At 34.7% G+C, this 104,555-nt stretch overlaps 6 protein-coding genes across 11 annotated transcripts; all 6 read left to right on the top strand.

Annotated features, from left to right (window-relative positions):
* The first annotated feature begins 480 nt into the window (after positions 1–480).
* On the top strand, positions 481–25,077 carry LOC130629440 (receptor-type tyrosine-protein phosphatase delta-like). 2 transcript variants are annotated; one of them, XM_057442632.1, is made up of 25 exons: positions 481–533; positions 5,630–5,837; positions 9,112–9,420; positions 9,506–9,847; positions 13,091–13,348; positions 13,553–13,882; positions 14,026–14,343; positions 14,417–14,719; positions 15,487–15,783; positions 15,868–16,049; positions 16,937–17,577; positions 17,759–17,841; positions 18,296–18,411; positions 18,806–19,016; positions 19,407–19,509; positions 19,807–20,086; positions 20,402–20,462; positions 20,567–20,681; positions 20,914–21,121; positions 21,382–21,469; positions 21,550–21,758; positions 22,145–23,020; positions 23,179–23,304; positions 23,429–23,583; positions 23,763–25,077. In XM_057442632.1, exons 2-25 carry the CDS (start codon positions 5,759–5,761, stop codon positions 23,962–23,964), a joined length of 5,892 nt encoding a protein of 1,963 aa, XP_057298615.1. In that variant the 5' UTR covers positions 481–533; positions 5,630–5,758; the 3' UTR covers positions 23,965–25,077. The 2 variants fall into 2 exon arrangements, with proteins under 2 accessions (XP_057298615.1, XP_057298614.1); XM_057442631.1 differs by lacking the exon at positions 481–533 and having other exon boundaries at positions 5,318–5,837.
* Positions 25,078–33,915: 8,838 nt separating this feature from the next.
* On the top strand, positions 33,916–41,456 carry LOC130629439 (ammonium transporter Rh type A-like). 2 transcript variants are annotated; one of them, XM_057442630.1, is made up of 9 exons: positions 33,916–34,180; positions 34,785–34,966; positions 37,755–37,956; positions 38,416–38,714; positions 38,857–39,023; positions 39,236–39,373; positions 39,584–39,717; positions 39,963–40,148; positions 40,926–41,456. In XM_057442630.1, the coding sequence occupies exons 2-9, from the start codon at positions 34,804–34,806 to the stop codon at positions 41,077–41,079; spliced, it is 1,443 nt and encodes a 480-aa protein (XP_057298613.1). In that variant the 5' UTR covers positions 33,916–34,180; positions 34,785–34,803; the 3' UTR covers positions 41,080–41,456. The 2 variants fall into 2 exon arrangements, with proteins under 2 accessions (XP_057298613.1, XP_057298612.1); XM_057442629.1 differs by lacking the exons at positions 33,916–34,180; positions 34,785–34,966 and adding an exon at positions 36,895–37,075.
* Positions 41,457–52,179: 10,723 nt separating this feature from the next.
* On the top strand, positions 52,180–55,486 carry LOC130629438 (uncharacterized). The gene is made up of 9 exons (XM_057442628.1): positions 52,180–52,654; positions 52,816–53,077; positions 53,163–53,264; positions 53,357–53,516; positions 53,598–53,851; positions 53,934–54,313; positions 54,390–54,618; positions 54,688–55,130; positions 55,205–55,486. Exons 1-9 carry the CDS (start codon positions 52,319–52,321, stop codon positions 55,484–55,486), a joined length of 2,448 nt encoding a protein of 815 aa, XP_057298611.1. The 5' UTR covers positions 52,180–52,318.
* Positions 55,487–57,836: 2,350 nt separating this feature from the next.
* Positions 57,837–61,078, top strand: LOC130629437 (uncharacterized). Its single transcript, XM_057442627.1, has 2 exons — positions 57,837–58,160; positions 58,439–61,078. The coding sequence occupies exons 1-2, from the start codon at positions 57,985–57,987 to the stop codon at positions 60,345–60,347; spliced, it is 2,085 nt and encodes a 694-aa protein (XP_057298610.1). The 5' UTR covers positions 57,837–57,984; the 3' UTR covers positions 60,348–61,078.
* Positions 61,079–64,081: 3,003 nt separating this feature from the next.
* On the top strand, positions 64,082–68,445 carry LOC130629436 (uncharacterized). Of its 3 annotated transcripts, none has more exons than XM_057442626.1 (3): positions 64,082–64,239; positions 65,345–67,261; positions 67,848–68,445. In XM_057442626.1, the coding sequence occupies exons 2-3, from the start codon at positions 65,385–65,387 to the stop codon at positions 68,152–68,154; spliced, it is 2,184 nt and encodes a 727-aa protein (XP_057298609.1). In that variant the 5' UTR covers positions 64,082–64,239; positions 65,345–65,384; the 3' UTR covers positions 68,155–68,445. The 3 variants fall into 3 exon arrangements, with proteins under 3 accessions (XP_057298609.1, XP_057298608.1, XP_057298606.1); XM_057442625.1 differs by having other exon boundaries at positions 65,317–67,261; XM_057442623.1 differs by lacking the exon at positions 64,082–64,239 and adding an exon at positions 64,371–64,647.
* Positions 68,446–80,321: 11,876 nt separating this feature from the next.
* On the top strand, positions 80,322–98,720 carry LOC130629435 (cAMP-dependent protein kinase catalytic subunit alpha-like). 2 transcript variants are annotated; one of them, XM_057442622.1, is made up of 12 exons: positions 80,322–80,396; positions 80,878–81,032; positions 88,554–88,615; positions 92,567–92,695; positions 92,870–92,968; positions 93,490–93,572; positions 93,784–93,861; positions 94,079–94,127; positions 95,557–95,652; positions 96,188–96,310; positions 96,569–96,733; positions 97,402–98,720. In XM_057442622.1, exons 2-12 carry the CDS (start codon positions 81,002–81,004, stop codon positions 97,525–97,527), a joined length of 1,041 nt encoding a protein of 346 aa, XP_057298605.1. In that variant the 5' UTR covers positions 80,322–80,396; positions 80,878–81,001; the 3' UTR covers positions 97,528–98,720. The 2 variants fall into 2 exon arrangements, with proteins under 2 accessions (XP_057298605.1, XP_057298604.1); XM_057442621.1 differs by lacking the exons at positions 80,322–80,396; positions 80,878–81,032 and adding an exon at positions 83,750–83,967.
* Positions 98,721–104,555: the final 5,835 nt, after the last annotated feature.

The following is a 104,555-nucleotide window of genomic DNA, read 5'->3' as shown; positions in this document are numbered from 1 at the left end:
GTTACCTGGTAACACAAAACAATAGTGAGAATAAACTTCAAACAGAAGTTATTTCAGTACATTGGCCAACTTAGGACTCAGTCCACAATGTTTTATACACAAAATAAAGATAAATGATACTGCGTGTAAAGTTGGCGTAGGGAAACTTTTGGATTAAAGTGTTAATTTTTTTAAGCTTGAATAAATATTTTTTGAAGATCATATTTTTTACCACATCTGTCTATTTTCTACGTTCTCACCAGCAGGGTTTTCCTTAAAGAGAAGCAAAGTTATCAACACAGACTAAATTTTCTAGGTGAAGGAATATTCACTGCGATTGAATAACCATTTCATAAATTATAATCATCGCTTTTTTATCATAACTATACTTCTCTTATCATGTGCAGTAATTCCATTATTAAGATAATATCGGTTTTCTGTGATTAAAAATTTCATCTGCGATGGAGATTTTGCATAGATATTAAAAATAAACATAACGGTTTATTCCAGAACATACAACAAAATGAACTCACGAAAATAAAAAATTGTCTACGGTAAGGTTCTTATGTTTATTTTTTCTTCTCACTAAATATAATACATTTTCTTGTTTTGTCGTTCTTATAGAATTTATTGTATTTTTTATTCTAATTCTACTGATCTCTTTCTAGAACGATACTAATTCATTATAACTTTATTTATTTGTTTTTTACTCGCATTTCTGTTTGTTTGTTTGTTTGCTTTCTTTGCACTTGTTAACTTGTTTACCTCGAATCTAATTAGAAGCACAAGATAAAGACCAGACCACTGGCTCTAGATGCCTAGAGGATAGATCACTTTCTTTTTAAAACAACCTCGTCTCCAGGATACTCTTCTATGCCTATGCTATGACTTTTACGTCGACTTTCTGTAAACAGCGTAAAACAGCCCTGTTGATAAGTTCTTAGAAGTTATTTTTTATGTTTTCCAGAATATTTTTTACGTCAAGCATTAACCTTTAAACAGGATGAGATACTGCGTGATATTTTAAGTTTTAAATTTTGGGGATGCTTTTTAAGTCCATTTTATCAAACTCGCAAAAAATGTTGTCTACGAAATTACGTATCCCAAAATGTGTCAAGAAAATAAAAAATTTAAATTTGCGAAATTTTATCCCCACCAAAAATTTAAGACCTTTGCAAAAAAAAACTTCAACCGTTAAAAACATGTGTGTTCAAAAGATTCTATTAAATAGGTGTTGTGTATTCTATGTTAGTTTGTCCCACAGTAAACTGTACAGGCTCTTAACACAACAATTGTGGTAAATGACTCTGGAGACAATCATACTCTATGGTATGATGGAGAAAATTAATTTCCCACAGTCAAAAATTGCATTGCATGTGAATTAATTTATAACAATTAAACAAATTTTTACGAGAATATCGCAGTTGGTTTGTTTTTAAATTTGTTATTAATGACAATCGCGAAAACAGTAAAACTCAAAAATGACACTTTAAATATGAATGGATTTGGTATTTTAGCCTACAGCAGGATGAGCAATAAAATTTGCAGGATTAAAACATTTGGCGGCCATAAAAATTTCTCAGCAGCCTGATATGATATGTAATTGTTGCTGACTCAGCAGCTTGATATGATATGTAATGGTTGCTGACTCAGCAGCTTGATATGATATGTAATTGTTGCTGAAATTTTGAATTATGGCAAACCTCGGTCCTGTGGAAAGACGTCTCACCGAATCAAATTTATCTTGTGTTTATTTAATATATTAAATTACCTTCAGGTGTTACAATCAACAAATGTAGTACAACTAAGACCTCTATGCACGCCAAATCTGTAGTAACCAGTGGCACAAGCCCTGACCTCACCCCCATCCCCCGCCGCTCAAAGAGATTGGCTAATTTTTAACCGCATTAATGATCACAACCAACAATATGATCTTTCAATACATAATTTACATTGTTTTTACTAAACTCTTCAATTTGCAAGATTTTCTAACTCAGGGCTTACCATAGTAGCTCAGTGTGGAGACACCAAGACCTTCCCTCTTAAAACTATTTTTGCTTCCCGCGGGTCTGCATGCTGCTATGATGGGTTCCTAAAACTCAGTACCTTTACCCCAAAACGCATCATAGGCAGTAGAAGGTAAATCTATAATTAACGGTATTGGACCGGTATCAATTGTCTGCTATGTTTCCATTTACATCATCGAATATTAATTAGATTGAAATTGTCGGTTTGTTGGGAGCAATTATAATGGCAACCTCATTTATTTTTATATATCTGTCGATACTCATTACACCGTCATGACATGTGTAAAACCAGCAAAATGTACGTGAGATTGGTCCATATGGTACACGCACCATCTAAGACCGATCTGTAATGTACACACTCATTATAAAACCTTTCTTTTGTTATTATATACACTTATAATCCGGTCCATATTATATATCCAAAGCATATAGTATCCATATTATACACTCACACAATAGAAGCGATGTGTTACGCCAAACGAAAAGTGCGTTCCATTGAAATACTATAGGACGAGTATACATACAGCACAGACTGATGTGTGTTATATATGCATAATATATATGCCCGACCCCTGCCACACACACTCCTTATAGGTACAGTCCATGTCACCCTCCTGCTATTAAATATATATTTTTGCAGTGTTGTGTATTATGTCAATATCTCTTAGGATTTACACGGACGCAGTAGGAAACACCCTGTCTTTATGATTGCAGCGCATGATAAACTCATTTATATTAACGACAACAAAATTGTAAAGAGAGGAAATTTGATTTTAAAGGCTATTGTTGATATTAATGCAACGATCACGTTTCTTTATCAGAAAGTTTAAAAACGGTTTTTCTTCCCTCCTATAGTATAGTTTAAAACAGCGTAACAATGACAGAAGAAATAAAAGCCATTAATCTAACCGACACATGACTGTAGCTATGCAACAAAAAGTATTAGTGCAAAATAATGTTAAAATGAAATGAAAGATTGTGGTAGTTTGTTTACTTTTAGAAGTGTGGCTCTAGGTTATGGTTTAAAGTGCGAAGCACGCGCAACTCAAAATCATTGCTTTAAAGATGTAGCAAAAATCAGCCGATCGAACTTGAAAACGAGGCTGATAAACCATATATCAATGTCAACGTTGTAGTCACAAGTACGCCCTGTGCGGGACACTGCACCAACATTTCTGTTCGCTGCCAAATACGATATATGGTATCCTACGAGTAACACAAATAATAGAAGGATCCCCTTTTCACAGTACGATCTTGGTTGTCGACCGACAGCTTACAGAAATAGGGTATATGGATTCTGTAGATTTCAAATAACAATAAATTAATGAATAAAGGTTCAACTTCAATTCTGAACCCGCAAGCGCTCAAAGAAATACTTAAAGTGTTTGTGAAGGCTGGAGAACGCCCATCCTAGTTCCCAGGGATTTTTTGTTGACGCTGCATTTATTAGCCTTTTGGAGGCGAGAAATAAAATAAACTCTTGAAAACAAGGATGCAAATTGCCAACATCTTTGTCTAATATAACGCTTACGAAACTGCGAAAATAAAAGTCTAATTAGAAATTTATGCATAAACTTGTTCCCAGTTTTCTTATGATTATACCTCAATTAATTTATCAGATTAATATTTTTATAGTATCTTTATAAGATGTGTGCCGTGTTGTTAGGATCCATTTTGAAATTTTAATTTTGTAGTTATCTTGCTAATAATAGACAATACAGTGACGTCCTTCATTCTTTGTCGCTTTACAATTTTTTATCACTATGTCATCGCATTTATAATCATGTGTATGATCAACTTTGTCACCAATCTCTGAAAAGGTTTCCTTTAAAATCAAGAAGTTCTAAGAAACATCACTAGCAACGTTGTTATTGTTGTTTGTTGTTGCTGTTGTTGTTATTGTTGTTGTTATTGTTTGTTGTTGTTGTTGTTGTTATTGTCCTTGTTCTTATTGATATTGCTGTTATTGTTTCTGTTGTTGAGTTAGTGGTTTGGGCTCGAAGTTGTTACTTGTGATTAATTTTCCTAATTGCATCTCATTTACTAAATTAGCATCGGATTTAAGATATTCTATTCATTGGGGATTAACAGATGGCTTCTATGAAAGCGTTAATTTCCTCTGGTCGTAGATCTTTACTGTAGAGTCGAAAAGAACTTGATATACTTAAAGTTAATTCACAAAATTGGAATGGATACGTTAAATTTTGTTAAAGTTATAAAATTTTGACTTGATGTTATGTTTTTACAGTGAAATTATACCAGCAGAAGTGCGAACAATAAAGACAACCTTACTTCCAGTCCATCAACTTTTTTTGTATATCTCCATTATCAGCGATGGAGTTGTGTATAATTATTTCATAAATTTTACGTTTTTTCAAAATTATTGCTTTTAAAATAAAGTCACGTTTTGTCCTGTTTTTGAGTCGTAAGGAAGAAGACAGAACCAGTTGTGAAAGCAGGCTAGTTTGAGTAGGCTAGTATACCATAGAAAAGAAAATAGGCTTACTTAAGTAGGCTAGTATACTGTAGGTAGTAAAATAGGTTCACAGTATCATAGCAGAGCAATGAAAGGTTAGGTATAATATTAAGAAAGAAATAGAACGACGTTCATCACTTTTCTTCTCTTTGATCAATTTCTTAGGCTGAGCAAGTTCCACTATGCTTTAGAGAACTGAGCTTACGTAAGTTTAATGCTCAGCCACTGAGCAATCGGTGTTTTATAAAGAAAAACTGTGTTCTTCCCTTACAACTCAATATAGACCGGCTTGATAAACCAGGAGAACAATTAAAAGAATTTTCCACATCATGTAGAGAGTTTGGGAGAATTAGCAAGTGACCTCTCTATCACACCCCATTTTCTTACCCATTCCCTGTTTTCAAGAATCTCATTAACATAAGAAGAAGTGGATAACGTGGTGACAAGGTTAGTGAATGTTCTCCAGTTGTATTGCTATATGTCGAAACCCCAATTATGAACTATTAAGTAAGTTCCGCGCCATAACTGAACTTTATATGGACATAGAATTACAATAATTAAAATATTTCCGTTGTTGTTTTTCGTTTGGTCAACTAAAAAAGTTTGCTTGTAAAATTCTTTGCTATTATTCGGTAAGTTGTTTCTTGTTTTGAATTTTATTTTGCACTACGAAAACAAAAAAAGAAAATAATTCCCTTGAATTTTCGTGTTTCGAATCCGAATCGTACTTAAAATAAAATAGGTTTCGATATAATAAAAGAACAATATAAGAAAATAATATTTTAATAAAGCAACCCCTTCAGAAAAATTGACGAGAAAGAGTCAACGCGAAACGCGAAAAACATGTGGCTTCAAATACCCCCGGTTATAAAAGCGACGAGGTTTTAAATAATATCTTTTAACTATTTTTCGTGGCCACATTTCCTTAATATATCTTTAGTAATTTGATTTGTAAATCCAGCAAGTGAGGCTGTTAATTTGATCGAACACTTTGGGTACGCATAATATGAGCAGTTTACTCCAGCGCAAGATGAGTGATGGGCTGTACTACGTCTGTTTATTTTATTTCTACACTGTGATGTGAATAATTTTTTAGGAGGATGCTCTTTATTTTATTAATGTTTGATATTGTGTTCTTATCGTTTAGATATTTAAATAACATACTTAAAAATACATTTATTCATCGTGCTTTTGAAAGACATTAACCACAACATGAAATTTTAGTGAATGAATGATTTATTAAAATTAATTGTACATTGAAGTCACTGGTTTTAAAATGGCACACTGGATGGCTAATTATTCTGTTTTAAGAATCATACTTGGCATATCAATATTCATTTCTTCTATTTCAGAAGGTAAGAACATATTTTAAAATTAATTTTTTTTTGTTTGCCACATTGTCCATTTATGATTAATTGACTGCAACTTGATTTTATTTTTGTTTATTAAATGGAAGACCCTGTATGTAAAGTACAATTTAGCCTTCGCTCAAAAAATATTGTGGTATGTTCTGTTAGTGAAGCATACTTTACTTGCTATCTACCCAGGTTGGATATATGGATGGGTGTTACAAATATTTAGTGTTAGTTATCCAAACCTTTTTTTTATCTGGCTTAAGACATTTCATCGATTATTTTTCATATATAACGTAATAAATTTAAAGAACTTGCTACTTTGTTCCAAATAATATAAAAAGAAAAAGACAAGGGAACTAAGGAGACATCATGGCACATTTTTGGCTGAAATATTATAGCCAGGAGACCCAACATAGTTTTTAATAGTTAGGGTTGGGGAAAGTTGCAAACAAATTTTTGATTGGTTAGTTTTATTATTTTTACTCACATGATTAATATCAGAAAATCCTTTGTTCTAAGTGCGAATAGCCTCCTTACCAGAATAAATATAATTAATTATGGTATTATTTGAGAGGGTAACATGTGACCACACTGGCTTTGTATTTCCAGGTTTTGCTCTGAGGTGAATTTGAATTATAGGGTTTTGCTCTGACAACTTTATTTGCGTCTAAGATTTTAAATAAAAGTGTATATATATAAGCTTTTAGTTTAGTGTTTAGACAAGTCCATTTTGCATCATAAAAATTTTTTTTGATGACCTCTTTTGGCAGGTGTCATGACTATATATGGTGCAAGATTCATTTAAGTCCTAAAATCTTTAGGCAAAGCGCAATATTATGGCAGGTACTGACTTTGCAGAGACAACAAGCAGTGAAATTTTTTTTGTCGCTGCAGTTATTCTGACTTATGTAAAGTTTTTGTGACATTCATTTTTGCTTAAATAACCTCACATTTAAGTCAATCGAGACAGAATTTTTTTATTAAAGTGAACGTTGTAGTGGATTTTGGAACAAAAACTCTCTAGCAAAAATCTCAATCAATGAAATATATTTTGTGTCTTGTGCACTAATTAATAAAAATACCTCTGCAAGAGTGTGCAACGCTTATGCAGAATAATTTTGTATCATGGTTATAATTGTTTTGAAAACAACTCATTTTATTAAAAACTAGACAAGGATTGACACGCCACTCAAATTTTCTCTTTTAAGTCCCAAACAATCAAAAATGCCACTGATGCTGATTTAGGTAATATTATTTACACAAACACATTTCGATATTATACTTTGGAAACTCCAAATCTGAGTTCTTGATCAACATCAACATTTGTCTCTCCTAATAAAAGGACAGTCAATTAACCATTTATTTTCTTGATATTTTTTATTAAGAATGTCACGGATATTAAATTTTGAAATAGTTTATAGCCAGAAATATCGTTTGTGAAAAATAGAGAATAAAATTATTGCTTGCAAGAATAGGAAATAAGTAAATATATTTTTTAATTCAAAAGTTCTACATTTTGCCTTTTGGTGTTTTTTTGTTGGCAGTAAAATAAGTTACGATCTGCAAAATATATTAGATATCAGTAAAATCAAAATTTTGTTTGGACGAGGAAACAAAGACAACACCACTAGGAGCTGTATTTGGTAAAATATGCTATTATATTATTATCTTTAGGATAATAATTAATATGTCTAAGAAAATTTGAAAGAAATAATATGCAAATCTTAGGTCAACAGCCCATTACAGTTAAGCACATATATATATATATTTTAATTTGGTTGCAAGAACTGTTTGTTTTGTGTATACTTTATTTTACAAAGAATATGCTGCTTCAACTGTAATTTTAATAAAGGTTTTGGTGTGTGTTAAGTAAAAATCCCGTGGATTTTCTGTATTCTTTCAGGTGTACCCTGTGGCCCCTAATTACCACACAGGTCTGCATGTGCTATGACGTACCCCTACTTAAAATTCTGGATTTGGATTCTTTCATGCTTTTTTAACCTTATCTAGAAACCCCACGCAAATTATCTTTTACTTTTCTGAATATAATTAATGTATTAACAGCTTTAGTAAAAGAGTAAACACAAAGCCAGTGGTACCATATTAATGTGGTACCATGTTGAAATGGTAACTAGTAACTTTGAGTCACAGTATTTATTGCATTTCGCTCCATTGTGAAAATTGATAAATGTTTACTATATGTGTTTGCCTTTTTAAGTTTATTGTATATTTGTTTGCTCTTTTTATCATCTATTTTTTGTTTGTTCTCAGTTAATCATTTATATGTTTATTCTTTTCTCTTTACATAACGGTCTAATCTCTGTTTTCAATGATATTTTGTTTTGTAGCCAAGTATAAGTAGAAAAAGATTAATTATGTTTTATAACATCGTAACACTAAATTTTATAAAATTGTAGACAGGAAAAACCATAAAGCCACTTTTGAGCAAATATGAGCTTTCAATAAAATAAAACAAAACTTATGGTTATAAACTTGGAATCAATAAAACAATGATTTAAAAAAACAGCACTTTTTAGCTAATTTTCAAACATCTTTAATTTACTGGAAATTTCTACATATCTTGCGGAAGGTTTTTAGATAATTTGAGTGAGGTTTCTAGATGAGGTTGAAAAAGTAAACAACTTTAATATTATGTTATTAAAGTTTAAAACCTTTAAGTAGAGCATTTAATTCTTTATTTTGACACAATAGTCTTCTTTTTATAAAACTAATTTTTTTAAATCCCTGTTTGTGTGTTATTATCATGATTGACATAATGAAGGCTGTTGTTGTTAATTGAGCATTCCAACTAACTAACATAGCAGGGGGTATTAAGTTTGCATAGATATCTTACTTTGTCAGCTTCTTTTGTCTTAGTATAATTCTGTCTGTCTGGCCACTTTTCTGCAATGACAAGTTACTTGTAATAAGCACTTCCATATACTATCCTCCAATATTTGTAGTAGAAGAACATTCACCTCTGCATAAAAAAATTTAAGAACAATATTTTCTTTTAAGAAGCACATTGTTTTTGTTTTTATTGTGACATTATTGCGGCAAGCTTATCATATTCTTTAAAATATTTAATAAAGCCAACTTAATATACATTATAACAATTTTACTTTTGAAAAGCTGGAATCAGGCTAATCTTAGCCCCAGTTGGCTCCTAGTTGCCCATGATAGGTTGTTACAAGCATCACCACCTGTTTACCTCTTAAGCTTAACAGCAACAATACCATCTGTGTTGATCAGTCACAATTTTTTTTCACTTTAGGTAAATTGATATTGAAGTACTATCCAAAACAGTCCAAACTGCTTACCATACGGAACACTGGAAGGTCAGTGTTAATGTGTGAAGTTGAAAGTGATAAACCCTTCAAGCTGGAATGGTTTAAAGATGGAAAGTTGATAAATCTTAGTAAGGATCGTCCACCGTGGCCTTATCCTTTTCCTGATAAGACTGGCTTGTCATTGATACAATGGCCATATATAAATGGTGCGTCACGTGGCACATACAAATGCGTAGCAACTAATGGTCACGATACTTCAGTCAGCCATGAAGTTGAATACACTCCAGTTGATGGTAAGTGGTTTTCAGAACTTTGGTATACAAGGCTAAATTTGACGTAGCTATTTTTTTATTTATTTATTTATTTATTTTATTCTAGGAAACAAGTTACCTTCTGGATTTCCTGTTATTACAAAAAATATGCCACCTTATGACCAGTTTGCAAAGCAATATGTCGGCACAAACATTACTCTAAATTGTGCTGGGAGTGGTCACGGCAAGGTGGAAGTTCGTTGGTTGATGGATTTCAAACCTTTTGAAAAGATCAAGACATCGTGGAAAGAAGGAGAAGGCTTTGATTACTTATTAAAAAACAACAACACGACCTTGAAAATTTACAATTTAAGATTGGTTAAAAGGTCTTTCATTGTTTGTTTCATTCATAATGATATTGGAATTCGTGAAGTGGGCCGTTTCCATATACATGGAGTACCTGCCCCAAGTAGGTGTCTTCTTTTTTTTCGATAAAAAATCGAGTATATATATGTGAATTTTTTTCTGCAATTTAAGATTTATTATGAAGACACTTTTTCATATTACTTGTATTTTGGCAGTTGCAATTTTAGCACTTCGTAACAAATTAGTCGATTAAGTTTTTTTTCTTTTTATCTTTGGGAAAAGGTAACCCCTATTGACACATGCTCAGTATATCTAAAATACGTGTTTCAAAAGATAAATAAAATTTCTACAGGATGATGTATGTCAAATACTACATTTTTTTTCTTAAATTTGGTAAAAAGTTATTGTTTTTCTTTTTTTAATGTATTCGCCAACATATCTCACTTAGACTTTCTATTAGCATTAAGAAAAGAAAAGTCTCGGGTTTTAGCAAGATAACAGTGTTTATTCCCTCGTATTTAGACGAAGTGGAAGGAGTTATCAAAAAAGTTCCAACCCAAGTTTTGATTCCTATATTTTTTAGCAAAACACTTCTTTTAAGCTACGATGGAATGTTTTCTCATCATTTCAGATCGAACTACATTGATAATTAGACATTGCATGGTTTTTTCCATGTTTAGGCTTTAAAGGATCATTTTTTTGTTATTTTTTGTTATTTCCGACCAAAATACAATGATAATAGACCTATTTCCGTATCCATTTTCGTTCCGCGAATTATTTACACCAAAATACCAAGTTACCTGAAAATGAGATTAGTTATGAGCAAATTTTTAGCTTGCAGCAAAGTAGTGCAGATATGGTTTGTTTACTTGCAATATTTGCAAATTAATTTGTCAAACAGATTGTTATTAACATTTGGTGATAATATGGGATAATAGCATGTATTATTGGGGCATTCTAATGCTTTTGTTTATTATTCTTGGTGTTAAATGAGCTAGGTATTAGCAAGCTTTGAATATGATATGAGTAGCTATTACTAGTTGGCTGGCTGCTGACTTGTTTTGAACAAACATGAAATTTCGAGCTGTTTACCAAAATTGGTGTTCTTGCTGGTATATCCTGTGCCTCCAGTTATTGAGTGTACCCTATTTTGTTTAAACAACATCTAACTAAAATCTAACTAAAAATGTGGTTTTCAAATAGTCATTAACTTTGACGTTGTGAGTGCCTTACCTTGTTTATTTTTTTTCCATGTGAGGGTAGTTCTGGAAGTATTTATAACTTACATTTTACACATTTGTGATTTCAGAATTAGGATACTAATTTGAATTGGTGGGGAAAGTTGGACTTTAAACTTTCGTTGGAATGTTCTTGCTCATTAGTGTCACATTTTGAGCCTCTAACGGAAATTGTATTCGATAAAAAACAAATCTGTAAAATTTTGTCCACAAAATGCTCGCCATGTCGAACTTTAACTTTAATAAGTGAAAACAATGTGAAATTTTTGGTTTTATATTTTCACAAAGCAACACTACGGTCAAATTTAGAACATTAGGACTGAGATTTTGACAAAAATCAAGCATGTTCACAGCAGAAATCCAGACATTCTTACAAGAAAAAGTATATTTCATTTTCACTTTTTTGGATAAAATCCTAAAAAATAGGGTGCCATTTAACAAAAGAATTTCCTTTTTCTATATATGAAGATTTTTGATAAGCTCTTTGCTCTATCAATTTACTTACAAAACTGTAAGTATTAAGGTTTAACCATTACAATGCTTGATGCAAATGTACGATTATTGACAGTCAGTAAGAGAAAGAGTAGTGACAGAGTGACTGTGACAATTTCATAATCACAACAGCCAATAGTTTCAAAATATAAATTTTTACCATTTTATGCAACAAATGTTGAAAAACGATTTGTTGATTACTCATGCAGCTAAAACTTTTATATTTAATTACTGCAATTAAAAATTTTTAAAAGAGTTCATTGCTAAAATTGATCTTGCAACCTATTGTGATTAAACAATCAATGGTGTGGGGTCATTGTTTATCCGCGAGGCAATTATTTTCTTAAAAAAAACAACCTATCCCAATGTTATTATTAGTTTCTCGTTAGTGGTAGATTACATTCAGACTGTACTTTAATCTATAAGCAACAACCCTGGAAAAAATAACTTGTGAAAATGCTATAAGAAAATCCAGCCTTTCCATTATTTTTGATGTTGAAATCTCTTAACTGAACATCTCTTAACTCTTTCTTTAGTACTTCAGGTTTCTGGAGTATTTGTGTAAGCGTTTGTCAAGTATATACAATATGTTTTTTCCAGGGTTGTTAGCTTTTTAGCTGCTTGCTATTTGGCTACCAGCAAGCTAATTTTTATTTTTTCAGAGATGATCAGAGTAGTACGAAGTAGTAAACTGTTTATTAAGTTTTAATTCTAAATTTACTTGGAAAGAGTAAAATAAAAGTGTATTCACATCACTCTAAAAACATGGTTGTTAGGTTTTAGAGGTTTAGCTAGCTAAAATATATCAAAAGATACGCCCTTAAAATATGCAATATTTTAACTTTTCTGTCACACTGCCACTACCAACACCCTCCTCTTTATAACTGTGTTAACTACGTTTCTGTGAAACTGCTAGTTAAAAGCTGTAGAAGTCAACAATTTGTTGATACATTCTTCAAACTTGCATGTAAACAACCAGCATCCCAAAATTTGCTCATAACTAATCTCGTTTTCAGTTTATTCTGCATTTTCGCAAGTATATTTCGCGTAACTAAATGGATATGGAAATAGGTCTATTTAGCTTCGTAGGGTTGTGTTCACGTTGTGCTTCAAAAGTTATCACTAAAAAGTTGGAAGGGGCATTTTTAATCTCCCTATTTACAGTTTTTTTTCTTATTAAAAAACTGTTTTTGTTAACCAATAGTTTACTCCCGGAAAAAGTAAAACAAAAATCCTAAAAAAAATTTAGGGATTTACTTTCTAAGAATATGCAGCCACCCTGAACACCATGAGTTTTAAAAATGCCTTCTACTTACATAATTCCCCTGCAAGACGGAATTAAGGGAACTAAAACTTGCATTGCAATTGTAAATGCAAATGTCCTTCCAATATCACAACATTTTTTATTTTTTCAATTTCCACTTAGACTACCTTTACTTCACAACATAGAAGACAAAAACAACACAGTTAATAATAAAATGTGATTAAAGGCACATCTGGTGTTTTTTTTTTTTCATAAACCAATTTACTTTTTGTTCAGGTCTTCTTCATTTTTGGCAGTCAAAAAGTCTGTAGTCAGGTTTTTTAAATGTTTTAATGCTGTAAATTTAATTTAGTTCAGCTTGTAAAGCCAAGAATTACCCAAAGACCACAAAATGTGTCAGTCCAAGGACCAGAACAATGGATTGAATTCACCTGTCTAGCAACTGGTAATCCACAACCCGATTATAGTTGGTGGCATGATGATCGTTGGATCCTCAGGCAGAGTACAAGTGGAAAAATGTCACTTGTTGCAATGAGATCAGGATTTGTACGGTGTCATGCACAAAATGAAGCTGGTTCCGACACTGCCACTGCTTATATATACGTGAAACGTACGTGAGTTTTATAATTGTGGTTGCAAATATTATTTTCTAATCAACCTCCTAAAAATACAATAGATGAACAGTTAAACCCATATTTTCAGTGTGCAAAATGTTTTATGTTAGATCAAAAGCAGTGAATAATCTAGAGATTAAACACTAATGCTTATAACCATTTGGATGATTTTATGAATTTATAAATTGAATTATTTTTAGCATTACCCTACAAACCTAATCAAATTGAAAATGTTAACACGGGCCGTACACAAATTACAATTAAATTGATGCCCAACTATCGGGAAGCACAGTGGCATGCCAACATTCCTATCACATACGCCATCTTACATGTTCGACCTTGGAAAAAAAATTTACGACCAAATGATCCATACAATACCACACGTATATCAATATCTGGTTCACCGCCTTGGTTTTATCAATTTAAAGATTTAAAACCATATACTTGGTTAAATTTTCGTGTGCGGTTTGGTAATAGATACGGCGTTGGGAATGTTTCTGATTGGGGGTATGCATATAGTGATTGGGGAGGTAAGTTTTGCTAAGTTTACAAGGATAGTGATACATGTGAAGTCTTTTTTGTTTTGGTTTTCAGGATAAGAAAAAAGTACACATGTATTTTAACAACTTGAGATTATTGAAACCCTAATTACAATATAAATTTTTTTTTTTAGAAATAACTGAACCTGTGAGATATCTCAAAAATATAGCTCATTCAAACAAATCATTCACAATGAGTTGGCTAAATCCTGTCAGAACATATGGCCCGGTTCAAGGGTACCGACTCTACTGGACCAGACGTCCAAATGAAGTCTTAAGTCGTTGGGAGTTGGTGCAAGTATCTCCTAATGAGCAATACTACAATTTGAGTTGGCACGGCAGTACCTACATTACTGACACTGCTCCAGTTATATACTGGAAAGTTCAAATTGTAGGCTTTGTCAATGCAGGACCCATGTCAGAGGTTAAAGTGTTCAGAGTTTCACCTGGAGGTATTTAAAAATTGTCTACCTAAAAATGCAATTATGTATTAAGTTCTATTAGTTCTATTTTTCTTTTAACTAGCACCCGGTTTTGTTACCAATGTGACTGCAAAAACTAATAGCTCCCGGTCGATAATTGTTTATTGGAATGCAACAACAGAGCCAGGAAATGGAATTGTGGGTCATCGAGTTTTATATAATCGAAAGGATGAACCAGCAAGAGAAAAATATTGGAGTAGCAAAGATATCTGGAATGCTACTCTCTATCAAACAGCCTTGGAAGGTTTAAATCCAAATCGAGAATATGAAGTCAGGGTTTACCCAAGGTCTCATGCGATGTATGGAGTAGTGTCGAATACAGCAACCGCAAAAACATTACCAGATGGTAAGAACAGATTTTATTTAAATTTTGTGTGTTTATTTTTTGCAGCCGTTTTAGTTGTTTTTCATGTTCTCCATGCAACAAAGAACACAATTTTTCGTCTGTTTTTGTATTAAAGAAATTAGTATGGAGAATTTAGACACTACAAAACTTCAATTTTTTTCTATAAAAAAGTCTCTGGGTTAGTTTATTTTAATTTTTGCTCCTTTTCTGTATATTTACCACCAAAATGAAACACGCTCTTCTGTGTAAAATTTGTCTGTATTCTAAAAAGACAATTATGGCTTTAAAAAAGTACTATTTAGAAAATTTAACCAATTTTAAAACATGGAAGTTTTTAGCATTTTTTATGGCTTTTAGACAATTGAAATTCAAGCATCTATTTTTCTAATGACTTCATTTTTCCTTGTTTTATTAATAGAGTTGGCCAAAAAATTCATTCAATATATATGTCTTTTTACATTTTATTTTTTGAAACATGAAATAAACCTATCGTCAAAAATAGAAAACTGTGGGAGGTGTGTTAAAAACATAATAATGATTCCACATTTTAATTAACCTTAGTGGAGCTGTTTCCAGAGGCATGTAAGACCATAGGCTCTGGTGAAAACCTGGATATTTTTAAGATATTCAGACTCTACTTGGGAAAAATGTAAAAAACTGATAAGGTTTTACTGTTGTATTATGGTCCTTGTTTTGTTCTATGAGGTTCTCCTTTCTGTGTACTTTTTATACGTCCATATGATTTCTTTTTATACTTTTACTTTTAGCTCCTACTTCACCTCCAAGGAAAGTTCGGGCATTTGCTATGAGTTCTGAAACAGTACAAGTTACATGGGAACCTCCATTACTTGAGCATCAAAATTCACCCATTTTAAAGTATAAGATATTTTATACAAGACAGCTTAGCAGAACCCCGTATACCGCAATTGTTGACAATGCCATACTTAAATACCAACTGCAAGGCTTGAGCAAATTTACAAAATACATAATATGGGCAACTGCCATAAATAAAATAGGTGAAAGTCCACCAAGTAAGAAGTTCGAATTGTGGACAAAAGAAGATGGTATGTATTATACCTCTTTTTACCTAACAATTTAACTTCATAACATTAGTAATAAGTTGTATTATTTTTCTTTATTTCATATAGCACCACAAGGAGCTCCTAGAGCAGTGAGAGCTCAGGCACTTAATGATAGTGCTATAGCTGTTACATGGCTATCAGAAGTTAGCTTGACGTCATTGGGTCGTGTCATTGGTTATCGAATACACTACAGTACCAAGTCAGGATGGAAATCATCTGTAAAAGAAGTTATTGGTGCTAATGTTCGGGTGAGTGCTCTTTTACTTCTTTACTTTCTCGTTTGAGTCAGATTTTCTGTTATTTACTGTTTGCAACCACCAAATATGTCTAACAATTGCCCATTGATGTCTTACAGCCAATAGGCTGATAATGAGACATGTAGACTGTTTTGTATTTAAAAGTAACACAGGCGTTAAAGGGTGTGTATCCAGTTAGACATAGATTGCATCTAAGTGTGTCTACCCTATTATGTATGATTTACTTTAAAAGTATTTTTCCCACTAGTAGAACTTTTTTAAACGTATATGGCAACTTGAAGAATAAGAGGGGTTTTTTTTCTTTTCTATTTCTTAATTTTTGATATGACTATTTTCAAAAAAAGAGGAAAGGGGAAAAAGCTAAATGAGTTTTCCAATAACTAGTTTTTGATAAGAAACATTTTCAGATGAAGAGTAGCATGTGATTCTATACATAGAATATATTTGTTACAGATTTGGAATTTTTATTTTTATTTTTTTTCCCTTTTGTTACTGCACAAGTTTTTTTAAAAAATTTAATATTGCACCTTACTAATAGACTATTTAGCAAAAAACATGTTTGATATTCACTTGTAACTTTTTTGCAATTTAAGTGTAATTTAAACAAAGCCATCTAACACAGGGTGTTTATATGCTAAATGCTATCATAAATATTAAAATTAATAGATGAAATTGTACAATTTGTGAAACAACAAATATTACTACTACTTTACTACATATCTTATATGATGTACTCACTTAATCACCCACTTGTGACCAAAATTTAAATAGTATAAAAAGGAGTTTGCCACAGATTTCGTGTTGTTGGGACTATGCACAGCCACAAGATTAGCTCTGTTAGTATCACTAAAATAGACAATTTGTGTTCTTGTTTTCAGGATGGCATTGTGCAAGAAGATGTAACCAGCAACACAAATTATACGGTTCAGGTTTCCGCTTACAGCAGTCTTGGTGAAGGCCCTAAAAGTAAAGCGTTCTTTGTTATCACACCACCAAAACTTCCAGATTCACCGCAAGTTACTGTTACTGTTGATCAAACCACAAATTACGTTGTCTTGAAGTGGTGGCCTCGTACCAAAAATGTAAAATACTATAAAATCGAATATGGAAAAACTTTACGAAAATATAACATGCTTACAAGTATCAGGACTAAGCTTGTTTCTGGGGAAATACGCAGTTCTGTGTATGACGATCTAGACCCAGGTGTTTACTATGCTTTTAAGATATCTGCAGAATTAAGTGAAGGTGGGTGGAGTGCCAAACATATAACTTGGATACGAACATCACCATCTATACCCTCCGGACCACCATTACATTTCGAAGGAGTTACGGAGTCGTCGTCATCTATCAAACTAAAATGGGAAGAACCTGATCCTTGGAAGCGAAATGGAGATATAATTGCTTATAACATTAACTACAAAACAACTAAACAAACCAGATGGACGAATAAACGTTACGATGTTGTAAATGATGAAGACACAATTGTGTTTCTTTTAACAGATTTAAAAGCCAATGCAAGGTAAATTATGTTTTTTTCTAAATTATACGCATTAGGTATTGTTTCATGAATAGAGAGGACACTAGTCATTAATCAGACATATGATGGTGAAGTCCCTCTTCTGAAACTAACATGCAAAATTTTTAGTCAGGCCATGATCCTATGTTGCTATACTTTTTCCTTTTGATTTTATGTTTTGTAGATATCAGATAAAAGTGGGTGCAATAACAGCAGTTGGTACTGGCCCGTATACTGTACCTCTTGAGGTGATGACAAACAAAGAAGGTAAACAAATTATGTTGTTTTTTAAATATGGTACCTGGCAATCAGTTATTAAGTTAAGTCAATGTAAACACCCTAACAAGAATTTACAATTGCTTATTGATCAACAAATGTTTTAGCTGATATGATTAGATTGAGAAGTTGTCTAACTCAGCTACTATACTATTTTGCATTCGAAAACTGAAAATAAAAAGAGCGGGCTAAGGTTACCGCCCTAGAAAAGCTGTCACTGAAAACCGGGAAGTTTGAAGTGCATGGGGTCGAATCCCAGTATTTCCGAAAATTTAGTTAGCCATTCGGAAAAAGCGCACATCGATAATCGACAAAACAAAAATGTTGATGACCCGTTTCACATGTTTTACAAAGCATGGTATACTGATATCTCTATAATATGTATGAATTAAATTAGTTTTTATTTTTTTATCTTTATTATCATTTTTTTTTTTTTTGGTTTTAGTATTACCCATGGTTAAAAATTTACGTGTAAATGAAGTATCCGAACAGTCTGTGTATCTACAATGGGATGAACCAATCAATGCAAACAAGTTCAAAGGTTTTCAAAGAAAGTATCTGGTAAGTTTTAGTAATTACATAGTAATTACAATAATATTACTGGCAATAACCACTATTATTTCTACTACAACATGCAAGTAATTCATTTATTTTAAATTGTTTGGTAGTAGCTGATTATATTTTTAATGGTAATAAGTGAGGACATTCACAAACAAAATTCAGTCCAATTATGGTATCGAAGTTAACTCTAAAACAAAAAAAGGGCTATGGCTTAAATAATTTAAGCTTAGTCATGTCATGACTAAAAAGTGTGAATAGATCCTTTCTGCTTAACGCACAACATGAAAGTAGGATTGATATCTTAGGCAGTTGTCTAGTTCAGCAGCTGTTGTGCTTCCAATATGCCCTCAAAATGTTTGATTTTGAAAGTAAGTAGTAAGTATTTTTATTACAGATCACTCATCGTGCTAACAAAACCTATCGCAACGAGGAAGGGAAGATACAATTGAAAAAGATTAGTAAAACTGACAAAATAGGCGACACAAAGAAGTATTTCCTAGATGGCTTGTTACCAAGTACAGAGTATATTGTCCACGTTCAAGTATCACTTAAAGACGCAGGGGATGGAGATCCAGTTGCGATCAGATTCACAACAAAACTTAAAAGTAAGTCTGTAGTGTGAAAGTTCTTTTTTCAGATAAGTTTTGTAACTAAATGTGTACAATGTGTGATGTGTTATACTCAGGACTTGAAATTTGTTTATCACCTAAAGAATTGACGCGATTTGTGTATAGGTTGCAACAATGTGTGATGTGTTATACTCAGGACTTGAAATTTGTTTATCATCTGAAGAATTGATGCGATTTGTGTATAGGTGTAAATGTAACAAATTATTTCTAAAAGAGAAATAAATAGTTCCATTTTAATATGTTTATGAACAACTTTCAACAAAAACAACAAAACATGACGTCATTTTCAGTTAAACATACATCATGACCAGTAATATTTTTTTCAAATATAACGCTGCATTACGATTTTTTCTGTTTTTCTTGTAGAACCTGCTGCTTTGTCTTCACCTTCCCTAGGAGAGCTAAACAAACAGGTGAACTACTTGTTACTGGATATTAAAGCAGCCTCTGAAGTCAATGGCCCTATAAGGTATGTGTGGGTTCAGTTGTAGTAATACATTTTTCTTTCTGTGTACAATGTATGTGTTTTAGATGCCCAAACTTCGATTTTAGTAACGTTTGTTTATTTAATTTTAAGTGGGAATAATATAGATTATGGTGGTCTGAGGAAGATATTGTCAAGATATTTAAATGTTTGTCATTCCTTTTGTCTATTCAAAATATTTGATTTCTGAAATGTGCTTTTTTCAAAGAGCTGTACAACTGTTATTTTTTCAGAAAGAAAATCTTGTCAAACTTTTACACTATAATCTCCTTTATTTTTCAGTTATTATTTACTGTACGTAATTGATCTGGGTGATAAAGAAAAAATACCGTCATCTTACAAGCCGGAATCAATTGGTATTGAAGATAATCACGTGACACGTCGCCGAAGAAATACAGAAAATCATCACGCCGTGGATTTTTACATTGCTGCCTTATTTCGTCGGGAAGAATTACCAACGAAATTTAAGTTAGGAACTGGTTCGCAGCATGGGGATTTTGGAAATACAGAACTCAAAGCTGGACACTTTTATACGACTTTTGTGAGAGCATATGTTAAAAAGGTCAGTGTGTTAATTGCTAATATAAACTAATTTTGTTCTGGTGACGTCATAACAAGGTTGAGTGATTTGAAAAATATCAGTTGTAGTAGTAGGACGCCTATTGTGTTTTGTTTTTGATTAACATTGAAGAGGTAAGAAAAATGTAACCTATACGTCTACAAACAACAAAAAGTAGTCTAAATAATTGTAAGCCCATTCCCTTTGTAAATATTTTTCTGTCAGTATAACAGGTATATCTTCTACGTGTCAATAAGACTTCTCTTCTCACCCTTTAAGCATTAAATAAATTAATCCTTATCTTTCTTTCTTTTGCAGGATTCCAACTCGAACCAGTATAGCTTCACAAACTCACCTTTTAGTACACCTGTGAAATATGGTACGCATTTGTTGTTGTTGTTGTTGTTGTTGTTGTTGCAAGTTGTTATTGTTTTGTTGTTTTGTTGCTGTTCACGTATATTTCATTTTGGATATATGTTGCAGAGGCAGTCGCAGCTGATGAAGAAAAGAGTAACAATATGGTGATCATCATAGCAGGTGCTGCTTCTGCTGTTTTCATCCTGATTGTGGTATTGGTGATATTCTTCGTTTGCAGGAGGTAAGTCTGGCTGGCTAGCTGGCTGGCTGACCGTCTGTCTTAAGATATTGTGTGACATGTTTTTCTTGTACTCTCTTAAACGTCAAAAAAGTCAGGGAGACTTGTCGATGGCAGTATAACATTTTTACTAATTTCCAAATTTATTTTGAATCTTGTGCCATAACATTTTGAGGGGTGGAAAGGCACTGTCTTTAATGTGTTAATTTTTTTTCTTCCCGTATTTTTACTACAGAAACTCCAGTACCAAAAACGGTGAATCAGAGTATCTAGTACGGAAAAAAAAACGACATTCACAATCAGCTGATCCAGCCGAAGTTCACCGTATGCAGTGCGCAACTCCTGGGATGGTGAGTCACCCTCCAATTCCTGTCAACACGTTGGGTAAACATGTGGAGAATCTGAAAGCAAATGGTGGAGTAAAGTTCTTGCAAGAATTTGAAGTAGGTTTATTTTTTTGTTTGTATTTTGGTCCAGGCTGGAAGCAAATCATGACACAAAGATCATGAAATTTGGCTTGGTCTTAAAAAAAAAGTCGTGACATTTTTTTTGAGATATATTTTCATAATTCTTTAACTTACAATTCCCATTTTTAGCATGTTGTTGTTGTTTTATTGTGTGCCATTATATTGATGATAGGACTTGTTTCAGCTTTTTCAGTTCATTTATTGATTGATTTATTTACATATTTTCGTTTCTTTAGTCCATAGATCCTGGTAGCAGACCATCTTCCGAAGCATCCTTACTTCCTCAAAATAAAACAAAGAACAGATACCCTAATGTCTTAGCTTGTAAGTGAAACCACGGTTTCTTGTTATCACAACGTCTTCTAAAAATCTGGTTGCTTGAAAATGTCTTTCTTTCTTTGTAGTTGATGAGTCTCGGGTAAAACTTGATCACACAGGCGAGCTCTGCTCCGATTATATTAACGCGAATTACATTGATGGTTACTGCAAAGAAAAAGCTTACATTGCTTCGCAGGGTCCAATGAAGAATACAGTGGATGATTTTTGGAGGTTATGTTGGGAACAAAATGTCCAGATTATTGTCATGATGACTAAACTCGAAGAGAGAGGAAGGGTAGGGAGTTATGTTTAAATAATATTCAAATTGTGAGAAAGGAATTGTATTAGAGATTTCTCTTGTTTGGTTTACAAAAAATTTGAATTCCTTTAATTTCAAATATCAACCAAACCGAACAAATTGCTTGGTTACTGGAAAATCTTCACAAAAAATAGATGCTATGAATTTCGAAAAAGTCATTTTAGAACGTTTTTTTTTTTTTTATCGTATAATTAAAATTTTGATATTTTTTATTTCGTGCCCCTGATGATGTCACGATGAGCGTTTGAAATTTTGTAGATCAATGCATAAAATTTACAAGAGTGTCGCTGCTACATTGTTCAGAATATCTTTCCCTTATTACTTTTTACATTTTCTACTTCGTAATTTTTATCTTCACTTAGAATAAATGTGAACGCTATTGGCCTACTTCTGGCGTTGAGACGTATGGCACGATAAAAGTTGAGATAAAAGACGAAACAAACTTATGTCATTATTGTATTCGAACGTTCGAAATTTCTTCCACAATAAGCGGTGACGCCCAAACCGTGATGCACTATCAATATTTACAATGGCCTGATCCAGGTGTACCATCCAATCCAGGACCTGTTCTCGCCTTTATTAAAAGAGTTCGTGCATTCGACCCACCTGGTAGTGGTCCAACGTTAGTTCATTGCAGTGCTGGTGTAGGTCGAAGCGCTTGCTACATAGCTATCGACGCCATGTTGGAACGTGTTAAACGAGACAGTATGATTGACATTTACGGTTACGTAACTATGATGCGCACGCAGAGAAATTTCATGGTACAAACAGACGAGCAGTATATGTTTGTGTATGAAGTCTTAGCTGAATCCATTGAATCAGGTGATACAGAAATCGCATCCAGTGACTTGACATCAGAATTTAAAAAGCTTACAGAATTACGTTCAGACGGTAGAGAAACTTTACTAGAAGGTCAATTTAAATCGATTTCGTTGGAAATCAACAATGTACTAGACCCTGGGTTGATGACAGCTGCACTTAACAGTATAAACGAAAAGAAAAATCGGTGCCGTACGGTTGTACCATTCGATTCTAATCGTGTGGTACTGCAAAGTTTACGTAGCCACGAAGGAAGTGATTATATTAATGCTAGTTTCATTGACGGATACCATCAGAAAAACGAATTTATCGCAACTCAAGGTCCACTTGAGCGGACTGTCGCAGACTTTTGGCGTATGGTTATGGATCACAACAGCTCGATAGTGGTCATGTTGGGAGACACCGAAGATAAAGGAAAGGTATAGCTGCTGTTTATTTCTCTCTTTATCGCACATTTTTGTTGCTCTCCATCACATGTGTTTATGCGTTGTCACGTGCAGTCTCTTTCTTGACGTAATCTGTGTGTGTGTTGTACTGTATTTTCCGACTTCATGAAATTTCGTTGTTGTTGTTTTAGGAGTTATGTTACCCATACTGGCCTGTAACGAAATCGATGACTCATCATTATTACGTCATCGATCCTGTACAAGAAAATCGGTTTGCAAATTTTATTGTGCGAGAATTTAAAATCACGGACGCCAGGGTAAGTCTGCCTTATTGCTAAGCTTTGCTTCTTTCGCGTCAAAAGTTTCCCAGTTTACTAGAAAGAAATATCCCGTCCCAGCGTTGTTTTTGTGTTTTGTAAAAAACTATCCACGTTTTTCTAGGATACATCGACTCGACATCTTCGTCAGTATCAATACACCAACTGGCAATCCAGCCGGACACCGACATCTTCGGAAGGTTTAATTGAACTTATCGGTCATGTGCAAAAAGCTCGTAAGAAGGCTGAAAACGACGGCCCGGTGATCGTCCATGGCAGGTAAGATAAGTAATTCGGCCAATCTGGCTGTGATTATTTAACCGAGACCAGGATGTGCAGTTTTTCTGTATTTTATTAAGCAAGTGTGTACTGCTGTTCCATGTTTTACATATTTCGAATTTTGTTAAGCCAATGTTTATTTTTATTGTGTATTTTACCATGGTGACATTTTATTTCAGTACTGGAGCTGGTCGAACTGGTGTTTTCATCGGGTTAAGCATCGCACTGGAAAGTTTGCGCACGGAACGCATTGTTGATATATATCAGATCGTGAAAGCACTCCGCTACCAAAGACCTTACATGGTGCAGACTCCCGAACAATATGAATTTTGCTATCAAGTTACATGCGACTTTCTAAAAAACTTTGATTTCATTGTATAATGTCGTCAGAGTGCAAGATGAAACCATATATTCCGCACTTTTTTGGTGCGGTCAATGTAGAGAAGCCTTAAATATGCCAAAGTAGTGTTCGAATTTATTATAAATCCAGTGGAAGAATGTGTTTTGCGATACATTTACGTTGAGTAGTGCCACGTTCAATGGATTTTAGAAAAGGAGATCTATGTGAGTTTTAAATACACAGGTTTACGGAGTTAAAGATTCACTCCATGTTGGCTATCATGATGCATATACATTTTATATTTTTTGTATAAACGCTGTTCTTTGTTTGGTTCAAAAATTTGCGTGTGAGTAGAAAGTATTACTTCTAGATTAGGCACACCCAGTTCTTAGTAGCGACGGCCAGTAACATCTTCAGGTGAGCGTTATCGTAATAATAATTTTTTTTATTATTATGGAATTATTTAGTTTTATAATTTCTTTTAAACGTAGCTTGGTTACCATTTTTATTTTTTACGCCGAAGTGAGGCTGTGTTTTCATGGTTATAAATTACCGTTTTAAATTAATTTTGGGAATTATATTAGTTATTGATTTGTAAGTCTATAAGCTATTGTTTGAAACCTCTTGTGAAGAGGTTTCAAATGATGTTTTTTAGACTGAAGTGTTTATTTTTTAATTAAAAATTATTATTCTTCGTGTGAGTTTCTTGCTAAATTATATTTTTATATTCTTCTATATTTCTTTATAAAGTATATTGTTGTTTATATAACACGTGGTAACATGACGTTTGAAAAATGTTCAGAGCAACTTCGTTCCCAGAGATCCAGAAGGGGTATGAGAGTATGCTTTAAACCAATTTTTTTTATAAAGCAATTTTTTTTGTACATTTCATAGAGCTTGACAGGGGGTGTTGGTACTACAGGAAGGTCACGTCGTATTATAAGTATAAAAGATATTTTCTATGTGGTAACTATCTTCCCATGTGATTCACCACCAACTTAGTTCCCAGACTTTTGAGAATATAAAAACGGTGTGACAATGAAGTTTTGCTTATTTTGGTGTTAATATACTTTTTTTAAATATTTTTTTAGTTCATATTGTGATGATAATTTTATAATGTAAACCAATCTTTTCAAAAGAAATGAAGAATTCAATGTTGTTGTGTTTTTTCATCAGTCCAAACACAATAAAAAACAACAACCTGTGAACCATTCCAGTTAGTAGGCCTGTTCGCCGAGAATGCTAAAATTTTTGATTCTCGGAAAATTAATTCAACTACACAAAAAAATTTTTTTCTTGATTTGCAAAACTTTCTGCCGCAACAATGGTTTGGATTGAGACACCAGCTTAACAATGCTGCAGTGAATTTTACTTTACAAACCACTTGACACAACCTAGCTTAATGTGTGTTTATTGGAAGAAACATAGGGAAATAATAATGAAAATGATTATTATTTTTATTTGTACATAGACAACAACTTCGTGCATACGATGAATGAAATAATGTTGTTGGCTGTTGGTTAGTTTTCGTGGATTGTCTAGAAAATTACTGGAATGAAATCATTGAGTTTTTTACTACTCAATTTTCTACCAAAGATCTCTCATTGTTCTTCATCAGTCTGACAAAAAAATCCATTTACCTAGATTTCCAGTGTGACTTAGAACTATCCATTTCTTCTTTCCATGCACTAATACTTTTAATAATTTTATGATAAACCACGAATCCATGATCTGCTTTCAATATGAGAATATTGTAATGAAAAAAGTCACAAGGACGATGTTTGAAGTTTTTCTCACCCTTTCTACTTTCTTTGCGTTTTAAAATTCTGGTACACGTAACCTTTGAATTAACACGATTTTTGTTTATTTTGTCTGTTCTTTCTCATAAGTCAAGCAAACGTTTGTTACATTTTGAGTTCATTTCACTAGAAAAGATTTCCTTACCAAGTTTCTTAATTTTAACTAGGATCATCAGAGGAATTTTCCATCACAAACATTGAGAAGGAGACTTTCAAGACCAAAAAATTAAAAATAATGGTTTTTTCGTCTTTTCTTCACCATCGAAAGTATTATTTGTTGAAATCGTCAATTTTTAAATAGTCTTTGTTTAAATTCTTGTTGATACTGATACAATATAACAAATATTAGTACCAAAAAAACCATTCGAATGATACTGATTGATGAGAAGCATATGTGAAAAAAAGTATTTTTACTTGTAAAAAATTATCATCTTTAAACTTTATAAATTTTTTTGGCTGACCACTATTCAGTTTCTTTTAAAGGGTTCTTTTATATATAAAAACAGGTGCAAAGTACTGTACTTGTGAAAAACGTAGCACATCCATAATTTTATTTCTCCAAGTTACCGATAAAACTAGGCGCTGCCTGAAATGACGTCGCGTATATGACGTAACGAGCTGCGGTTTAAATGAATTGTGTTGTATTTAATATGTTTGTTGCTATGGTAATAATCTTTTTAAACAACACATGGTGAGGGTAAACAAATTTAAACGAAAAATTATAAGGATGATTTTTTTCTTTATTAAAGTGTATTTGTTGTTCCAGTTAAGTCTCTTTACATCTAACTGGAAAATTCGACGTAGCCGCAGATCTTGCGCCCTGACCCCCTGAAGCCCTGAAGCCCTTACCCCATGAAGCCCTGACGCTAATCTCTTTACCCACAGATTAAACAATGCCTCGGGTGATACCAACGTTAGTGTTCAATACTACCTCGTTGTTTTAAACAGATTCTATCTGAACAAAGACAGTTACTGCGAAGTTCAAAAAAGGATAATACAAAAATTATGATGAAAGTTTCCTTGTCGTGTCAAAATCATGTTTTTGATGGAATATTTCTCTTTTAAACCCTTTTAAAATTAGGAAAACTTTTTTGTAGTGACATCACTTAAAACTTTCACTAGCTGGACGTTTGCTTGTTTTTGATAAAAAAAATCTAAGAAATGTGCATGGCAGTTTCATGAGCAGCTAAGTCCATATTCTTCAGCGAGACGATATAAAGTTGATTACGATGTCTCTCTGGTGACTCACTTAACAAGAATTAATTCTTGTATCCCATTACACTGTCCAAAACATAAAAGAAATAATTATTAACTGATCTAATAGATATAAGCATTTGAAAAGAAGTATTGAAAATATTAGCAATAGGCTTACATTAAACGTCGCTTGAAACGTTCTTCATATGTTTTCACATGAAGGTCGAGCCGCTGTTCACACGGTTGTGCAGTTCGGCAAGAAGAGCGAAGATTGTTGGGTTGTATATGCTGTGTTAATGTTGGATACAATACGGAGTTTGTTTACACAGATCAAGGATATATATTTTTTATTTTAGTAATTTCTTAAAAAAGAGCTTCTTGAAAAATTTATTAAATGTTGATCCATTTCACTAGCATCGAACAGGTCCATTTCACCCTCCTCCAGAGATATTAGTTTCGAGAAACTTCCCACCAAGAGCTTAAATTTTTCTGTTGTGGATATTAAATCACTGTTGTCCGTTTGTTTGTGTTTGATTTGTTTGCTTGTAAAATTTCAGCGATGACACCCAGCTGACGTCTGACGTGCAATATTTAGTGATGACGCCTAAGTGAGGTCAAAACATCCGAATATAAGATTTCGCCGTGACAACTTTTTGTTCAATATTTTTTTTAACTTTCTAGAACAAGTATTCATTAGCCGTGGTTTATTTCTCCATTTTGTTAGTTTAATAAGACTTAAATTTTTTGAGAGAGATATGGCTTGTGAATGCATCGTTCTATACCCCAAATTTACTGAGATATGACGACAACCTGTTGTAGAAAAAGAAATTCAAAGGTACTAAAGATTTTACACGTAGCATTCTAAGGAGGGAAAGCTCACGGTAACTGAACTTTTGTCGATCGTATTTGATATGAGAGTGACTAAATCAGGTGCTAGTCATTTAAGAAAACATTTATTTACAAATTTCTGTACATTACTTGACAAATCTGTCCCTATTAATATCATTTTTCAGAAAGTCTTAAAACTTTCACATAATAGTACTAATAACTGCCTTGGGAATTGTTAATGTACTAGAGGCAGGTAGGGCGTAAGTAGGCGAAAACACTGGAGTTCATTTACGTTATGTAGTGTGAATATCTTGTTCATTCACCCTTAACCAGGTATTTTTTATTTAACAACATTTGAAACATTGTGGGGGAGTTCATAAAAGGAGAGTGATGGTAAGTTTCGTATCCTGTAAAGAAATTCTAAGTCAATACGCTGGGACAACGAAAACTGGCTTTTCTTGTCTGAAACTATTTGCATGTTTGAAATTCATCATATCTTAAAGTCATTGATAAGAAAAATAACTCAGCATGACTTTAGAAATTCGTGAAAAAAAATTAGTCAGTCACACTGGCAAAGAAGATAAACGTACGGGTTAGTAAGAAGTGATGCTAAAAATAATAACGTCTTGACGTTAGAGTGACGTATAAAAGCGTGTTTCTGCTGTTGCTAGGTAGCGAAAGATTAACAAAGGCAGCTTTTTGATACCACTTTAATCTGAAGGTCTCTTTGATTATAATAAATTATGAAAGCATAAATGCTATGCACGAGCAACTTTTTATTGACTTATTTACTTAATTAAAAGGTCGAGCAGAAGTTCAAACTTTATTGTGAGCTATCTGCTGAGATGTCAGAAGGGAGAAATTTTGTCATCACTAAACGCGCTTCTGATGTTCTTCATTTTTTAAACGATGTGCACACTTAAATGTATAAAATGTCGGATGCTCCTAAACACAGCTGCAGTCGTACGTTACATGTTTTTAGCGGGATTTTAGCGGGAAGAAAATTGATGTGGTTAATATGGACGCAGAGCCTTTTAGTATGCTTTTCATTTTTTTTTTTTAAATCCCTTTTGCCATTAACTTTATAACTTTTGTTATTTTTATTTCGAATAAGGAAGGTGATACACATCAATTGTTTGGGTAATCAAGTTTTGAGTAACAGAGGCACGATTTCTAGGGAGCACTTTACATATTCTTACTTTGTTTTTTTGTCCGAATCATCTCGACAGTGAAACCCAATTTTGCACACAGACAACCATCTTGGTAAAGCTGAGATATATTTTTTTTAAAAAAACACAGCTTTCTAAACAACCTTGTTTACATGAAGACGGTCCTAAAGAAATATTTTACTCAAACTTGAAAAAAATTAAATTTTAAAAAACTTTTATCAAAAGAAATATATTTTTTATCAAGGAAAAAAGAGTTCTTGTTCAATTGCAATATGGTAGTTGAAGCTGTGTAATAATTAATTAGAACTGAGTATTGAACGCTATTATGGGCAATCACCAATTTATTGTGTCGTAATATTATGTGTGGATATTGCATGAACTTCAAATCAAAACATCATCAAGGGAGATGAACTTATTTGTTTCTGTTCTCATATACTTAACAGTTCTTTATTCAAGTATGGTGTGTTAGCTTTTGTTGCAGAACTAAATGTTGATGTAAGAAAACCTAGTTTGTCGGCTGCCGTATATATAGTTAAGTTACCGATAAAATTTTTTTATATAGCTTTGTAATAAGGAAACAAAGTCAACTTGTAATAATAGTTTTTTTACTTTCGTATATTTTTTTCATAGAGTAAACATAATTTCAGTATAATGAAACCAATTTCTAACCAATTTTCTGGTGGAGCTCCAACACGATTCATTGCTAGTTACAACCCCGCAAATGGATTGCAAACTGCTGATGAAGGTATGAGGAGAAATCTGGAGAGTGCTTTTCAAAACCGTGAAAATGTGACAGAAGAATCTGTCATGGCTTATTTTAACGACATGCTGTCGGATTTTGTTGAAGAAAGTTCTGAAGAAAGGGTTGTATCACCGACAGTGGCAGAAAGAAAACAAAAAAATTATGGAAAAACAGATACAAAGCATAGTAAAAATGTTCCACAAGCTTCGAGTAATGTGAAGTTGTCAGGTTTTCAGAAACCTCAAAGCCCACGTGTCGACCAGAAAGTTCATGAGATTCATGTACCAGCAACACCAAAATCACAACAACGAATCAAAGTGCTAACAAAGACGGAAATACAAAAGTTGCAAAACCAAAAGCAACAGAAATCTAATATAAAGTCAACTCTGGTTGACTCGAAGTTTCCGCAGGAAAACTCGAAGTATCCACAAGGTAACTCGAAAGTTAAAGAAAGTCCTCGCGTGAGCTCTCGAGTAATTTCCAACCATATCCTTCAAGACAGCGGCACTGTTTCACCCAAGGCTAAAATTGAGCATTCGGGGAAAGCGGATTTATTAAAGAGACAACCGCAAAGTACAGTAACTTCTTCAAGAATGGGAGATATAAGTAAATCGGATCCTTCCAGGATTAAAACGCAGGTCCAATCGGGAGTATCAACAATAGAACGATCTTCGAAAGAAATGAAAAAACAAAATCTAATTAAGTCGGACACATCAAAGACAAATATTTCAAGTAAGCCCGATTCATTTCAAACACCAATAAAATCAGATACATTGAAAAAACAAAATCCGCTAAAATCGGATTCATTAAAAAAACAAAATCCGATAAAATCGGATACATTAAGGAGCAACAAAAGCGGATACACAATTGAAGTCATTAAATCAACCCCACGTACAGACACGTTAAACAGAAATAGTAAAAACACTGGATCGTATTCCGTAAACTTGGAAAGTAAAAGTGAAATCGTCAAGAAGTTATCAACGACTAGGCGAGCTGAAGAACAATCACGTGAGCAAGTGGACAAAATAAGCGCGAAATTATCTTACAGTACTGTTAAAGGCTTCGATTCTTTTGTCATGTATTAGGAAACTGGCAAGTTGAAGCGATGCACTTGTCACTCGAAATTAGTGAAAGCCGAGTTGAAACGGTTACTTGTTGATCGAATCTCGAATTCAGGGAAAACCTGGCTTGTGTAAAAGATAAAATTTGCAGAAATTACATATCTAGTTTTGCTGTGTTTATTTTCATATAGATTACAATTTTAATAATTTATCTGAAAAAAAATTTTTCGAAAACAATTCTTAACAGTGATCGAATTACCGCCAATCTCATCCGCAGTGCTTTCCTCTGCGCCCATGATGTAAGACACGTGACGCCGATCGTCCCGTTAGATATCAGAGGCGTAATAGAGCACTGGAGCGAGTTAGGGAAGCCAAGCAGTACGTTCTTTGTAGTGTTATAACAACAATTTATTTGCCAATATTGCCATTGAGAATGTCTCATATCTCTCTATATATTATTACCAGCAGTATGTTATTAATGAATACTCACTTAGGAATTCTAGCAATTAATGTCCTTGTAATTAAAAATTTTGGTGAATATATGAATTAAAGTTATCAAATGATAGATACTCTTGTTTGCAGTATATTTTCTTAATTTTACGGTAACCGATGCAGAAAATCATAAATCATGCTAAAAACAAACTCGGAGAAAAAAAGAAGATTCGTTAGTCGAAAAAATAACATTTTACTTCCTTAGATAAATAATTTATGAAAGTTTAATAAAAATATAGAAAGTTATACTATATCGTCATATGTATGTAGTTCGTTGTTGTAAATATTTATTGCGTAAAGAATATGATCTAAAAAAACTTTTAATAATACACTGGAAACTAGATTCGTAATAAGTGAGGCGAATAAAACCTGTCTTCTTCCTTCATGAATCTGTTATTTTTTTAATTTTCTTACCGCTTACATGTCTTCAAATACGTCTTATGTCCTAAGCTTAAGAAATAGAATTAAGTCTTATTATACAGTGTCGGTATTCTAAGTAAAAATTACTTAATATCGAGAAAACTTTAAGTAAAAAAATTGTTTTAGCGCATTAGACGTATGATAGCTTTTTACTTTCATCAGACTTCAACAAATAAACTTAGCCATTGTGTTTCCCGATAAACCCAGCTTTAAGCGTCCGATAAATCCAGCTTTAAGCGTGTTTGACATTCAAAGAAAACAGAAAGATCAGCAGAGCGTTTTTTCGGATTCCGTGAGTCTTGCATGATGCGAATAATTTTGAATTTCAAGAATTTTATATTCGGTCTCTTGGCTAGCAATGTCCCAAAAGAATTTTTACCTGCTTGTAGTTACAACGCAACCTCGTCCCCAGGGCATTTTTAATTGTTGATGAAGTTGATAACGGGTAAGGGGGTACACAAGACCCTGGGACGAAGTTGGTTAGAACGTTGCTCATCAGGAATTGGAAGTTTAAGATCTATGCAACACAAAAGCAGTAGGAAACTAACAACAGTTAGTTGAAATTTCAAACAAGGCCAACCTCGTCTCCTGTGTTCTTGCCTTTTCAACAGTAAGAAAGCCGGCTTCAAGTAGGCGCTAACGGCTTTGACATCAACAACAAGCCCTAGTGATCAGAATTGAGACAGGCGGAAGTCCAATTAGTTGGAAGACTAGGCACAAAGTTTATAATAAGGAAGCTTTTTTATTCAATATTAGTTCCAAACATCATCAATTAAAAAACAATTGTTTCATGATGTGTTTCATGAAGTGTTTATGTCTCCTCATCTGAAAAAATCTAATCACAAACGAAAAAAGAATAGATCACGGTCTTTTGGAAGCAATATGATTATGATCGTGCGTAACCAACTTAAATCAACGTCTAGAAGGACGACAACTACGTACACAGGCCTCTGAAGGCTGTAATATGGTCTGTTACCGACATTTTAAAGGTTAACACATAAATCACGTGCTGTTGCGCGCCCAAACAGGTAGCCATGCGTCATATCCTTCGAATACCAGCAGGATACGATGTCTGAAGCTGTTTACCCAGACCCAGGAAATTCAACCACTTCGTGATAAATAGATAGTAGTTTTCTAGAAAAAATTTACTGACACACAGTCCTGTTTGCGGTATTTGATAGCACCTTGTCCCCTGGACTGTTAACTTTTCTACGGCGCTGCGCTTTCGAACTTGGACAAAATACAACGTGACTTTATTTAAATTGGTGTATCGTCTAATGCGGGCGCATGTACGAAAATCTTAACATTTCTGTAATCTTTTGTTAACATTGCCAAGTTATCTGCATATGTGTGTATAAATGAGATAAAATACTCAAACAAGTGAAATTTATAACTAGTTGAAACTTTTTTTACCGTGAATTTACTTAGAGAGTACAACCACAGCGAAAGGGTTTTCGCTTGTGCCCAGACCTGCGCGATACCAAACTCTGTACTTCGTGGCTAAAACGGTTTAAATTAAAGCATTTAATATTGAATTGTTTTAGCCGCTAGCCTAGTACTTAGTATATATTTAAAAAAATAAAAAACAAACTAAGAGGTAGAATTCATTACGTTTAGGCTAAAAGGAACAGTTAGGGATTATTAAGTTGCTCAGAAGTTGGATTTATATCTTACAATAGTCAATTTGTCCACACAAACTTCGTATTGAAATAGTTTCATGCAGATCAATAAGACGATAATTTCCAAATGCGTCAAAAATGTTTGTTTTCGTGCAATATTACACGACGGCATCCACTCATATATTGTGCAGAAAGATGTTCTCGTGCAGAGCTACTCCGCCATCTTTGTTTGAGAAGTGTCAGTTTGCTACCTCGTCATTAAATAATATTACTTTTTTTGTTTTTTTAGTAAAATGACGCCATTGATAAACCTAGTCCTGAGGAATTTTTGGTTTCTTTCGTCAGCAGTAATATTTCAGACTTAAAAAACAACATAAGGACGGCCTTTAAAAGTTGTAGAATTAGATAATACACCCATTTCTTCTCAAAACTGTTTGTGGATAGTTTCGAAGATGTGAGAAAAATCATTATCTTCTAAAATAACTTTCAGTCTAATACCAAGATAAAACCTTTTTTGCACCTTGTCCCCGGGGCTTTTTGTATTTTGGCGATACGGTTTTAGGTTCGAGCATTGGGAACGAGTTTAACGAAAATGTTTTATAATTTAAATAAAACTGACCCCTGTGGACTAATTGATGAGTTGTTTTGATAGTGTTGTATTATGAGAAGGAAAGTGGACTGATAAGTAACTGTTTTGTTGGTTGTCTGTTTGAATACACATTTATTTGCGTTTTGACGTCGAAGTTCTGCTGCAAAAGAACTTTAGTTAAGTGGGAAAAACGTTTGGTTTACTTAGGCGCGTCTATTTTGTGTATAAGATGGCTTCTAAGGACATTATCTAAAAACTGCAATAGACTGTAACGCGGCTTGAATTGACCAAGTGTCAGGCAAAAAACAACAACAAAAAAGCGGTGACAAAAGTGAAAGGGGATTGTAAGTATTCTTATTACTACGAGATTCATCAGAGAAACAATCAATGGGTTTTGCCCCAGCGTGATCATACCGCTTGGGCAAAACCCATTTTTTTTTTTTTTTTTTTTTTTCGCCAAAAGAAATTTACATACAACTATTTCAAAATTACAGATACAAGTTCTACATACACATAAGTACAGGCATAAATTTCTACATTAGGATATATATATATACATATATATATACATAACTGTATCACGTACGTAGAATAAAATGGCAGGAGTAAGTAGAAGACTATGCAGTCTTATCATCTCACACCTTACATAGCCGTCATTAAAAAGAGCGTCAAATAAAAATTGATAATTAAAAACTTAATAAAATATTAAATGTTATGTTAAATAAAAGAAAGCGTTTAATTATCACACGTAGTGTTGTTTCAGAAGAAGATTAATTGTCATTATAGTATTGCACAAATAAGATAGTTAGAGAAAAATAAATACGGGAACTAGACCTTTACGCAGAAACTGATCAAGAAAGAAACTTTCAGAATATGTGATCACACGTCTGCAAAATAACCGCATTTTGCTTTACCTTTGAATCATAGTCTGCCATTTTTATTTTTTAGTGTATAATCAAACAGGAGCATGGCGCTACCAAGGCTGACATTCTCTGGTGTAGTTTTTGTATTCCAAGTTATTTTGTTGATATGTTATATTTCGTGCGTTGATTACACGGAGTATCAACATCCTTCACACGCATCATGGACTGGTGGAAGTCCAGCCAATTCTTCTCCTTACTATTACGCCTGTAAGTTTTTATTTATTGATTTATTTATTATATTGCATATAACAATCACCTTTAAATATAAATCTGATTCAGTTGCCAGTTTCTTCAGATTGTATCATTCTTAACCAACCTCTTTACCAAGGTCCCTTCTCCCCACGGACATAGGTAAAGATGCAAAATGGCTTCAGGATGAGGTTAATTCGTCATATTTCATACGGGTACTCCCCATGTCAATTTAATTCGCGTGTTTTAGTTAACATGAACGTAATCGCGCATGCGTGGTGCACATTTCGGGGCTGTCATACATCCGTGAAATTGTTAAGGTGGTCGAACCTTTTATGTCGAAAAAAACATTGAGAAATAATGAGCTGTGTTGAGAAGCCCCCGTCTTCGTCACAGACTGACAAAATAGCTTTAGACGTGATAAACATTTGTTAAAGATTCGTGACAGGATAGGAAAGAAAGCTGTCTGTGATTTTAATTTTACTTTTGACAATATAAGTAAATTGGTTTTAAACTTATCAATTTCACCATTCTTTTTATCATGTGTGATTTTAGCTAAGTAATTTGTTAATCTGATTGACTGGGCTTTGTTTTAACACGATTCTTCAAATGTTTAGCTCTATTATAACGAAGAATTTGTGCAGCTCTTCTGTAACGATCTTAACAGAACTACCTCCAAACAGAACTACTTCCAAATCAATCAGGGAGTAAACATGGAAATGATGTGGTCAATTACAGTGCATATGGGGAATTTCAGTTGGGTTAAAAGACTCTTCGATATTAATCACGTGCTGTTATTCCGTCTTTTCCTTCCCTGATTTTCCGGGTTTTTTTGCTTCCCGTTTTTTCTGTCTTTTTCATGCTTCCCTGATTTTCCGGGTTTTTTTTGCTTCCCGGTTTTTCTGTTTTTTTTCATGCTTCCCTGATTCTCCGGGGTTTTTTTGTTTCTCGGTTTTTCTGTCTTTTTCTTGCTTCCAAGTTTTCCGTCCCTTATTTGTTGTACGCAGTGCAACGATAATAGACTCTCCACCGTAGAGCTCTGTAGCTGTATTAAAATAAGTTACAAAGTAAAAGATTAGATAACAGTTGAGCACGCGATCTTTTATATTATCCACCACCTTTGCTTCCAACTCTGTTACATTCTATCATATTTTTTATCTGTGGATGGCTATTTTGGGGTCTGGGACGATAGTGCCTGCAGGTAAAAAAGGTGCACTGTTGCTGAAGCATGTTATTAGATTCTATTACACGGCGGAAGAAACGTGTCTTGAAGAATAGTAAAATTGAAATTGTTATGTAAACAGTAAGAATGAAGTGCTGTGGAAATAATGATGTAGAAACGAAGAAAGAAGACCTCAGTTCAGTGGATTTATTATTAGCCTATTCTTACAAGCGCGCGAATCTATGGTAGTTTTAAATTATACTGAAATAATTTACAGAGTTGTAAGGCCTATTAAAAGTAAAATTGAGATGGTGAATCCATTTTTAATTTTCAGAAAATGATATTTTGATGTCGTGAAAATATTTATCTGAAAACATCTGGGATTGGTTTTAAAAGCTAGAACACACTGGAACAACGTAGTTCAACACCTCTCGATCAACCTTGTTGCCATGTTCTTTAATTTAACTAACGCTGACTATAACTTTGTGGTATTAAGCTCTTCTTCACCGCTTTTTTTATGCTTTCTGATGTCGCTAGCCTGAATTGTGCTAGTAATAGTACCAAAAAAGAAGAAAGAACATTGTGGAGGAGATTGCTTGTCATAAGGTACCTTAAAAAAATGGTAGCATCATCTTATCTTACGCCTCCTTGCTGTTTATTCTTAAAAGTTAAAAGACTAAAAAAAATCTTTAAACAAAATAGAAATAAAGTTTTAAAAAAGTAAATAGTTTATTACCAAAACAAAAATTGTTATAATAATTAATAGATTAGTCCAATACATAAAGTACATAAAATCACCATGCGTTTTGGCGGAGGACGATGGTTCTCCATCGTAGTGGGGATATTTGAGGTGGTTACGTTAATCATTTTTGCAGTTGTGGTAGATTATGATGAAAACAAGTCTCCGGTCAGTACTCCAGGTTTGACACCACAACAAAGTAATACCGCCATTTTTTATTATACTTGTAAGTATAGCCTCGTTTCTATGCAAAGCAAGACTTCTTTTCAGTATCTTACATTTCTCTCTTTTATAAATTACTTGGTTTTACTAAACCTACTTTGAGATAGCTTCCTCTTACTACTAAATGTTGTTTTTATCAATCTCGTTCTCAAGAAATTTTTGCCTATATAGTGACCGTGAGGGCGGTTCCTGACAAGACACCCCCAAGGACAAGAATGACTTTTAAAGAAGTATATTAAGGACATGTTATACTTCATATTTAGTTGACACTACGATGTTAGGATAATTATACAAACTTTAGATAATTTGATAATGTAACACTGTTACGAAAAGCTTCGTACATTTTTAATTTTTAAGTAAACCTAAGATAATCTTTCAACCTGTGGATATTTTTCTATCTAATACAAAAATTATCTAATACAAAAATTATCTAAAGGAAAAAATTATCTAAAAATGTTTTAGGCAACTTAACTTTTGGTACTTGAATTGTTGAATAACACTTTTGAACTTAATTAGAATTTCTTACAGCTTACTTAACAGGAAGTAAAAACATTTTTTAGGGTGTGAAAATAACTTCTAAAAATTAATGTTGTTTTCCCCCAGAGTTGTTCGAAATATCTTCACATCTTTACCTAATATACAAGCTAAAGTTTTCTAGAATGAGTTCTTTTTCTTTTTGTTAGTTTTCCAAGATGTCCACGTGATGATCTTCATTGGGTTTGGATTTTTAATGACCTTCTTAAAGAAATACAGTCATGGCGCAGTCGGTTATAATCTCTTTATCGCCGCAGTAGTCATTCAGTGGGCAACGCTAATTAACGGGTGGATTACAAACGCTTTTGAAGGCGCTGAAAAGCCAGAGAGGTTGACCGTAGATCTTAAAACGTAAGTAAAATTCCCTGCTTAAACATAATTTTCATTGTGTTTGTTTGTTCAGAATGCAGTACTAAAGTGGCCGCCATTGCTTGACTTATTTAAGCATGTGCATTGATTGACAATATTGATCACGTGGTCATCATAAAGAAACTATGGCAAAAGTACAAAGAAGTAAAAAAAGAAAAGATAATCAGTGATCGTTTACCAAGCACGTTCGAGTTTCAATGTAGCTACACCGTAAACAGATGAACAGAAGATCCAGATTTACTTGTCATAGAAACTTTTCTTACTCTCTCACATCACCCCCGTCCACAGCTGTGGACTTCTTGCCTACGTATTCTTAATGTCAAAAAAACATGGGGACAAAGTTCATTCCGTTTCGATTAACCAGAACCATTTTACTTTTAGTCACAAGAGTTTTTGCAAATCCATTCTATATGTGTATAACCCATCCCATCTTTGTTTCAGCTTGATCACATCTGACTTCGCTGCGGCAGCTGTTCTTATCACATTTGGGGCAGTGCTGGGCAAAGTAAGTCGTTTGCAGTTATTTGTGATCGGTGTATTTGAGATCATCTTTTATGCAGTTAATGAAAACATTCTGGTGCATCATTTAAAAATCACGGATGTGGGTGGTTCCATGGTCATACATATGTTTGGCGCGTATTTTGGCTTAGCAGTAACCAGAATGATTTACAAGGATGACCACAGTGATGAGAATCCGAAAGAAGGTTCCGTTTATCACTCGGATTTATTTGCAATGATCGGTTAGTTAATAGTTACTTAACTTCGAATCAATTTTCTCATGGAAAGGTTATTACTGTTTCGCACATTAGTCGGTGCATGTGTTTTCCTTACAAGAAAAAAATCACTGTGGGTTTTCTAAATTGTTTCACTCTTCTTGTCTAGGGACTGTGTTTTTATGGATGTTTTGGCCAAGTTTTAACGCTGCCATGTTAGGACCTGGACCACAGCAACACCGCGCCATTATAAATACTTACTATTCATTGGCTGCTTGTTGCGTAGCAACGTTTGTTATCTCTCCACTTGTAAACAAACATCAAAAATTGGATATGGTGAGTACACATTTCTTTATTACTCGATATCCCAGGTTGGTGAACCTTATTCTTCACATTCTTTGCTCAGAACAAACATTAGTTACCCCACTTATTTTCCCTTTTTATATGGAAAACGTAGCACAAATAAGATGCATTCACATTTTTTACAACCTCGTACCCAGCCTTATTCCATATTTCAATCTGAAAGAGAGCTTTTACAAATTTTTCAGGTTCATATTCAAAATGCTACCTTAGCTGGCGGTGTCGCAGTTGGTACATGTGCGGATTTAATTATCAAGCCATGGGGCGCCATTTTGATTGGAATGATTGGTGGCATTATAAGCACTTTGGGATATGCTTACGTCACGGTAAGAAATGCTAGTCTTAAAACGTTTGTTCAGTTTCTTATTTTAATTTTCAACAGGACTGCGAGCTTTAACTTTGGTAGAACATTTAAGAACATAAAAACAATGTGAGGATTGGGTATAACACTTCCTAAGAAACATAGTTATACATATTTAGCGAGATATTTCGTTTAGCCAGGTTCGGTAAATGCTTTTCCTTTTTCTTTTTTGCAGCCATTTTTGAATTCCAAACTGAAGATTCACGATACATGTGGAGTAAACAACTTGCATGGAATGCCCGCCATCCTTGCTGCTATTGCTGGCTCTATTACTGCCTCTGTAAGTGAGATGGACAAATACGGAGAAGAGTAAGTTGATTCACCACTCTTCATCGTTTTCATTTAGCTACGTAACAGAGGCAGAGACAATTTAATCTGTTAATGGCCTGTTAATCTACCAACTTTGTCCCCAGTAATTCCAAGGTGGCGAGGACATGTGTGGTGCATGTTTATATAACAATATTATTAAGTTATTTTAAACTTTCTCATGAATACTACAACTTTAGTAAAATATTATGAATGATATTGTTTTTAAAAAAGGCGTACTTTTGTAGATTGTTCAACATTTGGTCTGCACGTACTCCAAAACGTAACACGACGATGTACGATGCTGCTATTGCCCGTAACATCCAACTCTCTTCGGATGGTATCGGTAGAAGCGCGAAAGAGCAAGGTGGATATCAAATAGCCGCCATGTTTGTTACATTGTTGTTGGCCGTGTTTGGTGGATGTGTAACTGGGTACGTCACGTTGTCGTTATTCCTATTGCTGTCGGAAAGTTGTTTCAATCAAGGGAGTAGCTCTGATTCTTCAACACATGATGACATCATTTGTGTTTATTTTCTTACTGAATTGAATGTAGAAGGGTAGAGGAATAGAAACAGCTATTGATCTATCCAATCTCGTTGCAAGAGCTTATTTTTCGCTTTTTGCGTATATGCGTGCTGGCACGCAAGCTACATATCAGAAAGCGAAACCCTGGGGACAGGATTGTGATCTATCTAAAAACACTTAAGTCGCTTACGTAAAGATATTTGAGTTTCTGTTAGAAAAAGTTTTTGTTATTTGGCAACTATAATTTCATTTGTTGCAGACGAACCATCAGACAGACGTGTCTAGTGTGTCTAAGCGTGCCAACACATACCTTATGTGTCTAAGCGTGTCAACGCATACTTTGTGTGTCTAAGCGTGTCAACGCATGCCTTATGTACCTAAGCGTATCAACGCGTACCTTATGTGTCCAAGCGTGTCAGCGCATACCTTATGTGTCTAAGCGTGTCAACGCATGCCTTATGTGCCTACGCGTGTCAACGCATACCTTATGTGTCTACGCGTGTCAACGCATACCTTATGTGTCTACGCGTGTAAACGCATACCTTATGTGTTTACGCGTGTCAACGCATACCTTATGCGTCTACGTGTGTCAACGCATACCTTATTTGTCTTAGCGCATAGGAATACACCTTCGTAGATTTTTTTTACAGATGTTTACGTGTTTATTTTTTGTTTATTTTCAGCTTGTTCGTGAGATTCCTAGACACTCCAAAATCCCACCAATTGTACGATGATGAAGATTTCTGGATAACTGAACAAGCAGAAGAGGGAAATTCCAGTGCAAACGAAGCTTTACTCTTACGAGAGAAAAAAATTGACATTGAAGAAAAATGCTGAGTCAGCGTTTTTGTTCAACGATTACATTTCATATTTTCATTAAAAAAATCCTGGGTACGAAATTGTGTAGGTATGGTTTAGATATGATGAAATTGGGCAAAAATTGCATTTTACAGTGAACGCATTCTACATCAATTTACACCATATATAAAGCCTAAAATGGCAAGTTCTTTTTGCATCAATGGCACCCAACACCCATGTAGCAGCTGCCTCCATTCTAGTAAATGCTCTCTCTATATATATGGTTGACATCTGAAATTTCTGTTACTCTATAATTTTCAGTAGTTTTTTGTTATCGTTACTGTATTTTATTTTGTAGTTTTATATTCTCTAGTGTGTAAGACCATTAGAACTTGCTCGCAATAGATATTTCTGCACGAAAATCATCGTATTTTACTTTAACTAGTTTGAAATATTACATGGTTAATTCAAAAGTTTCCAGGCCAATTTTAACCATCAATATACTCATACCGAATAAAAGGTCCTGAATGAACCAATAGGACAGGTTCGTTCACTGAACTTTTAAACCTACTGGCGAGTTAAATTGAATCTACTGGCGAGTTAAATTGAGCCTAAAAATGTTAGCACGCATCTTTTTGTTTTCCCAAATTTTCAGGGTCGTAAGATTGTACAGAAAAGCAATTTTCTGGACTTAACCTTACTTACAATGATGATCAACCCACATGACCACCGCTGATCATCAACGCATGTGCAGATGATCAACCGACATGACCACCAGTGATCATCAACGCATGCGCAGATGATCAACCCGCATGACCACCGCTGATCATCAACGCACGCGCAGATGATCAACTGACATGACCACCACTGATCATCAACGCATGGGCAGATGATCAACCCACATAACCACCGCTGATCATCAACGCATGCGTAGATGATCAACCGACATGACCACCACTGATCATCAACGCATGCACAGATGATCAACCGACATGACCACCACTGATCATCAACGCATGCGCAGATGCTCAACTGACATGACCACCACTGATCATCAACGCATGTGCAGTACATGTGACAAACTTCGAAGCAATCTTCGGACTATGTTGAAATGTCTGAAATGTCTGCTAAGGCTTGTACCAAGCAAGTTCAAAAGTCTTAACAACACCAAGACTGCCATGATCGCCATGAAACCTAGCAGGGCGATTAAGCTGGATGAAGTACCATTTGAAAAGGGGAACAATATCCCGAGGAAAAACTCTTACCCCAGGATGGTTTGTATCTCTATCTGTTACAACCGGGGGAGGAGAATGGCGACTCGAAAAGACGCGCAACTGACGCCGTTTGGAGCAGACATACTTACAGGTTGGGTAGTGGCGGGTAGCCGTGTTTTGTACTATTTAAAAGACAGGCCCGAGAGAAGCTTCGTGTCAGAGGAGTTGATGCTGATCCCAAATGCTGTTCAGGTACCTCAACAGGATATCAAGGAGTGGTAAAATGTTTTCATGAGTTCATCTAGAGCATCTAGATCTATTTCATCCTCGTCATCATCATCCTCATTATCTTCATTCGGATCCCTTAATTAATCCTTTGGATGTAGTGTATAGAAAGGATACCCATATACTATACCTTTGATGACATTGGGTTCATTTTTCAGGTCAATGTCAACTAATCGTCTATCTGCTATACGAAAGTTGAGGATATCACCTATTGTTTCTATACCAGCCAAATCCGATAGCTTCAACTCCTTCTCTTTGATGCCTGGTAACAGAGTACATCATAGTTGTTCCTGGCCCTTTGAACAACATGGATCTCTAATCGTTGAATATCATCCTCCAAAGCCTCGTCAATCTCGCATCTCGCGAATGTTGCCCATGCTTTTTTCCCTGACGCTAGTCACTCTAAGAGGTCTTCGTCAGTAGGGTATTCAAATCCTTCGTAGCAAAGTCCATCTCTAAAACTAAAATTTTCCAAGCATGTTGCGCAATAACCAGTCGCTGACTTGATACAACATCGTAGTACAGGTACATGTATATTGTAATTATTTGTAAATTGTTGTGTTTGTACATAGGATTCCATCTATTGTTATTTCAATGCCTTTTAACATAGAGCCAAACGGGTCTAAAATGCCTATTTTTTAAAGTGTAGCTCTACACTTTGGAAAAACCTTGTTTGGGTGTGGCTGCCTATTCCGCCAGCTCTAGGAGACGTTCATGCGTATAACGTTCACCAAGCCTAAAATATCTCATACGCTCCGGGTTGACTTCAATACAGCCACGTTCCCTGAGCCAGTTGTAGTTAACAATAGCATTCGGGGTCTCTGCCAATACCAAAATCTCACCTTTGGGATAGTCAACAAGCTTGTTCCGTATTTTTTGTGCCACGTACCCCTGTTGACCACAGATGGCCAGATATGGAAAGGGATCATTGTTGTTTTTTTTGGATAATGACCATGCCGTTATCTTTTTAGGGATCTTCGAGGTAAGGCATGGCACGTTGCTGTAATGTTTCTAATTGGTCCTAGAGCATAACGAGTTGTTGATCCCTATCCTCAAGTTCGTTCCCCAGCAGCATGAGTTGTTTGTCTCTGTCCTCTAAACCATCCTCGAGAATGGCAATGGGCATATCCCGCCCCTCAAGCTCATCCCATAGTTTCTCGACACCTTTTTTCGTAAGCCATTTGATTAGCTCTACAGCCTTGGGCTTTCTTGATTTGACAACAATTTCCAAGGCACTATTTAACGTGACGAAGACGTCATGCGAATTTTTTTCCTTGAAAGGTATGGAAGTGGCACTCTCGTCAGCAATCATATCATCAACGACAAACAACGTCAAAGGGTAATGTTAATTGGTGTTTTTAAAAATTCAACGTACCGAGGTACAATGTCTAACGAGGTGTAGGACGCAGGTAAAATTCGTCCTGCTGGAACCCTCGAATTTCATTATCAATTCTGGCTACATCAATCATCTATTTGGGTACGATACTTGCAAGGATCCAACCCTTTTTACAGCCATTTCACGAGAAGCTCTGTCTGCGGCAAAGTATGCAACCATCTTCATGACATCGTTGGTGTCTATTTTGTCAGACGGGCGTGTAATGCCTAGGAATTTCTTCCTTGCCAGGGCAACGAAGGTTGAGTTGCTGGTGGCAAGAGACTTGCGGAATGAAATCGCAGGAATAAGGGAAACTTACAGAAGAACGTAGACAAAAGTTCTTCATCAGGCAATCAGGAACCTGCATCAGGTCCGTACAAGTCAAGGGACAATATCTAACTTTACGGCGTGCGAACGTTTGCCGTACTCGCGATAGGGGTTGGAGTGTGGTATAAATTTGGAGGAAAATTTCACAAGCCCCAACAGGGCAAAAAATGCATTAAATAAATGACTACAATCAAAGCACACATCGAAAGCAACATTATCCCCAAGGAGAAGAAAATTTTAGATATGCTGTACAAGACTGTCGTAGATCTCAGTTTTACCTTTGTCTTGACTATGACTTGGTTATACTCTTCCATTTATCTTATAGCCCTGAAGGGCTATAAGATAAATTTTACCATCAGGGATCTTTCTCCTTAGTCTCCTCATCCTCTTTTTTTGGCCATATGCCGGGCTGTATGTCCCACTACCAAGATAGGCCCTGAACATCTGCAAATTGTACAGTACACCAGATTCCCCAGATCTGTCATGGTATCTCTGATTATCCTCTATATCTTGCCTCTAGTCTTCGATGCTATCAATATTCACGAATTTCCCAATCAAGTTTGCGTACAGGTTGATAACGTGAGTCGTTAACGCCTTGGCCGTCTTTTCTCCCTTGTCTTATAATTCTCGTTGTGCGTACTCGGTATGCATCTTCTCGATATCCTCATCATCAGCCTTGCCGACAAAGGCTTCAGTACATTTCTTCAGTAAGAGATGCCACTTACCTTTGCGCAGAGTCTCTTTCAAAGCTTGGCGCTTCTCGGTGGGTTTCTCGACATGTTCAAAGCCTTTTTTCTCCTGAGTCAAATACTTGTGCAAGCTCTGTCATCTTTATTAATAGCCCTTTTGTAACGAAAAAAACAAAATGCGATCAGGGCATAGGGTAGTATTACAGCAATACACAAACACACTTCCATTTATTCGAAGTGTGTTTGATCAACTGCACTAGACTACATTCTACTGGGAGATATATCGATGACCTTTCTTTTTATTATCCTCAATCCACATAGGTTGTATGTTGGTGTGGTGCGGTCTTTTCAATTGCTTTTCCTCGCTTGGATATTCTCCATTCTCCCTGTACCCTATTGGTATCTTCTGGTCAAACTCCCGATGCCTTTGGCTGCCCCAGCTCATCCCACCCCTAAACTGTGTTTGGATATGCTTCATGAATGATATAATATCACATCCCAGATATTCCTGGGATGTTATCTCTGTATCATGAATTAGGGCATTACGAATCCTGTTCAAAGTAAGATTATGGTGATAACCTAGGGGATCGCATATGGGGCAATGTTTTCTTCGTTTTTTATGTGGGCACCTTGTACGTTCTTGTGAGGACTTCTTTTACCGTGGCATTTGATGCATTGCCTTGTTCGGTGTCTGTTACGTTGGATCACCTTGAAGTTATTTAGTGGCAAGGTGTGCTTAGATTGCGTGCATTTTCTGGCCCCTACATTTTGTTTTTGTTTTGTGAAGGTATTAATTTACAAAACATTGGACAGCTTGTAGAAACCCTTGTTGTTCAAAAATGTTTACAACATTTATGAATAGGCACGTTGGTTAGTTTAAAACATAGGCGGGGATGTATGTACCCTATCGTCATGTACAACTCTTTCGTCGTAAACGCCGAGAGACCGAGCTTGTTTTGTTCGCACGTAACCATACCCAGGTTGTGTACTCGAACACCTACGTTTTTGGCCATGTCTAGACCACCCCTCAGTGTACTCAGGTACCTGTACCAAGTCACGGCATTTTTCTTCTTTAACATGCCCTTACACGAAAATTTTTTACCATTTTTCCCCTCCACGAAGTAGCACTTGGACGTCACAGCAGCCATCCGAAACCCTATAAATTCTAGTTTGAATAATCCTCCTGTTCGACTCGAGTACTTATCAGTGAGGGGCCAGTTTTTCACGTCTTTGACGTACTCGTCAAGTAGTTCAGCGCAAACGACATCTCGCAACTTTTCCCCAGAGATGGCAAAATAAGCACTGTCAGTGTCGATGTAGATGTACTCAAAGTCCCAACGATCCACGTACTTGTCCAAAAAATCGTAGTAAAATTCCAACATACGAAGCTTCGCCAGTTGGTACACCGCAATACCACACTGGTAGGCTCTATCGATACTGCACTTGTGTTTGCCCTTTCTGAGCCCGTAAGCAGCTCCAATCTCTTCGAGATCTTCGAGGTACGGGCTTCGGAGGGCATCAACCTCGTTTTTGTCCCTCGTGAACGTAGTATTTGCGTGCCTAGCTAGGTCTTTAATCATCTTGCCGTAAAAGCTGTTCCCCTTTAACTTGGCCGTATCTCCCGCAATATGTTTGTCGGGGTCTTTATCAGCCTGTCACCGTGCATCTGCAATCTCCTTCGGAAACCATGCAAAGGGCTTACCTCGAGTGCACTTGAGGAACTGATGAAAAGCAGCCACTTTCAGCCCATGGTAAAGGTACCATTTCAGCACGGGGGTATACAGTAGGATCTTTTCGGTTTTTAGCAACCCGAGAGGCTTACGTGTACCCGGAACACGCTCGCGCCCCCTATTTTTTAAGTACTTGTGCATGTTCTCAGGGATTTGATCGTCCGGTATCTCCTTGACGACAAGTAGCGGGGCCATTTCGCTGAATTTGTCACACAAATCTTCCGGTACCTCGATATCAACCTGCGCAAACTCAAAGAGCGATCTATCTCGCACACCTCGCGTTAGTATCTCGATATTAATTTCTGATGTTGGTGTAGCCACCTTGATCAGCTGTTCCTCTCCAGAGGGAAAGTCTTGCATCAAGGTACTCGGGTAGAGCATGTTTGCGTCGTACTCTAAAATGGTCTTACACTTGTGGGTTTTTTTGTAAATATGAGATCTGATGCCCGTTACGTCTCGTTCTTGGTATCTACATAATACGATCGCGGGGCCACCAACCATCCCCATAGGCAAGAGCTCGTAGGCCTCGTTCCTCGTACAATTTTCACACGCTTTCCGTACCTCTTTACAATTCTTACACGTCTTGCTATAGCAAGAGTCTTCACACTTATATGTATAGCTCCAACTTGGGCTTCAGCCTTAGAGACTTGTTCAAAACGTAGCGCATCGATACACCTGGAATACTTACCGCATCCTTCAAACTGTCTATCTCGTTGTGGTAATACTGCAACCTCGCCTTGTTTACAGCCACAATGAACGGTTCCACATCGGCTAGATTGTACTCGTGCAGTCAGTCCATCATGGTGACGCAGCCTCGTCTGTCAAACTCAGCGCGGAATGTCTCGTACTCTTCGAGAGATAGCGTGTTTTTCCCCACTTAGCCGGCCATAGAAGTCCTTGTGCGCGACAGGCCCGACATGGTCCAACTTTTCAAGCCTCATCAACCATTCGTAAGGAAACACGAGCTTCTCGAACTTACATTCCAAGGACTTGCACCAACCGTCATAGCTCATACCAGGAGCAAGGAAATTCTTAATATCGAGAAATTTAAACCTCGAGGTTGTGAGGAACATGTAGTCGTTGTCCCTCTTCGCCACCTTGATCTTATCGCCTTGCGCAATTTCCTCGACAAATTATCACTTGATCAGGTTGATGGCGTACTTGCCGCTGTTTGGGGTACATTCTCTCGACCTCTTTCTGCTCCACAAACTGTTTTACCAACACCTTGGGATCCTCGTACTCAATGAACATTGGGTGGTTATTCTAACTATCCGTGATACCAACGCTTACGGGAACAATTCTTGAAAGGAATTTCAGATCAGAGGTTTGCTGGTAATTTCACGGTCGTAGGAGAACCTCGAAATCAAACACAATATAGTGGGGATAGGGTCTAAATTCCTTCTGAAAGTGCCTCTTGATTTTTGGTGGTTTCTCACTTTCCCAAGCTGTGACGAGGTTGTAGCCCTGTTTCCGTATTATATTCTCCTTAGATTGGATTCCACCGTAACGATTCTTTTCCGCGTTGGTTCTTTCGTGTCGACAGGGACATCCGTGCCACTTACAACCGTGGTATTCATAGACGGTCTTTGTGAAAGGCTCATAGCCGTCAACTTTCCACTCCCTTTTACCATCACGTATAACGCGTTCCCCTCCATCTCCACAGAGTGCATGATGGATATGTCTTCCAGTTTGCTTCGATATGTATTCCAGCCATTCTGAGGCATCGTAGCTAAAACCCTCATCGTAAAAGAACTTCTCCGCTCTGCTCGGCATACGTTTCACCTTCCCGCCTTTGCAAATGAATATCGTCTTGACGCCCTCGCATTCGTTCTTCTTTTTGCCGCGTGAGATTCCAGGCCTCATTAAAAACTTGACCTCATACTTTGCATTCCCAGTGCTTGGTCAGCACGTCTAAATCCTTGATGTAAAAACAGTGCCCGTCCAGCATACCAAGGTTGATAGTGGTGTCTAAACCCTTTTTGTACTGCCTATGCCCATAAACGAGTCGCCATGGTGCTGTTTCGTAGTTTGTTTTGGGCTCAAATACTCGGATGTTGACCTCGAATTGGTTGGCAACTGCCTCCAGATCCACCAGTCTCGTAGGTCTCACGTCTTTACGTTTAAACTTGGAGACCCCGTAGTACTCTCGAGCTAACTTGAGAACTGGTTTGTTAGACGTTCCGTTCCCCGTACTACGTCGGCCCTTACTGCAAGACATCTCCAGAAGCATAAGTTGTCTGTTCTGACATCTTCACCATCCATGGCGTAGATGCACCTCTTGTTCCGCAGCCAGGCCGAGAGAGGGCCGCATCCCAGAAGAGGTTCACGCGTGCTTATCACCTTGATCTGTACATGACCAAAGACGATTTTGCCCACGTGCATACGTGGGCAAAATCCTGGGGTCTCGGTGGTCCTAACAGGTGGTAAATAAGGTGGCCCACCAATAAAAATTTTTTCTTCTTTAAATCATACAATTTGTTATATATTTGTGTTTTCTAATGAATATTGAATAAAATTAAAGCAAAAACAGGTGTTTCGTGATGAGAATCTTGCTAAAAAAAATAAGAAAAATGCTAAAAAAGGTTCAAAATCTGCCATTTTTTAAAAAAATCTTCAAATCACCATATTTTTAAAACTACACTAAATTAAAGCTTCATTTTTGGCCAAATGACTCATACATACATTATGTAGGTCCTGTACTAAAATGGTTAAGTCAAACCGGATTTTGAAATTTTTATTTTTTTCAGTCCAAAAGTTGAATTTTGGGGGGTAGGCTAAAAAATTTGTAATTAAAGTAGCACTGTAAATATAATCCTTTTTTGGTTGTATTTTAGTACAGGACCTAGATCATGGAGTATTGTAAAAAGTCCTGAAAATTTGAAGTAAAAAGCTCAAGGCATTCAAAATGTTAGCTTTGTTCAAAATTAGTAAAGTATGCAAAAATGTACAAATACGATAATATGCAAAATAAAAAAAAATTGTCCAAAATACATCAAAAGTTGCCAGATTTATAAGATTCCCCTCCTTCAAGTTCTTTATCTTTGTCTACCTTTTCTAATAGTTCTCAATTTTCTTCTTCTATTTTTGACCTTTAAAGTGTCTTTTCTAGCCATATTCGACAAGCGGGTTTTATCCTTACGAGATGACGACAAAATGGTTTTAGCGCCAATTTCAAAAATCAAAAAATTCAAGACTCTTTTAACACCAGCTGTTCCCTCATTAAAATGCAATATGGCAGAATTGACTCCTATTTCGAAAGAAGATTTATGTAAGAATATATTTTTGGGACACCTTGACCAAATTACATTATTAAGACTCTCATTAGCGTTCTGTGTCTTTCCATGGGTACACCTTCTTAAAATTTTATCATCGCTTAATTCTTCAAAGTCTTTCCTTACAATATCATATATCCAAATTGGCAAGTTTACTTTTGGTCTGTAGGAATTGTCAACTGATGCTCCTTCTGAGTTTTTCCACTTACACCAGCTATTAGGACCAGTTGGGCAAAGTATGTGACGACAAGTTGTGTCAGGGAAATCAGTACAATGGTACAAGAATGCTCGAATTTTTTTTTCACTTGGTAACTTTTCTTTATCATTTAACGACTTTAAAGCTGTTGTTTGACGTATGGCCATACCAATATAATTTTGCATGGCATTAACTGCAACTTCAGTTAGTTTGTCATGTCCTGTCAGCTTCATCCCGTTATGTTTTTCCTTGCGTCAGTTGCATAGTCTGGTTCCAATACGTTTTTTAAAATGACCAACATACTCTAGTACTCTATTTTCAAGGGTTCTATGCCATATGCTTCATATGGTTTACTAGCAACAACATTACCATAAGACGAAGAGTCATCATCTCCCAAATAATATTTATAAATTAGATCGTTTTTTTCAAAAGAGCGGTTGAAAATCTTCGATATGCTATAAGCTATGACCATCTTTAAATTGACATCAAAGAAATTTTTTCCTTGCTTGTTCTTTTTCTTATCTACTACAACTTCTTTAGAAGTAAAAGTACTGTATACAAAGGTACATCTAGTACTAGAGTATTTAAAATATAGTTTATGTGAAAATCTTTGGCGCTTGTTCTCTTCGTCAGTGAATATCAAACCACTATCACATTCTGGTCAACTTGATACATTTTCAATGAGTTTCTTTAAGATGGAAAAGTTTATCAAAATGTTGTAGTTATCACTATCAATTGAATCATCAGTTTCTTGCACAATTACTTTGCTACTGCTTACAGTTTGAGGTACAGAATTATTTTCGGGGACATTAACATTGTTCTTGTAAGGTGTACTACTACTGTCAGCCTCTTGCTTCTTATGATACCTGTTGCCACGAAAATCTCTTTTTCTCTTTCAATAACCTTTATTTTTATTACTACCCATTATTTATTCTATTCTTGCAAGAAAATATGAACAAAATAAACAGTTTTTTAAAAGCTATTCTCATGCTCAAAACACGTTGAGGCTATTTATCATTTAGTCCCGAATCCCTTTTCTTTTTTTCCGTCAACAAAGTAATGAAAAAAAAAATCCTGGGACCTAAGTTGATAATTTTCATCGCTAGCCTTTCATTTTTGAATGAACGGTGTACCTCGTACAAAAAAATGAATTATTTATATATATATGAATAATTCATGTAATATATATGATACGGGGGTAAATTAGCTACGAACTGTCTAATATATACACGAATATAAAAAAATAAATAAATACGGCGTTAACTTTTTGCCTCACATTCCATACAATGAGTTTGTTATGATTTGTTTCTGAATTGCTCTACGTCATACGCAAACATATTTATCCAGCCTCACTTTCAATGCAGACTTATTCCCGCCATGATGGTGAGCGAAGGTCATGCTTCACGAAGAAAGTCAATAAAAAAAAAAGGTTAGACTTCTATAATAAAAAAATACGAAGTGAATGAAGGGGATTTTCTTTAATAACAAGAGGAGGAGAATTGATATAAGGTATATATATTTTTCACCGTACAGTCCCTTTAAAAAACAAATTTCCTCCTTATCACTTCACTCAAACTCCGTTTGTTTATGCCTGAAAATCATCCAAGATGGCCCCCGAATAAACTTTAAAGGGACTGTCCGGTAAAAAAATAAGTTTTATTATATCAACTAATATGTACTTATTACTAAAGAATATCTGCATCTTTTAAAACATAATATATTAATACGCTTATGTAAGTTGTTTTCTTTTTTTCAATTCCCTCGTGAAGCATCACCTTTGGATCGCCATTTTGTTTGAATAATTCAGCATGAATGAGAGGCTAAACACACATGTTTCCCCTGACGTAGCACAATGGTGAGAAAATCAAAACAAAACGCGCTAGCCCGTTAAAGGATAGACCGGAACAAAAAATCTTATTGACTTATTTTATTTTCGTTTATTATTTTTTAAGTCAGTTAATACCCCCGTGTAGCATATATTCGGAAATGTGTTATAAATAATTTATCAGATTTCACAGGTTCTGTTATTATTCGCTAAAGGCGCTTCGCTGAAGATAAAATTTAAAGATCAAAATGTAAAAGAGGCCGCCTCATTACGCAATTTCCCCTAGAAAGCAAACTAAATAACATTTTTGTTTCTTTTTGTGAAACAACTCTGAACGGAGAAAGGTCGAAAAACTTGCTGTTAGTATGGCCTACTGTTCGGCGTACGGTTGTAAAAACAACATTAAGTCAAACAAAGATAAAAGCTTCTTTCTAATGCCTAAGAATCCTGAAGTTAGCAAAGCCTGGATTGCCGCAATTAACAGAACAAAGCTGCCAGCTAAAGTATTTCTATGCTCTGACCATTTTGAAGAAACCTGCTTTGACCCAAGCTGGAAACTTCAGAATGAATTATTTTATAAAGATCGTCCTTGCAAACGCCGGTTGATTCAAAATTCTGTGCCGACAATTTTTTGTCATAAGACTGCCCCTAAGGAACGTACATCCTCCACATCGCGAGCCAAACGAAGTCAATCTAAAGACGTAAGCAAATCCGTTTTTTTTTTATCAGAATGTTAATCTTGAAAATTAATTTCCTCGTATTTTGCTATTGGTATTGACAAAGCCTTGAATGTTCTTAACATTTCTCGAGTATATCATCTTCGTTCCCATTCCTTTTTATTACTTCGTTCGATCGTTATTAGTTGGTGAAGTCAGCCTTGGTTGAAGATTCTGAGCAATTATGTTTAATCGATAATGAAGTTGAATTTGAAGTTGAATCCAAATTATCAATTGGAATACAGGCCATACCAAAAACACAAACGAGTGCAACCCAATATAAAGATACGTCAGTACGAAGTACATGTACACAAACGTTGTGTTCTGTAGCAGATGCGCAAACGCAAACCCAAGTAGCTGTTGTACATGCTTCTTGTCAAACTGAAAATGAAACGGACACAGATAACGGTATGGCTTTCGACTTTATTTTATTTTCATGCTTAACCGAAGTGGCAAATTATTTTGTAATTTTTAAGAATGTATATGTTTTCAGATTCAAATTGTACTGATTCCTCATTTAATTCCGATTTGGATGACGTGAACCTACAAAGCGCAGCAGCAGCTCTGAACAGTACATTCAATATCCTACACAAAGGTAAATATTTTCTTATACGTGCACGAATTTACAATGAAAAAATTATTAATGAAGGAACTGTTTATATCGTTTTTCCTCATTTAATACTTCAGGTAATATAAGCAACACATTGGAAATGCTGGGATTGTCGAATTTAATTGAACCACCAACTTCTGAATTTTCACACGAGGGACACGATTTGGACGAGGACGTAATTTCCGATGGCGACAATGAGAGTGAGAATGATGAATGGCTAGTCAAATCTCTTGAGAGGTAACAAAACAAAAATAAATTTCCAACCACTTCCATAAAGTCGTATTTATGAATCTATTTTTTGCATATTCCTTATTTCAGGGCTGATAAAAGTGACCCTAATTATTCAATTAGTCAAGAGATGGATGAAGGAGAAGACGAAGAACAAGAACAAGAACGTATTGAACATCGAAACATGGAGCCATGCAAGCAAAAAACTTACTTGGTGTACGAAACATGTATCAAAGAGCTGATTAAGTATTGCATAAAGTGTGGTTCCATCATAGACAGTGAAAGCATCAGCGAAGTTAAGAATACTGGCAGTCAGCTAACGTACAAGATACAGTGTGTAAAAGGTTAAGTAAAACATTTATTGTTCGATTCTGAAAAATAGCCTGTAGCTCCCTCCTAGGTTCTAATTTAATTGTTGAATTTTAGGTTGTAACTACAACTGGTCTGGTCAACCGAAACTAAATTGCACCAAAGGAGCTGGTAATTTACACTTAACCGCTGCTATTGAACTAGCTGGAATAACATTTAACAAAATGTTAAAATTTGCAAACATATTAAACTTGCAATTCATTTCCAAAACCATGTACTACGAGCATCGTGGCAACTTTGTTTACCCAGAGGTAGATCATGCTTGGCGAAAAGAAAAACAGATACTGTCACGTGAAATTACAAATGAAAATCGGCAGCTAGAACTTGCCGTTGACGGTCAATGTGATACACCTGGTCACAACGCCACCTACAGTACCGTATCGGCGATGGACTGCCAGACAAACAAAATATTAAATTTCAGCATAGTACACGTGAAGGTAAATTTGTTTACGTTTGAGTGTTCCTAAATATATATTTCTATCTCATCGGCTTTTAACTTCTTCTTACATTTAGGAGGTAACCAGCTCACAAGCAATGGAAAAAGAAGGCTTTATCAGATGTATCCAAGAACTTCAAGAAGACATGGAACTTCCAATACGTGTGATTTCCACTGATAGGCATCCCTCCATAAAGAAGCTAATGAGGACCGACCCAAGATTTACAAAAATTATTCATCAGTTCGATCCTTGGCACATTGGGAAGGGACTCGTTAAAAAGTTAATAAAGGCTTCAAAAAAGAAAGGTATGTTACTTTTGTTGTAGAGTGATTAAGATCTCAATGTGCAGATTTTATTAAATTATTTCTTCATAGACTTAAACATACTTGCAAGCTGGGCACCTGCAGTGGTCAACCACCTGTACTGGTCAATCCATAATTGTAATGGTAGTGGAAAAGAGTTAGTTGAAAGATTTACGTCGATAATTCACCACTCTGTCAACAGACATACCTTTACCCACAACAAGACATACAAAGCTTGCGACCATCCAAGATTAAATGAGGAAGAGACAGAAAGAAAAAAGTGGCTTGTGATGGGTTCTGAAGCTCACAACAAATTGGTTAAAATTGTGACACAGCCTTGCCTTGTAAAAGATCTTGAAAAGCTTACGGAGCAAATCAACACTACCCTCTTGGAAGTTTTTCATTCACTGAAAATTAGGTACTTGCCAAAGTCAACCTTTTTTAAAATGGAAAAGATGCTCGCTGGTACCCAACTCGCTATTTTAGATCACAACCACAACATCAACAGAGAACAGGTATATAAAACATTGCAAATTTTATGTTTTTGATATTAAATATGCAATATTTTGTGTGCTCTGATAATCTTTAGAAACACTCAGTTAACGAAGAAGGAATTCGGAAACCACTTTTCAAAGTCGCGTATTCCAAACCGAACAAAAGATTTGTATCCAAAATTGTGAAAGTTGATAAGGATTATGGCTACTTACACTATATCCTGCAAAAAATAATGAAACGCGCCGAATGTAAAAAAAAAGTTTCAGAAAGAAATCGGATGAAACGCCAACTGTCGTTAAAGATTACTCCCGATGACAGGCCACCTCGCGAAGAAATTATTGAAAAATCGACCAAATATAAACGTATAAAATTGTAAATATAAAATTTCTAATACACGTTTTTAATTTTTAAGCAATCCGATGAATACTTCTTCTAACGTTTCTTAAATTTGCACAAAAAAATCTATTACTACGTTTCTTAAAAAACAGATTCTTATACGAAAAAAATGTGTATGACTTTTGTAAATATGTACAAGTAGTGTATATAATAACTATTCGTCTTCTATCTCCGCTATCCAAGAAAAATCCATTTCAACCAGTTCTCCCCCTTCTGCGTCACCCTTAAACCCAGTGTATCGTCCATCTACACTAGGATATTCCTCCCTGATCTTACAAACTGCACACGCTGGTATGACACGTCGTACACCTCGCCCAAGTTTGTTGTGGATAAACCAGCAAAACTGTCGATAAGCACCGTAACGGTACGTCCTAAAATTTTTAGCAAAATAAGTTAAGTCAATCGTCGAATTTTTAGTAACGCGGGAGAGATTAAATAGATTACCTATTTGGTACATGGTCACGCTCAGGTAAACCGCGACTTTCCCGGTCATATAGCGCGACTAACGCTGTCCATAACACATCTTTCAACAACACGATGTAGTTAAAATGTGGATGCTGTGTGATGCATTCCTGATCTTAAAATAATTATCGTGAAGTTAGAAAAAAGTCTGGAAATATAAACTCCCCTTATTATTTTTGGAAATATATAAAAATAAATCGCTACCATTAAGATTGAAGTATTTTATGGCATCGATTTCAACACAGCAAACACACTCTTTCTCTGTCGGCATCCTCTCACATTTACCACAACGACACCAATCAGTAACAGGCTTACACAATCTAGGATTTTGCTGAGGATCGAAGTCTGCCTGATCATCAAAAGCATCATTAAAAACCCGCCTAGGCTGTGAAGCTATTTCGGAATCTGAAATCCTAATACCGTGAAATTTTTGTTCGACGAAGACATATTAATAATCGTATTTCATAATTTGTAGAGAAGAGTTTAAAATTAAAAGTTTTTTTTAAATAAGTTTCTAAACAGTTAACTTCTAGGGGGGTTCATATTTGTACTGAAAACGCTACACACTTTCGCTACATAGTCTGTTTTTCACCACTGTTCTACGTCACATGCATAATTACGCATATTAAATTTTTAACCCAGGCCGTTTTGCGCGCATTTGCAGCAACAAGACGAAGCCATGCTTTAACACATCTACGATAAAAAAGTTTGTTTATATATGTGATTAAGTGAATAATATCAAAAAAGAAAGGTATTTTCTATGTCATAATTTTAAATTACAAATAATATTTTAAAATAATTTTTCACCGGACAGTCCCTTTAAACTAAGCTTAGTCGAAAGCGTGGTTAACCAAGCTGGTCAAAAATACTAAAATTGTAAGTACTAAAAGCCCTAAAAAGGACCAAATCACCGTTACTAAGGCCCGTTGCCAGGGGGACATTCACTGGTAATGGGATAATTCCTGAAAAACTACACCAGATATAAAAAATTGGTTTTCAGAATCGTTTTCAGCGATATTTATTTACTTTAAATCATTTAAAATCTCAAAATTTTGGCCAAAATCGGGTATTTTTTATTGGTGAGCCACCATAAGCCTTAGTCCAGAACTCGCCATCCTCCAGATCGAGACGCTTCATTTCACATTCTTCCATAAACGCTTCGATTTTCGCTATACTTGACAGCAACCTGAAGCTCTTAGTTTTATTGTAATTAGAAACGCCACCCTTGTAAATATCACAACTAAAACTATACACAACCCTTACGTGCATTTCTATGTGTGACGTAATTTTTTGCATTGCGTCCTTTAGAGGTTGGTTCAAATGCTTGTTGAACCGTCATGTTTTGATTCTATCTCCGTCTTCTACCATTTGGATATCGTCCCCCCTGATATTCCTCTGTGTAGTCTTTCCGTGCTTTCTGTTCACCTCATCGTAAAGTGTTGTATATGGAGTCATGTACTGGACAAAAGTCACGCTATAGAGTGTCGTGTTGCGTAGTAGAGTGTCGAGGTGCAATATAGATCCCAAGGTCGCGAGGCGTAGTATAGGTGGACGCGAGGCGAAATAGAGAGTCGCGAGGCGTAATAGTGAGACGCGTATGTAATAATAGAGAGATGCGAGGCGTAATAGAAGGACGCGATGCGTAACAGAAGGACGCGTTGCGTGATGGAAAGACGCGCAAACAAGGGCGACGCGGCGTGTAGGAAGAGGGGACGCGTACTTTCGCGCCATTTGCCTTGGTTACCCGTGAATAAATTTCGAATTTTTTCAATTGACTGGCAAATTAATCAAGACAAAACACGGTTTTCTTCAAGTGACACTGCACCCATTTTCAAGAATTTTAAATAATGCAGCAAATATGTACAATGTTCTTATTCCATTTTCCTTTAAGGATATTCTTAAGACATTTTTAAATTTTTGTCTTACTATCGTGAATATTTATCGGCATGGTTGTAATTTTCAAAACTTTCAAGCTAAATTGTATGTGATGTTTTAGGAATTAAAAATTGATTCAGCATGCAGAAAGTGAAAGACGCTATAGACAGACTGAATAATGCATTGGATGGTCTGTCATCATCAACAACAAGTACTCAAAATAATCCAAATCAGAACATCTTCCAGAGTCCAAACTCACATCCAAGTCCAAACTTACATCCAAGTCCACAACATCAGAGAATTCTACAAGATTTCAAGTAGGTTGATATTTTTAAGAGTTGTGAATTTCTGCTCCCAGCATGATCATTGCCTCCTTTGTATCTTTTCGATAAGTTTCAATAATCATCTCTCCAGGAGTACTGCTCACAGGCATTATGCTGATTGTGACTATTGAATTTTTTCGTGCCTTTGTACCTTTTTATAACATTTTTCATTTTTTTGATTTTGTTCAACTTTAATTTTTTTCTGTATACACTGAGTAGAAAGATTATTATGTTTGAGACAGATTTTTATTTTAATTCTTGTTCTGTTTCAGTAAGCAATTTCCAGCGTTGAATGCTGGTGGTAGCCGATATCGCCCACAAGCAAAGAAACCACGTCTCTCTAATAACTTCATTAAGGACACATGGACCCATAAATTCTGTGCACTGAGCTACAAAGATACATCAGTTTCACCTAATACACGTGAATTAATGGAGCTAAACCAAGTTGGTCTCGGAATTGAAAAAGTTGTTTTTCCTTCCAAAACTGGAACACATGCTATGCTTCTGGAAGAGTTAACAAAAGCTTATCCAAAATTATCATCACAGAGTGGTGGCATTGAACTTCTGAGGGCTGAGAGTGGTGGAATAAACCGACCATTGGTGTTGATACCACCAAGAAAAGATGGTTATTCTATCAGCTATTTAAAAAATTTAGTACCCGGTCACGCTGTAATATACATCAGACCAGTGCAGAGCGACTTACCAATGGAGGAACCAACTATGGATTCAGGTATTGAAGTTAACTGTGTACGATGTAATCAGAAATATCCGTTAAATGATTTAAGATTCCATCAAGCTTATTGTCAACTTGATGATGACATTTTTCCAGAGATGATAGACGATGAAGCTGGGCCATCGAATGAAAAAGAAGTAGGAAGTACTTCTCCCCATATCGATACTTTGTCGGCAATGTTTCCTCGAATCTCTAAAGCCACAATTCAGGACATTTTACGGAATACCAAATCTATCGATGTGGCAGCCAATATTTTGAGTGAGAAAAGTGCAAGTGAAAATATGTCTGACATGCTGCAAATTAAATGTGTAGATAAGGACATGTCTTTAAAAGAAATTCTCAATCAAATTACATCTCTTGCTTCAGAAAATGATACAATCACTTTGGAAATTGAACGTGACAATCTTTGGATGGAATCCTTGAGATTTTACAAAAGGAACCTTGTGAATTCTCAAGTTATGACCAAAAAATTGATCATTGAGTTTAAAGGAGAGGACGGCCTTGATGGTGGGGCAATGAAAACCGAATATTTCAACCTTTTGTTAGAAGAAGTTAAAAATCGTCTATTTGAAGGTGAAAATAACAGTTTGTTGCCTGTGAAAGACATCACAAAAGCTGTGCTTTTCAAAGTTGCTGGTATGATTATCGTACATTCATTGATTGCTGGTGTTGACACCGGCTTCCCAGTATTAGCAAAACCATACTTTTTACACATGTGTGGTAGAGATACCGACAGTTTGATTGAAAGTTTGAATAAAAGCCACATACCAGCAAATGCAACAACTGAAAATTTGATTGAATTGATTGAATCACTTGATCAATGTAAAACAAAGGACGATATAGACAAACTGCTTTACAAGGACAATCAGAAGCAAGATGTGTTTTGGTCACTTATTAATTCTGCGCATTGGCCTGCCGACAAGAATATTAACAAAGAAAATGTCCCATTACTGATTCAACAACTCATTTTGAATGATGTGATATTGTCACGCCGAAACTCTTCAGACATGTTATTCGAAGGTTTGAGCTCGTGCAATTTCTTGAATACGATTCGGTGTCATTGGAAAGTTATGGATCAAATATTTTGTGCTGGTTATCGCATGATTGAGAGTAAAGAATTTATCAAATGTTTTAGTTTTGACGAACCAACTTCCTTCGTGGAGACACAGGCAAAGAAATTTTTTCTGTCGTTTATTGAAAAAAGTGACAGTATGACATTGAGTAAAGTACTTGCCTTCTGTACTAGTCATACAGTTGTTCCACTGGATGGTATGAAAAATGAAATCAGAGTGAAATACATGTCGGATGATGAAAAAAACAGTATGTGCAAATCCTCTGCATGTTTAAAAATAATCTACCTACCTACAGTTCATTCTGTAGAAAAGGCGTTTCACAATATGTTGGCAACAGCTTTAGCATGTGAATCAAAGGGATTCGCAAATCCATGATAATTGTAAATTTTTAGGGGCACTAACGAGTTTATTTTTTTCCTTCAAGGTGATCGATTTTTAGCTTATGTTGTCATTGTTCTTATTATGTTGTCATTGAGAAAAAATGCCGATTTTTTTTCTTTTTCTTCCAAAATATGCCTCACTTCTATAAAACTGATTTTTTTTCTGGTGGGGGAATATAAAAATCCTGTCAGTCCTATGCAAGAATTCTTCCAGTGATATACATACTTTTAATGATCAGATTGATTATGATTAGTCTCGAATTTATGACTGACTTGTACGCTCCTTGAAGTCTATATATACTGCACATGCATTTATAAGTTCGTCTTTTTGTTGTTCTATTTTGTTTGTTTTCTAACTTTTATATGGAAAAGATGTATGGTTATAGTCGTGATCAAGTTACGCATTGCATTATCATTCAGCTGTGCTAACCAAGAAGATATTTTTCTTTTCTTTTTATTTCACAAGGGTTATGTTTGTTATTTTGTTCTTTATGTGAAAAAATGTTCTACTTATATACGGTCGACTCACTCAGAGAAAGTTATTTAAAAACAGAACTGTTATCGTTAAGTAACTTTTAAACATATTTCGAACATTTTGGAGGGAATTTCGTCTGGCATTTTTAGGATTTATTGTATGATTAAACAAACAAGTGGTTTTGTTGACATTTCGTGTACTTATGCAGTACTTTTATTTTTCAGAATATAACATGAATATACAACAATTGAGTCCAGTTGATTTTATTAAGAATTCTGTTGTTGATACATTGAAACTAATCCAGTCGTTATTGTCATCCTTTGTTGACGCGAATACAGCAGATTTGGATTATCCTGTCTATAGACTTGATGAACTTTACAGCTTCTGCTCTAGAGCAGCTTTAGAGTATCCAGATGTTATAACCGAAAATGTACTGAGTAGTATTCATCAAGCATCAGTGATAATTCAATCAGTGAACAAAACTAGTAACGCGGAAACTGTACGGCACAAGATAGGCAGGCCTTCTTTCGATATACCTGAGGAAACTCTAAAAACTTTAGTGAGGTTGAATTTTTCGCAGACGGCAATAGCTGAAATGTTCGGAGTAAGTGCAAAAACTATTCAAAGAAGATTTAAAGAGTTTGATATTGAACCTAAATCGCACACTATGATTGGTGACGAGGAACTTGATGAACATGTCAAAAAAATTATTTCAGATTTTCCTAACTGTGGCATACGTAGAATGAAAGGTTTTTTACTGTCTCATGGTTATCACATTCCTTGGAAAGTTGTTCGTGATAGTATGTGGCGGGTTGATCCATCAGGGCTATTGATGCGCTCGTTGCAACGTAATGTAGTTCGAAGAAGAAAATATAGTGTTGCAGCGCCAAGGTCATTGTGGCATATAGACGGCAATCACAAATTGATAAGATGGTCGATAGTCATTCATGGCGGCATAGATGGGTATTCTAGGCGTCTAATGTTTCTGTCGTGCGGATCAAGTAACAAGGCTACTGTAGTACTCGATTTATTTCTGACCGCAGTACAAAATTTTGGCTTGCCGTCGCGTGTAAGAGGAGATCATGGGGTGGAAAATGTAGACGTTGCTTGGTTTATGATATCAAGACGAGGAAGTAATCGTGGTAGCTTTATCGCTGGGAAAAGTTGCCATAACCAAAGGATAGAGAGGTTCTGGAGAGATCTATTCCACGGCTGCACATACATATACCACAACATATTCACTTACTTGGAAGAGATAGGAGCCTTGGATATATCGAATGAGTTGCATTTGTTTTGCCTTCATTATGTTTTTATTCCAAGAATAAATGCACATTTTCAAAGATTTATCCTGGGCTATGATCACCATCCTATCCGAACAGAGAGAAACCTTTCTCCTCTTCAATTATGGGAAAGAGGTTTGTTGTTGCAAAGGAGACCGTCAGAAGATGATATTGTCGATGACTGCGATTCATATGGTATAGATTGGAGTGTACCGAGTCATTATATCGAAACCCGTGACGATGCTATTGTGGTTCCCGAGATAAATCATCCATTTCAAAGTAATGACTTATACCTGGAATTTTGTAGATCTAACGATCCAATGGCAAATTGCGATAACTTCGGTATCGAAGTGTTTCTTCGAACTGTTCAGGTCGTAGAAAGTACATTGTTATGAACACCACTATTAGTTCACTCACAGAACTTTTGATTGAATTGCTTAACTTGACATTAGTTACATTAGATACATTACAAAGAAGAAATTCAAACATTTTGTTCACTATATACGTACTAGATATTATGCTTAGGTAAAATAAAGCTCCTTCAGTTCTTCTAACCACGCGAAAAAATAGCCACAGCAGTAGTCATTTAATAAGTTCTTCCCGTGCCTAATTATAGAGCGCGCTCTTTTTTGTTTCCCCGTCCCAACGTCGAAAAGTTGTATTATGCCCTGATCGAGGTTGTTATTCTGCTTATCATAACTCCCCTCTAATAGGCATATAATATACACGAGAGGTTATGATGAACTAGTAGCCCTTGTACACCAAGTATGGAATCTTTTTTTTTCATTTTTTCCTTTTAAAGTATTCATGACAAGAAAAAAGTGAAGATGTATGTAAGCGTAGTTCTTTCTCTGACACGGATCCTCCCATCACACATCTTATTACGCTCCGACTTTACACGTATTTCTATTACGCCTCGCGTCCTTCTATTACGCCTCGCGTCTCTCTATTACGCCTCGCGTCTCTCTATTACGCCTCGCGTCCTTCTATTACGCCTCGCGTCTCTCTATTACGCCTTGCGTCTCTCTATTACGCCTCGCGTCCTTCTATTACGCCTCGCGTCTCTCTATTATTACATACGCGTCTCACTATTACGCCTCGCGTCCACCTATACTACGCCTCGCGACCTTGGGATCTATATTGAACCTCGACACTCTACTACGCAACACGACACTCTATAGCGTGACTTTTGTCCAGTACATGACTCCATATGTTGTACCTCCCGAAATTTGCTCCTTTGCCTTGTTATAGTAGAAGGCAACGGTATCCTGCACACTCTGTAGTCAATCGGCAAGAGCGTCGCGAGTTGCTGCCACTGGTGCAGACACGGTGCTATATAGTTTGCTGATTGCCTTTTTGAACCAATTCATTTATATATACACATTTCAACAACATCCGAAGATTGCTTCGAGGTTGGGAATTTCCCCTACTCAACTTGCGCACGATAGCATTGTCGGGTTTGTCAGATGTTGTTGAAAGTTTTGCGCTTGCGTTGATTGTCAGCGGATTTTTGGTGATCTTTGTGGAAATGAGGTGTGATGAACAGCTGTGACGTCACAACAGTTAATGAGAGTTTGACCGTGGGAATTGAAAAATGTGATTATACGCCATCCCTACACTAGCTATTCTGACTTATATGAGAGATTATAACGGCGCTATTTTGATTGTTGATTGAGCATGCGCACAATCGACCTAACCCCCAATGAAGTAGACATTTTTCTGACGTCATATGTGTTTAAAATATCTTGGGAAGGAGACTGGTGATGACAAATTTTTTTTATATGATTGCATGACGTCAAGGGAATTTCCTCATTGTTCTTACCCGTTGTGATTAAAACACAGAGGGAAAACCCTGAATTAAACCCCCTTCCATACATCAAATAAAATTTTTAAATTGTGGTGAAATAATAAAGCTTGAATAACAATGTTACTTATCATGGTTTAATAGATAAATCTTCATTCTTACGTTTTTCAAACTTTAGTAAAATCAATTTGATTTTTAACTTTTTAAAAACGAATTGATATTTATATCGCTGTTTTTCTCTGTGTAACTCGACCCTAACACACTAATTAGATTTTTGCGATAAAACTACGAACTTTCAGTTTGGTGAATACTACGTGAAACATACAAGGTAAGAGATTCTTTCACATATTTATAGTTCAATAAAATTGTCTCTTTGACAAAACTGATTAATAACTGATTGAATGTTTATTTGATCGATGTCCGATCGCTGTGTTGTTTACTTCGTTGTTTACATATAGCAAACAAAGTAACGGGAAGATTTATTCCATCCTAATGGCTGCTTCTTTCTCCCCTCCGACTGTAACTATGTTACATTACTCGCTGGAGATACGTACAGTATTGCTCTAACTTGCTTGCCTCAACCTCGTTCCCAAGCCATTTTGCCTTGTTGATGAAGTTGTTGGCCACTCCGCAATAACGGCTCAGGGGCCACAAGACCGTGGGGACGAAGATGTTGCTTGCCTGCCACAAGTTGCTAAATGGTTGTCAAAATCAACTTTTTTAATACTGTCTTGTGGTATATATTTTACACTTTGTTTGTAAGAAAACTAAGTACTCGGTTTAGCCTGTAAAATTTTAATAGTTTTTTGAGCCTAAAATGTTTCTTTATTTTTCCTTATTTTCCCTAAAAATCTTTGAAGGTCAACAATTTTTGTAGTACACTCCTACAACATAATCTTTATGCCAATAATTACCAAGCCAACAACAATAAATTGATTTGTTTGAGTTTTTTCATTTCTATATTTTTTTAAAAAAACTTCAAAGTAAATCTTAAGTTTCCAACCTCGTTCCCAGGGCATTTTTGTATCGTAAGGGGGCACCAGACTCTGGGGACGAGGTTGTTAAGTTTCATCGCATGCGACCTGTTAATTGGTCAATCCTTAGAGGGCAAATAGCTTGTCGGGCAAGTTCAAAATTTTTAGGCTGTACTTTAAACGTCGATGTTTCTTCGATTTGTGCTAAATGTTAGCAACATTACGACACTACATTCGCCGTCCTGGGGTCAGAAAAGATGCCCTGGGGACGAGGTTGAATTGACAGGTATGGGAAGAAATTAGAAACAGATGAGTAATTATCAGAGCCAATTAAATTTAAATATTTTTCTTGTTTCGTTCCGTTTTGTTGCTACTGAGTGGAAATTCAAAATAAGTAATAAAATACAGATTTTTGTTTAAAATTATTTTAGGGTGTTACATCATACGTTTTTCCAATAGTACGATAGCTGTGTTTATCATTTACTCCTGCTTGCCGATTATGAACTCGACAACGACATCACCATCGAGCACATCTACCTCCTTTACGTCGTTTGCCACGGGCGCATCTACCACAGCCTCTTCGACAGGTGTTGCTATGGCAACAATTTCATCAGCAACAGGCGCCACAATGTCAACGTCGAGATGTGCTACAGCTATTGCGTCTTCCGTCGGAGTTGGCGTAGCAACAAATACTACAGCATCCGTCGGAGTTGGCATAGCAACAAATACTGCAGCATCCGTCGGAGTTGGCGTAGCGACCAATTCTGCAGCAGCCACTGCAGCATCCATTGCAGCATCCACATCAATGATACCACAATGTGATTTCTGGATGAGGGTAGGCTTAATGTTGCAGTTATGCGTGAAGTCTGCACTTGTTTGGATACTGCACAACTACCATAACGATCCTACCTACACGGGACTACCTGACAATGAAGTTGCATTGTTCAACCGGATGGCAAGTTTTAAGAATAATTATCAAAGTGAACTAAAATCAATTGTCAAGCCTGATCAATGGCTCGTTCTCTGCCCTCCAACTGGTAAATCAAACGCAAAGGATTGGGATATAACATTGATCATTATCGTTATTTGTTACGAAACAAAACTCTCTCCTCCGCAGGGTGGATGGAAAAAAAAGGTACCACGTCCTGGTGACCAAAGTAAAGCCGCATTTTGTTTACGTGCGCGAGAGCTGCGCAATAACTTTAACCATGGGAGTATCAATAACATTTTAACGCATGCGCAATTCATTTCTTACGTCAAAACAATTGACTCCGTTTTAAATGGCTTATGCTACAACAACATATCTCTATTTCACGACTTGGAAACAGGAACCTTGAAAATGTACACAGGTCAAATCGTGAAAACATTGGAAACGAAACTCTCTTGTTTGGAACAGTTCGTGAGCGATATGGAGATACAAAAAGTTGACGACAACACCAAAAGAATTGCTGCTGCAGAAACCAATGTGCTTGATCATTCTAAACAGCTTTCTCTACTTCAAATCGAGGCGAAATCCGTACGTATATCAACAACGGATTTACACACAGCTAGCGAAGTCAATAGCATTGTCATGGATAATTTATCTGGTGAAGTCAGAGACCTTTTATCTGACATTTCACTTACAAAGAGCAATGTATCCGTTTTGGAAAAAAAGTTTAATATTAGTAGCATTAGTATCAACAACCTCCAATCCGATTTTCATGTCATGAGAAATTGGATTTCCATGTTGGAAAATGGAAAGATAGACGGTAACACATTACGTGTTAATCAACTTCAACGAAGCGTAACTTACACGCAATCTGGTGTCGACTTCATTGTAGCTGATGTAACGTTGCTGAAACAGAAATTGACCACCATTGAAAACGACTTCAATTGGAAGATGAATGCTACTGAGTTTTCACGATTGCTTTTTGCATGTATTGAAGAGTACGATGAGAAAAAGATTGAAAGGTTTCGACAATTATGTGTGTCGTTTAAGTTGGTCCAAGAGGACGACAAACTCGAAATTTTTAAGGATTTTGGTGAGGCTATTGAAGAAAATGGAAAAAATTTATCCCAAAATGTGCAAACGTTAATTCAGATCTTCGAAACTTTAAACCACCGCGATGCTGTAGAAAAATTGAAAACATTCTATCAATGTTACTTCCCTGTGTCCTCCACTTCGAAAAGAATTGTACAGTACGTGAAAAAATTCATCTCTTATCTACCCAGCTTTAACATCAAGATTATATTTCTACTTGGCTTATATTTTCTTTACGCTGAACAAATATACGAGCATTGGAGATATGCCTGGTGCACATATGGAACCATTCGAGATAGTCAGTTTTCATTCTCTTTTAAAGGAATTCGTGATCCATATCAACTTAATTATGTTTGGTAAGATGCATTGTTCTTGATATTTCACATAAATGTGCTTTTTTTGCTAAGATGAGTATTTTACTTTCACTTTGGGGGCCTATTTAAAGGTAGGTCTGAAAGGTTCTTATATTTCAAGCGAGAATTAAATTTAGCGAATTTGGCAAAAAAAGAATTTGATGAATTTTTGTTCCTCATTTTATACTGTGTAAAGTAAAAATTGAGGTAATGTTTCTTAGAATGTGCAACACACGATTTATGAAAGCTCTGGAAAGCCTTTTCAGCAATTCTGCAGTATATAAGACGCGGGTAGCAACCTTTTTGTGCGTCTTGCCACTTTGTTAACATAATAAACCTTTAACCATCAATACAAGAGGCTGCAAAGTTGATATCATGATTTTTCGCGCAGTCATTTTTGGGTCGCAGCTTATGTCACCTGAGATATAAGAAATTTGTAGTTCTAAGCAAATCAGAGAGAAAAAAATTAGTACGAATAGCAAGTTTTTCAATATTTTTTGCAGGGACTAATTTAAAGATAATGTACAAACTAATTTAATTACTTCTCAAGGTAATTGTAATTTACGAAATCTTTGTTTATGTCTTACAGGGGCAACGTTGAATTTGATTGGAACAGTTATCAGCATTACTTTCTAACAATTAAACCTCACTCAAACAAAAACATGCACTATTTCCTTAACACAAACAGATGCATTCTGGGTAACGTAAGAGATGTTGGGAATTCGTTCACAGGTAAGAAACCGGTCAGAGGAGCGGAAATATTTGCAGTTCCAGGTTGTTGCACCGAAGTTTGGTTCCATGATGACAACAACGGATATTGGAAGAAATACATTTCCGCCACGAATATTAGCTGTACAAAGTTGGGAAAGAAAAAACATACTCCGAACGAATTATAAGACACGTATCATATCATTCAGATAGTGAAACTGGAACAAGTACTGGTTTTAGCATACCATACTGGTTTTATAGAATTTATAAAGATGTATCATATTGATGCTTAAAATTAGTAATTGAAGAATGTACACTTTCCAGATAATGTTTTTTAAACTTTACTTTTATATTTTTGTTGTTTTTGTTATTTTTGTTGTTTTTGTTGTTTTTGTTGTTGTCGTTGTTGCTTTCTTCATTTTACATTTTAATCATTGAATACAGGGGAAATTCTTGTGTAATTTTTAACGAAATCTTAACTTTCCAATTGTCTTTATTGCGCCATTTCACGTCCTTAGTTTAAAGAGGTTTAATTTAAAAATTTCCAAAGTACGTGATCAAAGAGTTAACAGTTGATAAAAGCGGATCGGAAATTCCTTGTAATTATTTCTTTAAGAATAAAAAACTGATTGACTTAGATAAAAAATAACAAACATACAAAAAATAATTCAGGACTAAGTGAAAAAAAACATTTTAGAAGTTAATTTTACTTGAACTTTTCTTGACGACGGGCAATACTGCAAAATATCGGCCCGTCGTCAAGAGCGCTAAGCCAATCAGAATGCTTAAAAACTTGTATGGCCGGCTTGAAAAATCCAGACGGTTAACAAACACTTTTACCCAAAAAACATAAAAATTTTTCAATAGCAACGCAAAAGCTTTAATTTTGAATGTTGTTGATCATTTTGCTATTTACGCCTTTGCTTGTTAGGCTTTCAAGACAATCGAAAAGAAAGTTAGTGCCAGCTGGAAGGTGCCAGATCAGCTGATACAGGTTTTTTAAAAGTAATAATAGGGGAATTCGTGAAAGAAACAGCTACAGGGTGTAAACCTATTTCTCTCGGATCACGGAATATTAAAACCTACCGTCTTTAAATAAACCATTTTTGTCTTTAAACTGGGCGGTTTATATTTTGGAAAATGAAGTAAAGTAATTAGAGCTCTGAGTAATAGCAATTTAACCTTTTTTTATTTGAGTAAGAAAAAGAATAGGCTTGAGAGAACTTACTAAAGTTGTGAAGTTGAGAGTGTCTTTTTTTAATTTAGAATTATTTAAATTTTTTTTTGTGCGGGGAAAAAAATCCATAATGGGAGGTTTGTTGTGCTTTTAAAGAGCCAAACATAAAACGTCCAGCTTATTTTATGTTAAAACGTTAATATAAACATTTAACTGCATAATAGTTTAACACTTGGTAAAGACCTTTCCGAATATATTGGAAGATTTCATTACAAACGTTAGCTAGCTACGAACTACAACAAAAAAGGTTAAGTGGTCTTAATGTTTTCATAATTGAAGTGACATCTCTTTTAAAATAAGATTCACTTGGATCTGCAGCATTAAGAACAACTTTTCCATTTTCCTTTCTTGCATTTGCTGACTTAACTTTTGCAGCCTTAAACAAAACCATAGGAACCAATCTTTTTCTAGACCGTCGATGCCATTTTTGCAACTATTGTGTCACAGCCAAAATTTGATTGTCAGTGTTGTGGAAATGTTTCAAAAATAACAAAACTGCAAGAACGTGGGTATCCATTTTCAAATAAAAACACCGTTGACCTTGCTTCAGTACCATATGACTTTTTTACCATTGCTTTTACATATGTACACGAATTATCAACTAAAGTTTTAACAGTTACTACCTTTCTACTCTGTAACGTTCTAATAGCTTTTTACCTTATGTATCTTCATCTTTTTTACACCAATTAGCTACACAACTGAACTGGTAATTTTTATTTGCTTTGTCTTCTAGACGTTTTACTAGACGAGGATAATGCATAAACTTTAAAAATATATTTTAGCCATTCTGAACATTCTAACATCCTTGTATTGCCCATGTTTATAATCTTTACTAATTGATATCATAAATAAACTATATACTATTGCAATATACAACGTTTTTCTTCGATTTATCTACTAAATTCACCAAAACAATCGCCGCCATTATGAGCTATTGCCATGCAAGTAAATTCAGACAAACTTGACCGCACTGTATAAATTTGCTAATAAACAAAATATAATGTTTATCTGACTATGAAGTGATTATGAACATAATCATTCTTGGAGTCAATTTCTTTAATTAGACGTTTTATTCTTTTCTTCATGAAAATGCAAAATCCTTTTAAGTTACTGCTTCAATAGCACAAGAAATCATTAACCACCAGCTACCTAGCTACCTAAAGTGTTGAGACATTTTTTGAAATTTGAATTATTTCAACCTTTCACCCCCGCACCCTCACCACAATGTTGTACTCAGGTTTTTTGAACACAGAAGTTTGCTGCTATGACTCTCCAACATTGTGTAAAGGAGGGGGGGGGGGGATAAAAAGAGTCGTAGTTCTGTATTTATTGTCTTTTTTACCACTAATAGTCAGTTTTTGCATTTGTCTCAACTACTTTTGGCAACGATTGTATCTACCTATCTACCTATCTACTGATATACTTATCTACCTATCTATTTATCTACCTATCTACCTATCTATTTATCTACTTATCTACTTATCTACCTATCTACTTATCTACCTATCTACTTATCTACCTATCTACCTATCTACCTATCTATTTATCTACCTATCTACCTATCTATTTATCTAATTATCTACTTATCTACCTATCTCTTTATCTACCTATCTACTTATCTACCTATCTATTTATCTACTTATCTACTTATCTACTTATCTACCTATCTACCTATCTATTTATCTACCTATCTACCTATCTATTTATCTACCTATCTACTTATCTACCTATCTATTTATCTACCTATCTATTTATCTACCTATCTACTTATCTACCTATCTATTTATCTACTTATCTACTTATCTACCTATCTACTTATCTACCTATCTACCTATCTACCTATCTACCTATCTATTTATCTACTTATCTACTTATCTACCTATCTACTTATCTACTTATCTACCTATCTATTTATCTACCTATCTACCTATCTACCTATCTACTTATCTACCTATCTATTTATCTACTTATCTACTTATCTACCTATCTACTTACCTACCTATCTACCTATCTACCTATCTATTTATCTACCTATCTACCTATTTATTTATCTACTTATCTACTTATCTACTTATCTACCTATCTATCTATCTATTTATCTACCTATCTACTTATCTACCTATCTACTTATCTACCTATCTATCTACCTACCTAGCTAAAATTAATCATAATGCAATTTATTTTTTGTAATTTTGTTAATATGATATGATCTTACCTGTGCTTGTACCCTGCAAGAAATGTAAAAATGGAATCAAGTAAGAAAGAAAATAGACATTTGCCCAACAAAATTCAATCAGTTAGATAGTAATTATGTGGTCTTGCTTACCTTTCTTTTTTCATCTTAAATTCTTGAAGTTAAATATACCATGAATTCCATTGTCCCTAGGAGGATAAAATAAAACTAAAAATAGCACCAGTAAGCAGGTATAAGGATGAGAAGCAATAACACGGGTGAGAAGGTTTGAATGTCCAGAAAAATAATTCTAACTTTAGCTCTTTTGTTTATACTTTGTGCACCTTATTTAGGACAGGATACTAGAAAAAGTGGAAAGCCAACATCGATGTGAAAGTATATTTGCTAGCCGCGCCGTGTGTACGGCTAAAACATATTTATGTTTGTTCATGTGTTTGGTTGTTTCATTAAACTCTTTCTTTCGCAAAAAATTAAAGTTAGTGAATTTTATTCATCTTTGCGTAAATTTAATTTCGTAAAGAGCAAATTTATCGCTTTTAGTGGGAATTAGGAATGGGCTAGTGTTTGTAAACCAAAAAGATCATGGTCAATACTAGTTATGCCTGCAGGCTACAAAGTCGCTACTTTTGTGCAAACATATGCCAGGTAGAGAGCTTTTGAAATTTGCTAATGGCATCTAAAATCTCCACCGCACCAGCTCAACAAAAATATCAACGTCTGGGGTCGCAAAGTTCGGAAAGATAGGTCGTGCTGACGACAGAAACAACTAACATGTATCAAAAGGCGTTATTTCTGACATTGGAAAGAATGTTGGAAATCTTTTGGGTTCTTGTTTGTTTTATAAGTCATATATAAAGCAAAGCGAGGTTTATCACTGCGGTTGACATTTAGACTTTTGTTTTATTATAAACACATCTGAAAATGAGATGATCTGTGGCACAAGACCTGAATGAGCTGGGTGTAAAATATTTCGTACGAAGAATATTACTCTATATAACTTCGCATATGTTTCTTAGCAGTTCCTTTAAGGGAATTCACAGGGATAACGCAGTTCTCTAAAGCGAGACACGTCGCCACATGATCATCGCTTCTTCTTTTTTTTTTTTTGTTTACATCGAATATTAAAATATTTTCTTTTAACTTTGTACCCCAAAAAAAAAACATGTGATTTCAGAATAACAATGAAAAATACTTCTATTAGCATGCGGCAACACATAACGTGACGTCACGCAGTAAACCAACAGCGAGTGTGCGTCATTTAGCGACTACCGTATAAAGTCAAAACGCGTCGCAACGCAGAAATTTTTTCCAGTGGGAATTTAGCATCAGACTTTAAGGGTCGGTGGCTGATGGACTTGGTTAAAAGACAATTTTTTCACCAAAAACGTTTTTCGGTGCCGGCTTTGTCGCGTTCTTAGTTTGTTTGTTCGAACTGTGAAGTGATTTACGGCGTATTTAATTGTGTGAGAAGACGGTAAAACACGATAGCATTTGTTTGGCATAAATTTCGGAAAATAATAAAAACAAGTACGGATTTAACCAAGCCCGGAACTTTAGTATAGAAACAACCAATCTTGTGCCGGCGAAATTCGAAATTATCTCCCATGTTGCATTACATTTTGTCCATAATTGTTAACCCTTTTGATGCGGGTCCCGTATATATACGGGATAGCCATGGGCGTTTCACAGGCCCGCCTAGCTGCGTCATAAGCAATTTCAACAAACTAATTTGGCTTAGATCTAGTAGTGCGACCAAAACATTGAATTTTAAAAAGAAAGTCTAGAAGAGTCTCCGGCTTTAATGTCAATAATTTGTCCAAGAAATCTCTCCGCAAATTTTCCCAAATCCGAGATTTTTGGTCATGTTACGGGTCACCAATGCAGCGCAAAATCACCCAAACACAGTTTTGTGTCATCGCACACCTACTTAGCTTGCGCCCAATGCATTTGTGACACATTGTATGCTTGCACTTCTTTTTTATGTTAAACTAAAGTCAACAGCTGAATGGGTTGTCCTGGGGTCCGGGCGGGGGCAGTGGTCCCCCGACGCAAATTACTGGATGCCAAAATGAAAGCTTAAGTTGTTTCTCAAATGAGTCTGGATTGAACATTTAGTTCGTTTTTTGTCTTGAGTTATGGATAATTGAATCTGGAATAAAAGATGTGTCAAAGTTAAGCTTTTTCAAACTCGTCCCCAGCGCTTTTTCTTACTGAGCGGTTTGGGCTTTTTGACAAACGGGCCGCACAACGAGGGTTAATATCTCCACCTTTCAGAATTCAGAATCGTCACCTGTTTTGCCCAAAAACCACGTTAAAGATTTGTTTATCCGTGTAAAACTTAATTGAAGTTAGTAAAAAATAATAATAAATAAATGTTTAAAACTCCGGCTATCTGTGCTGTTTATGATTTGGTATGTAACTCTTGAAGTGCACGTAAACAGAACATAACCTAGAAATTTTTAGTTAGAAAGTCTCCCTTGCAAGTAGGAACAAACATCATTTTTGGTTCCAACCTCCATGATTACATTGATGTCGTTTGGCAACCCAAACTCCTGACGAAAAAAATAAAACCTGTTAAGACTAAGCTAAAAATTTGAAATATTCTCACGTTTACAAAATCAAAAAAGAAGTTTAGGCCGTTCCGATAGAGTACAGTTGTTTCTCACATGCCAGAGGGAGAAAAAGGATTCACATCAGAGTTATATTTCCTTTCCTTTCCTTTCATTCTCATTTCTCATCATCTTACTTTAAATGTCAGTAAAAAAAGATAAATTCTATCTAACGTCAGTTTGGAGACATAATAGCCGTCGTCTGTCTGTCAGTGTGTCCGCGAGAGCCGCGTCCCGTAACGGAAACACCATATTTTTAAAATGCGCACCGGTACCAAATGCGATATATTTTTGTTTACTTTGTTGCGACGGGTAAATATAAAGGACGGGCGAACCCGTGGATTTTTCCACGGGCAACGACTAGTCTATATTGTAATACCCGTATACGTCTGTCTGTCTGTCTGTCACGCAAAATGGTAGCTTAGCTGCGCGAGTAGCAAGACGCACGCAATGCAGTACAAAAAGGACGGGCGAACCCGTGGATTTTCCACGGGCTAACGACTAGTACATTAAATTAAACCATTACGCACTCTAAAAATGTGTAAAGGCGGTGACACACGATTTGATTTATCGAATTCGATTTATTAAATTCCACAAATCGGATTGTGTATCATGTAAAAATCATATTAGGCTGTTCAGGTAAAATTTTTCTATGCGCCGCTCGAACTTTTAGCCGTAAGCAACGCTTTTTACAATTCTATACGGTTTCAACGAGGGGTCGTGCAACTCCTAACTCCAAGTCATTCTCTAGTTATTGTTACTTTTGTAATAGATAGTATAGCTCTTTTTTGTTGCGTTTTTCAACCAATTTCGAAACAAAACATGGCACAAAGACGGGGTCATGTATAGTTTTTTTTCACAATTTCTATCTTTAAAAATCAATAACTCCAGATTGAGACATGGTAAGAACTTAAAGTTTTTACAGTAGATAATATATTTGTAAAAGAAAAAATATATCAATTTTTGATGGTTTATTTTTAGAAATGACGTAATGATGACGTCGTAGCTTAAATATTACTACAACAAATCGCTCTAAAAGCGCAAGAAAGTATACAACAACCAGTAAACAATTTTATAAACTGTAATCTTAACGTTAAACATTTCATTACAGTATACGAAATTTCGGACAAGGGTGTAAATTTGCAGACCAGATAGAAAAAATGACGTCATAGTTGAAAAAATCTTTCCAAAATTGATGAAAATATTTTGCATTGCATTTAAATGAAAAAAAAGTTCACAGGAACATAATAAAACACCACAAATTAGTAACTATTCAAAAATTATGCAAACACTCTTAAGAAGTACAAATATCTGACAAGAGTGTAATTTGCATACCAGATAGAAAAAATGACGTCATAGTTGAAAAAATCTTCGCTCAGCGATTTCAACTCTAAAGACGTTTTATCGGAAGAAAAATATCAAAAATCTGTTCTCGTGTATCACCTGTCAAGTTTCGACTTTATTTTAATGCTCAATATAATTTTGACATATCGAATTCGATTAATTGGATCGTTTCTTATCGCCTTTGTCAGTCAATGTTCTTTTAAAACCCGTATTTTTTTATAAGCAATCTTTACAAACTTTGGAAGTACTAGCCGGATATAAGCAACAAACTATGGGAATAACGTTTGTTAATTGCGACACGGTGTTCTTTGCCTGTCTTCACTTCATGCCTGTATTTTACCCGAGCTACATTTAACTCTGGATTTTAGGTAAGAATTTAACAAAAACCAAAAATTGCGTGTGGATAAGAATTTTTTTAGCATGAGTTTTCGGTAATCTTTAAAATTGTATACACCTTTTTCTTTAATTCTTTAATCTATCAATGTTGAGGGTTTTTTCTAAATATAAAGTATAAAAAAAAATTCGTGTAGTCCGGGTGCGAAGTTGGTGCTGTCTAGTTTTCACTAACTTTCCTTATCGTAAAAACGTTCACAAAAATATAATAACAAGTGCAGTCTGGGAACGAAGCGGGAAAGAGTTTTTAGAAATCTTAAATAAATAAATGCATAAATCGAAACCATTTTGAAACTGAAAGTGTAAACAAAAACAGTCAACAAATCGATTGGTATGATGATAGCTTTTCGCAGGTAGACAATCCTTTTGATGTCATTTTATTTGTAAATCCGTTGATATGTTTGCATACATTCACTGTTTAACTTTGTTATTTTACTTCAACTAATGTTAACATTGTAATACGAACAATCGATTTCTTTTAATAGAATTCCGACAGAAGAAGTTTTGATAAAATCTTAAAGTTATTTTTAGAACCTTCTTTTGTTTTTTACATCATCACTCAGGCAACGGATATAACGTTAACAAAATTGACGAAAGGATTCAGAGTTGCTTTTAAAGAAATGTTTTCTGTGATGTCAAGATAGACTTACAATAAGATTGAAAAGAAGTGTTTGTTTTTGTTTTAGATGTTTGTTTGTTTGTTGGTTTTTATTTTGGAACCTAGCTTTAGTCAATGTTACCCCTTCAATAAGTTCAGAAGCAGCTTATTTTTCATTTTTGTTTTACTCTCATCTCCTTTTACAAAAGTTCCCTACACATTTGTTCTTGTTTTGTTTTTGATGAGGATGCCCCAGGTGCAGTATGTGTTATCTTCACTACACACTAACACTGGGGTTCCACACTTTCAGGTTATAATTTCTTTAAGTTGCTACCCTTTCTGAATCTATAATACCGCATAATTTTTTTACTATATTTGGAGGTATTGTTTATGTTTACATAAAAATTGTCAATAAACTAAATCTTTTAACAAGTAGAATTTTGTTGGGGCACCCTGTGTAAAAGCAAAACTTTTTTCGACTGCAAATAGTTACTTGCATGGGAGAGATTTTTTCTGACAGTTGTTTGTCTGGTCCACAAGCAAAACTAACAAGATAAAATGTACTGAAATATTCAGATTTTGTTACCTTCTTTAAATTGAGGCCTCTTTGAAGAAATTGGATTTATATGTCAAAAAATAGCTTTAATGTATGTTTTCATAACTTAATAGTTGGTTGATATCACAGTTTGTTAATTGCGACACGGTGTTCAATTTTTTTTAAGGTGAAGTTACACTTGTGCGATATTAATTTTCAAAAATTGTGTCATATATAGTTGTAAAATATTTTAAGATTACTCTTACGATGTTAATAAAAATGTTTCAGGATGAAGAAAAAAATCGTTTTTCATTCATTTAATTTTGGAATTGGATTGTTTTTTTCAATTTAATTTAGAATAAGCAAAAAGATCACTCAAATCTTCAATTTTTTGTTTATAATTTTATTATATACAATAATAAGTTATATATATACAAGCAAAATTATTTTCTGCTCCTATATTTTTGAAATATCGCATAAGTGCAACTGTGTCTTTACATTTGCTTTTTTAGAAAAATTAAACTTAAAGGTGAAAAACTAAAACCAAAATTCTTCTATTTAAAACGAAATATTGTTACTTTTCACATCTTGTTATTAATTATTTACTTATTTACTTGATTATTTGTTTCATAGTTTTATAAATTTTTTAAATCACACTGTTTTTTCACTTTTAAACATTTCTGTTTGTTAATTGTATATGGCTTACTATTAATACATTATTTTTAATGTGACACTCCCTTATGATCAATGATCTATAGCAATAACTTTTGTTTTATTTTGTAAAAACGATTTATGGTGAGCCTATTTTTTTAAAAAAATACCTGCAACATTTATATAGTTTACAAGGGTTTGATTATTATGACAAATATGATGTATTTTATGGCACTGGTATGTTACAAGTTTAATAATGATAAAAAAATGATATGCTTACGAGTTAGTTGGACCGTTAATGAAATGGGAACGAAAACTCATTTCCTTTATGTGTAAAATTTTGTATCTGACTGGCAAGATTAAATTCAGTAGATTTGGGTGTTGTATTGTGTAGAAATATTTTTTATTTCTTTTTTAGCACCTTGTGAAATGCATGTAATTAGAATAATGTAGATAACTAGAAATAAAATTTAAAAAATTATATGAAATTATGCCAATCTTTGTATAGCAGACAGACCATTACAAGAACTGAAAAGTAATTTCCTATGCTGGGTCAAGTTGATTTCCAATTTGAGCTTGCAAAAATATGTGAAGAGATGAATATGTATTGATTGATATTATTGATGTTAATAATTTTACAAAATTAGCTGCAATTGACGATCGAGCCCTTGAAAGTTTAATTAAACAAATAAACAACAACCAGATTTTTTATCGCAAGACATATCATACTTCTGTTATAGTATATATAACAGCTTTCCCTTACAAGCTATTAATCTTAGACATAATTCTTATACTTTGATTCTTCATTTATTACATTTGCCAGTTTGTTTCAAAGCAAGTGAAAAATTCCAAACAAACAAACTTATATAACAAACAAAAAAAAATAATTACACAAAAAAAACCCAAAAAGTTAAAATAAACAAGAAAAATGAATGGGTTGGAATGAATGAATAAATAATTGAATAAATAAATAAATAAATGATTGAGTAAATGAATAAATAAAGAAAAGGAAAATCAAATAAAGAAAAAGGTTACAGCCCACTACACTTATGCTGTCCTCACAACTCTTGAAAATTTAATTTTTTTTAGTATTTTGATAACTTGTGTTTATTTTTGTTACTCAATATTTATGTACTCTTAAACTCTTAAGAAACGAATCCCACTTCCATATAACGGTGACTTACACAGTTCCCTTGAAGTTGATAAATAACAAGAAGTTCAACAGTGACAACACAAATGTGTAATTTGATGGAATTGATTAAAAGTGATTGAAAAAAAAAGTATATATATATGTATATATATATATATATATATATATATATATATATATATATATATATATATATATATATATATATATATATATATATATATATATATATATATATATATATATATATATATATATATATATATATATATATATATATATATATATATATATATATATATATATATATATATATATAATTAGATTTTTACACTAAACATTGAGAAACCTTGGCATGTGTTTTTATTTTTTGCATCTTAAAGTTTATAGAGATTCTCTTGTAAATTTACCCAAACACGTAAATGACCAGATTTCTTATGTTAACAATACTGATATTATGAATCCATGTAAAATCATAGATGTTGCAAAAGACTTCTCAATTGTAAATTAATGAATAACTTACTGTTATATGTTGGTTCCATTTTTATTAGAATAATTTTAGAAAACAATGGGACTGGGAGTGGCTGAGACATTAGAACATTAGCAAGACTGAAGATTTATTGCTTATTACGAAAAATTTATTATCCTATGAAAAAACAACAAACATGCAGACATGTTCTAAAAATCAATTTTTGTGGTTTTTGAAAACTTATGTAAACTTAAATTTTTTTATCGCAAATCTTTGCAGTTGTAAAAAAAAAAAAAAAACCAAGATAGATTTAAATTTCTTGCTTCTTTTAAAAAACCTTTCTCACAGTTATTCTTATATGTTTGCATGTTGATTACATCAGTGTTGTTTATTTTGAGTCAAGTTAGGAAATCATAGAAGCTGTTATTTTATTTATTCTTAATGATGTTACAGGTTTGTCATAAAAAAAACTTTCTCATTTATCTTGTAAGCTAACCTTCTTTCTGGTAAAAATAATGTTCTAATTTCAGGATACAAAATTACTGTTTTTACAAATTTGGACAATGTTTTAGACAATGACAAATATTATTTGGGACTATAAAACAAATCTAGCTAGCCTGTTCGATCGTCTCAGATTCTTTCTCGAAAGGTGGTGTGTCACAATACAGTGCCTCTTTTGTATACAGCCGTGTGTTTAAATTCCAAACCCATCCCTTCTTTTAAACACAACCCATTCACATGGGCAAACTATTTAACTCGTTTGAAACATCCAGCCTATTTATTTTTGCCCAGTCAAATTGAAGAAGAATATCAGAATGTAAGAAGATGTCTGAAGAGGGAAATAACAAGTTTAATATTGCACTGCAGTAATATTTCAATAGAATAAACTACAAACAGTATGTATATATGAAACATCCACCTTCTTTTCCGACCACTTCATTTGTTCCAGATACACCCGAGTTATACATTATATTTTACGCCTCTTCCCTTCGTTTATTTCCACCTCTGACTATTAGGTTCTGCATAGCACGCAAGAACGTGACAAAATAGTATTCACAAGTTATTCTCTTGAATAAAACACAGCATATTTACAATCTATGGTTGTATCGCTGTGCTTATAGTAGAGAGAGTACTGAGTACGAGGTTGTTGTTTATACCATTTTGTTTATTTCTAGAAATATACATAAAAATCGTTGTAGATTGGTTGGTTACTGATTATCAGCTGAATTTGCCGATATTGGATGTTCAGCGTAAGAATTTTTTTCCATTTCATACATTGATCGTTGTAAAGTTGGGTGTGGTGGGCGAAGGAGGAGATTTAGAACACCCCGTAGGAGGAAATTTAGACATTTGAAACACCCTGAACTGATCACTAACTGTGCTGGAAACAGGCGAAAATAATTACCTTATTTCCAAAAAAGATTATTCATAGAAAAATTTGAAACCAAATCAATGATTTTTTGTCCATTCACTTCTCCGACACATATTTTTTATTCGTCGTTAGCAACATAAACCGTAGGCGGTCATGATACGGAGGATGTCATGATCGGAGACGGTCATGATCGGAGGTGGTCATGAACGGACGATCGATATTTTTGACCTTAGAAATTCAGCCGCCTAAAGTACGCACGCCTTGTTCGTCTTTCCCCAAAATGACTGAATATCATCGTCATCATGTAGACAGTTTCAAGGGTTGATGTTTTCGCCAAAATATCTCTTTTTTTCTTATAGTAGTGTTTCATCTCCTCATGTTGAGGATAGTGCAAGCAACAAAAGCATCATCTTAGAAGAAAAGAGTCAGAAAGGAGTAACTACTGAAGAGAAGCCGTACTTAACTCCACCCGAACGCAGTAATATGGGAAAGGATAAAGAATACGAAAAATGGGGTAGGTTGGATTCAAATGTGATTTCCTTCTAGGCTTGATTTTTAGTTATATAACAAAAATTTTTATCATATCATTTTGCGTTGGTTGTTGCTATTTCGCTATTTTCAGCCGTTACCTGCATTAACAGATGTTTGAAGAGATAAATGCGAAAGATCTATAAAACATATCTGTATCCGTTTAGACCTAAATCAGGTAGTCTTGAAACCGTTTTTACCTTGAAGTTGAAGAAGTTGAAGTAGTTGAAGACCTTAACTTTTCTTGCTCGCTATGCAAAGTTTGTAAGAACTTATACTAAAGTAGCCACTATTTTTCTGGGATGTTTACGGATGTTTATGTTCTTTTGTACGGTAAAATAAACATGTCACCGGTGAGTAAAAGGAAGTTTGTAGCATATCAATATTACTTGACTAATGGACTAGTGCGCATTTTGTGCATGATATCATACTATGATTTACTTTGTAGGAGACGCTGCTAAATCGGTAAAAATATATCGCGGTTGATATTTTTCCTTTGAAATTTTTTGCGAGATATAACTTTCATGAATTATCGTTTCAATTATTTTTTGCGAGAATTAACTTTAGCGTATGATCGTTTTATTGATTTTTTGCAAGAATTAACTTTCGCGAATAATCGTTTTAATGATGTTTTTCGAGAATTAACTTTCGCGAATGATCGTTTCAATAATGTTTCTCGAGAATTAACTTTCGCGAATGATCGTTTCAATGATTTTTGCGGGAATTAACTTTTTCGAATGATCATTTCAATGTTTTTTTGCGAGAATTAACTTTGGCGAATCTTCCTTTTTAATAGTTTTTGCGAGAACTAACTTTCGCGATAGGCATAGGTGTTGGTTATTATGTTCAATCGTGTAAAGTTACACAAAAATGTCATTGACGATAAAAAAACCCCACATGATTTTGAATTGTTTCAAACAATTGGTTAAGAATTATTACACGTAATCTCAAACAATAAGAATAAAAGTGATAAAAGGGAAAAAGGAAGTAAATTCCAGAATTTATAAAATTTTGGAGAATTAACTTTCGTGAATAGCGTTTTAAAATATTTTGCGGACCGAAAATCGCGAACATTTTCTCTCTTTAAAGTAGCACCTGTGGTTTTGCCACACGAAAAGACAATACGGCTATTCATTTTCGTCCCCAGAGCTCTTTGAGATTAACCTGAGAAGTCTCCTCTGGGGAGGGGAATGATAGTTATGGAGGCATTTTACGGCGCAATGTAAATAATGGTGATGATTGAGTTTCACGAAGAGTTCCCAATTTTCTCTTGAACAGGGCCATAATATACAGAAAAATGACGTTGGAGCAGAGATGGGATTCATTTTAGAAAAAGAATGAATTTTAGACAATTACCTCTTTACTAAAGAAACGTATTTTAAAGGGAATTCAATTTCCTGAATTACGCGATTTTCTGTAAGATTTCTCAAAATTGAGTACTCGTGTAATTAAAGCTGACTGTGTTTAGAAATTCTCTCCAGTGCGGAGATGGTAGCGCATGGCGGTACCGCATTCGGCTTGCAATCATAAGGTTTCGGGTTCGAGTCACCACTCCGGCGCACTTTAAATGTAGTGTTGTCAGCCCATTTGGTGCCATCTACCAACCGCTAACTGGCTTGTGTGACAGGCAACCAAGTTAGAACAATGCTATATATATATATATCTATGGCGGTAATGCGACATAGTTACAGTCGGTGTGACACCCATTAGAACATTAAAACTTTTCCTTACTTACTTGCTTACTTACTACAGAAAATTAATTATGTGAACAGGAAGTCAAAGTTAACACGCCCATTTAGGTTGTTACTTCGATTAAAATTTTAGGTGGAACATCCCCCTCGATTTTCTTTTTTTTAGGCGCCTGATATTATTGCCCTCCTTTTTGACGTCGAATTGGCCGTGAAGAGCTGATATCGGAATCGGTCGGAAGAAATCTGAAACGTGTAAAATTTTATCCATAAAGGCGACACATAGATACGACCATTAACATTTCTTTACGAAATGAGAGGATTTTTAACACCTTATCAATCAGTCATTTACTACAACACACACGCTGTGCAGTGTCGTAGAGGAGGGAGGGAGTGGGAAGAGGTGGGTTGGGTGAGGTTATGATGGGGTGGTATATAGTCACTCCGGGAGTGTTTTTAAAAATTATGTCTTTTTTAAAAAAAGAACATAACAAATAACAATATCGTTACCTCGTCGCTAATTGGTTACATCGATTTTATGGAAAGATTTCCGGTAACCTGGAGGTGCTAATTTTTACAATATCGCACAAAATGACGATCGCCGCCGAAGTCACTAAATTTAGCGACCCTTAATTTTCGTGACCCTACCTCCATGCAAAGTCTTTTCAATATATTGACCATGATCAGCAAAGATTCCGCCCCTAGTCTGCTACGGCCCTGAGGCAAAAACAAGTAAAGTAAGCCAAGTTATAGCGACACAGTTAATGCTTTTGAAAAAGCGTAAACACGGCTGATCAGTTCACACGATCAGACAATATACATATTTGCTGCACGATGTGTGTGATTCGGGCCTTTCCTAACCTTGGCTACGGCTCATCTGCGGCATTAACTTTATCCGGTGAAATTCTATTTTCGTAATATTGAACAGCTGGAAATAATTCTCCAATCGGCTTTTTATATTTTTTTCTAAGCCAATAACAAGTCGCTATTTTGCTACTTCAGTACTTTTATGAAAGCATTTTGTTTCTTGCAGCGGGAATGATAGGAGCTGTGTGTTTGAGAAAAGGAGTGAACAGCTTTTAGCGTTATAAAGCAACTTTCTACGAAATGCCCTGCAGACTTGCATAGAAACTTAGTTTATTTTGTTATTATAATTAGAAATTGTATTTTCCTGGTGGCGTTTTTAAATAAGCATGGGAAATGCTCCAAAGAAGGGTGATTCAGAGAATGCAGGTGAGCTAGCTCGTTTACGACCAAACTTCACAAAATTTGAGATTGATAAAAATAGTTACAAATGTCAACTATCTTACGACTAAAGTTGGTCTATTACCTGATCCTAACAATAATTTGTTAATATTGTGTTAGCTTAGCTACGTAAAAGTGAAGGTTATTTTGTTGTAACTTTGGCCACTGTGTGTGGATGCTCAAAGATTTACGTTTTCTTTTCTTTCATAATGGTTCGTTGTAAACATCACATATTTCATACGAAACGATGTGTAAGCAGTGTTAAAACTTGTAAAAACTCTGCTTATGCAAGGCTAAGTTCAGGCCAATTTTCTTGCTTTTTATTTGATAACTAACCTAAATTATTCCCGGAATCTAAAACAACACTTTTAATTGCATTTATCTTACTACGAAAAGGCACACAGAGTTGTGTAACTTTAAAGCTTGTCCCACGTCAAATCAAGCTAATCTCAAAACTTCTCATTTATCCTAAGTTACCTTTAAATAAGACATACTAGGAAAGCTTAAACAAGTTACTTACAACGAAAAAGTATTCATTTCGCATATAGTTCTGGCAATAACCAGAAATTTAACCTTTAAGGATGTTGTTTTTCCCACTTCAGTTACTATTTTTCTGCCATATTGAATTGGTTTTTCGTTCAAACTTATTTAGGGTTTAAACCATTTTTGATGTCATTGCATTGCTTAGAAGCTGCTTTATATACCCTAGTTTATGTTTTTTAGTGTTTTATTTCTTATGGGGCAAAAAATCCAATGCCAAAACTTTTAAGACTTTGGTAATATATACTAAAAAATTCCCAGAAGTCCCCTATTAAAACTTTAATCATTCACCCCAACAAGCAACATAACGATTTCATAATTACTTTATTGTTTGTTGTTTTATGCAAGAGCTCTTATTTAAGATTGGATTGGATATGCATGGCAGAAGCTTGTTTAACCTTGTTTGTTGTAAATGATGTATAAATGTAGAACACTCCTACCACTAGTAACGGTGTGTTTAGCACAGACAGTTTTTTTATAGACTAAATATATATAATATAGACAGTTTTTTTGATAGACTAAGTATGTATATATAATAAATTCTGTATTTTTTTTACCTAGTAAGTTCTCGTATATTTGTTTTTAAATTTTAAAACGAATGCAGGCTTTTCCCCGAAGTTACCAGTCTTATGTTTTTACGCCACAATTACTACAGTTTAAAAAGCCTGAAAAAAACACATGCACGTTGAAAACAATATGTCCATTTTAATGCCATTTACAAAAATTTGAATGTGTCTTACAAAGTTAATGGTCAAATCAGATTTTTTATGATCCTGTAACTTCCTCATCTTCTAATCGATAAGTCAGTTATAAAGTACGAATTGTGTGTAGTTTGCATTTTCAAAAGGGACTGCCAATAACAACTTTCCCTAATTGTGTTTTAGAGGCGAGCTGGGGTGGTGGTGGTGGAGGGGTATTGTCAAGTCTGTAACGTAAAATATTCCCCTGGTCAAAATGATCCAAACAAAAATCTTGGAAATCTTTTGGTATAGATTAATTCATGTTGATATATCGCCTGACTTCTGGCCCTACTTTGTTTTCACTACTACTGACAACATGGTTTGATCTTAAGCATCGCAGTTCTCATGCACAAACAGGTTTTGTTAATAAGGACATTTAGTGGGTGGTGATTCTTTATCAGAATGTAACTCGTATATTTATTCCTATGTTCTCTTTATTACAGATACAAATTAATACAACTAAAATTGAGGCACAATGAAGTGCAGGGCTAGCATACACGCGTGTGCCTACATGGTTTTGATTTAAACAAAAATACAAAGACACCTACTACCACTTCACTTAATTTTCTATCTAATTATGTTGACAGTATATATTTAATAACTTTGATGTCAAAAGAGGAAACTAATCACATGTTTTCAGAAACCTTAGACCTGCATTTAAATGTAGCATGCAAAAAGTGGCAAAAGCAGAGTCTCTTTTAAGAGATTTATTACCCATCTTAGCACATTGATATGTTTCTTTTCAGTTATAACTAAATTTTTGACCCTAGTCTTTCTCCAGAGTTGGTATGATTCAGAAATTAGTAAAATTATAGCATGATACCAAATAGCTTGGTTTGTGGTGTCGTAGTGTAGTGGTTATAACTCTTGTACTTTCTGCGGGACACATGAGTTAGAATCCCTTAGTTTTGGTGACAACTCCCTTCACTTGCGTAAAATTTCTTAATAACTACTGCAATTGAAAAAAGTCTATTTTAGAAATTTAATGTTATGATGATCTAATTTTTGGTGTCAGTAATTTTTAGCGTATAAATGACAATAAAAAATTGCTATGTGAGTGTCCTTTGGCTGTTGGCTGTTCTAGTTGGTTAGAATTTTGGAGATTCCTATAGTGTTATTGTCACCACAATACTTAAAACTATAATTCCCGTTCTACCAATAAATAAGATTTTTTGGCAGGTATGTGTTAAAATAATTTTGTGCATATGGCCTTATGTTACATGTAAAATTCACTTTAAATTTACGTTGTTGTTTTTTTTTAAGATCAGATGGACATAAGAAAGTGTGTGATTCACTGCTTGTCCAGCTAAAATCTAATAAAATGATTTGACAAAAATGTGTCTATCCATTTTCATGTAAGGAGTTGGGTGTCTATAAGTTCAAGTGTAGTATTTATGGTGTAATATTTATTTGGTCTAGACATCATCATCATCATCATTCTCGGCTTAACGTCCGTTTTCCATGCTAGCATGGGTTAGAAGGGGTATATTAATGACCCTTTCCAATCTGATCTAGACTGTGTCAGATCTGGCTTGAAAGGAAACACATTTAAATCAATTTTATTAATTATTTTAAACAGCATCAACAGTCTACTTTGACAAATTGAAGATCTGATAAGGGGATAATAATCTTTATTTATGAATTGAAATCACAATGACTTAATCACTTTTAACTATATTTGAAATTAAAAACATGTTTGAAATAATTAAGCAAATCTTTATTTTCGGATTTAATATTTTGGCATGAACCTACATATATGGTAGTATTTTTTTGCTTTTCCCTCACAATCTTGCCATACTAGAATTTAAAAGAATCTCTTCCAAGACAGAAAGAATAAAGACTTGCAGCAAGTTATCTTTTTTGAATAATAAAAAATGGACAAATATTAAACCTTTTAGCATTGTTAACATTTGCCTCACAGAAAATCTGAGTAACATGCAAATAAAGTATAGAGAGTAAATAAAAGAACACAAGGAAGGATAATGTTACAGCAAACATAGCCTTGTTCTTTGCATGTAGTTTCCCTACGCAGCAAATTATTCTAGCAATTTAGTCTTGCAGTATAAGTTATTAGTTTGTGTATTTCGAGAAAACGAGGAGGGTGTACAACAGTTTTTTTCATTTTTCATGTTAGAATATTCTGGCAACTCACTGTACTATTTAAATACTTCACAAAACTAAAACAAAATGGCTTTTATAGGTGTAAATAATACCTAAAAAATAACGTCCAATTCTGTTTCATGTGTGAGGAGCCGTGTAATTGTGATCACATGCGCTTAAGTAACAAGGCTTGTTACATTGAAATATAACACTTACAGTTAGTTTGATCCTGTCCAACTAGATTGATACTTTGGTGATACTTCTGTTGATATAAACTCAGTGTCACATGCAGCTGTATTAGTTAGATAACTGGTAATGAGAAGATCAAGGCTTACCTGGCCAAAAAATGTAGAATTGAATCATTAAAAAAACAACCCACCCCCAAAAAAATTAAATAGAAAATTTTAGGTATATAAATATGGAGGTTTGCATACGAAATCATGCATTCTGAAGACAGAAGACCACTTAGCAGGGAAGTTTCTAGTACTATTTTATGATTTTTTATGATTTTGGATTTACATCATTGTTAGATAAAAAATGAACTGATATTAAAAATTCAAAGCACAAAAGTTTAAAAATTCAAACAATAGACAAAATTTATGTTACAAAGATGGATTTACATCATTGTCAGAATGCGTGAGCATGTTAAAAAAACAAAGACAGAAGGCTGTTACAACCATCACAAAGGTCAAACGAATGCTTGTTGGAAAAAATTGAAAATCCTGTAATCAGTTGTAAACAGCATAAGTTTTAATTAGAAGAAATGTGTTTAAATACTCAAAACATATTGTAAATTTCTTTTGTAAATCTTGAAGAAATGATACTACCTTTAAACCATTTTTTGCTTGTTTGTTTTTGCTTGCTGGGACACTTGGAAAGAATGGAGGGGGATAATTGGGTAAGAAAGTGTAGAGACTTGATAGTTCCTGGGGCAAAGCCCAGAGGTAGAGTGAGAAAGACTTGGCAGGAGGTTATAAGGACAGACTTAATACACAGGAAGTTGAGTTTAGATCTAACACAGTCTAGATCAGATTGGTAGAGGGTCATTAATATGCCTCCGTCCAACCCATGTTAGCATGGAAAACGGACGGAGAATGATAATGATGATGATGATGATGGTGGTATAATTTTGACATACTCCTTGTCTTTTGTCCTGTATATATTTCTAAATTAACTTTGCCTTTTTTGTTTTAGTGAAAGCATTCTTAAGTCAAGCACAAGAGGATTTTAAAAAGAAATGGGACAGTCCTTCACACGTAAGAATTTTTATGGTTCTTTTATATGCTCCTTATTTTGCAATGGTTGTCATTAGGTAGATAACGGTTTAAATTAGCAGGCCGTCAATTTATAAATCAGAATACCAGTTTTGCTAATCACTTTACTTACTTCACTTTGGGGAATCAAATGAAATATTTTCTTGTCACTTCTTTCTCTGTTTTTTTGCGATAGTAAAGGTTAGGTTGTGCAACCATTCCTTTTCCTTTTGTTTGTTGTGTTTTCATTTAATTCTCACTTTTTGTTTGATTATTTTACACTCATGGCAGAGAAAATACATCCTTTTCGTTGGTGCATTTCAGTTATACATATACATTTAATGAAGTTTTGAATGAAACTAAGTGAGAAAGTTTTGTAATGTGTTTGCTTCTGAAAAGCTTGAAGTCAGACCCTATTTTGGGCAAGTCCAATAAGTCTAAAAAGTTGTAATGACTATAATAGGTAACTACAGTTCCGTGAAAAGGTTTGTTAACATCGTGTTCGTGTAACAAGCGTGGTGCACACAAACCACAACAAAGTCGTGGTCTTTATGTATAAGAAGCATTCAAATATTCTACGTGACCACTATGCTAATATTATTATCTCCACAAAGAATTATGTGTCCCACAATAATTTTCGAAAGCTCCATAATTTCTACAGCCAGTTTAATTTAATTTTTTTTTCTATTCAAATAAAAGTCTTTTATTAAAGTTAATTTGTTTCAGGTTTTATCGAGTTTAAGGAAGCATATTTTTAGTTTTTGCTAGGCGTATAGGCCTGATCATGAGTAAAATGACTGGCGTCCGGTAGGTCACACTCCTAAAGTTGCGACGACATGCGACAAACATCACACAACTGAGTTCTATTTAGGGTTGCGATGAAAGATAGTAGGCGTGCAATTCCTAAAAAACTTACTGGAAGGCTGCCCTCAAAATAATTTTTGGAGACTTTCAATAGAGTTCCGTCTTGGTCGGACACTTTCATTTGTTTAGATCTCAGAATTATTGAATAGTTCTAGTACTTTTAATCCACGAGCAAGCTTGTTCATAGCCAACCTGACCATCCTAGCTAATTCAACGACTCCTGACTTAGTTAAAAGAACTACGTAGACATAAATACCTAATGATTGGCCTCTTCATTGTTGGTAACCAGGTCTTACACAAGAAATCCAGCCATCTGGTTCTTAACTAATGCAGAGGTGAACGCCGCCGGATCAGTGATGAAGCAAGTCTGCAAAACTGTACTTACACGCAGAACAAACATATGAATTTAATTATAGATAAAAACTGTTGTTATCTGCAAATAATTTTCATTTTAACATGGAAAATCAAACTGTTGATTTTCTATTTTGTACATAGCTCTCCACACAGGTCCTGAGGCGTGCGAGACATCACACTGGCAATTTTAATTTTTAGAACTTTAATAAAAATACGCTCGTCAAACACATCTCCTTGTTTTGCTGATTTTTTTGTTGACAAAAGAATTCTGTTCAAGAAAATGAAAAGTAATGCGCTAATTTTGTAATCACAAAAATATTTACGTGGTTAAATAAAAGTTGAAATTTTTATGTGATTTATAGATTATATAACAAAAATTAGCTACTTTCGCTAAAATAGTTATAATATAAGCGAAAAACAATATATATAATTATTATTGTCGTAACACCCTCCTTCGTTATGATTATTATATTAAAATTACGCTAGCTAAAATTGATTACTACAAAAAAAATTTTCGAAGCCATTTAGGAAAAATAATAAAAACAAGGTAAAATACACTTCTCGTTACACCCTCCTTCGTTATGAATTTTAAATGAATAATTTTAAACATTGCCAACCAAACTATAGTCTGTAGAAATATTTTGCACTTTAATTTAGATTTCTTATAAGGCTGCGCTAAAAAAACATTAAAAGAACACTTTTTTATCACAATAACTTTTCAGTTTTTTTTATTATCGTGGGGGAAGAATAACTTGTATATTTCAAGACGTGCAAGTATGTTCTGTATCAAAACAGCAAAAGAATAATTCTTCCTGTATAACTTCCAAAACAGCACAAGAATAATTCTTGCTGCATAAATTTTTAAGCATGCAAGTATTTGTATCTTTTCACATTGAAAGCTAGTTACATTTTTATAGGTAGATAAATTATTAGTGTTTTTCCTTTGCAACAAACAAATTTGAATGCATGCGTGTTGCACAAATGCCCCGAAAAATATGCTTGTCTAACACCCTCCTCTGTTTTTTTTTAATTATTTTTATTTCGCTGACCGATCGACCGTAAGTTACTCTTGACTTCGCCCGTAGAACAACTAGTTAAGTTGGGGTCCCCTAATGCTTTTTTGATGCCACTTGATTTACGAAGGATTAAAATCTGTTACATAGTGATCTGTCGTGCACCCCACAGTGTAATGTTTAATTTTTGTTCATGTAGTCCACGCAACATGATCATGAAATTCACAATTGTTAAAAAAAATAAGCATTGTGGGCTATCCGTGGTTCGTGCATAACATGAAAAAAACACGAACTACAATGTTAACAAACATTTTCACACTACTCTACCAGTCTACACAAAACGACAAGAGAACCAGCAGCGTATACAGAATGACCAGAGAAACAGCAGTCTGAATAATTACCATTACAGAGAAAATGTACATGAAGGAGAATAAACAGAAATCGTTCTCCATTTCAACAACATTTAAAAATAACAATGCTTGAGATTATTTCAATACTGTACGAAGGAATAAATTGAAAAGTAAAAACGCACAAAGTAAGCAACTTTTTAATATTGACATTTGAGTCTTAAAAGTCTAATTTTTTTAGTTTTATTATTTTACTTATGCTCAAAATCTATTTTTCAAAATTCAGATTCATGCTTGCTAATCAAAAACTGGATAGGACGCATATGCTATAACACAACAGCATACGCAATCACATGTTCCTAACTTCATATACGCAATTTAATATTTTTTCTCTCTAAAACACAATCCTAGAGATATTTCTTTCTTTTGCGTTCTAATCTTTTTGTATCTTTGTAATCACATTAAACATTTTGAATCGATTTTCTTCCACATTACTGCCACTCATTTTATTATGCACACACTGATTGCTAAGATAAAAATGGATAATAAAATTATAAAAACATGAGAGAATTTTCTGCACATCGTTGTTACAGACATTCAGTGATATAACTATTACAATTTCGTTTTCATTTATGCTAAAAAAACTTATACATAATAAACATAAAATTATGCACATAAAACCAGAGATGACTTTAGGTTTAACATTAAAGAAACAACATTATTAGTGGCATGTCTTCCCTTCTTTATATTTAATTATTTATTTATTTTTTATATTATGAATAACTATTGTGATCTCTTAAATTAAAAGAATTATCAAATTTATGTACATATTTTACTACACGATTTTCTACATACATAAAGCAAGTCCAATTGGACTCGTGTGACCATACCTTGTGCGAGTCAGACTCAAGTGGGATTTGAAGCCCTGCAAATCACCTTTTATGTCTAAAACCTTCTTAGGACCTCTCATTCAGCAGCTTTCAATACAGCAATATTTATTCAAACAAAGAAGATATTTAGATTTAAGCAGTGCCATTTTTATGGTGTTTGAATAAAATATAGTGATAGGTATTTTTGTTCTAAAGGAACAAAATTGGTTAAATTGATTGACAGGAATCATCACAAAACATTTTTATCCCTTCCACGGTTTAATGCTGTTTTTGTGACATGAATTGAAAAGTCAAAAGTGGCTTTAAGGTATGGGCAAAAGGGGAGGTTGAGGGGGGGGTATTTAAATATATGTATTTTTTAAATGACAACTGTCAATACTTTGTTCACAATCCCTCACAAAATCAGTTGCGAACAGAAGTAACATTGCGTGTGGCACAGTTCCTCATTGAAACCTGCAAACTATAAAAACAATGTTATTATTTTAGAATACTGCTGGTCTTGATGAATTTGAAAGAATAAAGACGCTTGGTACTGGTTCCTTTGGACGAGTTATGCTGGTGCGGCATCGTGATAATGGGAAGTTTTATGCAATGAAAATTTTAGATAAGCAAAAGGTATTATATAGTAATTCACATCAGCATGCGGAATTAAACATTGACATAAAAAATACCACTTACGTTTGCGTACTTTGACAAACTGAGGATATGACCTATTTAAATTAAGCTTTGTGAAAAAAATCTACGGTCAGCAATTTTTTTTCATAAGTATTATGCTTTCTCTTGTTATAGGTTGTCAAGTTAAAACAAGTTGAACACACTCTTAATGAGAAAAGAATTTTGCAAGCTATAGAATTTCCATTTTTAGTTAAACTTGATTGGCACTTCAAGGTATGTTTTTATGTACATCCAGCTCTCCTATTTTACATTGGCACTCTATTTGCCGAGCAAAATACCAGAACACATCATCATCATCATCATCATCATTTAGAACACATTACTAAATTCTTGTTTCACTTCAGCAAAAATTTGAATACGTTAAGTTTAATGTAATGTGCACAAGCTTGTGTATGGGTGTAGATGATCACAAAGCAAAATATGAATTCCTGTTAAGGAACAAAAATTTCCTGATGTGAAGCAGGCAAATATTACGTCTACAAATAGTATTTCACATATTTTCAGCAATTTTTTTGTCAACATATAATAAATTAAAATAAAAAGGATATAGTCAGATTTTTTGAGGGATTGACTAATAGCGACAACCACGGACCACTGATAAAAATATAGGTTCAGCAGTAAGCATGAGGGAGAAATTTAATTGCTTGGGCTATTCTGGGTCTTGCAAATCGGATGCTTTTTCTTTAAAATTTTCAGTTTTAAGATGCAACTGTTAAGGTTTGTAATTTTTTTAGGACAATTCAAATTTATATATGGTCTTAGAGTTCGTACCTGGTGGTGAAATGTTTTCTCATCTTAGACGTATTGGCAGATTTAGGTATGTAATTCAAAATAACTGAATTCCAACTGGTTAAAAAGGTTGAAATTGTTTTGCTGCTGTAGAGTAATAAAAAATAAAAATTAACAAAGTAAAACAACTGTACCTGAATGATAGAATTTTCACAAAAAATTAATGTCATAATAATTCTCCTTTCTCCTGTTTTACGGATAAGGTTCTTTTGAGTAAATTACACAAATGCATTTTTTAGTGAACCGCATTCCAGATTCTATGCTGCCCAAATCGTTTTGGCATTTGAATATCTGCACTCTTTAGATCTAATATACAGGTAATTAAAATCTTATTTTTCTTTACCATGTGTGTTTTTTTTTATTATATTAAACCAGTTGTTAGCCATCAGAAAATTCCATGAAAATCGTCCACTGTTTATATTCCCTGCATTGCTATTTCGTACATCTTTAACCCAAAGTACCTATTGTTGCAGAAATATGTGCATTTCATTAATTTTGTATCAGTTTCAATATACTCCCCCCTGTTATTTCTAGAGATTTGAAGCCAGAGAATTTACTTATTGATGAAAAAGGTTATATAAAGGTAAGCTGATTCAAATCCAATCTAAGCAATCTAAAACGGACCCAAATATAATAATTTCCAAAATCGAATTTTTGAATTTCCGCGCCCGAAGGCGTAGGAAATTCTTTAAAACCGTCGTTTTTTTTCTTTCGGAGCATTTTTTGAGAAAAAATCGACCCTGGGATTTCACGTTGGTCCGTCACAGATGTAAACTTCGTACCCAAGCTCCTTAACTACTGGGAAGTCTAGTATTGACGCTTCAGGCCAAAATTGGTATTTGTTTTCGACAAAATTTGGCACAGTTAACAAAAAAAGTATGCTGAACATAATGGTGACATAATAATTTTGAGTTTTGTCACCTAAATGTCATTTTAGGCCAAAATTGGTCCAAAAATTAGAACTACTTTATTTTCAACAAAATTTGGAACAGTTAACAAATAAAGTATGCTGAACATAATGGTGACATCAAAATTTTGATTTCCTGTTACCTGAATGTCATTTTAGGCCAAAATTGGTCGAAAAATTAAAACTACTTTATTTTTGACAAATTTTGGCACAATTAACAAAAAAAGTATGGTGAACATGATGGTGACATCAAAATTTCGGTTTTTTGCCACCTTAAATGTCATTTTAGGCCAAAATTGGTCCAAAAATTAAAACTACTTCATTTTCAAAAAAAATGGCAAAGTTAACAAAAAAAGTATACATAATGGTGACATCAAAATTTTGATTTTTGTCACCTAAATGCCATTTTAGGCCAAAATTGGTCCAAAAATTAAAACTACTTCATTTTCAACAAAAATTGGCAAAGTTAACAAAAAAAGTATGCTGAACATAATGGTGACATCAAAATTTTGATTTTTGTCACCTAAATGCCATTTTAGACCAAAATTGGTCCAAAAATTAAAACCACTTCATTTTCGGCTAAATCTGGCACGGTTAACAAATAAAGTATGCTGAAAATGATGATGGTACAAAAGTTTGATTTTTTGTCACCTAAATGTCATTTCAGCCCAATATTTATCCAAAAATTAAAACTGCTTTATTTTCGACAAAAATTGACACAGTTAATAAAAAAAGTATGCTGAAAATGATGGTTACATCAAAATTTTGATTTTTTGTCAACTAATGCCGTTTAAGACCATAAACGTCTCAATCGCAAGAATTTCAACCATGAATGATAGGCTGTATTTTTTGTTAGCAATTTCTTTTAAAATGTGAGTTTATTATGACACGTTTCGTTTTGTTTGCGTTTGTTGTAAGATATAATGTCACTGATGGGCTTTATCTTCAGAGGTTCATGCACCAAACCCCTTCGAATGTTTGGCACAATAACACAACGAATTAGCAGGTTTTCATCAAATATTTTGGTAGCGCGCGGAAATTCTTAGAGCCCCCAGGGCTTCTTGTTTCTTTTGTCATCATTGTATCAACTTAAGCTATTTTTTAGGTGACAGACTTTGGTTTCGGAAAAAGAGTTAAAGGAAGAACTTGGACTTTATGTGGAACACCTGAATATTTAGCACCTGAAATTATCCTGAGTAAGGTAAAGAAAGCAAATATTTTTTGTCTTATACTATTAAAATTATAATACCCGTAAACGTCTGTATGTCATGCTAAATGGTAACCACAGTAGTGTGACACACAAATTGTTGAAATAAAGGATGGACAAACCTGTCAATTTATCATGGATCACCGACTAGTATTATTAAAATATCTTTTCAGATATACATACCTTAAATCCCATCATTTTTAAAAGTATGTGCGAAATAAGCCTCTTTACCACCAATTGTTGCTAGAAAAGTACCTTAGTCTTGTAAGTTCTATGATTTTTCCATTCATGAATTAAAAGAAATTCTTTAACGTAACCTGCACAAATAATCAAAGATTGCGACAAATTAAAAAGGATACTTAAATTTTAGGCGTGAAAAATTAGGACGTGAAAAGTAAAACATTCTGTAGGATAATTTGTTACATTTTTGTGTTTTTAGCTGAACCCCTGTGATCCCTATGTACTAACCCTAAAAATGAAAGTTTAAATGCTTGCTTTGTTGTAACCTTAATTGCTTGATTTGTTTTAGGGGTATAACAAAGCTGTTGATTGGTGGGCACTTGGTGTATTGATCTACGAAATGGCTGCTGGTTACCCACCATTCTTTGCAGATCAACCAATCCAGATATATGAAAAGATTGTTTCAGGAAAAGTAATAATTATTGTTATTTTGAACTTAAATGCCAGGTTTTTTTGCTGGTACATTTAAGTAAACTGTGTGGTTAACCCTCTTTTGTAACTAAATTTGAAAAGCTGGGAGCGGGTTTTTTCCTCGTTGAAATTCCTGTTTTTGACAACTAGAACTCTTCTAAAAAATGTCAAAACTACTGGAATAATTTTTAAATACAGCTTTACCTTTACGTTTTCCTACAATTTGCGTTAATGTACATGTAATATATTTCAATTTCAGATGCGATGTCCATCTCATTTTAGTCAAGACCTAAAAGACATTTTAAAGAGTCTGTTGCAAGTAGATTTAACGAAACGTTTTGGCAATTTAAAGAATGGCGTCTCTGATATTAAGAATCACCGGTGGTTTTCCTCGACCGACTGGATAGCTATTTATCAGAAAAGGGTACGTAGTACTATATTAGAACTAAACACAGCAAAATACTCCAACTTGATTGGTTATGCTGCTAATTATTAGCTAATCAGTTTTTAGGAATGTTTGTTGTTCTTAAACCCAATGCGAAGGAGAGTTTGATCAATACACGTTTCCCGAATTGCATGTCTTTAAAATTTTTAGAATTTTGATGTTTGACTTTAAGATCATATTCAGAAAAATTGAATTGGTGTGTGTATAAATTTTCAACTTAATCCGACATGTGAAAATGCTGTTTTGGTTGGTTTTAATATCACGGTCAAAGTCTTCTTAATTTTTGATTTGTGCTAATGAGCTTCTGTTTCAAACAGAGGTCAATTAGTACAAAATTGAGAAAACTGTTGTAACAGGTTGTTTGTTTGCTGTATGGCTCTGAAAATGTTACATTCTATCATGTTTCAAGTGAGGATTTTAAAATCACATTTTTGTTGGACAAAATTGAGAAATAGGAGCAGTCCATCAAAACAAACTCGGGAAAGGTGTGTTCCTTTTAAGTGCACAACAGAAAACCGGAGTTATTCTAAGCGAAATAACTTGATTAAGTCAAAAGTAGAATTAGATTTTGCTATGTGAATACCCCACCTAAGTGTGACGAGTTCAAGTGCGCTTAACGATCAATTGGATATTTTTATCATTTCTAGGTTGAAGCTCCGTTTATCCCGCGTTGTAAAGGTCCTGGCGATCCAAGTAATTTCGATGATTACGAAGAGGAAGCTCTACGCATATCTAGCACGGAAAAGTGTGCCAAAGAGTTTGCTGATTTTTAGCTGTATCGTGTTGTGCATATAAAGATTGTTCTTCTAAAAGATGACCACAAGTGCAAATTTGTTAGAAACTGTTGGTAACGTTTGTAATCAAACCGACCAATCAAAGGAGCATCTTTTTTGTGACCGTTAAAACTTTTTTGTTGTTATTGAATCAATCTTTTTCTATCTGGATATTCGCTAGATTCGCAAGCCTACTCGCAATCTTACGGACGCTGGGAAAGAAAATGATTTATTATCAAATGTTTTTGTTTCCAACCTTCTTTCTTTGTATATATAGAGAGACTACTCGAGATAATTTCAGATTAACATTAAAAGCACCTACTATAAGTCAAAGCATTCTTTTGAACTTTTAGTGATACCCGTTTACAGGCCTTTTAAAACAATTGCCTTGTTTTTTCACTACACAGGTTTCCATGCATGTACTGCTTGACTTGACGACTATATTTATAAAAGACTATATATATATGTATCTGTTTAGATATATCGCATTTACTCTATTATTTCTGCGGCGAGATTAGCGTTTCAGCCTTAAAAATAATTGGCGGTTTTAATAGAGAGGCGGGATTGTTTTCTTAACCATGAAAATCAGGTAACTATTATTTTATAAAAGCCACAGAATTTTGATGTATAAAAAAGCATAAGTACGAATAAAATGGGACAAATCATATGAAATTGTCGTAAAATGATACTCACACTACTATATGCTGGAAATATTGAAGGACGTAGATACGGTAAAGGTTAGAATGCGGGAATAATAGGGTAAATCGGTACGTAATTCTTTTAGAGAAGTGTTGACTCGAATAGGGTGTATATTACAAATTCTCAGCTATTGCTTTCCTTTCTGTATTTCGTTTATTATTTTCCTCTGAAAGGTGATTTTATTTCTATTAATTTATCGTTCAAAACGTTCTTTTGTCAAGAGTACGTAAGTTACGTATCTTTTTGGGTGGGTGGATTTCCACATATGAGCTTGCTAGAAACTTCATAACCGTGATTCTTGACTCTATTTGCGTATTAAACGACAGCTTGTAGTGGAAATGCACTCCAAATAAACTTTTTAGGTGTATAAATGTTATTTGTTGTTTCTGTCGGGTTAAACGAGACAAACTTTATGTACGATAGTATTATTATTATATGTGAGCTTAAAAGTATATATAGGAGAATCATGTACAATAATTGTTGCTTCAGCCAAATGTTGTTGTTTTGTCTCGGCGTTACCATTATGTGATGGGGGAGAGGGACAGTAAACGTACCACCCTTTGCTTAAAATAAATTAATAAACAATAACCCTGTAAATTACATAAGAAAAGACAGTATTTTGTGGAGTATGGCAAGAGTTGGCAGTAATTACTTATCGAGACATGGTTTTACTTCACAAAAGTTTAAGTAGAAGCTGATAACCTCATTCCCGGGATATGTTAGGAATTTTATATTTCGATGTCAAAAAGCATAACAAGTCTTGTTCTTTGGTCTGGTTGGTTTATCGAGCAACTCTATTAAAACATTAAAGAATACGCATTCCAGTATAAGTGTTAAATATTTAACGAATACGAAACGCACAGCACGAAAAAGTGAAAGTACAGTCGCGATTTCTCGATGAATCGTGGTACTTTACTGAGTAATTGACACTTCGAGGGACACAACTAAGAAAAAACTCATGAGGCACTTGAGAAGGTAGTTATTCACCCTGTTTTTCGCAAAAGTTTATAACCGCGTAATTTCAAGTTAAGAAAAAATCGTTTACTTACAGTCAAAGTATATCTTGTTGGCAAGCGAAATTTTGCCTTACCGCCATTTAACGCCACAAATTAAAAAGGAAAGAATCAAGGAAATACGCACTTTATTTTGTTCGACGCTATTTTCTTCATCATCTTGTATTTCGGCTACGATATCTTCCGGAATATTTTCGCCCTCATCTTCATCACCATCACTATCACTAGAGGTCAACTTAATCCTGAAGTCAAGATGAATGCTCATATTTCAAAGTTCAATTTAAGTATAAACTACACCAGGCATTTTTTAAAAGTATTTTTTTCTGTTATATTTTATACATTTTTTTATTACCATAAATTTTTTGACGTGTTTATGTTTAATAGAAGATTCTTTAGTTTATTTAACTCTTTCATAATTCTTTCAAGCGCATAAAAAGGTTCAAGATAAGCTATATTTCACATATGTTCACACCCCGCAACCCATTATATATAGATTGCGGAGCTAAACCATCGAGTGAAGTGTGCCTGAGCACAAGCGAAATCCATCCGCCATTTAAGCGAGCAAAAATATTTCGTACAAAAAAACTCTTTTAAAAAGTTAGTCATTTGTACACTTTTCACTTTTAGTCCAGTTCTGCTTATGACCTCAAGAAATTGAGGAGGTATAAGCTTTCCCTAATTCGAACTTTCCCTATTTCGAACTTTTTTTTCGGTCCCCTGCGAGTTCGAATTACAGTTCGAATTTTTTTAATTTCTAGTCTCACTAACATAAATCTATGCCATTTATTATTTAGATTACGCAACCAATACATACACAAAACAATGGCGATAGTAATGAAAACTTTAAGTATAGAAATATTCTTCAACAAAAAATGTGAAGAACTTTAGATTTTCCCACTGGCGTAAAGAAGACGTTTAAAACTTCTTATTCTTGTACCTTTCATTGATTTGTAATTTAACTTAGCTTGGCGAAGGAACAATAGCAGGTAATTTTTATTGTTATTGAATGATAACTGTCAAAAGAACACGTGTAGTTTGATGTTGTTGGCCTTATCTAATGAAAACATAACAAAAATATCAAACTTAAAACAAATGTTTAATTTATCAAATTCGAAGAAGTTATGCAAGTCAGCCATGATGCTTCGTGTGTAATGTGCGCGCTGCACCCTCGTTCCCACTTTTTTTTGTCTTTTAAATATGAGAATCTCTTATATCAAGAAGGCAAAAATAACCTAGGAACGAGGGTGCTGTGCGCTGTTTTTTTGTTGTTTTTTGCTAATTTGATAGAAAAATGTGTGAACAATGTTATATTTTTTCTAATATCTCTGTATATTAATGCTTTCCCCAAATAAGAAGTACTCAGTGACCAAATTATCGTTCAGTTCAAATGAGCGCCCAGAGTAATAGTTCAAAAATTAAATACTTAAATTGTTAAAAAATCAAAAACACTGAAAACGGAAAAAAGCAATTATGTAGGGAAAACTTCTCGTGTAATGCTTTTTATAAGCATTTTTTACAATGATGCCGTCTTCACTTGCTGAAAGCAAATACGTTTTCTTTCCTATTCCCTATTCGGACAGAATAAATAAAAACATCCGTATTTGTTGGTATTTGGAATTTATGGATTGGTTGGATAGCACGCATGGCTTTATATTTGCAAATTTCACTTTACGTCAGAACGCTTGCATTCTGTTAATTTCTAACCGTTATTTTCTTTGACAACTCATATCTTTACATTATAATTTTTACAAGAAACTGATGTTAAAGCCGGGAGCGAAACCAAAAACAGATATCTGTGATGGAACATCCACACGATCCATGCAGTACTGCTACCCAATCGTGCACGGGTTCCTTAAACTTGTTTATACATAGATTAGCTATAAGATAGTTCTGTGTAGCGTTGTGCGTCGTTTGAATAACTTGACCAGTTGCCCTCCTTCTCTTCATCGTGCTGAACGTACATGTTGCTATGGACACATGAAAGAAAAATATATTTTAGTTAAATAAATAATAAAAAAGACTGTCTTTGATGCTGTCCCAACAAACCGAGGTCTCACAAGTTTAAAAACGCTCTTTTTAAAGGAGATTTGAAGTTTCCTCCTGCGGAAACGGAAAGAAACTTCATTTCCTTCTTTCCTGCGCAACGAAGGAAATTTCGCTAAGATTCACGATTCTTTAAAACAACCTCGTCCCCAGGGGCTTTTGCATTTTGACATCGAGGGCGGCGGCGAAAAAACTTCTTTCTTTTAGCCGTCAAGTAAGCGCTACGCCGTGTAGGCAATAAAACCTGGGCACAAGGATGTTTTTATAGCTGATATGGAACAGAATCTCAACCCCTACTGTAAAAAGAAACCTTAGAGATCTGTATACTGATAAAAAAATGTCTTCTTCTGCCTCGCAACCCTTTATACATTGATTAAGTTAGGATGTGCTAAAAAAAGACTCGTGAGTTTTTTGCAGGCTTGGGAAATAAAATGCTCTTATAAAAACATCTGAAAAAACGAGGCAATTGCCTCGCTTAACCCTCGCCCTCTGAGAAAAACGAATATCTTGGTAAGTCGTCCACGTATTACTTCCTGAATATAAAGGAGATATAGTATTCAACATGTGTTAGACCTATGTACGTTCCCAAGCCTTGTGGAGATAATGATGTGCTATTCTCCATAAAGCACAAGTGTAGTAGCGTGTAGTAGAGCGTAGTAGAATGTATTTCTCTGTAGTAAAGCGTATTTCTCTGTAGTAGAGTGTAGTAGCCTGTAGTAGCTTGTAGTAGAGTGTAGTAGCTTGTAGTAGAGTGTAGTAGAGCGTATTTCTCTGTAGTAAAGCGTATTTCTCTGTAGTAGAGTGTAGTAGCCTGTAGTAGCTTGTAGTAGAGTGTAGTAGGGTGTAGTAGAGCGTAGTAGAATGTATTTCTCTGTAGTAGAGTGTAGTAGCCTGTAGTAGCTTGTAGTACAGTGTAGTAGCTTGTAGTAGAGTGTAGTAGCGTGTAGTAGAGCGTAGTAGAATGTATTTCTCTGTAATAAAGCGTATTTCTCTGTAGTAGAGTGTAGTAGCCTGTAGTAGCTTGTAGTAGAGTGTAGTAGCGTGTAGTAGAGCGTAGTAGAATGTATTTCTCTGTAGTAAAGCGTATTTCTCTGTAGTAGAGTGTAGTAGCGTGTAGTAGAGCGTAGTAGCGTGTAGTACAGCGTAGTAGAATGTATTTCTCTGTAATAAAGCGTATTTCTCTGTAGTAGAGTGTAGTAGCCTGTAGTAGCTTGTAGTAGAGTGTAGTAGCGTGTAGTAGCGTGTAGTAGAGCGTAGTAGAATGTATTTCTCTGTAGTAAAGCGTATTTCTCTGTAGTAGAGTGTAGTAGCCTGTAGTAGCTTGTAGTAGAGTGTAGTAGCGTGTAGTAGAGCGTAGTAGAATGTATTTCTCTGTAGTAAAGCGTATTTCTCTGTAGTAGAGTGTAGTAGCCTGTAGTAGAGCGTAGTAGCGTGTAGTAGAGCGTAGTAGAATGTATTTCTCTGTAGTAAAGCGTATTTCTCTGTAGTAGAGTGTAGTAGCCTGTAGTAGCTTGTAGTAGAGTGTAGTAGCGTGTAGTAGAGCGTAGTAGAATGTATTTCTCTGTAGTAGAGTGTAGTAGCTTGTAGTAGCTTGTAGTACAGTGTAGTAGCTTGTAGTAGAGTGTAGTAGCGTGTATTAGAGCGTAGTAGAATGTATTTCTCTGTAGTAAAGCGTATTTCTCTGTAGTAGAGTGTAGTAGCGTGCAGTAGAGCGTAGTAGCGTGTAGTAGAGCGTAGTAGAATGTATTTCTCTGTAGTAAAGCGTATTTCTCTGTAGTAGAGTGTAGTAGCCTGTAGTAGCTTGTAGTAGAGTGTAGTAGCGTGTAGTAGAGCGTAGTAGAATGTATTTCTCTGTAGTAAAGCGTATTTCTCTGTAGTAGAGTGTAGTAGCCTGCAGTAGCTTGTAGTAGAGTGTAGTAGCGTGTAGTAGAGCGTAGTAGAATGTATTTCTCTGTAGTAAAGCGTATTTCTCTGTAGTAGAGTGTAGTAGCCTGTAGTAGCTTGTAGTAGAGTGTAGTAGCGTGTAGTAGAGCGTAGTAGAATGTATTTCTCTGTAGTAGAGTGTAGTAGCCTGTAGTAGCTTGTAGTACAGTGTAGTAGCTTGTAGTAGAGTGTAGTAGCGTGTATTAGAGCGTAGTAGAATGTATTTCTCTGTAGTAAAGCGTATTTCTCTGTAGTAGAGTGTAGTAGCATGTAGTAGAGCGTAGTAGCGTGTAGTAGAGCGTAGTAGAATGTATTTCTCTGTAGTAAAGCGTATTTCTCTGTAGCAGAGTGTAGTAGCCTGTAGTAGCTTGTAGTAGAGTGTAGTAGCGTGTAGTAGAGCGTAGTAGAATGTATTTCTCTGTAGTAAAGCGTATTTCTCTGTAGTAGAGTGTAGTAGCCTGTAGTAGCTTGTAGTAGAGTGTAGTAGCGTGTAGTAGAGCGTAGTAGAATGTATTTCTCTGTAGTAGAGTGTAGTAGCCTGTAGTAGCTTGTAGTACAGTGTAGTAGCTTGTAGTAGAGTTTAGTAGCGTGTAGTAGAGCGTAGTAGAATGTATTTCTCTGTAGTAAAGCGTATTTCTCTGTAGTAGAGTGTAGTAGCCTGTAGTAGAGCGTAGTAGCGTGTAGTAGAGCGTAGTAGCGTGTAGTAGAGCGTAGTAGAATGTATTTCTCTGTAGTAAAGCGTATTTCTCTGTAGTAGAGTGTAGTAGCCTGTAGTAGCTTGTAGTAGAGTGTAGTAGCGTGTAGTAGAGCGTAGTAGAATGTATTTCTCTGTAGTAGAGTGTAGTAGCCTGTAGTAGCTTGTAGTACAGTGTAGTAGCTTGTAGTAGAGTGTAGTAGCGTGTAGTAGAGCGTAGTAGAATGTATTTCTCTGTAGTAGAGAGTAGTAGCCTGTAGTAGCTTGTAGTACAGTGTAGTAGCTTGTAGTAGAGTGTAGTAGCGTGTAGTAGAGCGTAGTAGAATGTATTTCTCTGTAGTAAAGCGTATTTCTCTGTAGTACAGTGTAGTAGCATGTAGTAGAGCGTAGTAGCGTGTAGTAGAGCGTAGTAGAATGTATTTCTCTGTAGTAAAGCGTATTTCTCTGTAGCAGAGTGTAGTAGCCTGTAGTAGCTTGTAGTAGAGTGTAGTAGCGTGTAGTAGAGCGTAGTAGAATGTATTTCTCTGTAGTAAAGCGTATTTCTCTGTAGTAGAGTGTAGTAGCCTGTAGTAGCTTGTAGTAGAGTGTAGTAGCGTGTAGTAGAGCGTAGTAGAATGTATTTCTCTGTAGTAGAGTGTAGTAGCCTGTAGTAGCTT

The sequence above is a fragment of the Hydractinia symbiolongicarpus genome, chromosome 2 (genome assembly GCF_029227915.1).
Source record: "Hydractinia symbiolongicarpus strain clone_291-10 chromosome 2, HSymV2.1, whole genome shotgun sequence".
Taxonomy (NCBI): Eukaryota; Metazoa; Cnidaria; class Hydrozoa; order Anthoathecata; family Hydractiniidae; genus Hydractinia; species Hydractinia symbiolongicarpus.
This window is presented reverse-complemented; position numbering and strand designations above follow the sequence as displayed.

Coding starts and splice junctions, on each gene's coding strand:
- LOC130629440 (XM_057442632.1), top strand. CDS start 5,759: ATGGCACACTGGATGGCTAATTATTCTGTTTTAAGAATCATACTTGGC. Junction 9,848..13,090: donor ACATGGAGTACCTGCCCCAA/GTAGGTGTCTTC, acceptor AATTTAATTTAG/TTCAGCTTGTAAAGCCAAGA. Junction 13,349..13,552: donor TGCTTATATATACGTGAAAC/GTACGTGAGTTT, acceptor AATTATTTTTAG/CATTACCCTACAAACCTAAT.
- LOC130629439 (XM_057442629.1), top strand. CDS start 36,910: ATGCGTTTTGGCGGAGGACGATGGTTCTCCATCGTAGTGGGGATATTT. Junction 38,715..38,856: donor GGATTTATTTGCAATGATCG/GTTAGTTAATAG, acceptor CTTCTTGTCTAG/GGACTGTGTTTTTATGGATG. Junction 39,024..39,235: donor AACATCAAAAATTGGATATG/GTGAGTACACAT, acceptor CAAATTTTTCAG/GTTCATATTCAAAATGCTAC.
- LOC130629438 (XM_057442628.1), top strand. CDS start 52,319: ATGGCCTACTGTTCGGCGTACGGTTGTAAAAACAACATTAAGTCAAAC. Junction 52,655..52,815: donor AACGAAGTCAATCTAAAGAC/GTAAGCAAATCC, acceptor GATCGTTATTAG/TTGGTGAAGTCAGCCTTGGT. Junction 53,517..53,597: donor CTAGTCAAATCTCTTGAGAG/GTAACAAAACAA, acceptor TCCTTATTTCAG/GGCTGATAAAAGTGACCCTA.
- LOC130629437 (XM_057442627.1), top strand. CDS start 57,985: ATGCAGAAAGTGAAAGACGCTATAGACAGACTGAATAATGCATTGGAT. Junction 58,161..58,438: donor AGAATTCTACAAGATTTCAA/GTAGGTTGATAT, acceptor GTTCTGTTTCAG/TAAGCAATTTCCAGCGTTGA.
- LOC130629436 (XM_057442623.1), top strand. CDS start 64,610: ATGGTTGTCAAAATCAACTTTTTTAATACTGTCTTGTG. Junction 64,648..65,344: donor TTTTTTAATACTGTCTTGTG/GTATATATTTTA, acceptor TTTTTCCAATAG/TACGATAGCTGTGTTTATCA. Junction 67,262..67,847: donor TATCAACTTAATTATGTTTG/GTAAGATGCATT, acceptor TATGTCTTACAG/GGGCAACGTTGAATTTGATT.
- LOC130629435 (XM_057442621.1), top strand. CDS start 83,928: ATGGGAAATGCTCCAAAGAAGGGTGATTCAGAGAATGCAG. Junction 83,968..88,553: donor GGGTGATTCAGAGAATGCAG/GTGAGCTAGCTC, acceptor TTTTTGTTTTAG/TGAAAGCATTCTTAAGTCAA. Junction 96,311..96,568: donor AAAAGATTGTTTCAGGAAAA/GTAATAATTATT, acceptor TTTCAATTTCAG/ATGCGATGTCCATCTCATTT.